The sequence below is a fragment of the Dermacentor variabilis genome, chromosome 9 (genome assembly GCF_050947875.1).
Source record: "Dermacentor variabilis isolate Ectoservices chromosome 9, ASM5094787v1, whole genome shotgun sequence".
Classification (NCBI taxonomy): domain Eukaryota; kingdom Metazoa; phylum Arthropoda; class Arachnida; order Ixodida; family Ixodidae; genus Dermacentor; species Dermacentor variabilis.
This window is the reverse complement of record NC_134576.1, coordinates 7,630,044-7,744,155: the sequence shown is the minus strand read 5'-3', so window position 1 is coordinate 7,744,155 and position 114,112 is coordinate 7,630,044. Positions and strand designations below refer to the sequence as shown.

At 47.3% G+C, this 114,112-nt stretch overlaps 24 non-coding genes across 24 annotated transcripts; all 24 read left to right on the top strand.

Annotated features, from left to right (window-relative positions):
* Positions 1 to 344: 344 nt before the first annotated feature.
* TRNAS-CGA (transfer RNA serine (anticodon CGA)) lies at positions 345 to 417 on the top strand. The gene has a single exon. It is a non-coding gene; the product is annotated as a tRNA-Ser (tRNA).
* A 4,568-nt stretch (positions 418 to 4,985) lies between these two features.
* On the top strand, positions 4,986 to 5,058 carry TRNAS-CGA (transfer RNA serine (anticodon CGA)). Its single transcript has one exon. It is a non-coding gene; the product is annotated as a tRNA-Ser (tRNA).
* Positions 5,059 to 7,281: 2,223 nt separating this feature from the next.
* TRNAS-CGA (transfer RNA serine (anticodon CGA)) lies at positions 7,282 to 7,354 on the top strand. The gene has a single exon. It is a non-coding gene; the product is annotated as a tRNA-Ser (tRNA).
* A 10,431-nt stretch (positions 7,355 to 17,785) lies between these two features.
* TRNAW-CCA (transfer RNA tryptophan (anticodon CCA)) lies at positions 17,786 to 17,858 on the top strand. Its single transcript has one exon. It is a non-coding gene; the product is annotated as a tRNA-Trp (tRNA).
* A 6,901-nt stretch (positions 17,859 to 24,759) lies between these two features.
* Positions 24,760 to 24,832, top strand: TRNAS-CGA (transfer RNA serine (anticodon CGA)). Its single transcript has one exon. It is a non-coding gene; the product is annotated as a tRNA-Ser (tRNA).
* Positions 24,833 to 27,549: 2,717 nt separating this feature from the next.
* On the top strand, positions 27,550 to 27,622 carry TRNAS-CGA (transfer RNA serine (anticodon CGA)). The gene has a single exon. It is a non-coding gene; the product is annotated as a tRNA-Ser (tRNA).
* Positions 27,623 to 36,377: 8,755 nt separating this feature from the next.
* TRNAW-CCA (transfer RNA tryptophan (anticodon CCA)) lies at positions 36,378 to 36,450 on the top strand. The gene has a single exon. It is a non-coding gene; the product is annotated as a tRNA-Trp (tRNA).
* Positions 36,451 to 39,160: 2,710 nt separating this feature from the next.
* TRNAS-CGA (transfer RNA serine (anticodon CGA)) lies at positions 39,161 to 39,233 on the top strand. Its single transcript has one exon. It is a non-coding gene; the product is annotated as a tRNA-Ser (tRNA).
* Positions 39,234 to 40,551: 1,318 nt separating this feature from the next.
* Positions 40,552 to 40,624, top strand: TRNAW-CCA (transfer RNA tryptophan (anticodon CCA)). The gene has a single exon. It is a non-coding gene; the product is annotated as a tRNA-Trp (tRNA).
* Positions 40,625 to 41,943: 1,319 nt separating this feature from the next.
* Positions 41,944 to 42,016, top strand: TRNAS-CGA (transfer RNA serine (anticodon CGA)). The gene has a single exon. It is a non-coding gene; the product is annotated as a tRNA-Ser (tRNA).
* A 2,242-nt stretch (positions 42,017 to 44,258) lies between these two features.
* On the top strand, positions 44,259 to 44,331 carry TRNAW-CCA (transfer RNA tryptophan (anticodon CCA)). Its single transcript has one exon. It is a non-coding gene; the product is annotated as a tRNA-Trp (tRNA).
* Positions 44,332 to 54,481: 10,150 nt separating this feature from the next.
* On the top strand, positions 54,482 to 54,554 carry TRNAS-CGA (transfer RNA serine (anticodon CGA)). Its single transcript has one exon. It is a non-coding gene; the product is annotated as a tRNA-Ser (tRNA).
* Positions 54,555 to 56,805: 2,251 nt separating this feature from the next.
* TRNAS-CGA (transfer RNA serine (anticodon CGA)) lies at positions 56,806 to 56,878 on the top strand. Its single transcript has one exon. It is a non-coding gene; the product is annotated as a tRNA-Ser (tRNA).
* A 2,719-nt stretch (positions 56,879 to 59,597) lies between these two features.
* TRNAW-CCA (transfer RNA tryptophan (anticodon CCA)) lies at positions 59,598 to 59,670 on the top strand. The gene has a single exon. It is a non-coding gene; the product is annotated as a tRNA-Trp (tRNA).
* A 21,504-nt stretch (positions 59,671 to 81,174) lies between these two features.
* Positions 81,175 to 81,247, top strand: TRNAW-CCA (transfer RNA tryptophan (anticodon CCA)). Its single transcript has one exon. It is a non-coding gene; the product is annotated as a tRNA-Trp (tRNA).
* Positions 81,248 to 82,565: 1,318 nt separating this feature from the next.
* Positions 82,566 to 82,638, top strand: TRNAW-CCA (transfer RNA tryptophan (anticodon CCA)). Its single transcript has one exon. It is a non-coding gene; the product is annotated as a tRNA-Trp (tRNA).
* A 4,093-nt stretch (positions 82,639 to 86,731) lies between these two features.
* TRNAS-CGA (transfer RNA serine (anticodon CGA)) lies at positions 86,732 to 86,804 on the top strand. The gene has a single exon. It is a non-coding gene; the product is annotated as a tRNA-Ser (tRNA).
* A 1,318-nt stretch (positions 86,805 to 88,122) lies between these two features.
* On the top strand, positions 88,123 to 88,195 carry TRNAW-CCA (transfer RNA tryptophan (anticodon CCA)). Its single transcript has one exon. It is a non-coding gene; the product is annotated as a tRNA-Trp (tRNA).
* Positions 88,196 to 90,403: 2,208 nt separating this feature from the next.
* On the top strand, positions 90,404 to 90,476 carry TRNAS-CGA (transfer RNA serine (anticodon CGA)). Its single transcript has one exon. It is a non-coding gene; the product is annotated as a tRNA-Ser (tRNA).
* A 1,775-nt stretch (positions 90,477 to 92,251) lies between these two features.
* On the top strand, positions 92,252 to 92,324 carry TRNAS-CGA (transfer RNA serine (anticodon CGA)). The gene has a single exon. It is a non-coding gene; the product is annotated as a tRNA-Ser (tRNA).
* A 2,259-nt stretch (positions 92,325 to 94,583) lies between these two features.
* On the top strand, positions 94,584 to 94,656 carry TRNAS-CGA (transfer RNA serine (anticodon CGA)). Its single transcript has one exon. It is a non-coding gene; the product is annotated as a tRNA-Ser (tRNA).
* A 10,637-nt stretch (positions 94,657 to 105,293) lies between these two features.
* On the top strand, positions 105,294 to 105,366 carry TRNAS-CGA (transfer RNA serine (anticodon CGA)). Its single transcript has one exon. It is a non-coding gene; the product is annotated as a tRNA-Ser (tRNA).
* A 1,059-nt stretch (positions 105,367 to 106,425) lies between these two features.
* TRNAA-CGC (transfer RNA alanine (anticodon CGC)) lies at positions 106,426 to 106,498 on the top strand. The gene has a single exon. It is a non-coding gene; the product is annotated as a tRNA-Ala (tRNA).
* A 3,847-nt stretch (positions 106,499 to 110,345) lies between these two features.
* On the top strand, positions 110,346 to 110,418 carry TRNAA-CGC (transfer RNA alanine (anticodon CGC)). Its single transcript has one exon. It is a non-coding gene; the product is annotated as a tRNA-Ala (tRNA).
* The last annotated feature ends 3,694 nt before the right edge of the window (positions 110,419 to 114,112 follow it).

Sequence of the window (114,112 nt, the reverse complement as noted above, 5' to 3'; positions counted from 1 at the left end):
ACCATTTTTTAGGCACAACTAATTTCCCCAATGTTGTCCTTGCTGTCAGTGCTTGTTGGCTTCCCATGATATGACTAATCGATATAGGGCCCCTCGGTTAACCCTCTTTCTTCTCGTTTATTACTTAACGAGGGTCGCGAATCGGGCAAGATTGATGCCTTCAGGTAGCATACGTGGGTTTATTGACCAGTTGCCTTCACCCGAAAAGATTACTTTTTTGTGACGCCTGCGTAAAGGAGGACGCTCCTCGTGCTCCGCCAAGGTCAGTGATTGGTAGCGCTGGCTAACACTCCCAGGGTTTACTAGTACACATAAATACCCAAGAAAGTTGATGGGGAAACAGCGCCGCGGTAGCTCAATTGGTAGAGCATCGCACGCGAAATGCGAAGGTTGTGGGTTCGGTTCCCACCTGCGGCAAGTTGTTTTTGACCCGCTTTAATTTCTAATTATTTATCGTTTCTTCATACAATTTAGTAGGCACAATTAATTTCCCCAATGTTGTCCTTGCTGTCCGTGCTTGTTGGCTTCTCATGATATGACTAATGAATATCGGGCCCCTCGGTTAACCGCCTTTCTTCTCGTTTATTACATAGCGAGGGTCTCAAATCCGACAAGATTGATGCCTTCAGGTAGCATATCTGGGTTTATTGACCAGTTGCCTTCTCCCGAAAAGATTACTTTTTTGTGACGCCTGCGTAAAGGAGGACGCTCCTCGTGCTCCGCCAAGGTCAGTGAGTGGTGGCACTGGCTAACACTCCCAGGGTTTACTAGTACACATAAATACCCAAGAAAGTTGATGGGGAAACAGCGCCGCGGTAGCTCAATTGGTAGAGCATCGCAGGCGAAATGCGAAGGTTGTGGGTTCGGTTCCCACCTGCGGCAAGTTGTTTTTTCATATAATTTAATTTCTAATAATTTATCGTTTCTTCATTGCATTCATTAGGCACTACTAATTTCCCCAATGTTGTCCTTGCTGTCAGTACTTGTTGGCTTCCCATGATATGACTGATAAATATCGGGCCCCTCGGTTAACCCCCTTTCTTCTCGTTTATTACATAACGAGGGTCGCGAATCCGGCAACATTGATGCCTTCAGGGAGCATATGTGGGTTTATACACCAGTTTCTTCACCCAAAAAGATCACTTTCTCGTGACGCCTGCGGCAACGAGGACGTTCCACATCCGCCGCCAAGGTCTGTGAATGGTGGCGCTGGCTAACACTCCCAACGTTTTACTAGTACACATTAACACCCAAGAAAGTTGATGGGGAAACAGCGCCGCGGTAGCTCAATTGGAAGAGCATCGCACGCGAAATGCGAAGGTTGTGGGTTCGGTTCCCAAGTTGTTTTTTCATCCGCTTTAATTTCTAATAATTTATCGTTTCTTCATACCATTTATTAGGCACAGCTAATTTGCCCAATGTTGTCCTTGCTGTCAGTGCTTGTTGGCTTCTCATGATATGACTAATCGATATAGGGCCCCTCGGTTAACCCCCTTTCTTCTCGTTTATTACTTAACGAGGGTCTCGAATCGGGCAAGATTGATGCCTTCAGGTAGCATATGTGGGTTTATTGACCTGTTGCATTCACCCGAAAAGATCACTTTCCTGTGACGCCTGCGTAAAGGAGGACGCTCCACGTGCTCCGCAAAGGTCAGCGATTGGTGGCGCTGGCTAACACTCCCAGGGTTTACAAGTACACATAATTACCCAAGTAGTTTATGGGGAAACAGCGCCGCGGTAGCTCAATTGGTAGAGCAACGCACGCGAAATGCGAAGGTTGTGGGTTCGGTTCCCACCTTCGGCAAGTTGTTTTTTCATCCGCTTTAATTTCTAATAATTTATCGTTTCTTCATAGCATTTATTGGGCACAACTAATTTCCGCAATGCTGTCCTTGCTGTCAGTCCTTGTTGGCTTCGCATGATATGACTAATAAATATCGGGCCCCTCGGTTAACCGCCTTTCTTCTCGTTTATTACACAGCGAGGGTCTCGAATCCAGCAAGATTGATGCCTTCAGGTAGCATATGGGGGTTTATTGACCAGTTGCGTTCACCCGAAAAGATCACTTTCTTGTGACGCCTGCGTCGAGGAGGACGTTCCACGTCCGCCGCCAAGGTCAGTGAGTGGTGGCGCTGGCTAACACTCCCAGGATTTTACTAGTACACATAAACACCCAAGAAAGTTGGTGGGGAAACAGCGCCGCGGTAGCTCAATTGGTTGAGCAACGCACGCGAAATGCGAAGGTTGTGGGTTCGGTTCCCACCTGCGGCAAGTTGTTTTTTCATACAATTTAATTTCTAATAATTTATCGTTTCTTCAAAGCATTTATTGGGCACAACTAATTTCCGCAATGCTGTCCTTGCTGTCAGTCCTTGTTGGCTTCGCATGATATGACTAATAAATATCGGGCCCCTCGGTTAACCGCCTTTCTTCTCGTTTATTACATAGCGAGGGTCTCGAATCCAGCAAGATTGATGCCTTCAGGTAGCATATGTGGGTTTATTGAGCAGTTGCCTTCACCCAAAAAGATCACTTTCTGGTGACGCCTGCGTCAACGAGGCCGTTCCAATCCGCCGCCATAGTCTGTGAGTGATGGCGCTGGCTAATACTCCCAGGGTTTACTAGTACACATAAATACCCAAGAAAGTTGATGGGAAAACAGCGCCGCGGTAGCTCAATTGGTAGAGCATCGCACGCGAAATGCGAAGGTTGTGGGTTCGGTTCCCACCTTCGGCAAGTTGTTTTTTCAACCGCTTTAATTTCTAATAATTTATCGTTTCTTCATACCATTTATTAGGCACAACTAATTTCCCCAATGTTGTATTTGCTGTCAGTCCATGTTGGCTTCTCATGATATGACTAATAAATATCGGGCCCCTCGGTTAACCGCCTTTCTTCTCGTTTATTACATAGCGAGGGTCTCGAATCCGGCAAGATTGATGCCTTCAGGTAGCATATATGGGTTTATTGACCAGTTGCCTTCACCCGAAAAGATCACTTTCTTGTGACGCCTGCGTCAAGGAGGACGTTCCACGTCTGCCGCCAAGGTCAGTGAGTGGTGGCGCTGGCTAGCACTCCCAGGATTTTACTAGTACACATAAATACCCAAGAAAGTTGATGGGGAAACAGCGCCGCGGTAGCTCAAATGGTAGAGCATCGCAGGCGAAATGCGAAGGTTGTGGGTTCGGTTCCCACCTGCGGCAAGTTGTTTTTCATCCGCTTTAATTTCTAATAATTTATCGTTTCTTCATAGCATTTATTAGGCACAACTAATTTCCCCAATGTTGTCCTTGCTGTCAGTCCTTGTTGGCTTCTCATGATATGACTAATAAATATCGGGCCCCTCGGTTAACCACCTTTCTTCTCGTTTCTTACATAACGAGGGTCGCGAATCCGGCAACATTGATGCCTTCAGGTAGCATATGTGGGTTTATACACCAGTTTCTTCACCCAAAAAGATCACATTCTCCTGACGCCTGCGGCATCGAGGACGTTCCACGTCCGCCGCCAAGGTCAGTGAGTGGTGGCGCTGGCTAACACTCCCAGGATTTTACTAGTACACATAAACACCCAAGAAAGTTGGTGGGGAAACAGCGCCGCGGTAGCTCAATTGGTTGAGCAACGCACGCGAAATGCGAAGGTTGTGGGTTCGGTTCCCACCTGCGGCAAGTTGTTTTTTCATACAATTTAATTTCTAATAATTTATCGTTTCTTCATGCCATTTATTAGGCACAAGTAATTTCCCCTATGTTGTCCTTGCTGTCAGTGCTTGTTGCCTTCTCATGACATTACTAATAAATATCGGGCCCCTCGGTTAACCCCCTTTTTTCTCGTTTATTACATAACGAGGGTCGCGAATCCGGCAACATTCATGCCTTCAGGTAGCATATGTGGGTTTATTCACCTGTTTCCTTCACCCAAAAAGATCACATTCTCGTGACGCCTGCGTCGAGGAGGACGTTCCACGTCCGCCGCCAAGGTCTGTGAGTGGTGGCGCTGGCTAACACTCCCAGGGTTTTACTAGTACACATTAATACCCAAGAAAGTTGATGGGGAAACAGCGCCGCGGTAGCTCAATTGGTAGACCATCGTACGCGAAATGCGAAGGTTGTCGGTTCGGTTCCCAAGTTGTTTCTTCATCCGCTTTAATTTCTAATAATTTATCGTTTCTTCATACCATTTATTAGGCACAACTAATTTCCGCAATGTTGTCCTTGCTGTCAGTCCTTGTTGGCTTCGCATGATATGACTAATAAATATCGGGCCCCTCGGTTAACCGCCTTTCTTCTAGTTTATTACATAGCGAGGGTCTCGAATCCAGCAAGATTGATGCCTTCAGGTAGCATATATGGGTTTATTGACCAGTTGCCTTCACCCAAAAAGATCACTTTCTGGTGACGCCTGCGTCAACGAGGACGTTCCAATCCGCCGCCATAGTCTGTGAGTGATGGCGCTGGCTAATACTCCCAGGGTTTACTAGTACACATAAATACCCAAGAAAGTTGATGGGAAAACAGCGCCGCGGTAGCTCAATTGGTTGAGCAACGCACGCGAAATGCGAAGGTTGTGGGTTCGGTTCCCACCTGCGGCAAGTTGTTTTTTCGTACAATTTATATTCTAATAATTTATCGTTTCTTCATGCCATTTATTAGGCACAAGTAATTTCCCCTATGTTGTCCTTGCTGTCAGTGCTTGTTGGCTTCCCACGGTATGACTAATAAATATCGGGCCCCTCGGTTAAACCCCTTTCTTCTCGTTTATTACATAACGAGGGTCGCGAATCCGGCAACATTGATGCCTTCAGGTAGCATATGTGGGTTTATTGACCAGTTGCCTTCACCCGAAAAGATCACTTTCTTGTGATTCCTGCGTCAAGGAGGACATTCCACGTCCGCCGCCAAGGTCTGTGAGGGGTGGCGCTGGCTAACACTCCCAGGGTTTTACTAGTACACATTAATACCCAAGAAAGTTGATGGGGAAACAGCGCCGCGGTAGCTCAATTGGTAGAGCATCGCACGCGAAATGCGAAGGTTGTGGGTTCGGTTCCCACCTGCGGCATGTTGTTTTTTCATCCGCTTTAATTTCTAATAATTTATCGTTTCTTCATACCATTTATTAGGCACAACCAATTTCCGGAATGTTGCCCTTGCTGTCAGTCCTTGTTGGCTTCGCATGATATGACTAATAAATATCGGGCCCCTCGGTTAACCGCCTTTCTTCTCGTTTATTACATAGCGAGGGTCTCGAATCCAGGAAGATTGATGCCTTCAGGTAGCATATGTGGGTTTATTGACCAGTTGTGTTCGCCCGAAAAGATCAATTTTTCATGACGCCTGCGTCGAGGAGGACGTTCCACGTCCGCCGCCAATGTCAGTGAGTGGCGGCGCTGGCTAACACTCCCAGGATTTTACTAGTACACATAAATACCCAAGAAAGTTGATGGGGAAACAGCGCCGCGGTAGCTCAATTGGTAGAGCATCGCAGGCGAAATGCGAAGGTTGTGGGTTCGGTTCCCACCTGCGGCAAGTTGTTTTTTCATCCGCTTTAATTTCTAATAATTTATCGTTTCTTCATAGCATTTATTAGGCGCAACTAATTTCCCCAATGTTGTCCTTACTGTCAGTGCTTGTTAGCTTCTCATGATATGAATAATAAATAACGGGCCCCTCGGTTAACCCCCTTTCTTCTCGTTTATTACGTAACGAGGGTCGCGAATCCGGCAACATTGATGCCTTCAGGTAGCATATGTGGGTTTAGTTGCCTTCACCCGAAAAGATCAATTTCTTGTGACGCCTGCGTCAAGGAGGACGTTCCACGTCCGCCGCCAAGGTCAGTGAGTGGTGGCAATGGCTAACACTCCCAGGATTTTACTAGTACACATAAATACCCAAGAAAGTTGGTGGGGAAACAGCGCCGCGGTAGCTGAATTGGTAGAGCATCGCACGCGACATGCGAAGGTTGTGGGTTCGGTTCCGAAGTTGCTTTTTCATCCGCTTTTTTTTCTAATAATTTATCGTTTCTTCATACCATTTATTAGGCACAACTAATTTCCCCAATGTTGTCCTTGCTGTCAGTCCTTGTTGGCTTCTCATGATATGAATAATAAATATCGGGCCCCTCGGTTAACCGCCTTTCTTCTCGTTTATTACATAGCGAGGGTCTCGAATCCGGCAAGATTGATGCCGTCAGGTAGCATATGTGGGTTTATTGACCAGTTGCCTTCACCCGAAAAGATCACTTTCTTGTGACGCCTGCGTCAAGGAGGACGTTCCACGTCCGCCGCCAAGGTCAGTGAGTGGTGGCACTGGCTAACACTCCCAGGATTTTACTAGTACTCATAAATACCCAAGAAAGTTGGTGGGGAAACAGCGCCGCGGTAGCTGAATTGGTAGAGCATCGCACGCGACATGCAAAGGTTGTGGGTTCGGTTCCCAAGTTGTTTTTTCAACGGCTTTAATTTCTAATAATTTATCGTTTCTTCATACAATTTACAAGGTACAACTAATTTCCCCAATGTTGTCCTTGCTGTCAGTCCTTGTTGGCTTCTCATGATATGACTAATAAATATCGGGCCCATCGGTTAACCCCCTTTCTTCTCGTTTATAACGAGGGTCGCGAATCCAGCAACATTGATGCCTTCAGATAGCATATGTGGGTTTATTCACCAGTTTCCTTCACCCAAAAAGATCACAATCTCGTGACGCCTGCGGCAACGAGGACGTTCCACGTCCGCCGCCAAGGTCTATGAGTGGTGGCACTGGCTAACGCTCCCAGAGTTTTACTAGTACACATTAATACCCAAGAAAGTTGATGGGGAAACAGCGCCACGGTAGCTGAATTGGTAGAGCATCGCACGCGACATGCGAAGGTTGTGGGTTCGGTTCCCAAGTTGTTTTTTCATCCGCTTTAGTTTCTAATAATTTATCGTTTCTTCATACCATTTATTAGGCACAACTAATTTCCCCAATGTTGTCCTTGCTGTCAGTCCTTGTTGGCTTCTCATGATATGAATAATAAATATCGGGCCCCTCGGTTAACCGCCTTTCTTCTCGTTTATTACATAGCGAGGGTCTCGAATCCGGCAAGATTGATGCCGTCAGGTAGCATACGTGGGTTTATTGACCAGTTGCCTTCACCCGAAAAGATCACTTTCTTGTGACGCCTGCGTCAAGGAGGACGTTCCACGTCCGCCGCCAAGGTCAGTGAGTGGTGGCGCTGGCTAACACTCCCAGAATTTTACTAGTACACATAAATACCCAAGAAAGTTGATGGGGAAACAGCGCCGCGGTAGCTCAATTGGTAGAGCATCGCACGCGAAATGCGAAGGTTGTGGGTTCGGTTCCCACCTGCGGCAAGTTATTTTTTCATCCGCTTTAATTTCTAATAATTTATCGTTTCTTCATACCATTTATTAGGCACAACCAATTTCCGCAATGTTGCCCTTGCTGTCAGTCCTTGTTGGCTTCGCATGATATGACTAATTAATATCGGGCCCCTCGGTTAACCGCCTTTCTTCACGTTTATTACATAGCGAGGGTCTCGAATCCGGCAAGATTGATGCCTTCAGGTAGCATATGTGGGTTTATTGACCAGTTGCGTTCACCCGAAAAGATCAATTTTTCATGACGCCTGTGTCGAGGAGGACGTTCCACGTCCGCCGCCAATGTCAGTGTGTGGTGGCTCTGGCTAACACTCCCAGGATTTTACTAGTACACATAAATACCCAAGAAAGTTGATGGGGAAACAGCGCCTTAGTAGCTCAATTGGTAGAGCATCGCACGCGAAATGCGAAGGTTGTGGGTTCGGTTCCCTCCTGCAGCAAGTTGTTTTTTCATCCGCTTTAATTTCTAATAATTTATCGTTTCTTCACAGCATTTATTAGGCACAACTAATTTCCCCAATGTTGTCCTTACTGTCAGTGCTTGTTAGCTTCTCATGATATGACTAATAAATATCGGGCCCCTCGGTTAACCCCCTTTCTTCTTGTTTATTACATAGCGAGGGTCGCGAATCCGGCAACATTGATGCCTTCAGGTAGCATATGTGGGTTTATACACCAGTTTCTTCACCCAAAAAGATCACATTCTCGTGACGCCTGCGGCATCGAGGACGTTCCACGTCCGCCGCCAAGGTCTGTGAGTGGTGGCGCTGGCTAACACTGCCAGGGTTTTACTAGTACACATTAATACCCAAGAAAGTTGATGGGGAAACAGCGCCGCGGTACCTCAATTGGTAGAGCATCGCACGCGAAATGCGAAGGGGTTTGGTTCCCAGCTTCGGCAAGTTGTTTTTTCATCCGCTTTAATTTCTAAGAATTTATCGTTTCTTCATACCACTTATTAGGCACAACTAATTTCCCCAATGTTGTCCTTGCTGTGAGTCCTTGTTGGCTTCTCATGATATGACTAATAAATATCGGGCCCCTCGGTTAGCCGCCTTTCTTCTCGTTTATTACATAGCGAGGGTCTCGAATCCGGAAAGATTGATGCCTTCAGGTAGCATATGTGGGTTTGTTGACCAGTTGCCTTCACCCGAAAAGATCACTTTCTTGTGACGCCTGCGTCAAGGAGGGCGTTCCACGTCCGCCGCCAAGGTCAGTGACTGGTGGCGCTGGCTAACACTCCCAGGGTTTTACTAGTACACATTATTACCCAAGAAAGGTGATGGGGAAACAGCGCCGCGGTAGCTCAATTGGTAGAGCATCGCACGCGAAATGCGAAGGTTGTGGGTTCGGTTCCCACCTGCGGCTAGTGTTTTTTTCATCCGCTTTAATTTCTAATAATTTATCGTTTCTTCATAGCATTTATTAGGCACAACTAATTTCCCCAATGTTGTCCTTGCTGTCAGTGCTTGGTAGCTTCTCATGATATGACTAATAAATATCGGGCCCCTCGGTTAACCCCCTTTCTTCTCATTTATTACATAACGAGGGTCGCGAATCCGGCAAGATTGATGCCTTCAGGTAGCATATGTGGGTTTATTCACCAGTTTCCTACACCCAAAAAGATCACATTCTCGTGACGCCTGCGTCAAGGAGGGCGTTCCACGTCCGCCGCCGAGGTCTGTGAGTGGTGGCGCTGGCTTACACTCCCAGGGATTTACTAGTACACATTATTACCCAAGAAAGTTGATGGGGAAACAGCGCCGCGGTAGCTCAATTGGTAGAGCATCGCACACGAAATGCGAAGGTTGTGGGTTCGGTTCCCACCTGCGGCTAGTTGTTTTTTCATCCGCTTTCATTTCTAATAATTTATCGTTTCTTCATACCATTTATTAGGCACAACTAATTTCCCCAATGTTGTCCTTGCTGTCAGTGCTTCTTGGCTTCCCATGATATGACTAATCGATATAGGGCCCCTCGGTTAACCCCCTTTGTTCTCGTTTATTACTTAACGAGGGTCGCGAATCGGGCAAGATTGATGCCTTCAGGTAGCATATGTGGGTTTATTGACCAGTTGCCTTCACCCGAAAAGATTACTTTTTTGTGACGCCTGCGTAAAGGAGGACGCTCCACGTGCTCCGCCAAGGTCAGTGATTGGTGGCGCTGGCTAACACTCCCAGGGTTTACTAGTACACATAAATACCCAAGAAAGTTGATGGGGAAACAGCGCCGCGGTAGCTCAATTGGTAGAGTTCGCACGCGAAATGCGAAGGTTGTGGGTTCGGTTCCTACCTGCGGCAAGTTGTTTTCTCATCCGCTTTAATTTCTAATAATTTATCGTTTCTTCATACCATTTGTTAGGCACAACTAATTTCCGCAATGTTGTCCTTGCTGTCAGTCCTTGTTGGCTTCGCATGATATGACTAATAAATATCGGGCCCCTCGGTTAACCGCCTTTCTTCTCGTTTATTACATAGCGAGGGTCTCGAATCCAGCAAGATTGATGCCTTTAGGTAGCATATGTGGGTTTATTGACAAGTTGCGTTCACCCGAAAAGATCAATTTTTCATGACGCCTGCGTCGAGGAGGACGTTCCACGTCCGCCGCCAAGGTCAGTGAGTGGTGGCGCTGGCTAACACTCCCAGGATTTTACTAGTACACATAAATACCCAAGAAAGTTGATGGGGAAACAGCGCCGCGGTAGCTCAATTGGTAGAGCATCGCACGCGAAATGCGAAGGTTGTGGGTTCGGTTCCCAAGTTGTTTTTTCATCCGCTTTAATTTCTAATAATCTATCGTTTCTTCATACCATTTATTAGGCACAACTAATTTCCCCAATGTTGTCCTTACTGTCAGTGCTTGTTAGCTTCTCATGATATGACTAATAAATATCGGGCCCCTCGGTTAACCCCCTTTCTTCTTGTTTATTACATAACGAGGGTCGCGAATCCGGCAACATTGATGCCTTCAGGTAGCGTATGTGGGTTTATTGACCAGTTGCCTTCACCCGAAAAGATCAATTTCTTGTGACGCCTGCGTCAAGGAGGACGTTCCACGTCCGCCGCCAAGGTCATTGAGTGGTGGCACTGGCTAACACTCCCAGGATTTTACTAGTACACATAAATACCCAAGAAAGTTGGTGGGGAAACAGCGCCGCGGTAGCTGAATTGATAGAGCATCGCACGCGACATGCGAAGGTTGTGGGTTTGGTTCCCACCTGCGGCAACTTGTTTTTTATCCGCTTTAATTTCTAATAATTTATCGTTTCTTCATACCATTTATTAGGCACAACTAATTTCCCCAATGTTGTCCTTGCTGTCAGTGCTTGTTGGCTTCTCATGATATGACTAATAAATATCGGGTCCCTCGGTTAACCCACTTTCTTCTCGTTTATTACATAACGAGGGTCGCGAATCCGGCAACATTGATGCCTTCAGGTAGCATATGTGGGTTTATACACCAGTTTCTTCACCCAAAAAGATCACATTCTCGTGACGCCTGCGGCATCGAGGACGTTCCACGTCCGCCGCCAAGGTCTGTGAGTGGTGGCGCTGGCTAACACTGCCAGGGTTTTACTAGTACACATTAATACCCAAGAAAGTTGATGGGGAAACAGCGCCGCGGTAGCTCAATTGGTAGAGCATCGCACGCGAAATGCGAAGGTTGTGGGTTCGGTTCCCAGCTTCGGCAAGTTGTTTTTTCATCCGCTTTAATTTCTAATAATTGATCGTTTCTCCATACCATTTATTAGGCACAACTAATTTCCCCAATGTTGTCCTTGCTGTGAGTCCTTGTTGGCTTCTCATGATATGACTAATAAATATCGGGCCCCTCGGTTAACCGCCTTTCTTCTCGTTTATTACATAGCGAGGGTCTCGAATCCGGAAAGATTGATGCCTTCAGGTAGCATATGTGGGTTTATTCACCAGTTTCCTACTCCCAAAAAGATCACATTCTCGTGACGCCTGCGGCGACGAGGACCTTCTACGTCCGCCGCCGAGGTCTGTGAGTGGTGGCGCTGGCTAACACTCCCAGGGATTTACTAGTACACATTATTACCCAAGAAAGTTGATGGGGAAACAGCGCCGCGGTAGCTCAATTGGTAGAGCATCGCACGCGAAATGCGAAGGTTGTGGGTTCGGTTCCCACCTGCGGCTAGTTGTTTTTTCATCCGCTTTCATTTCTAATAATTTATCGTTTCTTCATACCATTTATTAGGCACAACTAATTTCCCCAATGTTGTGCTTGCTGTCAGTGCTTCTTGGCTTCCCATGATATGACTAATAAATATCGGGCCCCTCGGTTAACCGCCTTTCTTCTCGTTTATTACATAGCGAGGGTCTCGAATCCAGCAAGATTGATGCCTTTAGGTAGCATATTGTCGCAGCCTAGTAGAAGACGGGAAAGCCGGCGTAGAGGACGTATGGAAGCACTTTAGCAGAGCAGTCAACGCGACGTCGTTGTCGTCTCTGTTTTTCCACTCGCGCGCTACTTCAGCGTCGTCCTCATCGCCTGGCACATACCCGCAGTGACCATAGAGGATGTGGCATTTGCCCCCCCTTTGAAAAAAAAAAAGGGCATCGTCCCGATGCACCAACGTCCGAAGGCTGTGCACAGACGGTGCAAAGTTGAGGTCATGAGGAAATGTATGGCTTCATACGAAGCACATGCACAACCTCGGGCAGATGCCGCCGGCGTTTGGAGCAGTTATGGCTGTCGGGGACAACTTCATAATTAACATCGCTGATGCGGCGCAGAACTGTGTACGGGCCGAAGTATCTTCGCAGGAGCTTTTCAGACAGCCCCCGCCGACGAATCGGAGTCCAGACCCACACCTGGTCACCGACGTTGTACGTGACGGGTCTGTGTCGAAGATCGTAGTGTCGGGCATCGTAGTCCTGTTGTGCTTTGATTTGCAAACGCGCAAGCTGCCTGGCTTCCTCTGCGCGTTGCGTAAACTCCTCGGCACCAGTCTCGTCGTCACCGCACTCGTGCGGCAGCATTGCGTCCAACATGGTTGTCACTTCGCGTCCGTAAACAAGGCTGAAAGGCGTCACGCGTGTTGTCTCTTGGCGAGCCGTGTTATATGCAAAGGTAACATATGGTAAAATCTCGTCCCAGTTCTTGTGGTCGACGTCGATGTACATACTCATCATGTCTGCCAGAGTCTTATTCAGACGTTCTGTCAGCCCATTGGTTTGGGGATGGTAAGCCGTGGTCTTGCGGTGAGTGGTACCACTTAGTCGCAACACGGTATCCAGAAGCGCAGCCGTGAACGCAGATCCTCTGTCTGTGATGACCACTGCGGGAGCGCCATGCCTTAGGACGACGGCTTCGACAAAAAATCGCGCTGCTTCGGCTGCTGTTCCACGTTGGATAGCACCTGTTTCGGCGTATCGCGTAAGATAATCCGTGACGACGATTATCCATCTATTTCCGGCAATAGACAGTGGAAACGGACCTAAAAGGTCCATGCCAATTTGTTCGAACGGCGCTTGCGGTATCTGAACAGGATGCAGCAGTCCAGCTGGCTTGCCGGGTAGGGCTTTGCGGCGCTGGCAATCCAGGCATGTCTGTGTGTAACGTTTCACGATCGACGCAAGTCTCGGCCAATAGTACTTGAGCCTAATTCTTGCTAATGTCCGAGTGTAGCCCAAGTGACCAGCGGTCGGCTCGTTGTGACAGGCGTGTAGGACTTCGTCGCGAAGAGATGCGGGAATGACGAGTAGGTAGCTGCTGCCACTAGGTGAAAAGTTCTTTTTATACAGAACGTCGTGGCGCAAGCAGAATGAAGGCAGCCCTCTGGCGAATAACCTCGGCACGCTCCCTGTTCTTCCCTCTAAGTAATCAAAAAGAGGAACCAGTTCTGCGTCCTCGCGTTGGTGGCGTGAAACGGCGACAGTATCTAGCACGCCTAGAAAAGCCGTGTCATCATCGTCGTGCACTGCAGTCTGAACAGGAGACCGAGAAAGGCAGTCGGCATCGGTATGTCGTTTCCCTGATTTGTAGACAACCGTGAAGTCGAACTCTTGGAGACGAAGACTCCAGCGCGCTAGCCGACCAGCTGGATCTTTTAAATTAGTCAGCCAGCAAAGTGCATGATGATCACTGACAACGGTGAAACACCGACCATACAAATATGGCCGAAATTTCAGGACGGCCCACACCAGTGCGAGACATTCTTTTTCTGTCGTGGAGTAGTTTGCCTCCGTTCTTGATAGCGTCCTGCTGGCGTAAGCAATCACTCTTTCGGCGCCGTCCTGCCGCTGTACAAGCACTGCGCCGAGGCCGACATTACTAGCGTCGGTATGAAGAATCGTAGGAGCGTCGTCATCAAAGTGTGCGAGCACGGGAGGCGTCTGCAGGCGTTGCCGTAGGTCGTGAAATGCCCGTTGCTGGTCTTCACCCCAGACGAAGGGGACATCTTCTCTGGTTAGATGCGTTAATGGCCATGCGATGCGCGAAAAGCCCGCAATAAAGCGTCGGTAGTAGGCGCAAAGGCCCAGAAAGCGTCGCACAGCCTTTTTATCTGATGGCGTTGGGAAATTAGCAACGGCAGAGGTTTTATCAGGGTCAGGTCGGACACCTTCACGACTGACAACGTGACCGAGAAATTGAAGTTCTTCAAAGCCAAAATGGCACTTTTCAGGTTTCAAAGTTAGACCAGCTGAGCGTATGGCTTCAAAGACCGTCTTTAGTCTCCGTAAGTGTTCCTCGAACGTGGCGGAGAAGACAATCACGTCGTCGAGGTACACCAAACAGGTTTGCCATTTGAGGCCTGAGAGTACCGTGTCCATTAGTCGCTGAAACGTTGCTGGCGCAGAACACAAACCGAAGGGGAGCACCTGAAATTCATAAAGTCCGTCGGGCGTCACAAATGCGGTCTTCTCACGGTCTCGCTCATCAACTTCTATTTGCCAGTAGCCGCTTTTCAAGTCCATCGACGAAAAGTAACATGCGTTTCGTAGCCTGTCCAGTGAATCGTCGATACGCGGCAGCGGATAAACGTCTTTCTTTGTGATCTGGTTCAGTTTTCGGTAGTCGACGCAGAAGCGCAGGCTACCGTCCTTCTTTTTCACCAACACGACAGGCGATGCCCAAGGACTCTTAGATGGCCGAATAACCCCGTCCTCAAGCATCGTCTTCACTTGCGTTTGTATCGCCTCGCGCTCTTTCGGTGCCACACGATAAGGGTGCTGCCGAATTGGTCTGGCGTCGGCTTCGGTGACAAGACGGTGCTTAGTGAGCGGCGTCTGGCTGACTCGTGACGTAGATGAAAAGCATTTCTTAAACTCATCGATGAGCTCAAGAAGGCTGTTACGTTCGACGGGTGACAAGGTGGGACTGATATCAACCACAGGGGCAGGCATGGCCACGGTGGCCGTCGCGTGCTCCACTGAGAGGCAGTCTTGTATTGAGGTCAATTCGTCGAAGTACGCAACAGCCGTGCCTCTAACAATGTGTCGACGTTCCCTGGCAAAATTCGTCAGTAGGAGGTCAGCACGTCCGTCGTGTACGTTAATTACGGCCCTGGCGATGGAAACACCTTGACTCAGTACCAGTGCGTCGATGTGTTCAGCGACACCAGTCCCGGTGTTCAAGTTGTCGCAGATAACAGGTACGAGGGCACAGCTTCGCGGCGGAAGCGTGACGTCGTCGTCGGCAATACGTAAGCGGGGTCGCTGGTGCTCCGCGGAGTCGACGTCGTCTGAGCTCGTAGAAAATGTGACGACGAGGTCACGGACATTAATCACTGCACCGTACTCTCTCAAGAAATCCATGCCCAATATAAGTTCCTTGCAGCACTCAAAGAGAATGACGAGGGTGGCGACGAAGGTTTCCCCGGCGATTACTATCCTGGCTGTGCATTTTCCGATCGGCGTCATCAACTGGCCGCCGGCAGTTCTGATGTTGGGCCCGGTCCACGGTGTCTTCACTTTTCTCAACCTGTCGGCCAGCTTTTGACTAATTATCGAAAAATGCGAACCAGTATCGACGAGAGCGGCCACTTGGTGTCCGTCAATGAAAACGACAAGATCGGCGCTGACGGCATCGGTTACAGGGGGTGCGGTTGGAGACGTCGGAGTTTTAGAGTCGTCGGTCGTCGGTGATGGGGGCTCTTGGAAAGCTAGACGGTTTGCAACCTCACCCCCGGAGGTCGCTGCTTCTAGTTTCCCCGGCGTGGGCTAGGGGACCTGCCCCTAGAGGCGTCAGAAAAATCGCGACGGGTCGGTGGGGTATAACGAGCCGGAGAAGGGGAACGTGATCGAGGCGTCGCTGAACCTTCTGGCCGAAAGTTTGTAGAATTGTCGTCGCAGGTACGTGCAGCATCAAACACAGGGTAATTGCAGTTGGGAAACCTTGGATACCCGGCTGCGCGGTAGCGGCACGCGCGATAAACATGTCCAGCTTCGCCGCAATGAAAGCACAGCGGCCGGCGGTCAGCGGTGCGCCACAAATCAGTCTTTCGAAGCGGGTAGCCCACAGGGGATTCGCCGTAAGACCGAGGCGCAGCAATCGGCTGGCGGCAATACGGCATAGCTGGCGGCGGCTGTGACTGGCGAAAATATGGCGTCGGGGGTGGCGGTGCTGGCTGCGTCGTAGTGGTCGACGGTGTCAGCAGCATCGAAGTCACGGGAGGTGGACGACAGACAGCTTCCGCGTAGGTTAGCCGTCGCGGCACCGCCTGCCGGTCGGAGGACGAAAAGGCCTGTCGAACTTCCTCCCGAACGATATCAGCGACAGAAGCCACCGCTGGTGCCATAGGAGAAATCCCGAGCTGCCGGATCTCCTCTCGCACAATCTCCCGGATGACTTCACGCAGAGACGTGCCGTAGCTCTCAGGTAGAACTGAAGCATTCACCGGTGAGTTCGCGCGATCATATTGGCGGTACCGTTGCTTTAGTGCCCGTTCTATAGCGGTAGCCTCCTTGGTGAATTCGACCACTGTCGTCGGTGGATTCCTCACGAGTCCGGCAAACAGTTCCTCCTTTACTCCGCGCAAGAGATAGCGTAACTTCTTTTCTTCGGCCATCTCAGGGTCTGCTCTGCGGAAAAGGCGAGTCATATCTTCTGCATACATGGCTACGCTCTCGTTTGGTTTTTGAATACGGGATTCTAGTAGGCGCTGCGCAGTGTCTCTTCTGTCGGTACTAGTGAACGTGTCTAGCAGCTGGGTGCGGAAGGCATCCCATGTGGTCAAACTTCGCTCCCGGTTCACAAACCACGTCCGCGCGCTGTCTTGAAGCGCGAAGTAGACATTAGACAGCTTTTGCTGGGAGCCCCAGTCATTATAACTGGCGACACGCTCAAATTGGTCAAGCCAATCTTGGACATCTTCAAAAGCGTCGCCATGGAAGCTTTCTGGTATCTTAGGATTCTGCAGCGTCACCTGCGATGGAGTTGCAGTAGCCATGGCGGAAGTAGGTAGACGCGTTCCAGCGGGGTCCTGCAAAGGGTTGAACTCGGGCGTCAGGCCTAGCAGGCGGCGACTGTACCGGTGAACAGGAGTTTCGACGAACGAAGGTGATTCCGTTTTCGAGGTATGGCTCCGCGAAGGGGTGCCGAGCATGAGACAATCCTACCCCGCACCTCCACCAGTGTCGCAGCCTAGTAGAAGACGGGAAAGCCGGCGTAGAGGACGTATGGAAGCACTTTAGCAGAGCAGTCAACGCGACGTCGTTGTCGTCTCTGTTTTTCCACTCGCGCGCTACTTCAGCGTCGTCCTCATCGCCTGGCACATACCCGCAGTGACCATAGAGGATGTAGCAATATGTGGGTTTATTGACAAGTTGCGTTCACCCGAAAAGATCAATTTTTCATGACGCCTGCGTCGAGGAGGACGTTCCACGTCCGCCGCCAAGGTCAGTGAGTGGTGGCGCTGGCTAACACTTCCAGGATTTTACTAGTACACATAAATACCCAAGAAAGTTGATGGGGAAACAGCGCCGCGGTAGCTCAATTGGTAGAGCATCGCACGCGAAATGCGAAGGTTGTGGGTTCGGTTCCCAAGTTGTTTTTTCATCCGCTTTAATTTCTAATAATTTATCGTTTCTTCATACCATTTATTAGGCACAACTAATTTCCCCAATGTTGTCCTTGCTGTCAGTCCTTGTTGGCTTCTCATGATATGACTAATAAATATCGGGCCCCTCGGTTAACCGCCTTTCTTCTCGTTTATTACATAGCGAGGGTCTCGAATCCGGCAAGATTGATGCCTTCAGGTAGCATATGTGGGTTTATTGACCAGTTGCCTTCACCCGAAAAGATCACTTTCTGGTGACGCCTGCGTCAAGGAGGACGTTGCACGTCCGCCGCCAAGGTCAGTGAGTGGTGGCGCTGGCTAACACTCCCAGGATTTTACTAGTACACATAAATACCCAAGAAAGTTGATGGGGAAACAGCGCCGCGGTAGCTCAATTGGTAGAGCACCGCACGCCAAATGCGAAGGTTGTGGGTTCGGGTCCCACCTGCAGCAAGTTGTTTTTTCATCCGCTTTAATTTCTAATAATTTATCGCTTCTTCATACCATTTGTTAGGCACAACTAATTTCCGCAATGTTTTCCTTGCTGTCAGTCCTTGTTGGCTTCGCATGATATGACTAATAAATATCGGGCCCCTCGGTTAACCGCCTTTCTTCTCGTTTATTACATAGCGAGGGTCTCGAATCCGGAAAGATTGATGCCTTCAGGTAGCATATGTGGGTTTGTTGACCAGTTGCCTTCACCCGAAAAGGTCTCTTTCTTGTGACGCCTGCGTCAAGGAGGGCGTTCCACGTCCGCCGCCAAGGTCAGTGACTGGTGGCGCTGGCTAACACTCCCCGGGTTTTACTAGTACACATTATTACCCAAGAAAGGTGATGGGGAAACAGCGCCGCGGTAGGTCAATTGGTAGAGCATCGCACGCGAAATGAGAAGGTTGTGGGTTCGGTTCCCACCTGCGGCTAGTGGTTTTTTCATCCGCTTTAATTTCTAATAATTTATCGTTTCTTCATAGCATTTTTTAGGCACAACTAATTCCCCCAATGTTGTCCTTGCTGTCAGTGCTTGTTAGCTTCTCATGATATGACTAATAAATATCGGGCCCCTCGGTTAACCCCCTTTCTTCTCGTTTATTACATAACGAGGGTCGCGAATCCGGCAAGATTGATGCCTTCAGGTAGCATATGTGGGTTTATTCGCCAGTTTCCTACACCCAAAAAGATCACATTCTCGTGACGCCTGCGGCATCGAGGACGTTCCACGTCCGCCGCCGAGATCTGTGAGTGGTGGCGCTGGCTTACACTCCCAGGGATTTACTAGTACACATTATTACCCAAGAAAGTTGATGGGGAAACAGCGCCGCGGTAGCTCAATTGGTAGAGCATCGCACGCGAAATGCGAAGGTTGTGGGTTCGGTTCCCACCTGCGGCTAGTTGTTTTTTCATCCGCTTTCATTTCTAATAATTTATCGTTTCTTCATACCATTTATTAGGCACAACTAATTTCCCCAATGTTGTCCTTGCTGTCAGTGCTTGTTGGCTTCCCATGATATGACTAATCGATATAGGGCCCCTCGGTTAACCCCCTTTGTTCTCGTTTATTACTTAACGAGGGTCGCGAATCGGGCAAGATTGATGCCTTCAGGTAGCGTATGTGGGTTTATTGACCAGTTGCCTTCACCCGAAAAGATCAATTTCTTGTGACGCCTGCGTCAAGGAGGACGTTCCACGTCCGCCGCCAAGGTCAGTGAGTGGTGGCACTGGCTAACACTCCCAGGATTTTACTAGTACACATAAATACCCAAGAAAGTTGGTGGGGAAACAGCGCCGCGGTAGCTGAATTGATAGAGCATCGCACGAGACATGCGAAGGTTGTGGGTTCGGTTCCCACCTGCGGCAACTTGTTTTTTATCCGCTTTAATTTCTAATAATTTATCGTTTCTTCATACCATTTATTAGGCACAACTAATTTCCCCAATGTTGTCCTTGCTGTCAGTGCTTGTTGGCTTCTCATGATATGACTAATAAATATCGGGTCCCTCGGTTAACCCACTTTCTTCTCGTTTATTACATAACGAGGGTCGCGAATCCGGCAACATTGATGCCTTCAGGTAGCATATGTGGGTTTATTCACCAGTTTCCTACACCCAAAAAGATCACATTCTCGTGACGCCTGCGGCGACGAGGACCTTCTACGTCCGCCGCCGAGGTCTGTGAGTGGTGGCGCTGGCTAACACTCCCAGGGATTTACTAGTACACATTATTACCCAAGAAAGTTGATGGGGAAACAGCGCCGCGGTAGCTCAATTGGTAGAGCATCGCACGCGAAATGCGAAGGTTGTGGGTTCGGTTCCCACCTGCGGCTAGTTGTTTTTTCATCCGGTTTCATTTCTAATAATTTATCGTTTCTTCATACCATTTATTAGGCACAACTAATTTCCCCAATGTTGTGCTTGCTGTCAGTGCTTCTTGGCTTCCCATGATATGACTAATCGATATAGGGCCCCTCGGTTAACCCCCTTTCTTCTCGTTTATTACTTAACGAGGGTCGCGAATCGGGCAAGATTGATGCCTTCAGGTAGCATATGTGGGTTTATTGACCAGTTGCCTTCACCCGAAAAGATTACTTTTTTGTGACGCCTGCGTAAAGGAGGACGCTCCACGTGCTCCGCCAAGGTCAGTGATTGGTGGCGCTGGCTAACACTCCCAGGGTTTACTAGTACACATAAATACCCAAGAAAGTTGATGGGGAAACAGCGCCGCGGTAGCTCAATTGGTAGAGCATCGCACGCGAAATGCGAAGGTTGTGGGTTCGGTTCCTACCTGCGGCAAGTTGTTTTCTCATCCGCTTTAATTTCTAATAATTTATCGTTTCTTCATACCATTTGTTAGGCACAACTAATTTCCGCAATGTTGTCCTTGCTGTCAGTCCTTGTTGGCTTCTCATGATATGACTAATAAATATCGGGCCCCTCGGTTAACCGCCGTTCTTCTCGTTTATTACATAGCGAGGGTCTCGAATCCGGCAAGATTGATGCCTTCAGGTAGCATATGTGGGTTTATTGACCAGTTGCCTTCACCCGAAAAGATCACTTTCTTGTGACGCCTGCGTCAAGGAGGACGTTGCACGTCCGCCGCCAAGGTCAGTGAGTGGTGGCGCTGGCTAACACTCCCAGGATTTTACTAGTACACATAAATACCCAAGAAAGTTGATGGGGAAACAGCGCCGCGGTAGCACAATTGGTAGAGCATCGCACGCCAAATGCGAAGGTTGTGCGTTCGGGTCCCACCTGCAGCAAGTTGTTTTTTCATCCGCTATAATTTCTAATAATTTATCGCTTCTTCATACCATTTGTTAGGCACAACTAATTTCCGCAATGTTGTCCTTGCTGTCAGTGCTTGTTGGCTTCTCATGATATGACTAATAAATATCGGGTCCCTCGGTTAGCCCACTTTCTTCTCGTTTATTACATAACGAGGGTCGCGAATCCGGCAACATTGATGCCTTCAGGTAGCATATGTGGGTTTATACACCAGTTTCTTCACCCAAAAAGATCACATTCTCGTGACGCCCGCGGCATCGAGGACGTTCCACGTCCGCCGCCAAGGTCTGTGAGTGGTGGCGCTGGCTAACACTGCCAGGGTTTTACTAGTACACATTAATACCCAAGAAAGTTGATGGGGAAACAGCGCCGCGGTAGCTCAATTGGTAGAGCATCGCACGCGAAATGCGAAGGTTGTGGGTTCGGTTCCCAGCTTCGGCAAGTTGTTTTTTCATCCGCTTTAATTTCTAATAATTTATCGTTTCTTCATACCATTTATTAGGCACAACTAATTTCCCCAATGTTGTCCTTGCTGTGAGCCCTTGTTGGCTTCTCATGATATGACTAATAAATATCGGGCCCCTCGGTTAACCGCCTTTCTTCTCGTTTATTACATAGCGAGGGTCTCGAATCCGGAAAGATTGATGCCTTCAGGTAGCATATGTGGGTTTATTCACCAGTTTCCTACACCCAAAAAGATCACATTCTCGTGACGCCTGCGGCGACGAGGACCTTCTACGTCCGCCGCCGAGGTCTGTGAGTGGTGGCGCTGGCTAACACTCCCAGGGATTTACTAGTACACATTATTACCCAAGAAAGTTGATGGGGAAACAGCGCCGCGGTAGCTCAATTGGTAGAGCATCGCACGCGAAAGGCGAAGGTTGTGGGTTCGGTTCCCACCTGCGGCTAGTTGTTTTTTCATCCGCTTTCATTTCTAATAATTTATCGTTTCTTCATACCATTTATTAGGCACAACTAATTTCCCCAATGTTGTGCTTGCTGTCAGTGCTTCTTGGCTTCCCATGATATGACTAATCGATATAGGGCCCCTCGGTTAACCCCCTTTGTTCTCGTTTATTACTTAACGAGGGTCGCGAATCGGGCAAGATTGATGCCTTCAGGTAGCATATGTGGGTTTATTGACCAGTTGCCTTCACCCGAAAAGATTACTTTTTCATGACGCCTGCGTCGAGGAGGACGTTCCACGTCCGCCGCCAAGGTCAGTGAGTGGTGGCGCTGGCTAACACTCCCAGGATTTTACTAGTACACATAAATACCCAAGAAAGTTGATGGGGAAACAGCGCCGCGGTAGCTCAATTGGTAGAGCATCGCACGCGAAATGCGAAGGTTGTGGGTTCGGTTCCCAAGTTGTTTTTTCATCCGCTTTAATTTCTAATAATTTATCGTTTCTTCATACCATTTATTAGGCACAACTATTTTCCCCAATGTTGTCCTTGCTGTCAGTCCTTGTTGGCTTCTCATGATATGACTAATAAATATCGGGCCCCTCGGTTAACCGCCTTTCTTCTCGTTTATTACATAGCGAGGGTCTCGAATCCGGAAAGATTGATTCCTTCAGGTAGCATATGTGGGTTTATTCACCAGTTTCCTACACCCAAAAAGATCACATTCTCGTGACGCCTGCGGCGACGAGGACATTCTACGTCCGCCGCCGAGGTCTGTGAGTGGTGGCGCTGGCTAACACTCCCAGGGATTTACTAGTACACATTATTACCCAAGAAAGTTGATGGGGAAACAGCGCCGCGGTAGCTCAAATGGTAGAGCATCGCACGCGAAATGCGAAGGTTGTGGGTTCGGTTCCCACCTGCGGCTAGTTGTTTTTTCATCCGCTTTCATTTCTAATAATTTATCGTTTCTTCATACCATTTATTAGGCACAACTAATTTCCCCAATGTTGTGCTTGCTGTCAGTGCTTCTTGGCTTCCCATGATATGACTAATCGATATAGGGCCCCTCGGTTAACCCCCTTTCTTCTCGTTTATTACTTAACGAGGGTCGCGAATCGGGCAAGATTGATGCCTTCAGGTAGCATATGTGGGTTTATTGACCAGTTGCCTTCACCCGAAAAGATTACTTTTTTGTGACGCCTGCGTAAAGGAGGACGCTCCACGTGCTCCGCCAAGGTCAGTGATTGGTGGCGCTTGCTAACACTCCCAGGGTTTACTAGTACACATAAATACCCAAGAAAGTTGATGGGGAAACAGCGCCGCGGTAGCTCAATTGGTAGAGCATCGCATGCGAAATGCGAAGGTTGTGGGTTCGGTTCCTACCTGCGGCAAGTTGTTTTCTCATCCGCTTTAATTTCTAATAATTTATCGTTTCTTCATACCATTTGTTAGGCACAACTAATTTCCGCAATGTTGTCCTTGCTGTCAGTCCTTGTTGGCTTCGCATGATATGACTAATAAATATCGGGCCCCTCGGTTAACCGCCTTTCTTCTCGTTTATTACATAGCGAGGGTCTCGAATCCAGCAAGATTGATGCCTTTAGGTAGCATATGTGGGTTTATTGACAAGTTGCGTTCACCCGAAAAGATCAATTTTTCATGACGCCTGCGTCGAGGAGGACGTTCCACGTCCGCCGCCAAGGTCAGTGAGTGGTGGCGCTGGCTAACACTCCCTGGATTTTACTAGTACACATAAATACCCAAGAAAGTTGATGGGGAAACAGCGCCGCGGTAGGTCAATTGGTAGAGCATCGCACGCGAAATGCGAAGGTTGTGGGTTCGGTTCCCAAGTTGTTTTTTCATCCGCTTTAATTTCTAATAATTTATCGTTTCTTCATACCATTTATTAGGCACAACTAATTTCCGCAATGTTTTCCTTGCTGTCAGTCCTTGTTGGCTTCGCATGATATGACTAATAAATATCGGGCCCCTCGGTTAACCGCCTTTCTTCTCGTTTATTACATAGCGAGGGTGTCGAATCCAGCAAGATTGATGCCTTCAGGTAGCATATGTGGGTTTATTGACCAGTTGCGTTCACCCGAAAAGATCAATTTTTCATGACGCCTGCGTCGAGGAGGACGTTCCACGTCCGCCGCCAAAGTCAGTGAGTGGTGGCGCTGGCTAACACTCCCAGGATTTTACTAGTACACATAAATACCCAAGAATGTTGACGGGGAAACAGCGCCGCGGTAGCTCAATTGGTAGAGCATCGCACGCGAAATGCGAATGTTGTGGGTTCGGTTCCCACCTGCGGCAAGTTGTTTTTTCATCCGCTTTAATTTCTAATAATTTATCGTTTCTTGATAGCATTTATTAGGCACAACTAATTTCCCCAATGTTGTCCTTACTGTCAGTGCTTGTTAGCTTCTCATGATATGACTAATAAATATCGGGCCCTATGGTTAACCGCCTTTCTTCTCGTTTATTACATAACGAGGGTCGCGAATCCCGCAACATTGATGCCTTCAGGTAGCATATGTGGGTTTATTCACCAGTTTTCTTCACCCAAAAAGATCACATTCTCGTGACGCCTGCGGCATCGAGGACGTTCCACGTCCACCGCCAAGGTCTGTGAGTGGTGGCGCTGGCTAACACTCGCAGGGATTTACTAGTACACATTATTACCCAAGAAAGTTGATGGGGAAACAGCGCCGCGGTAGCTCAATTGGTAGAGCATCGCACGCGAAATGCGAAGGTTGTGGGTTCGGTTCCCAAGTTGTTTTTTCATCCGCTTTAATTTCTAATAATTTATCGTTTCTTCATACCATTTATTAGGCACAACTAATTTCCCCAATGTTGTCCTTGCTGTCAGTCCTTGTTGGCTTCTCATGATATGACTAATAAATATCGGACCCCTCGGTTAACCGCCTTTCTTCTCGATTATTACATAGCGAGGGTCTCGAATCCATCAAGATTGATGCCTTCAGGTAGCATATGTGGGTTTATTGACCAGTTGTGTTCACCCGAAAAGATCAATTTTTCATGACGCCTGCGTCGAGGAGGACGTTCCACGTCCGCCGCCAATGTCAGTGAGTGGTGGCGCTGGCTAACCCTCCCAGGATTTTACCAGTACACATAAATACCCAAGAAAGTTGATGGGGAAACAGCGCCGCGGTGGCTCAATTGGTAGAGCATCGCACGCGAAATGCGAAGGTTGTGGGTTCGGTTCCCACCTGCGGCAAGTAGTTTTTTCGTCCGCTTTAATTTCTAATAATTTCTCGTTTCTTCATAGCATTTATTAGGCACAACTAATTTCCCCAATGTTGTCCTTACTGTCAGTGCTTGTTAGCTTCTCATGATATGACTAATAAATATCGGGCCCCGCGGTTAACCCCCTTTCTTCTCGTTTATTACATAGCGAGGGTCTCGAATCCAGCAAGATTGATGCCTTCAGGTAGCATATGTGTGTTTATTGAACAGTTCCGTTCACCCGAAAAGAACAATTTTTCATGACGCCTGCGTCGAGGAGGACGTTCCACGTCCGCCGCCAATGTCAGTGAGTGGTGGTGCTGGCTAACACTCCCAGGATTTTACTAGTACACATAAATACCCAAGAAAGTTGATGGGGAAACAGCGCCGCGGTAGCTCAATTGGTAGAGCATCGCACGCGAAATGCGAAGGTTGTGGATTCGGTTCCCTCCTGCAGCAAGTTGTTTTTTCATCCGCTTTAATTTCTAATAATTTATCGTTTCTTCATAGCATTTATTAGGCACAACTAATTTCCCCAATGTTGTCCTTACTGTCAGTGCTTGTTAGCTTCTCATGATATGACTAATAAATGTCGGGTCCCTCGGTTAACCGCCTTTCTTCTCGTTTATTACATAGCGAGGGTCTCGAATCCGGAAAGATTGATGCCTTCAGGTAGCATATGTGGGTTTATTGACCAGTTGCCTTCACCCGAAATGATCACTTTCTTGTGACGCCTGCGTCAAGGAGGACGCTCCACGTGCTCCGCCAAGGTCAGTGATTGGTGGCGCTGGCTAACACTCCCAGGGTTTTACTACTACACATTATTACCCAAGAAAGTTGATGGGGAAACAGCGCAGCGGTAGCTCAATTGGTAGAGCATCGCACGCGAAATGCGAAGGTTGTGGGTTCGGTTCCCACCTTCGGAAGTTGTTTTTTCATCCGCTTTAATTTCTACTAATTTATCGTTTCTTCATACCGTTTATTAGGCACAACTAATTTCCCCAATGTTGTCCTTGCTGTCAGTCCTTGTTGGCTTCTCATGATATGACTAATAAATATCGGGCCCCTCGGTTAACCGCCTTTCTTCTCGTTTATTACATAGCGAGGGTCTCGAATCGGGAAAGATTGATGCCTTCAAGTAGCATATGTGGGTTTATTGACCAGTTGCCTTCACCCGAAATGATCACTTTCTTGTGACGCCTGCGTCAAGGAGGACGTTCCACGTCGGCCGCCAAGGTCAGTGAGTGGTGGCACTGGCTAACACTTACAGGATTTTACTAGTACACATAAATACCCAAGAAAGTTGGTGGGGAAACAGCGCCGCGGTAGCTGAATTGGTAGAGCATCGCACGCGACATGCGAAGGTTGTGGGTTCGGTTCCCAAGTTGTTTTTTCATCCGCTTTAGTTTCTAATAATTTATCGTTTCTTCATACCATTTATTAGGCACAACTAATTTCCCCAATGTTGTCCTTGCTGTCAGTCCTTGTTGGCTTCTCATGATATGAATAATAAATATCGGGCCCCTCGGTTAACCGCCTTTCTTCTCGTTTATTACATAGCGAGGGTCTCGAATCCGGCAAGATTGATGCCGTCAGGTAGCATACGTGGGTTTATTGACCAGTTGCCTTCACCCGAAAAGATCACTTTCTTGTGACGCCTGCGTCAAGAGGACGTTGCACGTCCGCCGCCAAGGTCAGGGAGTGGTGGCGCTGGCTAACACTCCCAGGATTTTACTAGTACACATAAATACCCAAGAAAGTTGATGGGGAAACAGCGCCGCGGTAGCTCAATTGGTAGAGCATCGCACGCGAAATGCCAAGGTTGTGGGTTCGGGTCCCACCTGCGGCAAGTTGTTTTCTCATCCGCTTTAATTTCTAATAATTTATCGTTTCTTCATACCATTTGTTGGCACAACTAATTTCCGCAATTTTGTCCTTGCTGTCAGTCCTTGTTGGCTTCGCATGATATGACTAATAAATATCGGGCCCCTCGGTTAACCGCCTTTCTTCTCGTTTATTACATAGCGAGGGTGTCGAATCCAGCAAGATTGATGCCTTCAGGTAGCATATGTGGGTTTATTGACCAGTTGCGTTCACCCGAAAAGATCAATTTTTCATGACGCCTGCGTCGAGGAGGACGTTCCACGTCCGCCGCCAAGGTCAGTGAGTGGTGGCGCTGGCTAACACTCCCAGGATTTTACTAGTACACATAAATACCCAAGAAAGTTGATGGGGAAACAGCGCCGCGGTAGCTCAACTGGTAGAGCATCGCACGCGAAATGCGAAGGTTGTGGGTTCGGTTCCCACCTGCGGCAAGTTGTTTTTTCATCCGCTTTAATTTCTTATAATTTATCGTTTCTTGATAGCATTTATTAGGCACAACTAATTTCCCCAATGTTGTCCTTACTGTCAGTGCTTGTTAGCTTCTCATGATATGACTAATAAATATCGGGCCCTACGGTTAACCCCCTTTCTTCTCGTTTATTACATAACGAGGGTCTCGAATCCAGCAAGATTGATGCCTTCAGGTAGCATATGTGGGTTTATTGACCAGTTGCGTTCACCCGAAAAGATCAATTTTTCATGACGCCTGCGTCGAGGAGGACGTTCCACGTCCGCCGCCAAGGTCAGTGAGTGGTGGCGCTGGCTAACACTCCCAGAATTTTACTAGTACACATAAATACCCAAGAAAGTTGATGGGGAAACAGCGCCGCGGTAGCTCAATTGGTAGAGCATCGCACGCGAAATGCGAAGGTTGTGGGTTCGGTTCCCACCTGCGGCAAGTTATTTTTTCATCCGCTTTAATTTCTAATAATTTATCGTTTCTTCATACCATTTATTAGGCACAACCAATTTCCGCAATGTTGCCCTTGCTGTCAGTCCTTGTTGGCTTCGCATGATATGACTAATTAATATCGGGCCCCTCGGTTAACCGCCTTTCTTCACGTTTATTACATAGCGAGGGTCTCGAATCCGGCAAGATTGATGCCTTCAGGTAGCATATGTGGGTTTATTGACCAGTTGCGTTCACCCGAAAAGATCAATTTTTCATGACGCCTGTGTCGAGGAGGACGTTCCACGTCCGCCGCCAATGTCAGTGTGTGGTGGCTCTGGCTAACACTCCCAGGATTTTACTAGTACACATAAATACCCAAGAAAGTTGATGGGTAAACAGCGCCTTAGTAGCTCAATTGGTAGAGCATCGCACGCGAAATGCGAAGGTTGTGGGTTCGGTTCCCTCCTGCAGCAAGTTGTTTTTTCATCCGCTTTAATTTCTAATAATTTATCGTTTCTTCATAGCATTTATTAGGCACAACTAATTTCCCCAATGTTGTCCTTACTGTCAGTGCTTGTTAGCATCTCATGATATGACTAATAAATATTGGGCCCCTCGGTTAACCCCCTTTCTTCTTGTTTATTACATAGCGAGGGTCGCGAATCCGGCAACATTGATGCCTTCAGGTAGCATATGTGGGTTTATACACCAGTTTCTTCACCCAAAAAGATCACATTCTCGTGACGCCTGCGGCATCGAGGACGTTCCACGTCCGCCGCCAAGGTCTGTGAGTGGTGGCGCTGGCTAACACTGCCAGGGTTTTACTAGTACACATTAATACCCAAGAAAGTTGATGGGGAAACAGCGCCGCGGTAGCTCAATTGGTAGAGCATCGCACGCGAAATGCGAAGGGGTTTGGTTCCCAGCTTCGGCAAGTTGTTTTTTCATCCGCTTTAATTTCTAATAATTTATCGTTTCTTCATGCCACTTATTAGGCACAACTAATTTCCCCAATGTTGTCCTTGCTGTGAGTCCTTGTTGGCTTCTCATGATATGACTAATAAATATCGGGCCCCTCGGTTAACCGCCTTTCTTCTCGTTTATTACATAGCGAGGGTCTCGAATCCGGAAAAATTGATGCCTTCAGGTAGCATATGTGGGTTTGTTGACCAGTTGCCTTCACCCGAAAAGATCACTTTCTTGTGACGCCTGCGTCAAGGAGGGCGTTCCACGTCCGCCGCCAAGGTCAGTGACTGGTGGCGCTGGCTAACACTCCCAGGGTTTTACTAGTACACATTATTACCCAAGAAAGGTGATGGGGAAACAGCGCCGCGGTAGCTCAATTGGTAGAGCATCGCACGCGAAATGCGAAGGTTGTGGGTTCGGTTCCCACCTGCGGCTAGTGGTTTTTTCATCCGCTTTAATTTCTAATAATTTATCGTTTCTTCATAGCATTTATTAGGCACAACTAATTTCCCCAATGTTGTCCTTGCTGTCAGTGCTTGTTAGCTTCTCATGATATGACTAATAAATATCGGGCCCCTCGGTTAACCCCCTTTCTTCTCGTTTATTACATAACGAGGGTCGCGAATCCGGCAAGATTGATGCCTTCAGGTAGCATATGTGGGTTTATTCACCAGTTTCCTACACCCAAAAAGATCACATTCTCGTGACGCCTGCGGCGACGAGGACCTTCTACGTCCGCCGCCGAGGTCTGTGAGTGGTGGCGCTGGCTAACACTCCCAGGGATTTACTAGTACACATTATTACCCAAGAAAGTTGATGGGGAAACAGCGCCGCGGTAGCTCAATTGGTAGAGCATCGCACGCGAAATGCGAAGGTTGTGGGTTCGGTTCCCACCTGCGGCTAGTTGTTTTTTCATCCGCTTTCATTTCTAATAATTTATCGTTTAATTCATACCATTTATTAGGCACAACTAATTTCCCCAATGTTGTCCTTGCTGTCAGTGCTTGTTGGCTTCTCATGATATGACTAATAAATATCGGGTCCCTCGGTTAACCCCCTTTCTTCTCGTTTATTACATAACGAGGGTCGCGAATCCGGCAAGATTGATGCCTTCAGGTAGCATATGTGGGTTTATTCACCAGTTTCCTACACCCAAAAAGATCACATTCTCGTGACGCCTGCGGCGACGAGGACCTTCTACGTCCGCCGCCGAGGTCTGTGAGTGGTGGCGCTGGCTAACACTCCCAGGGATTTACTAGTACACATTATTACCCAAGAAAGTTGATGGGGAAACAGCGCCGCGGTAGCTCAATTGGTAGAGCATCGCACGCGAAATGCGAAGGTTGTGGGTTCGGTTCCCACCTGCGGCTAGTTGTTTTTTCATCCGGTTTCATTTCTAATAATTTATCGTTTCTTCATACCATTTATTAGGCACAACTAATTTCCCCAATGTTGTGCTTGCTGTCAGTGCTTCTTGGCTTCCCATGATATGACTAATCGATATAGGGCCCCTCGGTTAACCCCCTTTCTTCTCGTTTATTACTTAACGAGGGTCGCGAATCGGGCAAGATTGATGCCTTCAGGTAGCATATGTGGGTTTATTGACCAGTTGCCTTCACCCGAAAAGATTACTTTTTTGTGACGCCTGCGTAAAGGAGGACGCTCCACGTGCTCCGCCAAGGTCAGTGATTGGTGGCGCTGGCTAACACTCCCAGGGTTTACTAGTACACATAAATACCCAAGAAAGTTGATGGGGAAACAGCGCCGCGGTAGCTCAATTGGTAGAGCATCGCACGCGAAATGCGAAGGTTGTGGGTTCGGTTCCTACCTGCGGCAAGTTGTTTTCTCATCCGCTTTAATTTCTAATAATTTATCGTTTCTTCATACCATTTGTTAGGCACAACTAATTTCCGCAATGTTGTCCTTGCTGTCAGTCCTTGTTGGCTTCGCATGATATGACTAATAAATATCGGGCCCCTCGGTTAACCGCCTTTCTTCTCGTTTATTACATAGCGAGGGTCTCGAATCCAGCAAGATTGATGCCTTTAGGTAGCATATGTGGGTTTATTGACAAGTTGCGTTCACCCGAAAAGATCAATTTTTCATGACGCCTGCGTCGAGGAGGACGTTCCACGTCCGCCGCCAAGGTCAGTGAGTGGTGGCGCTGGCTAACACTCCCAGGATTTTACTAGTACACATAAATACCCAAGAAAGTTGATGGGGAAACAGCGCCGCGGTAGCTCAATTGGTAGAGCATCGCACGCGAAATGCGAAGGTTGTGGGTTCGGTTCCCAAGTTGTTTTTTCATCCGCTTTAATTTCTAATAATTTATCGTTTCTTCATACCATTTATTAGGCACAACTAATTTCCCCAATGTTGTCCTTGCTGTCAGTCCTTGTTGGCTTCTCATGATATGACTAATAAATATCGGGCCCCTCGGTTAACCGCCTTTCTTCTCGTTTATTACATAGCGAGGGTCTCGAATCCGGCAAGATTGATGCCTTCAGGTAGCATATGTGGGTTTATTGACCAGTTGCCTTCACCCGAAAAGATCACTTTCTTGTGACGCCTGCGTCAAGGAGGACGTTGCACGTCCGCCGCCAAGGTCAGTGAGTGGTGGCGCTGGCTAACACTCCCAGGATTTTACTAGTACACATAAATACCCAAGAAAGTTGATGGGGAAACAGCGCCGCGGTAGCTCAATTGGTAGAGCATCGCACGCCAAATGCGAAGGTTGTGCGTTCGGGTCCCACCTGCAGCAAGTTGTTTTTTCATCCGCTTTAATTTCTAATAATTTATCGCTTCTTCATACCATTTGTTAGGCACAACTAATTTCCGCAATGTTGTCCTTGCTGTGAGTCCTTGTTGGCTTCTCATGATATGACTAATAAATATCGGGTCCCTCGGTTGGCCCACTTTCTTCTCGTTTATTACATAACGAGGGTCGCGAATCCGGCAACATTGATGCCTTCAGGTAGCATATGTGGGTTTATACACCAGTTTCTTCACCCGAAAAGATCACATTCTCGTGACGCCTGCGGCATCGAGGACGTTCCACGTCCGCCGCCAAGGTCTGTGAGTGGTGGCGCTGGCTAACACTGCCAGGGTTTTACTAGTTCACATTAATACCCAAGAAAGTTGATGGGGAAACAGCGCCGCGGTAGCTCAATTGGTAGAGCATCGCACGCGAAATGCGAAGGTTGTGGGTTCGGTTCCCAGCTTCGGCAAGTTGTTTTTTCATCCGCTTTAATTTCTAATAATTTATCGTTTCTTCATACCATTTATTAGGCACAACTAATTTCCCCAATGTTGTCCTTGCTGTGAGTCCTTGTTGGCTTCTCATGATATGACTAATAAATATCGGGCCCCTCGGTTAACCGCCTTTCTTCTCGTTTATTACATAGCGAGGGTCTCGAATCCGGAAAGATTGATGCCTTCAGGTAGCATATGTGGGTTTATTCACCAGTTTCCTACACCCAAAAAGATCACATTCTCGTGACGCCTGCGGCGACGAGGACCTTCTACGTCCGCCGCCGAGGTCTGTGAGTGGTGGCGCTGGCTAACACTCCCAGGGATTTACTAGTACACATTATTACCCAAGAAAGTTGATGGGGAAACAGCGCCGCGGTAGCTCAATTGGTAGAGCATCGCACGCGAAATGCGAAGGTTGTGGGTTCGGTTCCCACCTGCGGCTAGTTGTTTTTTCATCCGCTTTCATTTCTAATAATTTATCGTTTCTTCATACCATTTATTAGGCACAACTAATTTCCCCAATGTTGTGCTTGCTGTCAGTGCTTCTTGGCTTCCCATGATATGACTAATCGATATAGGGCCCCTCGGTTAACCCCCTTTGTTCTCGTTTATTACTTAACGAGGGTCGCGAATCGGGCAAGATTGATGCCTTCAGGTAGCATATGTGGGTTTATTGACCAGTTGCCTTCACCCGAAAAGATTACTTTTTCATGACGCCTGCGTCGAGGAGGACGTTCCACGTCCGCCGCCAAGGTCAGTGAGTGGTGGCGCTGGCTAACACTCCCAGGATTTTACTAGTACACATAAATACCCAAGAAAGTTGATGGGGAAACAGCGCCGCGGTAGCTCAATTGGTAGAGCATCGCACGCGAAATGCGAAGGTTGTGGGTTCGGTTCCCAAGTTGTTTTTTCATCCGCTTTAATTTCTAATAATTTATCGTTTCTTCATACCATTTATTAGGCACAACTAATTTCCCCAATGTTGTCCTTGCTGTCAGTCCTTGTTGGCTTCTCATGATATGACTAATAAATATCGGGCCCCTCGGTTAACCGCCTTTCTTGTCGTTTATTACATAGCGAGGGTCTCGAATCCGGAAAGATTGATGCCTTCAGGTAGCATATGTGGGTTTGTTGACCAGTTGCCTTCACCCGAAAAGATCACTTTCTTGTGACGCCTGCGTCAAGGAGGGCGTCCCACGTCCGCCGCCGAGGTCTGTGAGTGGCGGCGCTGGCTTACACTCCCAGGGATTTACTAGTACACATTATTACCCAAGAAAGTTGATGGGGAAACAGCGCCGCGGTAGCTCAATTGGTAGAGCATCGCACGCCAAATGCGAAGGTTGTGCGTTCGGGTCCCACCTGCAGCAAGTTGTTTTTTCATCCGCTTTAATTTCTAATAATTTATCGCTTCTTCATACCATTTGTTAGGCACAACTAATTTCCGCAATGTTTTCCTTGCTGTCAGTCCTTGTTGGCTTCGCATGATATGACTAATAAATATCGGGCCCCTCGGTTAACCGCCTTTCTTCTCGTTTATTACATAGCGAGGGTCTCGAATCCGGAAAGATTGATGCCTTCAGGTAGCATATGTGGGTTTGTTGACCAGTTGCCTTCACCCGAAAAGATCACTTTCTTGTGACGCCTGCGTCAAGGAGGGCGTTCCACGTCCGCCGCCAAGGTCAGTGACTGGTGGCGCTGGCTAACAGTCCCAGGGTTTTACTAGTACACATTATTACCCAAGAAAGGTGATGGGGAAACAGCGCCGCGGTAGCTCAATTGGTAGAGCATCGCACGCGAAATGCGAAGGTTGTGGGTTCGGTTCCCACCTGCGGCTAGTGGTTTTTTCATCCGCTTTAATTTCTAATAATTTATCGTTTCTTCATAGCATTTATTAGGCACAACTAATTTCCCCAATGTTGTCCTTGCTGTCAGTGCTTGTTAGCTTCTCATGATATGACTAATAAATATCGGGCCCCTCGGTTAACCCCCTTTCTTCTCGTTTATTACATAACGAGGGTCGCGAATCCGGCAAGATTGATGCCTTCAGGTAGCATATGTGGGGTTGTTCACCAGTTTCGTACACTCAAAAAGATCACATTCTCGTGACGCCTGCGGCATCGAGGACGTTCCACGTCCGCCGCCGAGGTCTGTGAGTGGTGGCGCTGGCTTACACTCCCAGGGATTTACTAGTACACATTATTACCCAAGAAAGTTGATGGGGAAACAGCGCCGCGGTAGCTCAATTGGTAGAGCATCGCACGCGAAATGCGAAGGTTGTGGGTTCGGTTCCCACCTGCGGCTAGTTGTTTTTTCATCCGCTTTCATTTCTAATAATTTATCGTTTCTTCATACCATTTATTAGGCACAACTAATTTCCCCAATGTTGTCCTTGCTGTCAGTGCTTGTTGGCTTCCCATGATATGACTAATCGATATAGGGCCCCTCGGTTAACCCCCTTTGTTCTCGTTTATTACTTAACGAGGGTCGCGAATCGGGCAAGATTGATGCCTTCAGGTAGCATATGTGGTTTATTGACCAGTTGCCTTCACCCGAAAAGATTACTTTTTTGTGACGCCTGCGTAAAGGAGGACGCTCCACGTGCTCCGCCAAGGTCAGTGATTGGTGGCGCTGGCTAACACTCCCAGGGTTTACTAGTACACATAAATACACAAGAAAGTTGATGGGGAAACAGCGCCGCGGTAGCTCAATTGGTAGAGCATCGCACGCGAAATGCGAAGGTTGTGGGTTCGGTTCCTACCTGCGGCAAGTTGTTTTCTCATCCGCTTTAATTTCTAATAATTTATCGTTTCTTCATACCATTTGTTAGGCACAACTAATTTCCGCAATGTTGTCCTTGCTGTCAGTCCTTGTTGGCTTCGCATGATATGACTAATAAATATCGGGCCCCTCGGTTAACCGCCTTTCTTCTCGTTTATTACATAGCGAGGGTCTCGAATCCAGCAAGATTGATGCCTTTAGGTAGCATATGTGGGTTTATTGACAAGTTGCGTTCACCCGAAAAGATCAATTTTTCATGACGCCTGCGTCGAGGAGGACGTTCCACGTCCGCCGCCAAGGTCAGTGAGTGGTGGCGCTGGCTAACACTCCCAGGATTTTACTAGTACACATAAATACCCAAGAAAGTTGATGGGGAAACAGCGCCGCGGTAGCTCAATTGGTAGAGCATCGCACGCGAAATGCGAAGGTTGTGGGTTCGGTTCCCAAGTTGTTTTTTCATCCGCTTTAATTTCTAATAATCTATCGTTTCTTCATACCATTTATTAGGCACAACTAATTTCCCCAATGTTGTCCTTACTGTCAGTGCTTGTTAGCTTCTCATGATATGACTAATAAATATCGGGCCCCTCGGTTAACCCCCTTTCTTCTTGTTTATTACATAACGAGGGTCGCGAATCCGGCAACATTGATGCCTTCAGGTAGCGTATGTGGGTTTATTGACCAGTTGCCTTCACCCGAAAAGATCAATTTCTTGTGACGCCTGCGTCAAGGAGGACGTTCCACGTCCGCCGCCAAGGTCAGTGAGTGGTGGCACTGGCTAACACTCCCAGGATTTTACTAGTACACATAAATACCCAAGAAAGTTGGTGGGGAAACAGCGCCGCGGTAGCTGAATTGATAGAGCATCGCACGCGACATGCGAAGGTTGTGGGTTCGGTTCCTACCTGCGGCAAGTTGTTTTCTCATCCGCTTTAATTTCTAATAATTTATCGTTTCTTCATACCATTTGTTAGGCACAACTAATTTCCGCAATGTTGTCCTTGCTGTCAGTCCTTGTTGGCTTCGCATGATATGACTAATAAATATCGGGCCCCTCGGTTAACCGCCTTTCTTCTCGTTTATTACATAGCGAGGGTCTCGAATCCAGCAAGATTGATGCCTTTAGGTAGCATATGTGGGTTTATTGACAAGTTGCGTTCACCCGAAAAGATCAATTTTTCATGACGCCTGCGTCGAGGAGGACGTTCCACGTCCGCCGCCAAGGTCAGTGAGTGGTGGCGCTGGCTAACACTCCCAGGATTTTACTAGTACACATAAATACGCAAGAAAGTTGATGGGGAAACAGCGCCGCGGTAGCTCAATTGGTAGAGCATCGCACGCGAAATGCGAAGGTTGTGGGTTCGGTTCCCAAGTTGTTTTTTCATCCGCTTTAATTTCTAATAATTTATCGTTTCTTCATACCATTTATTAGGCACAACTAATTTCCATAATGTTGTCCTTGCTGTCAGTCCTTGTTGGCTTCTCATGATATGACTAATAAATATCGGGCCCCTCGGTTAACCGCCTTTCTTCTCGTTTATTACATAGCGAGGGTCTCGAATCCGGCAAGATTGATGCCTTCAGGTAGCATATGTGGGTTTATTGACCAGTTGCCTTCACCCGAAAAGATTACTTTTTTGTGACGCCTGCGTAAAGGAGGACGCTCCACGTGCTCCGCCAAGGTCAGTGATTGGTGGCGCTGGCTAACACTCCCAGGATTTTACTAGTACACATAAATACCCAAGAAAGTTGATGGGGAAACAGCGCCGCGGTAGCTCAATTGGTAGAGCATCGCACGCCAAATGCGAAGGTTGTGGGTTCGGGTCCCACCTGCAGCAAGTTGTTTTTTCATCCGCTTTAATTTCTAATAATTTATCGCTTCTTCATACCATTTGTTAGGCACAACTAATTTCCGCAATGTTTTCCTTGCTGTCAGTCCTTGTTGGCTTCGCATGATATGACTAATAAATATCGGGCCCCTCGGTTAACCGCCTTTCTTCTCGTTTATTACATAGCGAGGGTGTCGAATCCAGCAAGATTGATGCCTTCAGGTAGCATATGTGGGTTTATTGACCAGTTGCCTTCACCCGAAAAGATTACTTTTTTGTGACGCCTGCGTAAAGGAGGACGCTCCACGTGCTCCGCCAAGGTCAGTGATTGGTGGCGCTGGCTAACACTCCCAGGGTTTACTAGTACACATAAATACCCAAGAAAGTTGATGGGGAAACAGCGCCGCGGTAGCTCAATTGGTAGAGCATCGCACGCGAAATGCGAAGGTTGTGGGTTCGGTTCCTACCTGCGGCAAGTTGTTTTCTCATCCGCTTTAATTTCTAATAATTTATCGTTTCTTCATACCATTTGTTAGGCACAACTAATTTCCGCAATGTTGTCCTTGCTGTCAGTCCTTGTTGGCTTCGCATGATATGACTAATAAATATCGGGCCCCTCGGTTAACCGCCTTTCTTCTCGTTTATTACATAGCGAGGGTCTCGAATCCAGCAAGATTGATGCCTTTAGGTAGCATATGTGGGTTTATTGACAAGTTGCGTTCACCCGAAAAGATCAATTTTTCATGACGCCTGCGTCGAGGAGGACGTTCCACGTCCGCCGCCAAGGTCAGTGAGTGGTGGCGCTGGCTAACACTCCCAGGATTTTACTAGTACACATACATACCCAAGAAAGTTGATGGGGAAACAGCGCCGCGGTAGCTCAATTGGTAGAGCATCGCACGCGAAATGCGAAGGTTGTGGTTTCGGTTCCCAAGTTGTTTTTTCATCCGCTTTAATTTCAAATAATTTATCGTTTCTTCATACCATTTATTAGGCACAACTAATTTCCCCAATGTTGTCCTTGCTGTCAGCCCTTGTTGGCTTCTCATGATATGACTAATAAATATCGGGCGCCTCGGTTAACCGCCTTTCTTCTCGTTTATTACATAGCGAGGGTCTCGAATCCGGCAAGATTGATGCCTTCAGGTAGCATATGTGGGTTTATTGACCAGTTGCCTTCACCCGAAAAGATCACTTTCTTGTGACGCCTGCGTCAAGGAGGACGTTGCACGTCCGCCGCCAAGGTCAGTGAGTGGTGGCGCTGGCTAACACTCCCAGGATTTTACTAGTACACATAAATACCCAAGAAAGTTGATGGGGAAACAGCGCCGCGGTAGCTCAATTGGTAGAGCATCGCACGCCAAATGCGAAGGTTGCGGTTTCGGGTCCCACCTGCAGCAAGTTGTTTTTTCATCCGCTTTAATTTCTAATAATTTATCGCTTCTTCATACCATTTGTTAGGCACAACTAATTTCCGCAATGTTTTCCTTGCTGTCAGTCCTTGTTGGCTTCGCATGATATGACTAATAAATATCGGGCCCCTCGGTTAACCGCCTTTCTTCTCGTTTATTACATAGCGAGGGTGTCGAATCCAGCAAGATTGATGCCTTCAGGTAGCATATGTGGGTTTATTGACCAGTTGCGTTCACCCGAAAAAAACAATTTTTCATGACGCCTGCGTCGAGGAGGACGTTCCACGTCCGCCGCCAAAGTCAGTGAGTGGTGGCGCTGGCTAACACTCCCAGGATTTTACTAGTACACATAAATACCCAAGAATGTTGATGGGGAAACAGCGCCGCGGTAGCTCAATTGGTAGAGCATCGCACGCGAAATGCGAATGTTGTGGGTTCGGTTCCCACCTGCGGCAAGTTGTTTTTTCATCCGCTTTAATTTCTAATAATTTATCGTTTCTTGATAGCATTTATTAGGCACAACTAATTTCCCCAATGTTGTCCTTACTGTCAGTGCTTGTTAGCTTCTCATGATATGACTAATAAATATCGGGCCCTACGGTTAACCCCCTTTCTTCTCGTTTATTACATAACGAGGGTCGCGAATCCCGCAACATTGATGCCTTCAGGTAGCATATGTGGGTTTATTCACCAGTTTTCTTCACCCAAAAAGATCACATTCTCGTGACGCCTGCGGCATCGAGGACGTTCCACGTCCGCCGCCAAGGTCTGTGAGTGGTGGCGCTGGCTAACACTCCCAGGATTTTACTAGTACACATAAATACCCAAGAAAGTTGATGGGGAAACAGCGCCGCGGTAGCTCAATTGGTAGAGCATCGCACGCGAAATGCGAAGGTTGTGGGTTCGGTTCCCAAGTTGTTTTTTCATCCGCTTTAATTTCTAATAATTTATCGTTTCTTCATACCATTTATTAGGCACAACTAATTTCCCCAATGTTGTCCTTGCTGTCAGTCCTTGTTGGCTTCTCATGATATGACTAATAAATATCGGACCCCTCGGTTAACCGCCTTTCTTCTCGATTATTACATAGCGGGGGTCTCGAATCCATCAAGATTGATGCCTTCAGGTAGCATATGTGGGTTTATTGACCAGTTGTGTTCACCCGAAAAGATCAATTTTTCATGACGCCTGCGTCGAGGAGGACGTTCCACGTCCGCCGCCAATGTCGGTGAGTGGTGGCGCTGGCTAACCCTCCCAGGATTTTACCAGTACACATAAATACCCAAGAAAGTTGATGGGGAAACAGCGCCGCGGTGGCTCAATTGGTAGAGCATCGCACGCGAAATGCGAAGGTTGTGGGTTCGGTTCCCACCTGCGGCAAGTTGTTTTTTCGTCCGCTTTAATTTCTAATAATTTCTCGTTTCTTCATAGCATTTATTAGGCACAACTAATTTCCCCAATGTTGTCCTTACTGTCAGTGCTTGTTAGCTTCTCATGATATGACTAATAAATATCGGGCCCCGCGGTTAACCCCCTTTCTTCTCGTTTATTACATAACGAGGGTCGCGAATCCGGCAACATTGATGCCTTCAGGTAGCATATGTGGGTTTATTGACCAGTTGCCTTCACCCGAAAAGATCACTTTCTTGTGACGCCTGCGTCAAGGAGGACGTTCCACGTCCGCCGCCAAGGTCAGTGAGTGGTGGCGCTGGCTAACACTCCCAGGATTTTACTAGTACACATAAATACCCAAGAAAGTTGGTGGGGAAACAGCGCCGCGGTAGCTGAATTGGTAGAGCATCGCACGCGACATGCGAAGGTGTTGGGTTCGGTTCCCACCTGCGGCAACTTGTTTTTTATCCGCTTTAATTTCTAATAATTTATCGTTTCTTCGTACCATTTATTAGGCACAACTAATTTCGCCAATGTTGTCCTTGCTGTCAGTGCTTGTTGGCTTCTCATGATATGACTAATAAATATCGGGTCCCTCGGTTAACCCACTTTCTTCTCGTTTATTACATAATGAGGGTCGCGAATCCGGCAACATTGATGCCTTCAGGTAGCATATGTGGGTTTATTGGCCAGTTGCGTTCACCCGAAAAGATCAATTTTTCATGACGCCTGCGTCGAGGAGGACGTTCCACGTCCACCGCCAAGGTCAGCGAGTGGTGGCGCTGGCTAACACTCCCAGGATTTTACTAGTACACATAAATACCCAAGAAAGTTGATGGGGAAACAGCGCCGCGGTAGCTCAATTGGTAGAGCATCGCACGCGAAATGCGAAGGTTGTGGGTTCGGTTCCCAAGTTGTTTTTTCATCCGCTTTAATTTCTAATAATTTATCGTTTCTTCATACCATTTATTAGGCACAACTAATTTCCCCAATGTTGTCCTTGCTGTCAGCCCTTGTTGGCTTCTCATGATATGACTAATAAATATCGGGCCCCTCGGTTAACCGCCTTTCTTCTAGTTTATTACATAGCGAGGGTCTCGAATCCGGCAAGATTGATGCCTTCAGGTAGCATATGTGGGTTTATTGACCAGTTGCCTTCACCCGAAAAGATCACTTTCTTGTGACGCCTGCGTCAAGGAGGACGTTGCACGTCCGCCGCCAAGGTCAGTGAGTGGTGGCGCTGGCTAACACTCCCAGGATTTTACTAGTACACATAAATACCCAAGAAAGTTGATGGGGAAACAGCGCCGCGGTAGCTCAATTGGTAGAGCATCGCACGCCAAATGCGAAGGTTGTGGGTTCGGGTCCCACCTGCAGCAAGTTGTTTTTTCATCCGCTTTAATTTCTAATAATTTATCGCTTCTTCATACCATTTGTTAGGCACAACTAATTTCCGCAATGTTTTCCTTGCTGTCAGTCCTTGTTGGCTTCGCATGATATGACTAATAAATATCGGGCCCCTCGGTTAACCGCCTTTCTTCTCGTTTATTACATAGCGAGGGTGTCGAATCCAGCAAGATTGATGCCTTCAGGTAGCATATGTGGGTTTATTGACCAGTTGCGTTCACCCGAAAAAAACAATTTTTCATGACGCCTGCGTCGAGGAGGACGTTCCACGTCCGCCGCCAAAGTCAGTGAGTGGTGGCGCTGGCTAACACTCCCAGGATTTTACTAGTACACATAAATACCCAAGAATGTTGATGGGGAAACAGCGCCGCGGTAGCTCAATTGGTAGAGCATCGCACGCGAAATGCGAATGTTGTGGGTTCGGTTCCCACCTGCGGCAAGTTGGTTTTTCATCCGCTTTAATTTCTAATAATTTATCGTTTCTTGATAGCATTTATTAGGCACAACTCATTTCCCCAATGTTGTCCTTACTGTCAGTGCTTGTTAGCTTCTCATGATATGACTAATAAATATCGGGCCCTACGGTTAACCCCCTTTCTTCTCGTTTATTACATAACGAGGGTCGCGAATCCCGCAACATTGATGCCTTCAGGTAGCATATGTGGGTTTATTCACCAGTTTTCTTCACCCAAAAAGATCACATTCTCGTGACGCCTGCGGCATCGAGGACGTTCCACGTCCGCCGCCAAGGTCTGTGAGTGGTGGCGCTGGCTAACACTCGCAGGGATTTACTAGTACACATTATTACCCAAGAAAGTTGATGGGGAAACAGCGCCGCGGTAGCTCAATTGGTAGAGCATCGCACGCGAAATGCGAAGGTTGTGGGTTCGGTTCCCAAGTTGTTTTTTCATCCGCTTTAATTTCTAATAATTTATCGTTTCTTCATACCATTTATTAGGCACAACTAATTTCCCCAATGTTGTCCTTGCTGTCAGTCCTTGTTGGCTTCTCATGATATGACTAATAAATATCGGACCCCTCGGTTAACCGCCTTTCTTCTCGATTATTACATAGCGAGGGTCTAGAATCCATCAAGATTGATGCCTTCAGGTAGCATATGTGGGTTTATTGACCAGTTGTGTTCACCCGAAAAGATCAATTTTTCATGACGCCTGCGTCGAGGAGGACGTTCCACGTCCGCCGCCAATGTCAGTGAGTGGTGGCGCTGGCTAACCCTCCCAGGATTTTACCAGTACACATAAATACCCAAGAAAGTTGATGGGGAAACAGCGCCGCGGTGGCTCAATTGGTAGAGCATCGCACGCGAAATGCGAAGGTTGTGGGTTCGGTTCCCACCTGCGGCAAGTTGTTTTTTCGTCCGCTTTAATTTCTAATAATTTCTCGTTTCTTCATAGCATTTATTAGGCACAACTAATTTCCCCAATGTTGTCCTTACTGTCAGTGCTTGTTAGCTTCTCATGATATGACTAATAAATATCGGGCCGCGCGGTTAACCCCCTTTCTTCTCGTTTATTACATAACGAGGGTCGCGAATCCGGCAACATTGATGCCTTCAGGTAGCATATGTGGGTTTATTGACCAGTTGCCTTCACCCGAAAAGATCACTTTCTTGTGACGCCTGCGTCAAGGAGGACGTTCCACGTCCGCCGCCAAGGTCAGTGAGTGGTGGCGCTGGCTAACACTCCCAGGATTTTACTAGTACACATAAATACCCAAGAAAGTTGGTGGGGAAACAGCGCCGCGGTAGCTGAATTGGTAGAGCATCGCACGCGACATGCGAAGGTGTTGGGTTCGGTTCCCACCTGCGGCAACTTGTTTTTTATCCGCTTTAATTTCTAATAATTTATCGTTTCTTCATACCATTTATTAGGCACATCTAATTTCGCCAATGTTGTCCTTGCTGTCAGTGCTTGTTGGCTTCTCATGATATGACTAATAAATATCGGGTCCCTCGGTTAACCCACTTTCTTCTCGTTTATTACATAACGAGGGTCGCGAATCCGGCAACATTGATGCCTTCAGGTAGCATATGTGGGTTTATTGGCCAGTTGCGTTCACCCGAAAAGATCAATTTTTCATGACGCCTGCGTCGAGGAGGACGTTCCACGTCCACCGCCAAGGTCAGCGAGTGGTGGCGCTGGCTAACACTCCCAGGATTTTACTAGTACACATAAATACCCAAGAAAGTTGATGGGGAAACAGCACTGCGGTAGTTAATTGGTAGAGCATCGCACGCGAAATGCGAAGGTTGTGGGTTCGGTTCCCAAGTTGTTTTTTCATCCGCTTTAATTTCTAATAATTTATCGTTTCTTCATACCATTTATTAGGCACAACTAATTTCCCCAATGTTGTCCTTGCTGTGAGTCCTTGTTGGCTTCTCATGATATGACTAATAAATATCGGGCCCCTCGGTTAACCGCCTTTCTTCTCGTTTATTACATAGCGAGGGTCTCGAATCCGGAAAGATTGATGCCTTCAGGTAGCATATGTGGGTTTATTCACCAGTTTCCTACACCCAAAAAGATCACATTCTCGTGACGCCTGCGGCGACGAGGACCTTCTACGTCCGCCGCCGAGGTCTGTGAGTGGTGGCGCTGGCTAACACTCCCAGGGATTTACTAGTACACATTATTACCCAAGAAAGTTGATGGGGAAACAGCGCCGCGGTAGCTCAATTGGTAGAGCATCGCACGCGAAATGCGAAGGTTGTGGGTTCGGTTCCCACCTGCGGCTAGTTGTTTTTTCATCCGCTTTCATTTCTAATAATTTATCGTTTCTTCATACCATTTATTAGGCACAACTAATTTCCCCAATGTTGTGCTTGCTGTCAGTGCTTCTTGGCTTCCCATGATATGACTAATAAATATCGGGCCCCTCGGTTAACCGCCTTTCTTCTCGTTTATTACATAGCGAGGGTCTCGAATCCAGCAAGATTGATGCCTTTAGGTAGCATATGTGGGTTTATTGACAAGTTGCGTTCACCCGAAAAGATCAATTTTTCATGACGCCTGCGTCGAGGAGGACGTTCCACGTCCGCCGCCAAGGTCAGTGAGTGGTGGCGCTGGCTAACACTTCCAGGATTTTACTAGTACACATAAATACCCAAGAAAGTTGATGGGGAAACAGCGCCGCGGTAGCTCAATTGGTAGAGCATCGCACGCGAAATGCGAAGGTTGTGGGTTCGGTTCCCAAGTTGTTTTTTCATCCGCTTTAATTTCTAATAATTTATCGTTTCTTCATACCATTTATTAGGCACAACTAATTTCCCCAATGTTGTCCTTGCTGTCAGTCCTTGTTGGCTTCTCATGATATGACTAATAAATATCGGGTCCCTCGGTTAACCGCCTTTCTTCTCGTTTATTACATAGCGAGGGTCTCGAATCCGGCAAGATTGATGCCTTCAGGTAGCATATGTGGGTTTATTGACCAGTTGCCTTCACCCGAAAAGATCACTTTCTGGTGACGCCTGCGTCAAGGAGGACGTTGCACGTCCGCCGCCAAGGTCAGTGAGTGGTGGCGCTGGCTAACACTCCCAGGATTTTACTAGTACACATAAATACCCAAGAAAGTTGATGGGGAAACAGCGCCGCGGTAGCTCAATTGGTAGAGCACCGCACGCCAAATGCGAAGGTTGTGGGTTCGGGTCCCACCTGCAGCAAGTTGTTTTTTCATCCGCTTTAATTTCTAATAATTTATCGCTTCTTCATACCATTTGTTAGGCACAACTAATTTCCGCAATGTTTTCCTTGCTGTCAGTCCTTGTTGGCTTCGCATGATATGACTAATAAATATCGGGCCCCTCGGTTAACCGCCTTTCTTCTCGTTTATTACATAGCGAGGGTCTCGAATCCGGAAAGATTGATGCCTTCAGGTAGCATATGTGGGTTTGTTGACCAGTTGCCTTCACCCGAAAAGGTCACTTTCTTGTGACGCCTGCGTCAAGGAGGGCGTTCCACGTCCGCCGCCAAGGTCAGTGACTGGTGGCGCTGGCTAACACTCCCCGGGTTTTACTAGTACACATTATTACCCAAGAAAGGTGATGGGGAAACAGCGCCGCGGTAGGTCAATTGGTAGAGCATCGCACGCGAAATGCGAAGGTTGTGGGTTCGGTTCCCACCTGCGGCTAGTGGTTTTTTCATCCGCTTTAATTTCTAATAATTTATCGTTTCTTCATAGCATTTTTTAGGCACAACTAATTTCCCCAATGTTGTCCTTGCTGTCAGTGCTTGTTAGCTTCTCATGATATGACTAATAAATATCGGGCCCCTCGGTTAACCCCCTTTCTTCTCGTTTATTACATAACGAGGGTCGCGAATCCGGCAAGATTGATGCCTTCAGGTAGCATATGTGGGTTTATTCACCAGTTTCCTACACCCAAAAAGATCACATTCTCGTGACGCCTGCGGCATCGAGGACGTTCCACGTCCGCCGCCGAGACCTGTGAGTGGTGGCGCTGGCTTACACTCCCAGGGATTTACTAGTACACATTATTACCCAAGAAAGTTGATGGGGAAACAGCGCCGCGGTAGCTCAATTGGTAGAGCATCGCACGCGAAATGCGAAGGTTGTGGGTTCGGTTCCCACCTGCGGCTAGTTGTTTTTTCATCCGCTTTCATTTCTAATAATTTATCGTTTCTTCATACCATTTATTAGGCACAACTAATTTCCCCAATGTTGTCCTTGCTGTCAGTGCTTGTTGGCTTCCCATGATATGACTAATCGATATAGGGCCCCTCGGTTAACCCCCTTTGTTCTCGTTTATTACTTAACGAGGGTCGCGAATCGGGCAAGATTGATGCCTTCAGGTAGCGTATGTGGGTTTATTGACCAGTTGCCTTCACCCGAAAAGATCAATTTCTTGTGACGCCTGCGTCAAGGAGGACGTTCCACGTCCGCCGCCAAGGTCAGTGAGTGGTGGCACTGGCTAACACTCCCAGGATTTTACTAGTACACATAAATACCCAAGAAAGTTGGTGGGGAAACAGCGCCGCGGTAGCTGAATTGATAGAGCATCGCACGAGACATGCGAAGGTTGTGGGTTCGGTTCCCACCTGCGGCAACTTGTTTTTTATCCGCTTTAATTTCTAATAATTTATCGTTTCTTCATACCATTTATTAGGCACAACTAATTTCCCCAATGTTGTCCTTGCTGTCAGTGCTTGTTGGCTTCTCATGATATGACTAATAAATATCGGGTCCCTCGGTTAACCCACTTTCTTCTCGTTTATTACATAACGAGGGTCGCGAATCCGGCAACATTGATGCCTTCAGGTAGCATATGTGGGTTTATTCACCAGTTTCCTACACCCAAAAAGATCACATTCTCGTGACGCCTGCGGCGACGAGGACCTTCTACGTCCGCCGCCGAGGTCTGTGAGTGGTGGCGCTGGCTAACACTCCCAGGGATTTACTAGTACACATTATTACCCAAGAAAGTTGATGGGGAAACAGCGCCGCGGTAGCTCAATTGGTAGAGCATCGCACGCGAAATGCGAAGGTTGTGGGTTCGGTTCCCACCTGCGGCTAGTTGTTTTTTCATCCGGTTTCATTTCTAATAATTTATCGTTTCTTCATACCATTTATTAGGCACAACTAATTTCCCCAATGTTGTGCTTGCTGTCAGTGCTTCTTGGCTTCCCATGATATGACTAATCGATATAGGGCCCCTCGGTTAACCCCCTTTCTTCTCGTTTATTACTTAACGAGGGTCGTGAATCGGGCAAGATTGATGCCTTCAGGTAGCATATGTGGGTTTATTGACCAGTTGCCTTCACCCGAAAAGATTACTTTTTTGTGACGCCTGCGTAAAGGAGGACGCTCCACGTGCTCCGCCAAGGTCAGTGATTGGTGGCGCTGGCTAACACTCCCAGGGTTTACTAGTACACATAAATACCCAAGAAAGTTGATGGGGAAACAGCGCCGCGGTAGCTCAATTGGTAGAGCATCGCACGCGAAATGCGAAGGTTGTGGGTTCGGTTCCTACCTGCGGCAAGTTGTTTTCTCATCCGCTTTCATTTCTAATAATTTATCGTTTCTTCATACCATTTGTTAGGCACAACTAATTTCCGCAATGTTGTCCTTGCTGTCAGTCCTTGTTGGCTTCGCATGATATGACTAATAAATATCGGGCCCCTCGGTTAACCGCCTTTCTTCTCGTTTATTACATAGCGAGGGTCTCGAATCCAGCAAGATTGATGCCTTTAGGTAGCATATGTGGGTTTATTGACAAGTTGCGTTCACCCGAAAAGATCAATTTTTCATGACGCCTGCGTCGAGGAGGACGTTCCACGTCCGCCGCCAAGGTCAGTGAGTGGTGGCGCTGGCTAACACTCCCAGGATTTTACTAGTACACATAAATACCCAAGAAAGTTTATGGGGAAAAAGCGCCGCGGTAGCTCAATTGGTAGAGCATCGCACGCGAAATGCGAAGGTTGTGGGTTCGGTTCCCAAGTTGTTTTTTCATCCGCTTTAATTTCTAATAATTTATCGTTTCTTCATACCATTTATTAGGCACAACTAATTTCCCCAATGTTGTCCTTGCTGTCAGTCCTTGTTGGCTTCTCATGATATGACTAATAAATATCGGGCCCCTCGGTTAACCGCCGTTCTTCTCGTTTATTACATAGCGAGGGTCTCGAATCCGGCAAGATTGATGCCTTCAGGTAGCATATGTGGGTTTATTGACCAGTTGCCTTCACCCGAAAAGATCACTTTCTTGTGACGCCTGCGTCAAGGAGGACGTTGCACGTCCGCCGCCAAGGTCAGTGAGTGGTGGCGCTGGCTAACACTCCCAGGATTTTACTAGTACACATAAATACCCAAGAAAGTTGATGGGGAAACAGCGCCGCGGTAGCACAATTGGTAGAGCATCGCACGCCAAATGCGAAGGTTGTGCGTTCGGGTCCCACCTGCAGCAAGTTGTTTTTTCATCCGCTATAATTTCTAATAATTTATCGCTTCTTCATACCATTTGTTAGGCACAACTAATTTCCGCAATGTTGTCCTTGCTGTCAGTGCTTGTTGGCTTCTCATGATATGACTAATAAATATCGGGTCCCTCGGTTAGCCCACTTTCTTCTCGTTTATTACATAACGAGGGTCGCGAATCCGGCAACATTGATGCCTTCAGGTAGCATATGTGGGTTTATACACCAGTTTCTTCACCCAAAAAGATCACATTCTCGTGACGCCTGCGGCATCGAGGACGTTCCACGTCCGCCGCCAAGGTCTGTGAGTGGTGGCGCTGGCTAACACTGCCAGGGTTTTACTAGTACACATTAATACCCAAGAAAGTTGATGGGGAAACAGCGCCGCGGTAGCTCAATTGGTAGAGCATCGCACGCGAAATGCGAAGGTTGTGGGTTCGGTTCCCAGCTTCGGCAAGTTGTTTTTTCATCCGCTTTAATTTCTAATAATTTATCGTTTCTTCATACCATTTATTAGGCACAACTAATTTCCCCAATGTTGTCCTTGCTGTGAGTCCCTGTTGGCTTCTCATGATATGACTAATAAATATCGGGCCCCTCGGTTAACCGCCTTTCTTCTCGTTTATTACATAGCGAGGGTCTCGAATCCGGAAAGATTGATGCCTTCAGGTAGCATATGTGGGTTTATTCACCAGTTTCCTACACCCAAAAAGATCACATTCTCGTGACGCCTGCGGCGACGAGGACCTTCTACGTCCGCCGCCGAGGTCTGTGAGTGGTGGCGCTGGCTAACACTCCCAGGGATTTACTAGTACACATTATTACCCAAGAAAGTTGATGGGGAAACAGCGCCGCGGTAGCTCAATTGGTAGAGCATCGCACGCGAAAGGCGAAGGTTGTGGGTTCGGTTCCCACCTGCGGCTAGTTGTTTTTTCATCCGCTTTCATTTCTAATAATTTATCGTTTCTTCATACCATTTATTAGGCACAACTAATTTCCCCAATGTTGTGCTTGCTGTCAGTGCTTCTTGGCTTCCCATGATATGACTAATCGATATAGGGCCCCTCGGTTAACCCCCTTTGTTCTCGTTTATTACTTAACGAGGGTCGCGAATCGGGCAAGATTGATGCCTTGAGGTAGCATATGTGGGTTTATTGACCAGTTGCCTTCACCCGAAAAGATTACTTTTTCATGACGCCTGCGTCGAGGAGGACGTTCCACGTCCGCCGCCAAGGTCAGTGAGTGGTGGCGCTGGCTAACACTCCCAGGATTTTACTAGTACACATAAATACCCAAGAAAGTTGATGGGGAAACAGCGCCGCGGTAGCTCAATTGGTAGAGCATCGCACGCGAAATGCGAAGGTTGTGGGTTCGGTTCCCAAGTTGTTTTTTCATCCGCTTTAATTTCTAATAATTTATCGTTTCTTCATACCATTTATTAGGCACAACTAATTTCCCCAATGTTGTCCTTGCTGTCAGTCCTTGTTGGCTTCTCATGATATGACTAATAAATATCGGGCCCCTCGGTTAACCGCCTTTCTTCTCGTTTATTACATAGCGAGGGTCTCGAATCCGGAAAGATTGATTCCTTCAGGTAGCATATGTGGGTTTATTCACCAGTTTCCTACACCCAAAAAGATCACATTCTCGTGACGCCTGCGGCGACGAGGACATTCTACGTCCGCCGCCGAGGTCTGTGAGTGGTGGCGCTGGCTAACACTCCCAGGGATTTACTAGTACACATTATTACCCAAGAAAGTTGATGGGGAAACAGCGCCGCGGTAGCTCAAATGGTAGAGCATCGCACGCGAAATGCGAAGGTTGTGGGTTCGGTTCCCACCTGCGGCTAGTTGTTTTTTCATCCGCTTTCATTTCTAATAATTTATCGTTTCTTCATACCATTTATTAGGCACAACTAATTTCCCCAATGTTGTGCTTGCTGTCAGTGCTTCTTGGCTTCCCATGATATGACTAATCGATATAGGGCCCCTCGGTTAACCCCCTTTCTTCTCGTTTATTACTTAACGAGGGTCGCGAATCGGGCAAGATTGATGCCTTCAGGTAGCATATGTGGGTTTATTGACCAGTTGCCTTCACCCGAAAAGATTACTTTTTTGTGACGCCTGCGTAAAGGAGGACGCTCCACGTGCTCCGCCAAGGTCAGTGATTGGTGGCGCTTGCTAACACTCCCAGGGTTTACTAGTACACATAAATACCCAAGAAAGTTGATGGGGAAACAGCGCCGCGGTAGCTCAATTGGTAGAGCATCGCACGCGAAATGCGAAGGTTGTGGGTTCGGTTCCTACCTGCGGCAAGTTGTTTTCTCATCCGCTTTAATTTCTAATAATTTATCGTTTCTTCATACCATTTGTTAGGCACAACTAATTTCCGCAATGTTGTCCTTGCTGTCAGTCCTTGTTGGCTTCGCATGATATGACTAATAAATATCGGGCCCCTCGGTTAACCGCCTTTCTTCTCGTTTATTACATAGCGAGGGTCTCGAATCCAGCAAGATTGATGCCTTTAGGTAGCATATGTGGGTTTATTGACAAGTTGCGTTCACCCGAAAAGATCAATTTTTCATGACGCCTGCGTCGAGGAGGACGTTCCACGTCCGCCGCCAAGGTCAGTGAGTGGTGGCGCTGGCTAACACTCCCAGGATTTTACTAGTACACATAAATACCCAAGAAAGTTGATGGGGAAACAGCGCCGCGGTAGGTCAATTGGTAGAGCATCGCACGCGAAATGCGAAGGTTGTGGGTTCGGTTCCCAAGTTGTTTTTTCATCCGCTTTAATTTCTAATAATTTATCGTTTCTTCATACCATTTATTAGGCACAACTAATTTCCGCAATGTTTTCCTTGCTGTCAGTCCTTGTTGGCTTCGCATGATATGACTAATAAATATCGGGCCCCTCGGTTAACCGTCTTTCTTCTCGTTTATTACATAGCGAGGGTGTCGAATCCAGCAAGATTGATGCCTTCAGGTAGCATATGTGGGTTTATTGACCAGTTGCGTTCACCCGAAAAGATCAATTTTTCATGACGCCTGCGTCGAGGAGGACGTTCCACGTCCGCCGCCAAAGTCAGTGAGTGGTGGCGCTGGCTAACACTCCCAGGATTTTACTAGTACACATAAATACCCAAGAATGTTGACGGGGAAACAGCGCCGCGGTAGCTCAATTGGTAGAGCATCGCACGCGAAATGCGAATGTTGTGGGTTCGGTTCCCACCTGCGGCAAGTTGTTTTTTCATCCGCTTTAATTTCTAATAATTTATCGTTTCTTGATAGCATTTATTAGGCACAACTAATTTCCCCAATGTTGTCCTTACTGTCAGTGCTTGTTAGCTTCTCATGATATGACTAATAAATATCGGGCCCTACGGTTAACCGCCTTTCTTCTCGTTTATTACATAACGAGGGTCGCGAATCCCGCAACATTGATGCCTTCAGGTAGCATATGTGGGTTTATTCACCAGTTTTCTTCACCCAAAAAGATCACATTCTCGTGACGCCTGCGGCATCGAGGACGTTCCACGTCCACCGCCAAGGTCTGTGAGTGGTGGCGCTGGCTAACACTCGCAGGGATTTACTAGTACACATTATTACCCAAGAAAGTTGATGGGGAAACAGCGCCGCGGTAGCTCAATTGGTAGAGCATCGCACGCGAAATGCGAAGGTTGTGGGTTCGGTTCCCAAGTTGTTTTTTCATCCGCTTTAATTTCTAATTATTTATCGTTTCTTCATACCATTTATTAGGCACAACTAATTTCCCCAATGTTGTCCTTGCTGTCAGTCCTTGTTGGCTTCTCATGATATGACTAATAAATATCGGACCCCTCGGTTAACCGCCTTTCTTCTCGATTATTACATAGCGAGGGTCTCGAATCCATCAAGATTGATGCCTTCAGGTAGCATATGTGGGTTTATTGACCAGTTGTGTTCACCCGAAAAGATCAATTTTTCATGACGCCTGCGTCGAGGAGGACGTTCCACGTCCACCGCCAATGTCAGTGAGTGGTGGCGCTGGCTAACCCTCCCAGGATTTTACCAGTACACATAAATACCCAAGAAAGTTGATGGGGAAACAGCGGCGCGGTGGCTCAATTGGTAGAGCATCGCACGCGAAATGCGAAGGTTGTGGGTTCGGTTCCCACCTGCGGCAAGTAGTTTTTTCGTCCGCTTTAATTTCTAATAATTTCTCGTTTCTTCATAGCATTTATTAGGCACAACTAATTTCCCCAATGTTGTCCTTACTGTCAGTGCTTGTTAGCTTCTCATGATATGACTAATAAATATCGGGCCCCGCGGTTAACCCCCTTTCTTCTCGTTTATTACATAGCGAGGGTCTCGAATCCAGCAAGATTGATGCCTTCAGGTAGCATATGTGTGTTTATTGAACAGTTCCGTTCACCCGAAAAGAACAATTTTTCATGACGCCTGCGTCGAGGAGGACGTTCCACGTCCGCCGCCAATGTCAGTGAGTGGTGGTGCTGGCTAACACTCCCAGGATTTTACTAGTACACGTAAATACCCAAGAAAGTTGATGGGGAAACAGCGCCGCGGTAGCTCAATTGGTAGAGCATCGCACGCGAAATGCGAAGGTTGTGGATTCGGTTCCCTCCTGGAGCAAGTTGTTTTTTCATCCGCTTTAATTTCTAATAATTTATCGTTTCTTCATAGCATTTATTAGGCACAACTAATTTCCCCAATGTTGTCCTTACTGTCAGTGCTTGTTAGCTTCTCATGATATGACTAATAAATGTCGGGTCCCTCGGTTAACCGCCTTTCTTCTCGTTTATTACATAGCGAGGGTCTCGAATCCGGAAAGATTGATGCCTTCAGGTAGCATATGTGGGTTTATTGACCAGTTGCCTTCACCCGAAATGATCACTTTCTTGTGACGCCTGCGTCAAGGAGGACGCTCCACGTGCTCCGCCAAGGTCAGTGATTGGTGGCGCTGGCTAACACTCCCAGGGTTTTACTACTACACATTATTACCCAAGAAAGTTGATGGGGAAACAGCGCAGCGGTAGCTCAATTGGTAGAGCATCGCACGCGAAATGCGAAGGTTGTGGGTTCGGTTCCCACCTTCGGCAAGTTGTTTTTTCATCCGCTTTAATTTCTACTAATTTATCGTTTCTTCATACCGTTTATTAGGCACAACTAATTTCCCCAATGTTGTCCTTGCTGTCAGTCCTTGTTGGCTTCTCATGATATGAGTAATAAATATCGGGCCCCTCGGTTAACCGCCTTTCTTCTCGTTTATTACATAGCGAGGTTCTCGAATCGGGAAAGATTGATGCCTTCAAGTAGCATATGTGGGTTTATTGACCAGTTGCCTTCACCCGAAATGATCACTTTCTTGTGACGCCTGCGTCAAGGAGGACGTTCCACGTCGGCCGCCAAGGTCAGTGAGTGGTGGCACTGGCTAACACTTACAGGATTTTACTAGTACACATAAATACCCAAGAAAGTTGGTGGGGAAACAGCGCCGCGGTAGCTGAATTGGTAGAGCATCGCACGCGACATGCGAAGGTTGTGGGTTCGGTTCCCAAGTTGTTTTTTCATCCGCTTTAGTTTCTAATAATTTATCGTTTCTTCATACCATTTATTAGGCACAACTAATTTCCCCAATGTTGTCCTTGCTGTCAGTCCTTGTTGGCTTCTCATGATATGAATAATAAATATCGGGCCCCTCGGTTAACCGCCTTTCTTCTCGTTTATTACATAGCGAGGGTCTCGAATCCGGCAAGATTGATGCCGTCAGGTAGCATACGTGGGTTTATTGACCAGTTGCCTTCACCCGAAAAGATCACTTTCTCGTGACGCCTGCGTCAAGAGGACGTTGCACGTCCGCCGCCAAGGTCAGGGAGTGGTGGCGCTGGCTAACACTCCCAGGATTTTACTAGTACACATAAATACCCAAGAAAGTTGATGGGGAAACAGCGCCGCGGTAGCTCAATTGGTAGAGCATCGCACGCGAAATGCCAAGGTTGTGGGTTCGGGTCCCACCTGCGGCAAGTTGTTTTCTCATCCGCTTTAATTTCTAATAATTTATCGTTTCTTCATACCATTTGTTGGCACAACTAATTTCCGCAATTTTGTCCTTGCTGTCAGTCCTTGTTGGCTTCGCATGATATGACTAATAAATATCGGGCCCCTCGGTTAACCGCCTTTCTTCTCGTTTATTACATAGCGAGGGTGTCGAATCCAGCAAGATTGATGCCTTCAGGTAGCATATGTGGGTTTATTGACCAGTTGCGTTCACCCGAAAAGATCAATTTTTCATGACGCCTGCGTCGAGGAGGACGTTCCACGTCCGCCGCCAAGGTCAGTGAGTGGTGGCGCTGGCTAACACTCCCAGGATTTTACTAGTACACATAAATACCCAAGAAAGTTGATGGGGAAACAGCGCCGCGGTAGCTCAACTGGTAGAGCATCGCACGCGAAATGCGAAGGTTGTGGGTTCGGTTCCCACCTGCGGCAAGTTGTTTTTTCATCCGCTTTAATTTCTTATAATTTATCGTTTCTTGATAGCATTTATTAGGCACAACTAATTTCCCCAATGTTGTCCTTACTGTCAGTGCTTGTTAGCTTCTCATGATATGACTAATAAATATCGGGCCCTACGGTTAACCCCCTTTCTTCTCGTTTATTACATAACGAGGGTCTCGAATCCAGCAAGATTGATGCCTTCAGGTAGCATATGTGGGTTTATTGACCAGTTGCGTTCACCCGAAAAGATCAATTTTTCATGACGCCTGCGTCGAGGAGGACGTTCCACGTCCGCCGCCAAGGTCAGTGAGTGGTGGCGCTGGCTAACACTCCCAGAATTTTACTAGTACACATAAATACCCAAGAAAGTTGATGGGGAAACAGCGCCGCGGTAGCTCAATTGGTAGAGCATCGCACGCGAAATGCGAAGGTTGTGGGTTCGGTTCCCACCTGCGGCAAGTTATTTTTTCATCCGCTTTAATTTCTAATAATTTATCGTTTCTTCATACCGTTTATTAGGCACAACTAATTTCCCCAATGTTGTCCTTGCTGTCAGTCCTTGTTGGCTTCTCATGATATGACTAATAAATATCGGGCCCCTCGGTTAACCGCCTTTCTTCTCGTTTATTACATAGCGAGGGTCTCGAATCGGGAAAGATTGATGCCTTCAAGTAGCATATGTGGGTTTATTGACCAGTTGCCTTCACCCGAAATGATCACTTTCTTGTGACGCCTGCGTCAAGGAGGACGTTCCACGTCGGCCGCCAAGGTCAGTGAGTGGTGGCACTGGCTAACACTTACAGGATTTTACTAGTACACATAAATACCCAAGAAAGTTGGTGGGGAAACAGCGCCGCGGTAGCTGAATTGGTAGAGCATCGCACGCGACATGCGAAGGTTGTGGGTTCGGTTCCCAAGTTGTTTTTTCATCCGCTTTAGTTTCTAATAATTTATCGTTTCTTCATACCATTTATTAGGCACAACTAATTTCCCCAATGTTGTCCTTGCTGTCAGTCCTTGTTGGCTTCTCATGATATGAATAATAAATATCGGGCCCCTCGGTTAACCGCCTTTCTTCTCGTTTATTACATAGCGAGGGTCTCGAATCCGGCAAGATTGATGCCGTCAGGTAGCATACGTGGGTTTATTGACCAGTTGCCTTCACCCGAAAAGATCACTTTCTCGTGACGCCTGCGTCAAGAGGACGTTGCACGTCCGCCGCCAAGGTCAGGGAGTGGTGGCGCTGGCTAACACTCCCAGGATTTTACTAGTACACATAAATACCCAAGAAAGTTGATGGGGAAACAGCGCCGCGGTAGCTCAATTGGTAGAGCATCGCACGCGAAATGCCAAGGTTGTGGGTTCGGGTCCCACCTGCGGCAAGTTGTTTTCTCATCCGCTTTAATTTCTAATAATTTATCGTTTCTTCATACCATTTGTTGGCACAACTAATTTCCGCAATTTTGTCCTTGCTGTCAGTCCTTGTTGGCTTCGCATGATATGACTAATAAATATCGGGCCCCTCGGTTAACCGCCTTTCTTCTCGTTTATTACATAGCGAGGGTGTCGAATCCAGCAAGATTGATGCCTTCAGGTAGCATATGTGGGTTTATTGACCAGTTGCGTTCACCCGAAAAGATCAATTTTTCATGACGCCTGCGTCGAGGAGGACGTTCCACGTCCGCCGCCAAGGTCAGTGAGTGGTGGCGCTGGCTAACACTCCCAGGATTTTACTAGTACACATAAATACCCAAGAAAGTTGATGGGGAAACAGCGCCGCGGTAGCTCAACTGGTAGAGCATCGCACGCGAAATGCGAAGGTTGTGGGTTCGGTTCCCACCTGCGGCAAGTTGTTTTTTCATCCGCTTTAATTTCTTATAATTTATCGTTTCTTGATAGCATTTATTAGGCACAACTAATTTCCCCAATGTTGTCCTTACTGTCAGTGCTTGTTAGCTTCTCATGATATGACTAATAAATATCGGGCCCTAAGGTTAACCCCCTTTCTTCTCGTTTATTACATAACGAGGGTCTCGAATCCAGCAAGATTGATGCCTTCAGGTAGCATATGTGGGTTTATTGACCAGTTGCGTTCACCCGAAAAGATCAATTTTTCATGACGCCTGCGTCGAGGAGGACGTTCCACGTCCGCCGCCAAGGTCAGTGAGTGGTGGCGCTGGCTAACACTCCCAGGATTTTACTAGTACACATAAACACCCAAGAAAGTTGATGGGGAAACAGCGTCGCGGTAGCTCAACTGGTAGAGCATCGCGCGCGAAATGCGAAGGTTGTGGGTTCGGTTCCCACCTGCGGCAAGTTGTTTTTTCATCCGCTTTAATTTCTAATAATTTATCGTTTCTTGATAGCATTTATTAGGCACAACTAATTTCCCCAATGTTGTCCTTACTGTCAGTGCTTGTTAGCTTCTCATGATATGACTAATAAATATCGGGCCCTACGGTTAACCCCCTTTCTTCTCGTTTATTACATAACGAGGGTCTCGAATCCAGCAAGATTGATGCCTTCAGGTAGCATATGTGGGTTTATTGACCAGTTGCGTTCACCCGAAAAAATCAATTTTTCATGACGCCTGCGTCGAGGAGGACGTTCCACGTCCGCCGCCAAGGTCAGTGAGTGGTGGCGCTGGCTAACACTCCCAGAATTTTACTAGTACACATAAATACCCAAGAAAGTTGATGGGGAAACAGCGCCGCGGTAGCTCAATTGGTAGAGCATCGCACGCGAAATGCGAAGGTTGTGGGTTCGGTTCCCACCTGCGGCAAGTTATTTTTTCATCCGCTTTAATTTCTAATAATTTATCGTTTCTTCATACCATTTATTAGGCACAACCAATTTCCGCAATGTTGCCCTTGCTGTCAGTCCTTGTTGGCTTCGCATGATATGACTAATTAATATCGGGCCCCTCGGTTAACCGCCTTTCTTCACGTTTATTACATAGCGAGGGTCTCGAATCCGGCAAGATTGATGCCTTCAGGTAGCATATGTGGGTTTATTGACCAGTTGCGTTCACCCGAAAAGATCAATTTTTCATGACGCCTGTGTCGAGGAGGACGTTCCACGTCCGCCGCCAATGTCAGTGTGTGGTGGCTCTGGCTAACACTCCCAGGATTTTACTAGTACACATAAATACCCAAGAAAGTTGATGGGGAAACAGCGCCTTAGTAGCTCAATTGGTAGAGCATCGCACGCGAAATGCGAAGGTTGTGGGTTCGGTTCCCTCCTGCAGCAAGTTGTTTTTTCATCCGCTTTAATTTCTAATAATTTATCGTTTCTTCATAGCATTTATTAGGCAAAACTAATTTCCCCAATGTTGTCCTTACTGTCAGTGCTTGTTAGCTTCTCATGATATGACTAATAAATATTGGGCCCCTCGGTTAACCCCCTTTCTTCTTGTTTATTACATAGCGAGGGTCGCGAATCCGGCAACATTGATGCCTTCAGGTAGCATATGTGGGTTTATACACCAGTTTCTTCACCCAAAAAGATCACATTCTCGTGACGCCTGCGGCATCGAGGACGTTCCACGTCCGCCGCCAAGGTCTGTGAGTGGTGGCGCTGGCTAACACTGCCAGGGTTTTACTAGTACACATTAATACCCAAGAAAGTTGATGGGGAAACAGCACCGCGGTAGCTCAATTGGTAGAGCATCGCACGCGAAATGCGAAGGTTGTGGGTTCGGTTCCCACCTGCGGCTAGTTGTTTTTTCATCCGCTTTCATTTCTAATAATTTATCGTTTCTTCATAGCATTTATTAGGCACAACTAATTTCCCCAATGTTGTCCTTGCTGTCAGTGCTTGTTAGCTTCTCATGATATGACTAATAAATATCGGGCCCCTCGGTTAACCCCCTTTCTTCTCGTTTATTACATAACGAGGGTCGCGAATCCGGCAAGATTGATGCCTTCAGGTAGCATATGTGGGTTTATTCACCAGTTTCCTACACCCAAAAAGATCACATTCTCGTGACGCCTGCGGCATCGAGGACGTTCCACGTCCGCCGCCGAGGTCTGTGAGTGGTGGCGCTGGCTTACACTCCCAGGGATTTACTAGTACACATTATTACCCAAGAAAGTTGATGGGGAAACAGCGCCGCGGTAGCTCAATTGGTAGAGCATCGCACGCGAAATGCGAAGGTTGTGGGTTCGGTTCCCACCTGCGGCTAGTTGTTTTTTCATCCGCTTTCATTTCTAATAATTTATCGTTTCTTCATACCATTTATTAGGCACAACTAATTTCCCCAATGTTGTCCTTGCTGTCAGTGCTTGTTGGCTTCCCATGATATGACTAATCGATATAGGGCCCCTCGGCTAACCCCCTTTGTTCTCGTTTATTACTTAACGAGGGTCGCGAATCGGGCAAGATTGATGCCTTCAGGTAGCATATGTGGGTTTATTGACCAGTTGCCTTCACCCGAAAAGATTACTTTTTTGTGACGCCTGCGGCAACGAGGACGTTCCACGTCCGCCGCCAAGGTCTATGAGTGGTGGCACTGGCTAACGCTCCCAGAGTTTTACTAGTACACATTAATACCCAAGAAAGTTGATGGGGAAACAGCGCCGCGGTAGCTCAATTGGTAGAGCATCGCACGCGAAATGCGAAGGTTGTGGGTTCGGTTCCTACCTGCGGCAAGTTGTTTTCTCATCCGCTTTAATTTCTAATAATTTATCGTTTCTTCATACCATTTGTTAGGCACAACTAATTTCCGCAATGTTGTCCTTGCTGTCAGTCCTTGTTGGCTTCGCATGATATGACTAATAAATATCGGGCCCCTCGGTTAACCGCCTTTCTTCTCGTTTATTACATAGCGAGGGTCTCGAATCCAGCAAGATTGATGCCTTTAGGTAGCATATGTGGGTTTATTGACAAGTTGCGTTCACCCGAAAAGATCAATTTTTCATGACGCCTGCGTCGAGGAGGACGTTCCACGTCCGCCACCAAGGTCAGTGAGTGGTGGCGCTGGCTAACACTTCCAGGATTTTACTAGTACACATAAATACCCAAGAAAGTTGATGGGGAAACAGCGCCGCGGTAGCTCAATTGGTAGAGCATCGCACGCGAAATGCGAAGGTTGTGGGTTCGGTTCCCAAGTTGTTTTTTCATCCGCTTTAATTTCTAATAATTTATCGTTTCTTCATACCATTTATTAGGCACAACTAATTTCCCCAATGTTGTCCTTGCTGTCAGTCCTTGTTGGCTTCTCATGATATGACTAATAAATATCGGGCCCCTCGGTTAACCGCCTTTCTTCTCGTTTATTACATAGCGAGGGTCTCGAATCCGGCAAGATTGATGCCTTCAGGTAGCATATGTGGGTTTATTGACCAGTTGCCTTCACCCGAAAAGATCACTTTCTTGTGACGCCTGCGTCAAGGAGGACGTTGCACGTCCGCCGCCAAGGTCAGTGAGTGGTGGCGCTGGCTAACACTCCCAGGATTTTACTAGTACACATAAATACCCAAGAAAGTTGATGGGGAAACAGCGCCGCGGTAGCTCAATTGGTAGAGCACCGCACGCCAAATGCGAAGGTTGTGGGTTCGGGTCCCACCTGCAGCAAGTTGTTTTTTCATCCGCTTTAATTTCTAATAATTTATCGCTTCTTCATACCATTTGTTAGGCACAACTAATTTCCGCAATGTTTTCCTTCCTGTCAGTCCTTGTTGGCTTCGCATGATATGACTAATAAATATCGGGCCCCTCGGTTAACCGCCTTTCTTCTCGTTTATTACATAGCGAGGGTCTCGAATCCGGAAAGATTGATGCCTTCAGGTAGCATATGTGGGTTTGTTGACCAGTTGCCTTCACCCGAAAAGATCACTTTCTTGTGACGCCTGCGTCAAGGAGGGCGTTCCACGTCCGCCGCCAAGGTCAGTGACTGGTGGCGCTGGCTAACACTCCCCGGGTTTTACTAGTACACATTATTACCCAAGAAAGGTGATGGGGAAACAGCGCCGCGGTAGCTCAATTGGTAGAGCATCGCACGCGAAATGCGAAGGTTGTGGGTTCGGTTCCCACCTGCGGCTAGTGGTTTTTTCATCCGGTTTAATTTCTAATAATTTATCGTTTCTTCATAGCATTTATTAGGCACAACTAATTTCCCCAATGTTGTCCTTGCTGTCAGTGCTTGTTAGCTTCTCATGATATGACTAATAAATATCGGGCCCCTCGGTTAACCCCCTTTCTTCTCGTTTATTACATAACGAGGGTCGCGAATCCGGCAAGATTAATGCCTTCAGGTAGCATATGTGGGTTTATTCACCAGTTTCCTACACCCAAAAAGATCACATTCTCGTGACGCCTGCGGCATCGAGGACGTTCCACGTCCGCCGCCGAGATCTGTGAGTGGTGGCGCTGGCTTACACTCCCAGGGATTTACTAGTACACATTATTACCCAAGAAAGTTGATGGGGAAACAGCGCCGCGGTAGCTCAATTGGTAGAGCATCGCACGCGAAATGCGAAGGTTGTGGGTTCGGTTCCCACCTGCGGCTAGTTGTTTTTTCATCCGCTTTCATTTCTAATAATTTATCGTTTCTTCATACCATTTATTAGGCACAACTAATTTCCCCAATGTTGTCCTTGCTGTCAGTGCTTGTTGGCTTCCCATGATATGACTAATCGATATAGGGCCCCTCGGTTAACCCCCTTTGTTCTCGTTTATTACTTAACGAGGGTCGCGAATCGGGCAAGATTGATGCCTTCAGGTAGCGTATGTGGGTTTATTGACCAGTTGCCTTCACCCGAAAAGATCAATTTCTTGTGACGCCTGCGTCAAGGAGGACGTTCCACGTCCGCCGCCAAGGTCAGTGAGTGGTGGCACTGGCTAACACTCCCAGGATTTTACTAGTACACATAAATACCCAAGAAAGTTGGTGGGGAAACAGCGCCGCGGTAGCTGAATTGATAGAGCATCGCACGCGACATGCGAAGGTTGTGGGTTCGGTTCCCACCTGCGGCAACTTGTTTTTTATCCGCTTTAATTTCTAATAATTTATCGTTTCTTCATACCATTTATTAGGCACAACTAATTTCCCCAATGTTGTCCTTGCTGTCAGTGCTTGTTGGCTTCTCATGATATGACTAATAAATATCGGGTCCCTCGGTTAACCCTCTTTCTTCTCGTTTATTACATAACGAGGGTCGCGAATCCGGCAAGATTGATGCCTTCAGGTAGCATATGTGGGTTTATTCACCAGTTTCCTACACCCAAAAAGATCACATTCTCGTGACGCCTGCGGCGACGAGGACCTTCTACGTCCGCCGCCGAGGTCTGTGAGTGGTGGCGCTGGCTAACACTCCCAGGGATTTACTAGTACACATTATTACCCAAGAAAGTTGATGGGGAAACAGCGCCGCGGTAGCTCAATTGGTAGAGCATCGCACGCGAAATGCGAAGGTTGTGGGTTCGGTTCCCACCTGCGGCTAGTTGTTTTTTCATCCGGTTTCATTTCTAATAATTTATCGTTTCTTCATACCATTTATTAGGCACAACTAATTTCCCGAATGTTGTGCTTGCTGTCAGTGCATCTTGGCTTCCCTTGATATGACTAATCGATATAGGGCCCCTCGGTTAACCCCCTTTCTTCTCGTTTATTACTTAACGAGGGTCGCGAATCGGGCAAGATTGATGCCTTCAGGTAGCATATGTGGGTTTATTGACCAGTTGCCTTCACCCGAAAAGATTACTTTTTTGTGACGCCTGCGTAAAGGAGGACGCTCCACGTGCTCCGCCAAGGTCAGTGATTGGTGGCGCTGGCTAACACTCCCAAGGTTTACTAGTACACATAAATACCCAAGAAAGTTGATGGGGAAACAGCGCCGCGGTAGCTCAATTGGTAGAGCATCGCACGCGAAATGCGAAGGTTGTGGGTTCGGTTCCTACCTGCGGCAAGTTGTTTTCTCATCCGCTTTAATTTCTAATAATTTATCGTTTCTTCATACCATTTGTTAGGCACAACTAATTTCCGCAATGTTGTCCTTGCTGTCAGTCCTTGTTGGCTTCGCATGATATGACTAATAAATATCGGGCCCCTCGGTTAACCGCCTTTCTTCTCGTTTATTACATAGCGAGGGTCTCGAATCCAGCAAGATTGATGCCTTTAGGTAGCATATGTGGGTTTATTGACAAGTTGCGTTCACCCGAAAAGATCAATTTTTCATGACGCCTGCGTCGAGGAGGACGTTCCACGTCCGCCGCCAAGGTCAGTGAGTGGTGGCGCTGGCTAACACTCCCAGGATTTTACTAGTACACATAAATACCCAAGAAAGTTGATGGGGAAACAGCGCCGCGGTAGCTCAATTGGTAGAGCATCGCACGCGAAATACGAAGGTTGTGGGTTCGGTTCCCAAGTTGTTTTTTCATCCGCTTTAATTTCTAATAATTTATCGTTTCTTCATACCATTTATTAGGCACAACTAATTTCCCCAATGTTGTCCTTGCTGTCAGTCCTTGTTGGCTTCTCATGATATGACTAATAAATATCGGGCCCCTCGGTTAACCGCCTTTCTTCTCGTTTATTACATAGCGAGGGTCTCGAATCCGGCAAAATTGATGCCTTCAGGTAGCATATGTGGGTTTATTGACCAGTTGCCTTCACCCGAAAAGATCACTTTCTTGTCACGCCTGCGTCAAGGAGGACGTTGCACGTCCGCCGCCAAGGTCAGTGAGTGGTGGCGCTGGCTAACACTCCCAGGATTTTACTAGTACACATAAATACCCAAGAAAGTTGATGGGGAAACAGCGCCGCGGTAGCTCAAATGGTAGAGCATCGCACGCCAAATGCGAAGGTTGTGCGTTCGGGTCCCACCTGCAGCAAGTTGTTTTTTCATCCGCTTTAATTTCTAATAATTTATCGCTTCTTCATACCATTTGTTAGGCACAACTAATTTCCGCAATGTTGTCCTTGCTGTGAGTCCTTGTTGGCTTCTCATGATATGACTAATAAATATCGGGTCGCTCGGTTGGCCCACTTTCTTCTCGTTTATTACATAACGAGGGTCGCGAATCCGGCAACATTGATGCCTTCAGGTAGCATATGTGGGTTTATACACCAGTTTCTTCACCCGAAAAGATCACATTCTCGTGACGCCTGCGGCATCGAGGACGTTCCACGTCCGCCGCCAAGGTCTGTGAGTGGTGGCGCTGGCTAACACTGCCAGGGTTTTACTAGTTCACATTAATACCCAAGAAAGTTGATGGGGAAACAGCGCCGCGGTAGCTCAATTGGTAGAGCATCGCACGCGAAATGCGAAGGTTGTGGGTTCGGTTCCCAGCTTCGGCAAGTTGTTTTTTCATCCGCTTTAATTTCTAATAATTTATCGTTTCTTCATACCATTTATTAGGCACAACTAATTTCCCCAATGTTGTCCTTGCTGTGAGTCCTTGTTGGCTTCTCATGATATGACTAATAAATATCGGGCCCCTCGGTTAACCGCCTTTCTTCTCGTTTATTACATAGCGAGGGTCTCGAATCCGGAAAGATTGATGCCTTCAGGTAGCATATGTGGGTTTATTCACCAGTTTCCTACACCCAAAAAGATCACATTCTCGTGACGCCTGCGGCGACGAGGACCTTCTACGTCCGCCGCCGAGGTCTGTGAGTGGTGGCGCTGGCTAACACTCCCAGGGATTTACTAGTACACATTATTACCCAAGAAAGTTGATGGGGAAACAGCGCCGCGGTAGCTCAATTGGTAGAGCATCGCACGCGAAATGCGAAGGTTGTGGGTTCGGTTCTCACCTGCGGCTAGTTGTTTTTTCATCCGCTTTCGTTTCTAATAATTTATCGTTTCTTCATACCATTTATTAGGCACAACTAATTTCCCCAATGTTGTGCTTGCTGTCAGTGCTTCTTGGCTTCCCATGATATGACTAATCGATATAGGGCCCCTCGGTTAACCCCCTTTGTTCTCGTTTATTACTTAACGAGGGTCGCGAATCGGGAAGATTGATGCCTTCAGGTAGCATATGTGGGTTTATTGACCAGTTGCCTTCACCCGAAAAGATTACTTTTTCATGACGCCTGCGTCGAGGAGGACGTTCCACGTCCGCCGCCAAGGTCAGTGAGTGGTGGCGCTGGCTAACACTCCCAGGATTTTACTAGTACACATAAATACCCAAGAAAGTTGATGGGGAAACAGCGCCGCGGTAGCTCAATTGGTAGAGCATCGCACGCGAAATGCGAAGGTTGTGGGTTCGGTTCCCAAGTTGTTTTTTCATCCGCTTTAATTTCTAATAATTTATCGTTTCTTCATACCATTTATTAGGCACAACTAATTTCCCCAATGTTGTCCTTGCTGTCAGTCCTTGTTGGCTTCTCATGATATGACTAATAAATATCGGGCCCCTCGGTTAACCGCCTTTCTTCTCGTTTATTACATAGCGAGGGTCTCGAATCCGGAAAGATTGATGCCTTCAGGTAGCATATGTGGGTTTGTTGACCAGTTGCCTTCACCCGAAAAGATCACTTTCTTGTGACGCCTGCGTCAAGGAGGGCGTTCCACGTCCGCCGCCGAGGTCTGTGAGTGGTGGCGCTGGCTTACACTCCCAGGGATTTACTAGTACACATTATTACCCAAGAAAGTTGATGGGGAAACAGCGCCGCGGTAGCTCAATTGGTAGAGCATCGCACGCCAAATGCGAAGGTTGTGCGTTCGGGTCCCACCTGCAGCAAGTTGTTTTTTCATCCGCTTTAATTTCTAATAATTTATCGCTTCTTCATACCATTTGTTAGGCACAACTAATTTCCGCAATGTTTTCCTTGCTGTCAGTCCTTGTTGGCTTCGCATGATATGACTAATAAATATCGGGCCCCTCGGTTAACCGCCTTTCTTCTCGTTTATTACATAGCGAGGGTCTCGAATCCGGAAAGATTGATGCCTTCAGGTAGCATATGTGGGTTTGTTGACCAGTTGCCTTCACCCGAAAAGATCACTTTCTTGTGACGCCTGCGTCAAGGAGGGCGTTCCACGTCCGCCGCCAAGGTCAGTGACTGGTGGCGCTGGCTAACAGTCCCAGGGTTTTACTAGTACACATTATTACCCAAGAAAGGTGATGGGGAAACAGCGCCGCGGTAGCTCAATTGGTAGAGCATCGCACGCGAAATGCGAAGGTTGTGGGTTCGGTTCCCACCTGCGGCTAGTGGTTTTTTCATCCGCTTTAATTTCTAATAATTTATCGTTTCTTCATAGCATTTATTAGGCACAACTAATTTCCCCAATGTTGTCCTTGCTGTCAGTGCTTGTTAGCTTCTCATGATATGACTAATAAATATCGGGCCCCTCGGTTAACCCCCTTTCTTCTCGTTTATTACATAACGAGGGTCGCGAATCCGGCAAGATTGATGCCTTCAGGTAGCATATGTGGGTTTATTCACCAGTTTCCTACACCCAAAAAGATCACATTCTCGTGACGCCTGCGGCATCGAGGACGTTCCACGTCCGCCGCCGAGGTCTGTGAGTGGTGGCGCTGGCTTACACTCCCAGGGATTTACTAGTACACATTATTACCCAAGAAAGTTGATGGGGAAACAGCGCCGCGGTAGCTCAATTGGTAGAGCATCGCACGCGAAATGCGAAGGTTGTGGGTTCGGTTCCCACCTGCGGCTAGTTGTTTTTTCATCCGCTTTCATTTCTAATAATTTATCGTTTCTTCATACCATTTATTAGGCACAACTAATTTCCCCAATGTTGTCCTTGCTGTCAGTGCTTGTTGGCTTCCCATGATATGACTAATCGATATAGGGCCCCTCGGTTAACCCCCTTTGTTCTCGTTTATTACTTAACGAGGGTCGCGAATCGGGCAAGATTGATGCCTTCAGGTAGCATATGTGGGTTTATTGACAAGTTGCGTTCACCCGAAAAGATCAATTTTTCATGACGCCTGCGTCGAGGAGGACGTTCCACGTCCGCCGCCAAGGTCAGTGAGTGGTGGCGCTGGCTAACACTCCCAGGATTTTACTAGTACACATAAATACCCAAGAAAGTTGATGGGGAAACAGCGCCGCGGTAGCTCAATTGGTAGAGCATCGCACGCGAAATGCGAAGGTTGTGGGTTCGGTTCCCAAGTTGTTTTTTCATCCGCTTTAATTTCTAATAATTTATCGTTTCTTCATACCATTTATTAGGCACAACTAATTTCCCCAATGTTGTCCTTGCTGTCAGTCCTTGTTGGCTTCTCATGATATGACTAATAAATATCGGGCCCCTCGGTTAACCGCCTTTCTTCTCGTTTATTACATAGCGAGGGTCTCGAATCCGGCAAAATTGATGCCTTCAGGTAGCATATGTGGGTTTATTGACCAGTTGCCTTCACCCGAAAAGATCACTTTCTTGTCACGCCTGCGTCAAGGAGGACGTTGCACGTCCGCCGCCAAGGTCAGTGAGTGGTGGCGCTGGCTAACACTCCCAGGATTTTACTAGTACACATAAATACCCAAGAAAGTTGATGGGGAAACAGCGCCGCGGTAGCTCAAATGGTAGAGCATCGCACGCCAAATGCGAAGGTTGTGCGTTCGGGTCCCACCTGCAGCAAGTTGTTTTTTCATCCGCTTTAATTTCTAATAATTTATCGCTTCTTCATACCATTTGTTAGGCACAACTAATTTCCGCAATGTTGTCCTTGCTGTGAGTCCTTGTTGGCTTCTCATGATATGACTAATAAATATCGGGTCGCTCGGTTGGCCCACTTTCTTCTCGTTTATTACATAACGAGGGTCGCGAATCCGGCAACATTGATGCCTTCAGGTAGCATATGTGGGTTTATACACCAGTTTCTTCACCCGAAAAGATCACATTCTCGTGACGCCTGCGGCATCGAGGACGTTCCACGTCCGCCGCCAAGGTCTGTGAGTGGTGGCGCTGGCTAACACTGCCAGGGTTTTACTAGTTCACATTAATACCCAAGAAAGTTGATGGGGAAACAGCGCCGCGGTAGCTCAATTGGTAGAGCATCGCACGCGAAATGCGAAGGTTGTGGGTTCGGTTCCCAGCTTCGGCAAGTTGTTTTTTCATCCGCTTTAATTTCTAATAATTTATCGTTTCTTCATACCATTTATTAGGCACAACTAATTTCCCCAATGTTGTCCTTGCTGTGAGTCCTTGTTGGCTTCTCATGATATGACTAATAAATATCGGGCCCCTCGGTTAACCGCCTTTCTTCTCGTTTATTACATAGCGAGGGTCTCGAATCCGGAAAGATTGATGCCTTCAGGTAGCATATGTGGGTTTATTCACCAGTTTCCTACACCCAAAAAGATCACATTCTCGTGACGCCTGCGGCGACGAGGACCTTCTACGTCCGCCGCCGAGGTCTGTGAGTGGTGGCGCTGGCTAACACTCCCAGGGATTTACTAGTACACATTATTACCCAAGAAAGTTGATGGGGAAACAGCGCCGCGGTAGCTCAATTGGTAGAGCATCGCACGCGAAATGCGAAGGTTGTGGGTTCGGTTCCCACCTACGGCTAGTTGTTTTTTCATCCGCTTTCGTTTCTAATAATTTATCGTTTCTTCATACCATTTATTAGGCACAACTAATTTCCCCAATGTTGTGCTTGCTGTCAGTGCTTCTTGGCTTCCCATGATATGACTAATCGATATAGGGCCCCTCGGTTAACCCCCTTTGTTCTCGTTTATTACTTAACGAGGGTCGCGAATCGGGCAAGATTGATGCCTTCAGGTAGCATATGTGGGTTTATTGACCAGTTGCCTTCACCCGAAAAGATTACTTTTTCATGACGCCTGCGTCGAGGAGGACGTTCCACGTCCGCCGCCAAGGTCAGTGAGTGGTGGCGCTGGCTAACACTCCCAGGATTTTACTAGTACACATAAATACCCAAGAAAGTTGATGGGGAAACAGCGCCGCGGTAGCTCAATTGGTAGAGCATCGCACGCGAAATGCGAAGGTTGTGGGTTCGGTTCCCAAGTTGTTTTTTCATCCGCTTTAATTTCTAATAATTTATCGTTTCTTCATACCATTTATTAGGCACAACTAATTTCCCCAATGTTGTCCTTGCTGTCAGTCCTTGTTGGCTTCTCATGATATGACTAATAAATATCGGGCCCCTCGGTTAACCGCCTTTCTTCTCGTTTATTACATAGCGAGGGTCTCGAATCCGGAAAGATTGATGCCTTCAGGTAGCATATGTGGGTTTGTTGACCAGTTGCCTTCACCCGAAAAGATCACTTTCTTGTGACGCCTGCGTCAAGGAGGGCGTTCCACGTCCGCCGCCGAGGTCTGTGAGTGGTGGCGCTGGCTTACACTCCCAGGGATTTACTAGTACACATTATTACCCAAGAAAGTTGATGGGGAAACAGCGCCGCGGTAGCTCAATTGGTAGAGCATCGCACGCCAAATGCGAAGGTTGTGCGTTCGGGTCCCACCTGCAGCAAGTTGTTTTTTCATCCGCTTTAATTTCTAATAATTTATCGCTTCTTCATACCATTTGTTAGGCACAACTAATTTCCGCAATGTTTTCCTTGCTGTCAGTCCTTGTTGGCTTCGCATGATATGACTAATAAATATCGGGCCCCTCGGTTAACCGCCTTTCTTCTCGTTTATTACATAGCGAGGGTCTCGAATCCGGAAAGATTGATGCCTTCAGGTAGCATATGTGGGTTTGTTGACCAGTTGCCTTCACCCGAAAAGATCACTTTCTTGTGACGCCTGCGTCAAGGAGGGCGTTCCACGTCCGCCGCCAAGGTCAGTGACTGGTGGCGCTGGCTAACAGTCCCAGGGTTTTACTAGTACACATTATTACCCAAGAAAGGTGATGGGGAAACAGCGCCGCGGTAGCTCAATTGGTAGAGCATCGCACGCGAAATGCGAAGGTTGTGGGTTCGGTTCCCACCTGCGGCTAGTGGTTTTTTCATCCGCTTTAATTTCTAATAATTTATCGTTTCTTCATAGCATTTATTAGGCACAACTAATTTCCCCAATGTTGTCCTTGCTGTCAGTGCTTGTTAGCTTCTCATGATATGACTAATAAATATCGGGCCCCTCGGTTAACCCCCTTTCTTCTCGTTTATTACATAACGAGGGTCGCGAATCCGGCAAGATTGATGCCTTCAGGTAGCATATGTGGGTTTATTCACCAGTTTCCTACACCCAAAAAGATCACATTCTCGTGACGCCTGCGGCATCGAGGACGTTCCACGTCCGCCGCCGAGGTCTGTGAGTGGTGGCGCTGGCTTACACTCCCAGGGATTTACTAGTACACATTATTACCCAAGAAAGTTGATGGGGAAACAGCGCCGCGGTAGCTCAATTGGTAGAGCATCGCACGCGAAATGCGAAGGTTGTGGGTTCGGTTCCCACCTGCGGCTAGTTGTTTTTTCATCCGCTTTCATTTCTAATAATTTATCGTTTCTTCATACCATTTATTAGGCACAACTAATTTCCCCAATGTTGTCCTTGCTGTCAGTGCTTGTTGGCTTCCCATGATATGACTAATCGATATAGGGCCCCTCGGTTAACCCCCTTTGTTCTCGTTTATTACTTAACGAGGGTCGCGAATCGGGCAAGATTGATGCCTTCAGGTAGCATATGTGGGTTTATTGACAAGTTGCGTTCACCCGAAAAGATCAATTTTTCATGACGCCTGCGTCGAGGAGGACGTTCCACGTCCGCCGCCAAGGTCAGTGAGTGGTGGCGCTGGCTAACACTCCCAGGATTTTACTAGTACACATAAATACCCAAGAAAGTTGATGGGGAAACAGCGCCGCGGTAGCTCAATTGGTAGAGCATCGCACGCGAAATGCGAAGGTTGTGGGTTCGGTTCCCAAGTTGTTTTTTCATCCGCTTTAATTTCTAATAATTTATCGTTTCTTCATACCATTTATTAGGCACAACTAATTTCCCCAATGTTGTCCTTGCTGTCAGTCCTTGTTGGCTTCTCATGATATGACTAATAAATATCGGGCCCCTCGGTTAACCGCCTTTCTTCTCGTTTATTACATAGCGAGGGTCTCGAATCCGGCAAAATTGATGCCTTCAGGTAGCATATGTGGGTTTATTGACCAGTTGCCTTCACCCGAAAAGATCACTTTCTTGTCACGCCTGCGTCAAGGAGGACGTTGCACGTCCGCCGCCAAGGTCAGTGAGTGGTGGCGCTGGCTAACACTCCCAGGATTTTACTAGTACACATAAATACCCAAGAAAGTTGATGGGGAAACAGCGCCGCGGTAGCTCAAATGGTAGAGCATCGCACGCCAAATGCGAAGGTTGTGCGTTCGGGTCCCACCTGCAGCAAGTTGTTTTTTCATCCGCTTTAATTTCTAATAATTTATCGCTTCTTCATACCATTTGTTAGGCACAACTAATTTCCGCAATGTTGTCCTTGCTGTGAGTCCTTGTTGGCTTCTCATGATATGACTAATAAATATCGGGTCGCTCGGTTGGCCCACTTTCTTCTCGTTTATTACATAACGAGGGTCGCGAATCCGGCAACATTGATGCCTTCAGGTAGCATATGTGGGTTTATACACCAGTTTCTTCACCCGAAAAGATCACATTCTCGTGACGCCTGCGGCATCGAGGACGTTCCACGTCCGCCGCCAAGGTCTGTGAGTGGTGGCGCTGGCTAACACTGCCAGGGTTTTACTAGTTCACATTAATACCCAAGAAAGTTGATGGGGAAACAGCGCCGCGGTAGCTCAATTGGTAGAGCATCGCACGCGAAATGCGAAGGTTGTGGGTTCGGTTCCCAGCTTCGGCAAGTTGTTTTTTCATCCGCTTTAATTTCTAATAATTTATCGTTTCTTCATACCATTTATTAGGCACAACTAATTTCCCCAATGTTGTCCTTGCTGTGAGTCCTTGTTGGCTTCTCATGATATGACTAATAAATATCGGGCCCCTCGGTTAACCGCCTTTCTTCTCGTTTATTACATAGCGAGGGTCTCGAATCCGGAAAGATTGATGCCTTCAGGTAGCATATGTGGGTTTATTCACCAGTTTCCTACACCCAAAAAGATCACATTCTCGTGACGCCTGCGGCGACGAGGACCTTCTACGTCCGCCGCCGAGGTCTGTGAGTGGTGGCGCTGGCTAACACTCCCAGGGATTTACTAGTACACATTATTACCCAAGAAAGTTGATGGGGAAACAGCGCCGCGGTAGCTCAATTGGTAGAGCATCGCACGCGAAATGCGAAGGTTGTGGGTTCGGTTCCCACCTGCGGCTAGTTGTTTTTTCATCCGCTTTCGTTTCTAATAATTTATCGTTTCTTCATACCATTTATTAGGCACAACTAATTTCCCCAATGTTGTGCTTGCTGTCAGTGCTTCTTGGCTTCCCATGATATGACTAATCGATATAGGGCCCCTCGGTTAACCCCCTTTGTTCTCGTTTATTACTTAACGAGGGTCGCGAATCGGGCAAGATTGATGCCTTCAGGTAGCATATGTGGGTTTATTGACCAGTTGCCTTCACCCGAAAAGATTACTTTTTCATGACGCCTGCGTCGAGGAGGACGTTCCACGTCCGCCGCCAAGGTCAGTGAGTGGTGGCGCTGGCTAACACTCCCAGGATTTTACTAGTACACATAAATACCCAAGAAAGTTGATGGGGAAACAGCGCCGCGGTAGCTCAATTGGTAGAGCATCGCACGCGAAATGCGAAGGTTGTGGGTTCGGTTCCCAAGTTGTTTTTTCATCCGCTTTAATTTCTAATAATTTATCGCTTCTTCATACCATTTGTTAGGCACAACTAATTTCCGCAATGTTTTCCTTGCTGTCAGTCCTTGTTGGCTTCGCATGATATGACTAATAAATATCGGGCCCCTCGGTTAACCGCCTTTCTTCTCGTTTATTACATAGCGAGGGTCTCGAATCCGGAAAGATTGATGCCTTCAGGTAGCATATGTGGGTTTGTTGACCAGTTGCCTTCACCCGAAAAGATCACTTTCTTGTGACGCCTGCGTCAAGGAGGGCGTTCCACGTCCGCCGCCAAGGTCAGTGACTGGTGGCGCTGGCTAACAGTCCCAGGGTTTTACTAGTACACATTATTACCCAAGAAAGGTGATGGGGAAACAGCGCCGCGGTAGCTCAATTGGTAGAGCATCGCACGCGAAATGCGAAGGTTGTGGGTTCGGTTCCCACCTGCGGCTAGTGGTTTTTTCATCCGCTTTAATTTCTAATAATTTATCGTTTCTTCATAGCATTTATTAGGCACAACTAATTTCCCCAATGTTGTCCTTGCTGTCAGTGCTTGTTAGCTTCTCATGATATGACTAATAAATATCGGGCCCCTCGGTTAACCCCCTTTCTTCTCGTTTATTACATAACGAGGGTCGCGAATCCGGCAAGATTGATGCCTTCAGGTAGCATATGTGGGTTTATTCACCAGTTTCCTACACCCAAAAAGATCACATTCTCGTGACGCCTGCGGCATCGAGGACGTTCCACGTCCGCCGCCGAGGTCTGTGAGTGGTGGCGCTGGCTTACACTCCCAGGGATTTACTAGTACACATTATTACCCAAGAAAGTTGATGGGGAAACAGCGCCGCGGTAGCTCAATTGGTAGAGCATCGCACGCGAAATGCGAAGGTTGTGGGTTCGGTTCCCACCTGCGGCTAGTTGTTTTTTCATCCGCTTTCATTTCTAATAATTTATCGTTTCTTCATACCATTTATTAGGCACAACTAATTTCCCCAATGTTGTCCTTGCTGTCAGTGCTTGTTGGCTTCCCATGATATGACTAATCGATATAGGGCCCCTCGGTTAACCCCCTTTGTTCTCGTTTATTACTTAACGAGGGTCGCGAATCGGGCAAGATTGATGCCTTCAGGTAGCATATGTGGGTTTATTGACCAGTTGCCTTCACCCGAAAAGATTACTTTTTTGTGACGCCTGCGTAAAGGAGGACGCTCCACGTGCTCAGCCAAGGTCAGTGATTGGTGGCGCTGGCTAACACTCCCAGGGTTTACTAGTACACATAAATACCCAAGAAAGTTGATGGGGAAACAGCGCCGCGGTAGCTCAATTGGTAGAGCATCGCACGCGAAATGCGAAGGTTGTGGGTTCGGTTCCTACCTGCGGAAAGTTGTTTTCTCATCCGCTTTAATTTCTAATAATTTATCGTTTCTTCATACCATTTGTTAGGCACAACTAATTTCCGCAATGTTGTCCTTGCTGTCAGTCCTTGTTGGCTTCGCATGATATGACTAATAAATATCGGGCCCCTCGGTTAACCGCCTTTCTTCTCGTTTATTACATAGCGAGGGTCTCGAATCCAGCAAGATTGATGCCTTTAGGTAGCATATGTGGGTTTATTGACAAGTTGCGTTCACCCGAAAAGATCAATTTTTCATGACGCCTGCGTCGAGGAGGACGTTCCACGTCCGCCGCCAAGGTCAGTGAGTGGTGGCGCTGGCTAACACTCCCAGGATTTTACTAGTACACATAAATACCCAAGAAAGTTGATGGGGAAACAGCGCCGCGGTAGCTCAATTGGTAGAGCATCGCACGCGAAATGCGAAGGTTGTGGGTTCGGTTCCCAAGTTGTTTTTTCATCCGCTTTAATTTCTAATAATCTATCGTTTCTTCATACCATTTATTAGGCACAACTAATTTCCCCAATGTTGTCCTTACTGTCAGTGCTTGTTAGCTTCTCATGATATTGTTACGAAGAGTTGCGAAGAAATGGTTTTATTTACAGGCGATGGATGATGATCGTCGCGTGATAGTAGCGCAGCTCGGCCTCTCCAACGCTTCGTCCTCTTCGTCTTCCCTTCTTTTCTCTTGTCCGTGCCTTTTGTATCTGTTACATTTCCCCGCAAGCAGACGAAGCCCGTGGGGCGAGTCAGGATGCGCAAGCAGGGTAGAAAGGCTTCAGGCGAGCAATGTGAGTCAGCTGAGTTCTGCTTGATCGCCGACCATTGCACAGTAGGCGAGCTATGACGTAAGTGAGTTCGCTCAGGCGGTCCACAACTACAAATGGGCCTGAATATTTTGACAATAACTTTTGGCACAATCCACGCTTGCGTTGCGGTGTCCAAAGAAGGACCAAGTCACCTTTTTCCAACGATACTTGTACGTGACGGTTGTCGTATCGCTCTTTCGAACGACTTTGCGAGGCCAGAGTACGAAGACGAGCTATTCGACGCGCTTCTTCGGCGAGACACAAAGTATTCGATACAGAATCGTCACTGTGCAGAACGAACGGTAAGAAAGTGTCCAGAGGGCTTCGCGGTAACCTGGCATAGAGGAGATAAAATGGGCTATAGTTCGTGGTTTCGTGTTTCGCCGTGTTGTATGCGTAAGTGATGAAGGGCAGCACGTCGTCCCAGTTCTTATGATTGGAGGAGACGTACATGGCAAGCATGTTGGTCAGCGTTCTGTTCGTCCTTTCAACGAGGCCATTGGTCTGTGGATGGTACGGCGTGGAATGACGGAACTGGGAAGTGCACAAACGAAGTAGCTCTTCAATGGCATCAGCAGTGAACTGGCGACCACGGTCGCTGATGATGACACGTGGTGGGCCATGACGAAGGACCACGGAACGCAACAGGAAGACCGCCACGCAAGCGGCGGTGGAAGACGGTATGGCTGCAGTTTCTGCATACCGTGTAAGATGGTCTACGCAGACAATTATCCAACGGTTCTTGTTGCTAGATAACGGGAATGGACCCAAAAGGTCAATGCCTACTTGCTCGAATGGCGTGTTGGGTGGTGTCAATGGCCGAAGGGGACCCGGGGCTGCGGTGGTCGGTCGCTTGTGACGTTGGCACGTTTCACAACTAGCGACATAGCGCTTGGTTGTTTCGTACATCTTGGGCCAGTAAAAGCGCTCCTGCGTGCGGTGTAGTGTTCGTACGAAACCGAAATGGCCGGATGTCACATCATCATGCATGGCGCGTAGAACGTCGGAGCGAAGGCTCTCCGGGACAACAAGCAGAAAACGCGCTCCATGCCCGGAATAATTAGTTTTGTAGAGTAATTTATCACGGACGGTAAAGCGACCACTGCCTTGAGAAGTACGGGCGGCAACAAAAAGCGGATCGAGGGTAACATCACTCCGTTGTTCTCGCTGAAAGTCTGCCGCGTCAGGGAACGTAGAAGTAACAGCAGCGAGACAGTCGTCAAAATTCTCAGCATCGCAGTCGGTAGCCGCAAGAGGAATCCGAGAGAGGCAGTCTGCGTCAGCGTGACGACGGCCACTCTTGTACGACACCACAAAGTCGTATTCCTGGAGGCGCAGTGCCCAACGTGCGAGGCGACCAGAGGGATCACGCAAACCGACCAGCCAGCATAAAGAATGATGGTCGGTGATAATCTTGAATGGTCTACCGTAAAGATAACACCGAAACTTCTGTATGGCGAAAACAGCTGCCAGGCATTCCTGTTCCGTAACCGTATAATTCCGTTCAGATTTGCTCAGGCAACGGCTGGCATATGCGACTACATGTTCTGCGCCACTGTGACGTTGTACAAGCACCGCTCCTATCCCAATTCCACTAGCATCAGTGTGAACTTCAGTTGGGCAAGACGGATCGAAGTGACGCAAGAGCGGTGCTGACGTTAGTATAAATTTCAGTTGAGAAAATGATGCGTCACACTCTGGTGTCCAATTGAAGGATGCATTTTGTCGCAAAATACTTGTCAACGGGTAAACGATGTCGGCAAACCTGGGAACAAAACGACGAAAATATGAACATAGGCCAATGAATGAGCGAAGTTCTCGTGCTGATTGTGGTGGCTTGAAGGAGCTCACCGCTTCAATCTTACGAGGATCGGGTCTGACGCCATCCTTGTCAACTAAGTGTCCCAGGACCAGTGTTTGACGTTCGCCAAAGCGGCATTTCTTTGAGTTTAGAACCAGCCCAGCTTTCTCGATGCAGTCGAGAACAAGGCTGAGGCGTTGATTATGTTCTTCAAACGTGCGGCCAAAGATTACAACATCATCGAGGTAACACATGCATATCTCCCACTTCAGACCACGTAGTACTGTGTCCATGAATCTTTCGAAGGTGGCAGGAGCATTGCAAAGGCCAAAAGGCATAACATTAAATTCGAATAGGCCATCTGGAGTCACGAAAGCGGTCTTTTCCTTGTCGGCAGGGTCCATAGGTATTTGCCAATACCCCGATCGCAAATCAAGTGTTGAGAAGTAAGAAGCAGCGTGTAAGCAATCAATGACGTCATCTATTCGCGGTAGTGGATAGACATCTTTCTTCGTCACTGCGTTTAGATGTCTGTAATCCACGCAGAATATCCAGGAGCCATCTTTTTTTCTGACCAGGATTACTGGGGCTGCCCAAGGACTAGACGACTCTTGAACGACACCTTTGTCCATCATCTCCTTGACTTGTTGTGCAATAACCTTTCGCTCGGAGGATGACACTCGGTAGGGCTTCTGGCGGATGGGGTGTGCGAAGCCGGTATCTATTCTGTGACGAGCGCGGGACGACGGCAAATGAAGGGGTGCATCTCCATGCGTGAAGTCGAATGCAGCCTCATGCCTGGCAAGGACATGTACCAGTGCTTGCCGTTCCGACGTACCGAGAGCCTTGCTGATCATGCCAAGCATTAGCTCTTCAAAATGGCTATTATCGCAAGGAGAGCAAGCTGTAGAGACGTCCGTAGTTAGGGCCGCCATTGAGTTACATGCGGCTTCATCGAAGAGAGCGATTTTCATACCGCGAGGAAGGACAACCGGCGTGGCGGAACAGTTCAGCGCCCACAATGTGGCGACTCCTTTCGTCATGCACACGACAGAGCAGGGCACAAGTATATCTTTTTTAGCACAGTTTATGCAGAGAGGCCTAACTACAATATCAACACAATCAGCGTCAACAGTAGTTGCAGAAACACGAACGGGCGTCAGGCACCACGATGGTGCAATCACTTCATCAAGAACACTGAGTGTGTCTGTGTCCCTGTGTTCGCCACGCGAGCTTTGTTCGGAATCTGTTGATATAATTAACTTGTTCAATGATATTTCGCCACAACCACAGTCCACGGAAGCGCCGCACTGTTCAAGAAAATCAATACCAAGAATAACATCGTGCGAACAACGAGCAAGAACAACGAATTCCGACACAAAAACTTTCCCAGCCAACAAAACACTCACAGCACAAACACCAAGGGGATGAAGCCACTCGCCGCCCACTCCACGAAAAGTAATACCGTCGTTCCAAGAAAACATAACTTTGTGGCCTAGACGGTTCTTGAAAGCGAGGCTCATCACAGACACAGTCGCCCCAGTATCAACTAACGCCATGGTCGGTATTCCGTCAATCGAGACATTCACTTTGTTTTTGAGCAGCACAACAGGCAGAGGAATTTCTGGCAAAGACCGTCCGGCGACCTCACCTCCATTGGCCGCGGATGCTAGTTTCCCGGCGGCGGTGACGAAGAACGGCGCCGAGGGGACGGAGAGCGACGGGGACGATTATTTGGTGGCGTCAAACTCCGCTCAGAAGTTGGCGAATCGCTGCGTCTGGTCTCGTGTGGGAAGTGGTCCATTGGAAGGGAATCGGTCGTCCGCAAGTCATATGAAGTACGGGTTCTGGGTGGCGATAGCATTGTTGGTGTCCTTCGTGATTGACGGCCTTGGCGACAATACCGTGCTATATGGCCTGTGGCACCGCAGTTGTAGCACACGGGAGGGTCGTGGTGCACAGCATCTTCCTCGAAACGGATGCTAGGCTGCTGCGGGCGGCGAGAAAGTTCGTTGTCATGTGGATAACGTGTCTCTGCGCCTCGCTGAAATCCGTCATATCGTTCATAAGTCACGTCGTGGTAGTAGGGTCGGTGCCCTTCTTGTCGCGGCCTGACAGAAGTCACAGGACCTCGGGGGTAAAACCGCGGCTGCTCTCGTTGTGGCCGAGCGTCATAAGTAGCGCCTCTGTCGTAGAGACGTGGCTGCTGTCGGGGCGCGAGTTCATAATCCTCGGTGCCCCTCGCCGCACGATACGGGGCGATGGATGCCACGTTTGACTGGAAATCTGGTGATAAGCGGAAGCTGTGAGTGCCTGAATGTGTTGCTTGTGCGTGCAGGCTGAGCTCTTCTCGAACTATTTGTCTGATCGTTGATGCAAGATCGAGGGGCTGGTTGCTGTCCACGCTTGCAACTGTTGTCACATTGGCTAGCCTGCCAAACTTCGGCGTGATGCGCCTCGTTTTCAGCTGCTCGAAAGTACGACAATGCCGAATGATGTCAGTGACGGAAGCCAGGTTGTCCTTTGCGATGAGGAAATTATAGACGTCTTCGGCAATTCCTTTCAGGATGTGCCCGACTTTATCTTCCTCAGACATTCCAGAGTCCACCATCCTACACAGTTTTATTACCGCCTCAATATAGGTCGTGCAGGTTTCGCCTGGCACTTGCGCACGTTGCAGTAGCGTCTGTTCGGCCCTTTTCTTTTTCGTCGCGGAGTCGCCGAATCTCTCTTTGATTTCGGAAACAAATCTTCCCCATGTTGTGAACGTTTCCTCGTTATTGTCGAACCACAGCAACGCAGTATCCGTTAGGAAGAACACGACGTTCGAAAGCTGAGAAGCGCTGTTCCACTTGTTGGCGGCACTCACCCGGTGATAATGGACGAGCCATTCCTCGACGTCTTCGTCCGATCTTCCGGCGAAGGGACGCGCATCTCTCAGTTGCAGAACGGAACTTGTCGGCGCAGCTGTTGGAATGGGCCGTTGTTCGTCTGCGTCGTGGGACATATTCAGCTCCGGTAGATACGGTGGGAGTCCAGCAATGCGACGGCTCCGTCGAAGAATTTCTGGTTCAGCCTCCGTCTTCGGGTGTCGATTACCCCGCACCTTCCACCACAACTGTTACGAAGAGTTGCGAAGAAATGGTTTTATTTACAGGCGATGGATGATGATCGTCGCGTGATAGTAGCGCAGCTCGGCCTCTCCAACGCTTCGTCCTCTTCGTCTTCCCTTCTTTTCTCTTGTCCGTGCCTTTTGTATCTGTTACAATATGACTAATAAATATCGGGCCCCTCGGTTAACCCCCTTTCTTCTTGTTTATTACATAACGAGGGTCGCGAATCCGGCAACATTGATGCCTTCAGGTAGCGTATGTGGGTTTATTGACCAGTTGCCTTCACCCGAAAAGATCAATTTCTTGTGACGCCTGCGTCAAGGAGGACGTTCCACGTCCGCCGCCAAGGTCAGTGAGTGGTGGCACTGGCTAACACTCCCAGGATTTTACTAGTACACATAAATACCCAAGAAAGTTGGTGGGGAAACAGCGCCGCGGTAGCTGAATTGATAGAGCATCGCACGCGACATGCGAAGGTTGTGGGTTCGGTTCCCACCTGCGGCAAGTTGTTTTTTATCCGCTTTAATTTCTAATAATTTATCGTTTCTTCATACCATTTATTAGGCACAACTAATTTCCCCAATGTTGTCCTTGCTGTGAGTCCTTGTTGGCTTCTCATGATATGACTAATAAATATCGGGCCCCTCGGTTAACCGCCTTTCTTCTCGTTTATTACATAGCGAGGGTCTCGAATCCGGAAAGATTGATGCCTTCAGGTAGCATATGTGGGTTTATTCACCAGTTTCCTACACCCAAAAAGATCACATTCTCGTGACGCCTGCGGCGACGAGGACCTTCTACGTCCGCCGCCGAGGTCTGTGAGTGGTGGCGCTGGCTAACACTCCCAGGGATTTACTAGTACACATTATTACCCAAGAAAGTTGATGGGGAAACAGCGCCGCGGTAGCTCAAATGGTAGAGCATCGCACGCGAAATGCGAAGGTTGTGGGTTCGGTTCCCACCTGCGGCTAGTTGTTTTTTCATCCGCTTTCATTTCTAATAATTTATCGTTTCTTCATACCATTTATTAGGCAAAACTAATTTCCCCAATGTTGTGCTTGCTGTCAGTGCTTGTTGGCTTCCCATGATATGACTAATCGATATAGGGCCCCTCGGTTAACCCCCTTTCTTCTCGTTTATTACTTAACGAGGGTCGCGAATCGGGCAAGATTGATGCCTTCAGGTAGCATATGTGGGTTTATTGACCAGTTGCCTTCACCCGAAAAGATTACTTTTTGTGACGCCTGCGTAAAGGAGGACGCTCCACGTGCTCCGCCAAGGTCAGTGATTGGTGGCGCTGGCTAACACTCCCAGGGTTTACTAGTACACATAAATACCCAAGAAAGTTGATGGGGAAACAGCGCCGCGGTAGCTCAATTGGTAGAGCATCGCACGCGAAATGCGAAGGTTGTGGGTTCGGTTCCTACCTGCGGCAAGTTGTTTTCTCATCCGCTTTAATTTCTAATAATTTATCGTTTCTTCATACCATTTGTTAGGCACAACTAATTTCCGCAATGTTGTCCTTGCTGTCAGTCCTTGTTGGCTTCGCATGATATGACTAATAAATATCGGGCCCCTCGGTTAACCGCCTTTCTTCTCGTTTATTACATAGCGAGGGTCTCGAATCCAGCAAGATTGATGCCTTTAGGTAGCATATGTGGGTTTATTGACAAGTTGCGTTCACCCGAAAAGATCAATTTTTCATGACGCCTGCGTCGAGGAGGACGTTCCACGTCCGCCGCCAAGGTCAGTGAGTGGTGGCGCTGGCTAACACTCCCAGGATTTTACTAGTACACATAAATACGCAAGAAAGTTGATGGGGAAACAGCGCCGCGGTAGCTCAATTGGTAGAGCATCGCACGCGAAATGCGAAGGTTGTGGGTTCGGTTCCCAAGTTGTTTTTTCATCCGCTTTAATTTCTAATAATTTATCGTTTCTTCATACCATTTATTAGGCACAACTAATTTCCATAATGTTGTCCTTGCTGTCAGTCCTTGTTGGCTTCTCATGATATGACTAATAAATATCGGGCCCCTCGGTTAACCGCCTTTCTTCTCGTTTATTACATAGCGAGGGTCTCGAATCCGGCAAGATTGATGCCTTCAGGTAGCATATGTAGGTTTATTGACCAGTTGCCTTCACCCGAAAAGATCACTTTCTTGTGACGCCTGCGTCAAGGAGGACGTTGCACGTCCGCCGCCAAGGTCAGTGAGTGGTGGCGCTGGCTAACACTCCCAGGATTTTACTAGTACACATAAATACCCAAGAAAGTTGATGGGGAAACAGCGCCGCGGTAGCTCAATTGGTAGAGCATCGCACGCCAAATGCGAAGGTTGTGGGTTCGGGTCCCACCTGCAGCAAGTTGTTTTTTCATCCGCTTTAATTTCTAATAATTTATCGCTTCTTCATACCATTTGTTAGGCACAACTAATTTCCGCAATGTTTTCCTTGCTGTCAGTCCTTGTTGGCTTCGCATGATATGACTAATAAATATCGGGCCCCTCGGTTAACCGCCTTTCTTCTCGTTTATTACATAGCGAGGGTGTCGAATCCAGCAAGATTGATGCCTTCAGGTAGCATATGTGGGTTTATTGACCAGTTGACTTCACCCGAAAAGATTACTTTTTTGTGACGCCTGCGTAAAGGAGGACGCTCCACGTGCTCCGCCAAGGTCAGTGATTGGTGGCGCTGGCTAACACTCCCAGGGTTTACTAGTACACATAAATACCCAAGAAAGTTGATGGGGAAACAGCGCCGCGGTAGCTCAATTGGTAGAGCATCGCACGCGAAATGCGAAGGTTGTGGGTTCGGTTCCTACCTGCGGCAAGTTGTTTTCTCATCCGCTTTAATTTCTAATAATTTATCGTTTCTTCATACCATTTGTTAGGCACAACTAATTTCCGCAATGTTGTCCTTGCTGTCAGTCCTTGTTGGCTTCGCATGATATGACTAATAAATATCGGGCCCCTCGGTTAACCGCCTTTCTTCTCGTTTATTACATAGCGAGGGTCTCGAATCCAGCAAGATTGATGCCTTTAGGTAGCATATGTGGGTTTATTGACAAGTTGCGTTCACCCGAAAAGATCAATTTTTCATGACGCCTGCGTCGAAGAGGACGTTCCACGTCCGCCGCCAAGGTCAGTGAGTGGTGGCGCTGGCTAACACTCCCAGGATTTTACTAGTACACATAAATACCCAAGAAAGTTGATGGGGAAACAGCGCCGCGGTAGCTCAATTGGTAGAGCATCGCACGCGAAATGCGAAGGTTGTGGGTTCGGTTCCCAAGTTGTTTTTTCATCCGCTTTAATTTCAAATAATTTATCGTTTCTTCATACCATTTATTAGGCACAACTAATTTCCCCAATGTTGTCCTTGCTGTCAGCCCTTGTTGGCTTCTCATGATATGACTAATAAATATCGGGCGCCTCGGTTAACCGCCTTTCTTCTCGTTTATTACATAGCGAGGGTCTCGAATCCGGCAAGATTGATGCCTTCAGGTAGCATATGTGGGTTTATTGACCAGTTGCCTTCACCCGAAAAGATCACTTCCTTGTGACGCCTGCGTCAAGGAGGACGTTGCACGTCCGCCGCCAAGGTCAGTGAGTGGTGGCGCTGGCTAACACTCCCAGGATTTTACTAGTACACATAAATACCCAAGAAAGTTGATGGGGAAACAGCGCCGCGGTAGCTCAATTGGTAGAGCATCGCACGCCAAATGCGAAGGTTGTGGTTTCGGGTCCCACCTGCAGCAAGTTGTTTTTTCATCCGCTTTAATTTCTAATAATTTATCGCTTCTTCATACCATTTGTTAGGCACAACTAATTTCCGCAATGTTTTCCTTGCTGTCAGTCCTTGTTGGCTTCGCATGATATGACTAATAAATATCGGGCCCCTCGGTTAACCGCCTTTCTTCTCGTTTATTACATAGCGAGGGTGTCGAATCCAGCAAGATTGATGCCTTCAGGTAGCATATGTGGGTTTATTGACCAGTTGCGTTCACCCGAAAAAAACAATTTTTCATGACGCCTGCGTCGAGGAGGACGTTCCACGTCCGCCGCCAAAGTCAGTGAGTGGTGGCGCTGGCTAACACTCCCAGGATTTTACTAGTACACATAAATACCCAAGAATGTTGATGGGGAAACAGCGCCGCGGTAGCTCAATTGGTAGAGCATCGCACGCGAAATGCGAATATTGTGGGTTCGGTTCCCACCTGCGGCAAGTTGTTTTTTCATCCGCTTTAATTTCTAATAATTTATCGTTTCTTGATAGCATTTATTAGGCACAACTAATTTCCCCAATGTTGTCCTTACTGTCAGTGCTTGTTAGCTTCTCATGATATGACTAATAAATATCGGGCCCTACGGTTAACCCCCTTTCTTCTCGTTTATTACATAACGAGGGTCGCGAATCCCGCAACATTGATGCCTTCAGGTAGCATATGTGGGTTTATTCACCAGTTTTCTTCACCCAAAAAGATCACATTCTCGTGACGCCTGCGGCATCGAGGACGTTCCACGTCCGCCGCCAAGGTCTGTGAGTGGTGGCGCTGGCTAGCACTCGCAGGGATTTACTAGTACACATTATTACCCAAGAAAGTTGATGGGGAAACAGCGCCGCGGTAGCTCAATTGGTAGAGCATCGCACGCGAAATGCGAAGGTTGTGGGTTCGGTTCCCAAGTTGTTTTTTCATCCGCTTTAATTTCTAATAATTTATCGTTTCTTCATACCATTTATTAGGCACAACTAATTTCCCCAATGTTGTCCTTGCTGTCAGTCCTTGTTGGCTTCTCATGATATGACTAATAAATATCGGACCCCTCGGTTAACCGCCTTTCTTCTCGATTATTACATAGCGGGGGTCTCGAATCCATCAAGATTGATGCCTTCAGGTAGCATATGTGGGTTTATTGACCAGTTGTGTTCACCCGAAAAGATCAATTTTTCATGACGCCTGCGTCGAAGAGGACGTTCCACGTCCGCCGCCAAGGTCAGTGAGTGGTGGCGCTGGCTAACACTCCCAGGATTTTACTAGTACACATAAATACCCAAGAAAGTTGATGGGGAAACAGCGCCGCGGTAGCTCAATTGGTAGAGCATCGCACGCGAAATGCGAAGGTTGTGGGTTCGGTTCCCAAGTTGTTTTTTCATCCGCTTTAATTTCAAATAATTTATCGTTTCTTCATACCATTTATTAGGCACAACTAATTTCCCCAATGTTGTCCTTGCTGTCAGCCCTTGTTGGCTTCTCATGATATGACTAATAAATATCGGGCGCCTCGGTTAACCGCCTTTCTTCTCGTTTATTACATAGCGAGGGTCTCGAATCCGGCAAGATTGATGCCTTCAGGTAGCATATGTGGATTTATTGACCAGTTGCCTTCACCCGAAAAGATCACTTTCTTGTGACGCCTGCGTCAAGGAGGACGTAGCACGTCCGCCGCCAAGGTCAGTGAGTGGTGGCGCTGGCTAACACTCCCAGGATTTTACTAGTACACATAAATACCCAAGAAAGTTGGTGGGGAAACAGCGCCGCGGTAGCTGAATTGGTAGAGCATCGCACGCGACATGCGAAGCTGTTGGGTTCGGTTCCCACCTGCGGCAACTTGTTTTTTATCCGCTTTAATTTCTAATAATTTATCGTTTCTTCATACCATTTATTAGGCACAACTAATTTCGCCAATGTTGTCCTTGCTGTCAGTGCTTGTTGGCTTCTCATGATATGACTAATAAATATCGGGTCCCTCGGTTAACCCACTTTCTTCTCGTTTATTACATAACGAGGGTCGCGAATCCGGCAACATTGATGCCTTCAGGTAGCATATGTGGGTTTATTGGCCAGTTGCGTTCACCCGAAAAGATCAATTTTTCATGACGCCTGCGTCGAGGAGGACGTTCCACGTCCACCGCCAAGGTCAGCGAGTGGTGGCGCTGGCTAACACTCCCAGGATTTTACAAGTACACATAAATACCCAAGAAAGTTGATGGGGAAACAGCGCCGCGGTAGCTCAATTGGTAGAGCATCGCACGCGAAATGCGAAGGTTGTGGGTTCGGTTCCCAAGTTGTTTTTTCATCCGCTTTAATTTCTAATAATTTATCGTTTCTTCATACCATTTATTAGGCACAACTAATTTCCCCAATGTTGTCCTTGCTGTCAGCCCTTGTTGGCTTCTCATGATATGACTAATAAATATCGGGCCCCTCGGTTAACCGCCTTTCTTCTAGTTTATTACATAGCGAGGGTCTCGAATCCGGCAAGATTGATGCCTTCAGGTAGCATATGTGGGTTTATTGACCAGTTGCCTTCACCCGAAAAGATCACTTTCTTGTGACGCCTGCGTCAAGGAGGACGTTGCACGTCCGCCGCCAAGGTCAGTGAGTGGTGGCGCTGGCTAACACTCCCAGGATTTTACTAGTACACATAAATACCCAAGAAAGTTGATGGGGAAACAGCGCCGCGGTAGCTCAATTGGTAGAGCATCGCACGCCAAATGCGAAGGTTGTGGGTTCGGGTCCAACCTGCAGCAAGTTGTTTTTTCATCCGCTTTAATTTCTAATAATTTATCGCTTCTTCATACCATTTGTTAGGCACAACTAATTTCCGCAATGTTTTCCTTGCTGTCAGTCCTTGTTGGCTTCGCATGATATGACTAATAAATATCGGGCCCCTCGGTTAACCGCCTTTCTTCTCGTTTATTAGATAGCGAGGGTGTCGAATCCAGCAAGATTGATGCCTTCAGGTAGCATATGTGGGTTTATTGACCAGTTGCGTTCACCCGAAAAAAACAATTTTTCATGACGCCTGCGTCGAGGAGGACGTTCCACGTCCGCCGCCAAAGTCAGTGAGTGGTGGCGCTGGCTAACACTCCCAGGATTTTACTAGTACACATAAATACCCAAGAATGTTGATGGGGAAACAGCGCCGCGGTAGCTCAATTGGTAGAGCATCGCACGCGAAATGCGAATGTTGTGGGTTCGGTTCCCACCTGCGGCAAGTTGGTTTTTCATCCGCTTTAATTTCTAATAATTTATCGTTTCTTGATAGCATTTATTAGGCACAACTCATTTCCCCAATGTTGTCCTTACTGTCAGTGCTTGTTAGCTTCTCATGATATGACTAATAAATATCGGGCCCTACGGTTAACCCCCTTTCTTCTCGTTTATTACATAACGAGGGTCGCGAATCCCGCAACATTGATGCCTTCAGGTAGCATATGTGGGTTTATTCACCAGTTTTCTTCACCCAAAAAGATCACATTCTCGTGACGCCTGCGGCATCGAGGACGTTCCACGTCCGCCGCCAAGGTCTGTGAGTGGTGGCGCTGGCTAACACTCGCAGGGATTTACTAGTACACATTATTACCCAAGAAAGTTGATGGGGAAACAGCGCCGCGGTAGCTCAATTGGTAGAGCATCGCACGCGAAATGCGAAGGTTGTGGGTTCGGTTCCCAAGTTGTTTTTTCATCCGCTTTAATTTCTAATAATTTATCGTTTCTTCATACCATTTATTAGGCACAACTAATTTCCCCAATGTTGTCCTTGCTGTCAGTCCTTGTTGGCTTCTCATGATATGACTAATAAATATCGGACCCCTCGGTTAACCGCCTTTCTTCTCGATTATTACATAGCGGGGGTCTCGAATCCATCAAGATTGATGCCTTCAGGTAGCATATGTGGGTTTATTGACCAGTTGTGTTCACCCGAAAAGATCAATTTTTCATGACGCCTGCGTCGAGGAGGACGTTCCACGTCCGCCGCCAATGTCAGTGAGTGGTGGCGCTGGCTAACCCTCCCAGGATTTTACCAGTACACATAAATACCCAAGAAAGTTGATGGGGAAACAGCGCCGCGGTGGCTCAATTGGTAGAGCATCGCACGCGAAATGCGAAGGTTGTGGGTTCGGTTCCCACCTGCGGCAAGTTGTTTTTTCGTCCGCTTTAATTTCTAATAATTTCTCGTTTCTTCATAGCATTTATTAGGCACAACTAATTTCTCCAATGTTGTCCTTACTGTCAGTGCTTGTTAGCTTCTCATGATATGACTAATAAATATCGGGCCCCGCGGTTAACCCCCTTTCTTCTCGTTTATTACATAACGAGGGTCGCGAATCCGGCAACATTGATGCCTTCAGGTAGCATATGTGGGTTTATTGACCAGTTGCCTTCACCCGAAAAGATCACTTTCTTGTGACGCCTGCGTCAAGGAGGACGTTCCACGTCCGCCGCCAAGGTCAGTGAGTGGTGGCGCTGGCTAACACTCCCAGGATTTTACTAGTACACATAAATACCCAAGAAAGTTGGTGGGGAAACAGCGCCGCGGTAGCTGAATTGGTAGAGCATCGCACGCGACATGCGAAGCTGTTGGGTTCGGTTCCCACCTGCGGCAACTTGTTTTTTATCCGCTTTAATTTCTAATAATTTATCGTTTCTTCATACCATTTATTAGGCACAACTAATTTCGCCAATGTTGTCCTTGCTGTCAGTGCTTGTTGGCTTCTCATGATATGACTAATAAATATCGGGTCCCTCGGTTAACCCACTTTCTTCTCGTTTATTACATAACGAGGGTCGCGAATCCGGCAACATTGATGCCTTCAGGTAGCATATGTGGGTTTATTGGCCAGTTGCGTTCACCCGAAAAGATCAATTTTTCATGACGCCTGCGTCGAGGAGGACGTTCCACGTCCACCGCCAAGGTCAGCGAGTGGTGGCGCTGGCTAACACTCCCAGGATTTTACTAGTACACATAAATACCCAAGAAAGTTGATGGGGAAACAGCGCCGCGGTAGCTCAATTGGTAGAGCATCGCACGCGAAATGCGAAGGTTGTGGGTTCGGTTCCCAAGTTGTTTTTTCATCCGCTTTAATTTCTAATAATTTATCGTTTCTTCATACCATTTATTAGGCACAACTAATTTCCCCAATGTTGTCCTTGCTGTCAGCCCTTGTTGGCTTCTCATGATATGACTAATAAATATCGGGCCCCTCGGTTAACCGCCTTTCTTCTAGTTTATTACATAGCGAGGGTCTCGAATCCGGCAAGATTGATGCCTTCAGGTAGCATATGTGGGTTTATTGACCAGTTGCCTTCACCCGAAAAGATCACTTTCTTGTGACGCCTGCGTCAAGGAGGACGTTGCACGTCCGCCGCCAAGGTCAGTGAGTGGTGGCGCTGGCTAACACTCCCAGGATTTTACTAGTACACATAAATACCCAAGAAAGTTGATGGGGAAACAGCGCCGCGGTAGCTCAATTGGTAGAGCATCGCACGCCAAATGCGAAGGTTGTGGGTTCGGGTCCCACCTGCAGCAAGTTGTTTTTTCATCCGCTTTAATTTCTAATAATTTATCGCTTCTTCATACCATTTGTTAGGCACAACTAATTTCCGCAATGTTTTCCTTGCTGTCAGTCCTTGTTGGCTTCGCATGATATGACTAATAAATATCGGGCCCCTCGGTTAACCGCCTTTCTTCTCGTTTATTACATAGCGAGGGTGTCGAATCCAGCAAGATTGATGCCTTCAGGTAGCATATGTGGGTTTATTGACCAGTTGCGTTCACCCGAAAAAAAACAATTTTTCATTACGCCTGCGTCGAGGAGGACGTTCCACGTCCGCCGCCAAAGTCAGTGAGTGGTGGCGCTGGCTAACACTCCCAGGATTTTACTAGTACACATAAATACCCAAGAATGTTGATGGGGAAACAGCGCCGCGGTAGCTCAATTGGTAGAGCATCGCACGCGAAATGCGAATGTTGTGGGTTCGGTTCCCAGCTGCGGCAAGTTGGTTTTTCATCCGCTTTAATTTCTAATAATTTATCGTTTCTTGATGTTCATCAGGGGGCCAAGACCTCGTCAGGCTTTCTCGCTCTGTAGGATGTCTCAGTAAAATTGCTTCCCTTCTACCTTCGTGGTTAACTAAATCACTCTACTATACGTTATTTTACTCGAAACTACTATACGGTATGTTGGTGTGGGGAACAACAACTAAAACAAATTATGATAGGTTAATAATCCTGCAGAAGCCCGTGCTTCGTATTCTGGAAAAATATAAAGGTCATGCCAAGGACATGGCCACTGAACCACTTTTTCTCAAACATGAAATCCTATCTGCAAAAAAAGTATATAATCTAAAATTGATGCAACACATACATAAACACAAATTACAGGATGCCTTCCCAAGAACTGTATCCACGAAATATGGGTTCAGAAGCTCTAGCCGAAAAACTAAAAAAGTACGCACGAACTATGGCAAACAGACCATTGAATATAAAGCAGTGCAATTATTAAACCTCCATGAATCGAATATTGACCTTACATTACAAGCCAAGAAGCTCAAGCGCAATTATAGATCATTCCTCCTGACTACTAACCTCATAGTCGATCCATAAGTGTAGTCAAATTATGTTTTGTATATTCTGAGATGAATTTAATTGAACAAAATTGTTAGATTCCATTTCAATGTATCTTTTGTAAATGTATAATGTATTGTAGAGCGTGTTGCATATACATGTATAAACAAATACGTATGTGATCCGATGTAGAGATGCAGACGCATTGTACTTAATGAATCGTATATTGAGTCGTGTCAACTGTTGTAGACTGTCTTGTTCATCAGGGGGCCAAGACCTCGTCAGGCTTTCTCGCCTTTAGTCTTTGCCTCCCGCAGGGAAATTTTGTATTCTTCCTGCAAAATAAACATGTTTGATTTGATTTGATTTGATTTATTAGGCACAACTCATTTCCCCAATGTTGTCCTTACTGTCAGTGCTTGTTAGCTTCTCATGATATGACTAATAAATATCGGGCCCTACGGTTAACCCCCTTTCTTCTCGTTTATTACATAACGAGGGTCGCGAATCCCGCAACATTGATGCCTTCAGGTAGCATATGTGGGTTTATTCACCAGTTTTCTTCACCCAAAAAGATCACATTCTCCTGACGCCTGCGGCATCGAGGACGTTCCACGTCCGCCGCCAAGGTCTGTGAGTGGTGGCGCTGGCTAACACTCGCAGGGATTTACTAGTACACATTATTACCCAAGAAAGTTGATGGGGAAACAGCGCCGCGGTAGCTCAATTGGTAGAGCATCGCACGCGAAATGCGAAGGTTGTGGGTTCGGTTCCCAAGTTGTTTTTTCATCCGCTTTAATTTCTAATAATTTATCGTTTCTTCATACCATTTATTAGGCACAACTAATTTCCCCAATTTTGTCCTTGCTGTCAGTCCTTGTTGGCTTCTCATGATATGACTAATAAATATCGGACCCCTCGGTTAACCGCCTTTCTTCTCGATTATTACATAGCGAGGGTCTCGAATCCATCAAGATTGATGCCTTCAGGTAGCATATGTGGGTTTATTGACCAGTTGTGTTCACCCGAAAAGATCAATTTTTCATGACGCCTGCGTCGAGGAGGACGTTCCACGTCCGCCGCCAATGTCAGTGAGTGGTGGCGCTGGCTAACCCTCCCAGGATTTTACCAGTACACATAAATACCCAAGAAAGTTGATGGGGAAACAGCGCCGCGGTGGCTCAATTGGTAGAGCATCGCACGCGAAATGCGAAGGTTGTGGGTTCGGTTCCCACCTGCGGCAAGTTGTTTTTTCGTCCGCTTTAATTTCTAATAATTTCTCGTTTCTTCATAGCATTTATTAGGCACAACTAATTTCCCCAATGTTGTCCTTACTGTCAGTGCTTGTTAGCTTCTCATGATATGACTAATAAATATCGGGCCCCGCGGTTAACCCCCTTTCTTCTCGTTTATTACATAACGAGGGTCGCGAATCCGGCAACATTGATGCCTTCAGGTAGCATATGTGGGTTTATTGACCAGTTGCCTTCACCCGAAAAGATCACTTTCTTGTGACGCCTGCGTCAAGGAGGACGTTCCACGTCCGCCGCGAAGGTCAGTGAGTGGTGGCGCTGGCTAACACTCCCAGGATTTTACTAGTACACATAAATACCCAAGAAAGTTGGTGGGGAAACAGCGCCGCGGTAGCTGAATTGGTAGAGCATCGCACGCGACATGCGAAGGTGTTGGGTTCGGTTCCCACCTGCGGCAACTTGTTTTTTATCCGCTTTAATTTCTAATAATTTATCGTTTCTTCATACCATTTATTAGGCACAACTAATTTCGCGAATGTTGTCCTTGCTGTCAGTGCTTGTTGGCTTCTCATGATATGACTAATAAATATCGGGTCCCTCGGTTAACCCACTTTCTTCTCGTTTGTTACATAACGAGGGTCGCGAATCCGGCAACATTGATGCCTTCAGGTAGCATATGTGGGTTTATTGGCCAGTTGCGTTCACCCGAAAAGATCAATTTTTCATGACGCCTGCGTCGAGGAGGACGTTCCACGTCCACCGCCAAGGTCAGCGAGTGGTGGCGCTGGCTAACACTCCCAGGATTTTACTAGTACACATAAATACCCAAGAAAGTTGATGGGGAAACAGCGCCGCGGTAGCTCAATTGGTAGAGCATCGCACGCGAAATGCGAAGGTTGTGGGTTCGGTTCCCAAGTTGTTTTTTCATCCGCTTTAATTTCTAATAATTTATCGTTTCTTCATACCATTTATTAGGCACAACTAATTTCCCCAATGTTGTCCTTACTGTCAGTGCTTGTTAGCTTCTCATGATATGACTAATAAATATCGGGCCCCTCGGTTAACCGCCTTTCTTCTCGTTTATTACATAGCGAGGGTCTCGAATCCGGCAAGATTGATGCCTTCAGGTAGCATATGTGGGTTTATTGACCAGTTGCCTTCACCCGAAAAGATCACTTTCTCGTGACGCCTGCGTCAAGGAGGACGTTGCACGTCCGCCGCCAAGGTCAGTGAGTGGTGGCGCTGGCTAACACTCGCAGGGATTTACTAGTACACATTATTACCCAAGAAAGTTGATGGGGAAACAGCGCCGCGGTAGCTCAATTGGTAGAGCATCGCACGCGAAATGCGAAGGTTGTGGGTTCGGTTCCCAAGTTCTTTTTCATCCGCTTTAATTTCTAATAATTTATCGTTTCTTCATACCATTTATTAGGCACAACTAATTTCCGCAATGTTGTCCTTGCTGTCAGTCCTTGTTGGCTTCTCATGATATGACTAATAAATATCGGACCCCTCGGTTAACCGCCTTTCTTCTCGATTATTACATAGCGAGGGTCTCGAATCCAGCAAGATTGATGCCTTCAGGTAGCATATGTGGGTTTATTGACCAGTTGCGTTCACCCGAAAAAAACAATTTTTCATGACGCCTGCGTCGAGGAGGACGTTCCACGTCCGCCGCCAAAGTCAGTGAGTGGTGGCGCTGGCTAACCCTCCCAGGATTTTACCAGTACACATAAATACCCAAGAAAGTTGATGGGGAAACAGCGCCGCGGTGGCTCAATTGGTAGAGCATCGCACGCGAAATGCGAAGGTTGTGGGTTCGGTTCCCACCTGCGGCAAGTTGTTTTTTCGTCCGCTTTAATTTCTAATAATTTCTCGTTTCTTCATAGCATTTATTAGGCACAACTAATTTCCCCAATGTTGTCCTTACTGTCAGTGCTTGTTAGCTTCTCATGATATGACTAATAAATATCGGGCCCCGCGGTTAACCCCCTTTCTTCTCGTTTATTACATAACGAGGGTCGCGAATCCGGCAACATTGATGCCTTCAGGTAGCATATGTGGGTTTATTGACCAGTTGCCTTCACCCGAAAAGATCACTTTCTTGTGACGCCTGCGTCAAGGAGGACGTTCCACGTCCGCCGCCAAGGTCAGTGAGTGGTGGCGCTGGCTAACACTCCCAGGATTTTACTAGTACACATAAATACCCAAGAAAGATGGTGGGGAAACAGCGCCGCGGTAGCTGAATTGGTAGAGCATCGCACGCGACATGCGAAGGTTTTGGGTTCGGTTCCCACCTGCGGCAACTTGTTTTTTATCCGCTTTAATTTCTAATAATTTATCGTTTCTTCATACCATTTATTAGGCACAACTAATTTCGCCAATGTTGTCCTTGCTGTCAGTGCTTGTTGGCTTCTCATGATATGACTAATAAATATCGGGTCCCTCGGTTAACCCACTTTCTTCTCGTTTATTACATAACGAGGGTCGCGAATCCGGCAACATTGATGCCTTCAGGTAGCATATGTGGGTTTATTGGCCAGTTGCGTTCACCCGAAAAGATCAATTTTTCATGACGCCTGCGTCGAGGAGGACGTTCCACGTCCACCGCCAAGGTCAGTGAGTGGTGGCGCTGGCTAACACTCCCAGGATTTTACTAGTACACATAAATACCCAAGAAAGTTGAAGGGGAAACAGCGCCGTGGTAGCTCAATTGGTAGAGCATCGCACGCGAAACGCAAAGGTTGTGGGTTCGGTTCCCACCTTCGGCAAGTTGTTTTTGATCCGCTTTAATTTCTAATAATTTATCGTTTCTTCTTACCATTTATTAGGCACAACCAATTTCCGCAATGTTGCCCTTGCTGTCAGTCCTTGTTGGCTTCGCATGATATGACTAATAAATATCGGGCCCCTCGGTTAACCGCCTTTCTTCTCGTTTATTACATAGCGAGGGTCTCGAATCCAGCAAGATTGATGCCTTCAGGTAGCATATGTGTGTTTATTGAACAGTTGCGTTCACCCAAAAAGATCAATTTTTCATGACGCCTGCGTCGAGGAGGACGTTCCACGTCCGCCGCCAATGTCAGTGAGTGGTGGCGCTGGCTAACACTCCCAGGATTTTACTAGTACACATAAATACCCAAGAAAGTTGATGGGGAAACAGCGCCGCGGTAGCTCAATTGGTAGAGCATCGCACGCGAAATGCGAAGGTTGTGGATTCGGTTCCCTCCTGCAGCAAGTTGTTTTTTCATCCGCTTTAATTTCTAATAATTTATCGTTTCTTCATAGCATTTATTAGGCACAACTAATTTCCCCAATGTTGTCCTTACTGTCAGTGCTTGTTAGCTTCTCATGATATGACTAATAAATGTCGGGCCCCTCGGTTAACCCCCTTTCTTCTTGTTTATTACATAACGAGGGTCGCGAATCCGGCAACATTGATGCCTTCAGGTAACATATGTGGGTTTATTGACCAGTTGCCTTCACCCGAAAAGATCAATTTCTTTTGACGCCTGCGTCACGGAGGACGTTCCACGTCCGCCGCCAAGGTCAGTGAGTGGTGGCACTGGCTAACACTCCCAGGATTTTACTAGTACACATAAATACCCAAGAAAGTTGGTAGGGAAACAGCGCCGCGGTAGATGAATTGGTAGAGCATCGCACGCGACATGCGAAGGTTGTGGGTTCGGTTCCCACCTGCGGCAACTTGTTTTTTATCCGCTTTAATTTCTAATAATTTATCGTTTCTTCATACCATTTATTAGGCACAACTAATTTCCCCAATGTTGTCCTTGCTGTCAGTCCTTGTTGGCTTCTCATGATATGACTAATAAATATCGGACCCCTCGGTTAACCGCCTTTCTTCTCGATTATTACATAGCGAGGGTCTCGAATCCATCAAGATTGATGCCTTCAGGTAGCATATGTGGGTTTATTGACCAGTTGTGTTCACCCGAAAAGATCAATTTTTCATGACGCCTGCGTCGAGGAGGACGTTCCACGTCCGCCGCCAATGTCAGTGAGTGGTGGCGCTGGCTAACCCTCCCAGGATTTTACCAGTACACATAAATACCCAAGAAAGTTGATGGGGAAACAGCGCCGCGGTGGCTCAATTGGTAGAGCATCGCACGCGAAATGCGAAGGTTGTGGGTTCGGTTCCCACCTGCGGCAAGTTGTTTTTTCGTCCGCTTTAATTTCTAATAATTTCTCGTTTCTTCATAGCATTTATTAGGCACAACTAATTTCCCCAATGTTGTCCTTACTGTCAGTGCTTGTTAGCTTCTCATGATATGACTAATAAATATCGGGCCCCGCGGTTAACCCCCTTTCTTCTCGTTTATTACATAACGAGGGTCGCGAATCCGGCAACATTGATGCCTTCAGGTAGCATATGTGGGTTTATTGACCAGTTGCCTTCACCCGAAAAGATCACTTTCTTGTGACGCCTGCGTCAAGGAGGACGTTCCACGTCCGCCGCCAAGGTCAGTGAGTGGTGGCGCTGGCTAACACTCCCAGGATTTTACTAGTACACATAAATACCCAAGAAAGATGGTGGGGAAACAGCGCCGCGGTAGCTGAATTGGTAGAGCATCGCACGCGACATGCGAAGGTTTTGGGTTCGGTTCCCACCTGCGGCAACTTGTTTTTTATCCGCTTTAATTTCTAATAATTTATCGTTTCTTCATACCATTTATTAGGCACAACTAATTTCGCCAATGTTGTCCTTGCTGTCAGTGCTTGTTGGCTTCTCATGATATGACTTATAAATATCGGGTCCCTCGGTTAACCCACTTTCTTCTCGTTTATTACATAACGAGGGTCGCGAATCCGGCAACATTGATGCCTTCAGGTAGTATATGTGGGTTTATTGGCCAGTTGCGTTCACCCGAAAAGATCAATTTTTATGACGCCTGCGTCGAGGAGGACGTTCCACGTCCACCGCCAAGGTCAGTGAGTGGTGGCGCTGGCTAACACTCCCAGGATTTTACTAGTACACATAAATACCCAAGAAAGTTGAAGGGGAAACAGCGCCGCGGTAGCTCAATTGGTAGAGCATCGCACGCGAAACGCGAAGGTTGTGGGTTCGGTTCCCACCTTCGGCAAGTTGTTTTTTCATCCGCTTTAATTTCTAATAATTTATCGTTTCTTCTTACCATTTATTAGGCACAACCAATTTCCGCAATGTTGCCCTTGCTGTCAGTCCTTGTTGGCTTCGCATGATATGACTAATAAATATCGGGCCCCTCGGTTAACCGCCTTTCTTCTCGTTTATTACATAGCGAGGGTCTCGAATCCAGCAAGATTGATGCCTTCAGGTAGCATATGTGTGTTTATTGAACAGTTGCGTTCACCCGAAAAGATCAATTTCTTTTGACGCCTGCGTCAAGGAGGACGTTCCACGTCCGCCGCCAAGGTCAGTGAGTGGTGGCACTGGCTAACACTCCCAGGATTTTACTAGTACACATAAATACCCAAGAAAGTTGGTAGGGAAACAGCGCCGCGGTAGATGAATTGGTAGAGCATCGCACGGGACATGCGAAGGTTGTGGGTTCGGTTCCCACCTGCGGCAACTTGTTTTTTATCCGCTTTAATTTCTAATAATTTATCGTTTCTTCATACCATTTATTAGGCACAACTAATTTCCCCAATGTTGTCCTTGCTGTCAGTGCTTGTTGGCTTCTCATGATATGACTAATAAATATCGGGTCCCTCGGTTAACCCACTTTCCTCTCGTTTATTACAAAACGAGGGTCGCGAATCCGGCAACATTGATGCCTTCAGGTAGCATATGTGGGTTTAAAAACCAGTTTCTTCACCCGAAAAGATCACATTCTCGTGACGCCTGCTGCATCGAGGACGTTCCATGTCCGCCGCCAAGGTCTGTGAGTGGTGGCGCTGGCTAACACTCCCAGGGTTTTACTAGTACACATTAATACCCAAGAAAGTTGATGGGGAAACAGCGCCGCGGTAGCTCAATTGGTAGAGCATCGCACGCGAAATGCGAAGGTTGTGGGTTCGGTTCCCACCTTCGGCAAGTTGTTTTTTCATCCGCTTTAATTTCTAATAATTTATCGTTGCTTCATACCATTTATTAGGCACAACTAATTTCCCCAATGTTGTCCTTGCTGTCAGTCCTTGTTGGCTTCTGATGATATCAGTAATAAATATCGGGCCCCTCGGTTAACCGCCTTTCTTCTCGTTTATTACATAGCGAGGGTCTCGAATCCGGAAAGATTGATGCCTTCAGGTAGCATATGTGGGTTTATTGACCAGTTGCCTTCACCCGAAATGATCACTTTCTTGTGACGCCTGCGTCAAGGAGGACGCTCCACGTGCTCCGCCAAGGTCAGTGATTGGTGGCGCTGGCTAACACTCCCAGGGTTTTACTACTACACATTATTACCCAAGAAAGTTGATGGGGAAACAGCGCAGCGGTAGCTCAATTGGTAGAGCATCGCACGCGAAATGCGAAGGTTGTGGGTTCGGTTCCCACCTTCGGCAAGTTGTTTTTTCATCCGCTTTTATTTCTACTAATTTATCGTTTCTTCATACCGTTTATTAGGCACAACTAATTTCCCCAATATTGTCCTTGCTGTCAGTCCTTGTTGGCTTCTCATGATATGACTAATAAATATCGGGCCCCTCGGTTAACCGCCTTTCTTCTCGTTTATTACATAGCGAGGGTCTCGAATCGGGAAAGATTGATGCCTTCAGGTAGCATATGTGGGTTTATTGACCAGTTGCCTTCACCCGAAATGATCACTTTCTTGTGACGCCTGCGTCAAGGAGGACTTTCCATGTGCGCCGCCAAGGTCTGTGAGTGGTGGTGCTGGCTAACACTCCCAGGGTTTACTATAGTACACATAAATACCCAAGAAAGTTGATGGGGAAACAGCGCCGCGGTAGCTCAATTGGTAGAGCATCGCACGCGAAATGCGAAGGTTGTGGATTCGGTTCCCTCCTGCAGCAAGTTGTTTTTTCATCCGCTTTAATTTCTAATAATTTATCGTTTCTTCATAGCATTTATTAGGCACAACTAATTTCCCCAATGTTGTCCTTACTGTCAGTGCTTGTTAGCTTCTCATGATATGACTAATAAATGTCGGGCCCCTCGGTTAACCCCCTTTCTTCTTGTTTATTACATAACGAGGGTCGCGAATCCGGCAACATTGATGCCTTCAGGTAACATATGTGGGTTTATTGACCAGTTGCCTTCACCCGAAAAGATCAATTTCTTTTGACGCCTACGTCAAGGAGGACGTTCCACGTCCGCCGCCAAGGTCAGTGAGTGGTGGCACTGGCTAACACTCCCAGGATTTTACTAGTACACATAAATACCCAAGAAAGTTGGTAGGGAAACAGCGCCGCGGTAGATGAATTGGTAGAGCATCGCACGCGACATGCGAAGGTTGTGGGTTCGGTTCCCACCTGCGGCAACTTGTTTTTTATCCGCTTTAATTTCTAATAATTTATCGTTTCTTCATACCATTTATTAGGCACAACTAATTTCCCCAATGTTGTCCTTGCTGTCAGTGCTTGTTGGCTTCTCATGATATGACTAATAAATATCGGGTGCCTCGGTTAACCCACTTTCCTCTCGTTTATTACATAACGAGGGTCGCGAATCCGGCAACATTGATGCCTTCAGGTAGCATATGTGGGTTTAAAAACCAGTTTCTTCACCCGAAAAGATCACATTCTCGTGACGCCTGCGGCATCGAGGACGTTCCATGTCCGCCGCCAAGGTCTGTGAGTGGTGGCGCTGGCTAACACTCCCAGGGTTTTACTAGTACACATTAATACCCAAGAAAGTTGATGGGGAAACAGCGCCGCGGTAGCTCAATTGGTAGAGCATCGCACGCGAAATGCGAAGGTTGTGGGTTCGGTTCCCACCTTCGGCAAGTTGTTTTTTCATCCGCTTTAATTTCTAATAATTTATCGTTGCTTCATACCATTTATTAGGCACAACTAATTTCCCCAATGTTGTCCTTGCTGTCAGTCCTTGTTGGCTTCTGATGATATCACTAATAAATATCGGGCCCCTCGGTTAACCGCCTTTCTTCTCGTTTATTACATAGCGAGGGTCTCGAATCCGGAAAGATTGATGCCTTCAGGTAGCATATGTGGGTTTATTGACCAGTTGCCTTCACCCGAAATGATCACTTTCTTGTGACGCCTGCGTCAAGGAGGACGCTCCACGTGCTCCGCCAAGGTCAGTGATTGGTGGCGCTGGCTAACACTCCCAGGGTTTTACTACTACACATTATTACCCAAGAAAGTTGATGGGGAAACAGCGCAGCGGTAGCTCAATTGGTAGAGCATGGCACGCGAAATGCGAAGGTTGTGGGTTCGGTTCCCACCTTCGGCAAGTTGTTTTTTCATCCGCTTTTATTTCTACTAATTTATCGTTTCTTCATACCGTTTATTAGGCACAACTAATTTCCCCAATGTTGTCCTTGCTGTCAGTCCTTGTTGGCTTCTCATGATATGACTAATAAATATCGGGCCCCTCGGTTAACCGCCTTTCTTCTCGTTTATTACATAGCGAGGGTCTCGAATCCGGCAAGATTGATGCCATCAGGTAGCATATGTGGGTTTATTGACCAGTTGCCTGCACCCGAAAAGATCACTTTCTTGTGACGCCTGCGTCAACGAGGACGTTCCACGTCCGCCGCCATGGTCAGTGAGTGGTGGCACTGGCTAACACTCCCAGGGTTTACTATAGTACACATAAATACCCAAGAAAGTTTATGGGGAAACAGCGCCGCGGTAGCTCAAATGGTAGAGCATCGCACGCGAAATGCGAAGTATGTAGGTTCGGTTCCCACCTGCGGCAAGTTGTTTTTTCATCCGCTTTAATTTCTAATAATTTATCGTTTCTTCATACCATTTATTAGGCACAACTAATTTCCCCAATGTTGTATTTGCTGTCAGTCCTTGTTGGCTTCTCATGATATGACTAATAAATATCGGGCCCCTCGGTTAACCGCCTTTCTTCTCGTTTATTACATGGCGAGGGTCTCGAATCCGGCAAGATTAATGCCTTCAGGTAGCATATATGGGTTTATTGACCAGTTGCCTTCACCCGAAAAGATCACTTTCTTGTGACGCCTGCGTCAAGGAGGACGTTCCACGTCCGCCGCCAAGGTCAGTGAGTGGTGGCGCTGGCTAACACTCCCAGGGTTTTACTAGTACACATTAATACCCAAGAAAGTTGATGGGGAAACAGCGCCGCGGTAGCTCAATTGGTAGAGCATCGCATGCGAAATGCGAAGGTTGTGGGTTCGGTTCCCACCTTCGGCAAGTTGTTTTTTCAACCGCTTTAATTTCTAATAATTTATTGTTTCTTCATGCCATTTATTAGGCACAACTAATTTCCCCAATGTTGTCCTTGCTGTCAGTCCCTGTTGGCTTCTTATGATATGACTAATAAATATCGGGCCCCTCGGTTAACCGCCTTTCTTCTCGTTTATTACATAGCGAGGGTCTCGAATCCGGCAAGATTGATGCCTTCAGATAGCATATGTGGATTTATTGACCAGTTGCCTTCACCCGAAAAGATCACTTTCTTGTGACGCCTGCGTCAAGGAGGACGTTCCACGTCCGCCGCCAAGGTCAGTGAGTGGTGGCGCTGGCTAGCACTCCCAGGATTTTACTTGTACACATAAATACCCAAGAAAGTTGATGGGGAAACAGCGCCGCGGTAGCTCAAATGGTAGAGCATCGCACGCGAAATGCGAAGTATGTAGGTTCGGTTCCCACCTGCGGCAAGTTGTTTTTTCATCCGCTTTAATTTCTAATAATTTATCGTTTCTTCATACCATTTATTAGGCACAACTAATTTCCCCAATGTTGTATTTGCTGTCAGTCCTTGTTGGCTTCTCATGATATGACTAATAAATATCGGGCCCCTCGGTTAACCGCCTTTCTTCTCGTTTATTACATGGCGAGGGTCTCGAATCCGGCAAGATTGATGCCTTCAGGTAGCATATATGGGTTTATTGACCAGTTGCCTTCACCCGAAAAGATCAATTTCTTGTGACGCCTGCGTCAAGGAGGACGTTCCACGTCCGCCGCCAAGGTCAGTGAGTGGTGGCGCTGGCTAGCACTCCCAGGATTTTACTAGTACACATAAATACACAAGAAAGTTGATGGGGAAACAGCGCCGCGGTAGCTCAAATGGTAGAGCATCGCACGCGAAATGCGAAGGTTGTGGGTTCGGTTCCCACCTGCGGCAAGTTGTTTTTCATCCGCTTTAATTTCTAATAATTTATCGTTTCTTCATAGCATTTATTAGGCACAACTAATTTCCCCAATGTTGTCCTTGCTGTCAGTCCTTGTTGGCTTCTCATGATATGACTAATAAATATCGGGCCCCTCGGTTAACTCCCTTTCTTCTCGTTTCTTACATAACGAGGGTCGCGAATCCGGCAACATTGATGCCTTCAGGTAGCATATGTGGGTTTATACACCAGTTTCTTCACCCAAAAAGATCACATTCTCCTGACGCCTGCGGCATCGAGGACGTTCCACGTCCGCCGCCAAGGTCTGTGAGTGGTGGCGCTGGCTAACACTCCCAGGGTTTTACTAGTACACATTAATACCCAAGAAAGTTGATGGGGAAACAGCGCCGCGGTAGCTCAATTGGTAGAGCATCGCACGCGAAATGCGAAGGTTGTGGGTTCGGTTCCCACCTTCGGCAAGTTGTTTTTTCATCCGCTTTAATTTCTAATGATTTATCGTTTCTTCATACCATTTATTAGGCACAACTAATTTCCCCAATGTTGTCCTTGCTGTCAGTCCTTGTTGGCTTCTCATGATATGACTAATAAATATCGGGCCCCTCGGTTAACCGCCTTTCTTCTCGTTTATTACATAGCGAGGGTCTCGAATCCAGCAAGATTGATGCCTTCAGGTAGCATATGTGTGTTTATTGACCAGTTGCGTTCACCCGAAAAGATCACTTTCTTGTGACGCCTGCGTCGAGGAGGACGTTCCACGTCCGCCGCCAAGGTCTGTGAGTGGTGGCGCTGGCTAACATTCCCAGGATTTTACTAGTACACATAAACACCCAAGAAAGTTGGTGGGGAAACAGCGCCGCGGTAGCTGAATTGGTAGAGCATCGCACGCGAAATGCGAAGGTTGTGGGTTCGGTTCCCACCTGCGGCAAGTTGTTTTTTCATCCGCTTTATATTTCTAATAATTTATCGTTTGTTCATACCATTTATTAGGCACAAGTAATTTTCTCTATGTTGTCCTTGCTGTCAGTGCTTGTTGGCTTCTCACGATATGACTAATAAATATCGGGCCCCTCAGTTAACCAACTTTCTTCTCGTTTAATACACAGCGAGGGTCTCGAATCCGGCAAGATTGATGCCTTCAGGTAGCATATGTGGGTTTATTGACCAGTTGCCTTCACCCAAAAAGATCACTTTCTCGTGACGCCTGCGTCAACGAGGACGTTCCAATCCGCCGCCATAGTCTGTGAGTGATGGCGCTGGCTAACACTCCCAGGGTTTACTAGTACACATTAATACCCAAGAAAGTTGATGGGGAAACAGCGCCGTGGTAGCTCAATTGGTAGAGCATCGCACGCGAAATGCGAAGGTTGTGGGTTCGGTTCCCAAGTTGTTTTTTCATCCGCTTTAATTTCTAATAATTTAGTGTTTCTTCATACCATTTATTAGGCACAACTAATTTCCCCAATGTTGTCCTTGCTGTCAGTGCTTGATGGCTTCTCATGATATGACTAATCGATATAGGGCCCCTCGGTTAACCCCCTTTCTTCTCGTTTATTACTTAACGAGGGTCTCGAATCGGGCAAGATTGATGCCTTCAGGTAGCATATGTGGGTTTATTGACCAGATGCCTTCACCCGAAAAGATCACTTTCTTGTGACGCCTGCGTAAAGGAGGACGCTCCACGTGCTCCGCCAAGGTCATCGATTGGTGGCGCTGGCTAACACTCCCAGGGTTTACAAGTACACATATTTACCCAAGTAGTTTATGGGGAAACAGCGCCGCGGTAGCTCAATTGGTAGAGCAACGCACGCGAAATGCGAAGGTTGTGGGTTCGGTTCCCAGCTGCGGCAAGTTGCTTTTTCATCTTCTTTAATTTCTAATAATTTATCGTTTCTTCATACCATTTATTAGGCACAAGTAATTTCCCGTATGTTGTCCTTGCTGTCAGTGCTTGTTGCCTTCTCATGACATGACTAATAAATATCGGGCCCCTCGGTTAACCCCCTTTCTTCTCGTTTATTACATAACGAGGGTCGCGAATCCGGCAACATTCATGCCTTCAGGTAGCATATGTGGGTTTATTCACCAGTTTCCTTCACCCAAAAAGATCACATTCTCGTGACGCCTGCGTCGAGGAGGACATTCCACGTCCGCCGCCAAGGTCTGTGAGTGGTGGCGCTGGCTAACACTCCCAGGGTTTTACTAGTACACATTAATACCCAAGAAAGTTGATGGGGAAACAGCGCCGCGGTAGCTCAATTGGTAGAGCATCGCACGCGAAATGCGAAGGTTGGGGGTTCGGTTCCCACCTGCGGCAAGTTGTTTTTTCATACAATTTAATTTCTAATAATTTATCGTTTCTTCATGCCATTTATTAGGCACAAGTAATTTCCCCTATGTTGTCCTTGCTGTCAGTGTTTGTTGGCTTCTCACGATATGACTGATAAATATCGGGCCCCTCGGTTAACCCCCTTTCCTCTCGTTTATTACATAACGAGGGTCGCGAATCCGGCAACATTGATGCCTTCAGGTAGCATATGTGGGTTTATTCACCAGTTTCCTTCACTCAAAAAGATCACGTTCTCGTGACGCCTGCGGCAACGAGGACGTTCCACGTCCGCCGCCAAGGTCAGTGAGTGGTGGCGCTGGACATCACTCCCAGGATTTTACTAGTACACATAAATGCCCACGAAAGTTGATGGGGAAAAAGCGCCGCGGTAGCTGCATTGGTAGAGCATCGCACGCGAAATGCGAAGGTTGTGGGTTCGGTTCCCACCTGCGGCAAGTTGTTTTGTCACCCACTTTAATTTCTAATAATTTATTGTTTCTTCATGCCATTAATTAGGCACAAGTAATTTCCCCTATGTTGCCCTTGCTGTCAGTGCTTGTTGGCTTCTCATGATATGAATAATAAATATCGGGCCCCTCGGTTAACCCCCTTTCTTCTCTTTTAGTACATAACGAGGGTCGCGAATCCGGCAACATTGATGCCTTCAGGTAGCATACGTGGGTTTATTGACGAGTTGTCTTCACCCAAAAAGATCACTTTCTCGTGACGCCTGCGTCAACGAGGACGTTCCACGTCCGACGCCAAGGTCTGTGAGTGGTGGCGCTCGCTAACACTCCCAGGGTTTAATAGTACACATAAATACCCTAGAAAGTTGATGGGCAAACAACGCCGCGGTAGCTCAATTGGTAGAGCATCGCACGCGAAATGCGGAGGTTGTGGGTTCGGTTCCCACCTGCGGCAAGTTGTTTTTTCATCCGCTTTAATTTCTAATAATTTATCGTTTCTGCACAGGATTTATTAGGCACAACTAATTTCCCCAATGTTGTCCTTGCTGTCAGTGCTTGTTGGCTTCTCATGATATGACTAATCGATATAGGGCCCCTCGGTTAACCCCGTTTCTTCTCGTTTATTACTTAACGAGGGTATCGAATCGTGCAAGATTGATGCCTTCAGGTAGCATATGTGGGTTTTTTGACCCGTTGCCTCCACCCGAAAAGATCACTTCTTTGTGACGCCTGCGTAAAGGAGGACGCTCCACGTGCACCGCCAAGGTCTGTGATTGGTGGCGCTGGCTAACACTCCCTCGGTTTTCTAGTACACATAATTACCCAAGTAGTTAATGGGGAAACAGCGCCGCGGTAGCTCAACTGGTAGAGCAACGCACGCGAAATGCGAAGGTTGTGGGTTCGGTTCCCACCTACGGCAAGTTGTTTTTTCATCCACTTTAATTTCTAATAATTTATCGTTTCTTCATGCCATTTATTAGGCACAAATAATTTCCCCTATGTTGTCCTTGCTGTCAGTGCTTGTTGGCTTCTCATGATATGACTAATAAATATCGGGCCCCTCGGTTAACCCCCTTTCTTCTCGTTTAATACATAACGAGGGTCGCGAATCCGGCCACATTGATACCTTCAGGTAGCATAGGTGGGTTTATTCACCAGTTTCCTTCACCCAAAAAGATCACATTCTTATGACGGCTGCGACAACGAGGACGTTCCACGTCCGCCTCCAAGGTCTGTGAGTGGTGGCGCTGGCTAAAACCCCCAGGGTTTTACTAATACACATTAATACCCAAGAAAGTTGATGGGGAAACAGCGCCGCGGTAGCTCAATCGGTAGAGCATCGCACGCGAAATGCGAAGGTTGTGGGTTCGGTTCCCAAGTTGTTTTTTCATCCGCTTTAATTTCTAATAATTTATCGTTTCTTCATGCCATTTATTAGGCACTACCATTTTCCCCTGTGTTGTCCTTGCTGTCAGTGCTTGTTGGCTTCTCATGATAGGACTAATAAATATCGGGCCCCTCGCTTAACCCCCTATCTTCTCGTTTATTACATAACGAGGGTCGCGAATCCGGTAACATTGATGCCTTCGGGTAGCATATGTGGGTTTATTCACCAGTTGCCTTCACCCAAAAAGATCACTTTCTCGTGACGCCTGCGTCAACGAGGACGTTCACCGTCCGCCGCCAAGATCTGTGAGTGGTGGCGCTGGCTAACACTCCCAGGGTTTACGAGTACACATAAATACCCAAGAAAGTTGATGGGGAAACAGCGCCGCGGTAGCTCAATTGGTAGAGCATCGCACGCGAAATGCGAAGGTTGTGGGTTCGGTTCCCACCTGCGGCAAGTTGTTTTTTCATCCGCTTTTATTTCTAATAATTTATTGTTTCTTCATACCATTTATTAGGCACAACTAATTTCCCCAATGTTGTCCTTGCTGTCAGTGCTTGTTGGCTTCTCATGATATGACTAATAAATATCGGACCCCTCAGTTAACCCCCTTTCTTCTCGTTTATTACATAGCGAGGGTCTCGAATCCGGCAAGATTGATGCCTTCAGGTAGCATATGTGGGTTTATTGACCAGTTACCTTCACCCGAAAAGATCACTTTCTTGTGACGCCTGCGTCAAGGAGGACGTTGCAAGTCCGCCGCGAAGGTCAGTGAGTGGTGGCGCTGGCTAACACTCCCAGGGTTTACGAGTACACATAAATACCCAAGAAAGTTAATGGGGAACTGCGCCGCGGTAGCTCAATTGGTAGAGCATCGCACGCGAAGTGCGAAGGTTGTGGGTTCGGCTCCCATCTGCGGCAAGTTGTTTTTCATCCGCTTTAATTTCTAATAATTTATCGTTTCTTCATACCATTTATTAGGCACAACTAATTTCCCCAATGTTGTCCTTGCTGTTAGTGCTTGATGGCTTCTCATGAAATGACTAATAGATATCGGGCCCCTCGGTGAACCCCCTTTCTTCTCGTTTATTACATAACGAGGGTCTCGAATCCGGCAAGATTGATGTTGTTTTTTCATCCACTTTAATTTCTATTATTTATCGTTTCTTCATTCCATTTAATAAGCACAACTAATTTCCCCTATGTTGTGCTTGGTGTCAGTGCTTGTTGGCTTCTCATAATATGACTAATAAATATCGGGCCCCTCGGTTAACCCCCTTTCTTCTCATTTATTACATAACGAGGGTCTCGAATCGGGCAAATTGATGCTTCAGGTAGCATATGTGGGTGTATTGACCAGTTTCCTTCACCCACAAAGATCACGTTGTCGTGACGCCTGGGGCAACGAGGACGTTCCACGTCCGCCGCCAAGGTCAGTGAGTGGTGGCGCTGGCTAACACTCGCAGGATTTTACTATTACACATAAATACCAAAGAAACTTGATGGGGAAACAGCGCCGCGGTAGCTCGATTGGTAGAGCATCGCACGCGCAATGCTAAGGTTGTGGGTTCGGTTCCCACCTGCGGCAAGTTGTTTTTTCATCCGCTTTGATTGCTAATAATTTATCGTTTCTTCATATTATTTATTAGGCACAACTAATGTCCCGAATTTTGTCCTTGCTGTCAGTGCTTGTTGGCTTCTCAGGATATGACTACTAAATATTGGCCCCTCGGTTAACCCCCTTTCTTCTCGTTTATTACATAACGAGGGTCTCGAATCCAGCAAGATTGATGCCTTCATGTAGCATATGTGGGTTTATTGACCAGTTTTCTTCACCCAAAAAGATCACGTTCTCGTGACGATTGCGGCAACGAGGACGTTCCACATCCGCCGCCAAGGTCAGTGAGTGGTGGCGCTGGCTAACACTCCCAGGATTTTACTAGTACACATAAATACCCAAGAAAGTTGATAGGGAAACAGGACCGTCGTAGCTCAATTGGTAGAGCATCGCACGCGAAATGCGAAGGTTTTGGGTTCCGTTCCCACCGGCGGCAAGTTGTTTTTTCGTCCACTTTAATTTCTAATAATTTATCGTTCCTTCATACCATTTATTAGGCACAACTAATTTCCCCTATGTTGTCCTTGCTGTCAGTCCTTGTTGGCTTCTCATGATATGACTAATAAATATCGCGCCCCTCGGTTAACCCCCTTTCTTCTCGTTTATTACATAACGAGGGTCTCGAATCCGGCAACATTGATGCCTTCACGTAGCATATGTGGGTTTATTGACCAGTTGCCTTCACCCAAAAAGATCACGTTCTCGTGACGCCTGCGGCAACGAGGACGTTCCACGTCCGCCGCCAAGGTCAGTGAGTGGTGGCGCTGGACATCACTCCCAGGATTTTACTAGTACACATAAATGCCCACGAAAGTTGATGGGGAAAAAGCGCCGCGGTAGCTGCATTGGTAGAGCATCGCACGCGAAATGCGAAGGTTGTGGGTTCGGTTCCCACCTGCGGCAAGTTGTTTTGTCACCCACTTTAATTTCTAATAATTTATTGTTTCTTCATGCCATTAATTAGGCACAAGTAATTTCCCCTATGTTGCCCTTGCTGTCAGTGCTTGTTGGCTTCTCATGATATGAATAATAAATATCGGGCCCCTCGGTTAACCCCCTTTCTTCTCTTTTAGTACATAACGAGGGTCGCGAATCCGGCAACATTGATGCCTTCAGGTAGCATACGTGGGTTTATTGACGAGTTGTCTTCACCCAAAAAGATCACTTTCTCGTGACGCCTGCGTCAACGAGGACGTTCCACGTCCGACGCCAAGGTCTGTGAGTGGTGGCGCTCGCTAACACTCCCAGGGTTTAATAGTACACATAAATACCCTAGAAAGTTGATGGGCAAACAACGCCGCGGTAGCTCAATTGGTAGAGCATCGCACGCGAAATGCGGAGGTTGTGGGTTCGGTTCCCACCTGCGGCAAGTTGTTTTTTCATCCGCTTTAATTTCTAATAATTTATCGTTTCTGCACAGGATTTATTAGGCACAACTAATTTCCCCAATGTTGTCCTTGCTGTCAGTGCTTGTTGGCTTCTCATGATATGACTAATCGATATAGGGCCCCTCGGTTAACCCCGTTTCTTCTCGTTTATTACTTAACGAGGGTCTCGAATCGTGCAAGATTGATGCCTTCAGGTAGCATATGTGGGTTTTTTGACCCGTTGCCTCCACCCGAAAAGATCACTTCTTTGTGACGCCTGCGTAAAGGAGGACGCTCCACGTGCACCGCCAAGGTCTGTGATTGGTGGCGCTGGCTAACACTCCCTCGGTTTTCTAGTACACATAATTACCCAAGTAGTTAATGGGGAAACAGCGCCGCGGTAGCTCAACTGGTAGAGCAACGCACGCGAAATGCGAAGGTTGTGGGTTCGGTTCCCACCTACGGCAAGTTGTTTTTTCATCCACTTTAATTTCTAATAATTTATCGTTTCTTCATGCCATTTATTAGGCACAAATAATTTCCCCTATGTTGTCCTTGCTGTCAGTGCTTGTTGGCTTCTCATGATATGACTAATAAATATCGGGCCCCTCGGTTAACCCCCTTTCTTCTCGTTTAATACATAACGAGGGTCGCGAATCCGGCCACATTGATACCTTCAGGTAGCATAGGTGGGTTTATTCACCAGTTTCCTTCACCCAAAAAGATCACATTCTTATGACGGCTGCGACAACGAGGACGTTCCACGTCCGCCTCCAAGGTCTGTGAGTGGTGGCGCTGGCTAAAACCCCCAGGGTTTTACTAATACACATTAATACCCAAGAAAGTTGATGGGGAAACAGCGCCGCGGTAGCTCAATCGGTAGAGCATCGCACGCGAAATGCGAAGGTTGTGGGTTCGGTTCCCAAGTTGTTTTTTCATCCGCTTTAATTTCTAATAATTTATCGTTTCTTCATGCCATTTATTAGGCACTACCATTTTCCCCTGTGTTGTCCTTGCTGTCAGTGCTTGTTGGCTTCTCATGATATGACTAATAAATATCGGGCCCCTCGCTTAACCCCCTATCTTCTCGTTTATTACATAACGAGGGTCGCGAATCCGGCAACATTGATGCCTTCGGGTAGCAAATGTGGGTTTATTCACCAGTTGCCTTCACCCAAAAAGATCACTTTCTCGTGACGCCTGCGTCAACGAGGACGTTCACCGTCCGCCGCCAAGATCTGTGAGTGGTGGCGCTGGCTAACACTCCCAGGGTTTACGAGTACACATAAATACCCAAGAAAGTTGATGGGGAAACAGCGCCGCTGTAGCTCAATTGGTAGAGCATCGCACGCGAAATGCGAAGGTTGTGGGTTCGGTTCCCACCTGCGGCAAGTTGTTTTTTCATCCGCTTTTATTTCTAATAATTTATTGTTTCTTCATACCATTTATTAGGCACAACTAATTTCCCCAATGTTGTCCTTGCTGTCAGTGCTTGTTGGCTTCTCATGATATGACTAATAAATATCGGACCCCTCAGTTAACCCCCTTTCTTCTCGTTTATTACATAGCGAGGGTCTCGAATCCGGCAAGATTGATGCCTTCAGGTAGCATATGTGGGTTTATTGACCAGTTACCTTCACCCGAAAAGATCACTTTCTTGTGACGCCTGCGTCAAGGAGGACGTTGCATGTCCGCCGCGAAGGTCAGTGAGTGGTGGCGCTGGCTAACACTCCCAGGGTTTACGAGTACACATAAATACCCAAGAAAGTTAATGGGGAACTGCGCCGCGGTAGCTCAATTGGTAGAGCATCGCACGCGAAGTGCGAAGGTTGTGGGTTCGGCTCCCATCTGCGGCAAGTTGTTTTTCATCCGCTTTAATTTCTAATAATTTATCGTTTCTTCATACCATTTATTAGGCACAACTAATTTCCCCAATGTTGTCCTTGCTGTCAGTGCTTGATGGCTTCTCATGAAATGACTAATAGATATCGGGCCCCTCGGTGAACCCCCTTTCTTCTCGTTTATTACATAACGAGGGTCTCGAATCCGGCAAGATTGATGTTGTTTTTTCATCCACTTTAATTTCTATTATTTATCGTTTCTTCATTCCATTTAATAAGCACAACTAATTTCCCCTATGTTGTGCTTGGTGTCAGTGCTTGTTGGCTTCTCATAATATGACTAATAAATATCGGGCCCCTCGGTTAACCCCCTTTCTTCTCATTTATTACATAACGAGGGTCTCGAATCGGGCAAATTGATGCTTCAGGTAGCATATGTGGGTGTATTGACCAGTTTCCTTCACCCACAAAGATCACGTTGTCGTGACGCCTGGGGCAACGAGGACGTTCCACGTCCGCCGCCAAGGTCAGTGAGTGGTGGCGCTGGCTAACACTCGCAGGATTTTACTATTACACATAAATACCAAAGAAACTTGATGGGGAAACAGCGCCGCGGTAGCTCGATTGGTAGAGCATCGCACGCGCAATGCTAAGGTTGTGGGTTCGGTTCCCACCTGCGGCAAGTTGTTTTTTCATCCGCTTTGATTGCTAATAATTTATCGTTTCTTCATATTATTTATTAGGCACAACTAATGTCCCGAATTTTGTCCTTGCTGTCAGTGCTTGTTGGCTTCTCAGGATATGACTACTAAATATTGGCCCCTCGGTTAACCCCCTTTCTTCTCGTTTATTACATAACGAGGGTCTCGAATCCAGCAAGATTGATGCCTTCATGTAGCATATGTGGGTTTATTGACCAGTTTTCTTCACCCAAAAAGATCACGTTCTCGTGACGATTGCGGCAACGAGGACGTTCCACATCCGCCGCCAAGGTCAGTGAGTGGTGGCGCTGGCTAACACTCCCAGGATTTTACTAGTACACATAAATACCCAAGAAAGTTGATAGGGAAACAGGACCGTCGTAGCTCAATTGGTAGAGCATCGCACGCGAAATGCGAAGGTTTTGGGTTCCGTTCCCACCGGCGGCAAGTTGTTTTTTCGTCCACTTTAATTTCTAATAATTTATCGTTCCTTCATACCATTTATTAGGCACAACTAATTTCCCCTATGTTGTCCTTGCTGTCAGTCCTTGTTGGCTTCTCATGATATGACTAATAAATATCGCGCCCCTCGGTTAACCCCCTTTCTTCTCGTTTATTACATAACGAGGGTCTCGAATCCGGCAACATTGATGCCTTCACGTAGCATATGTGGGTTTATTGACCAGTTGCCTTCACCGAAAAAGATCACTTTCTCGTGACGCCTGCGTCAACGAGGATGTAACACGTCCGCCGCCAAAGTCTGTGAGGGGTGGCGCTGGCTAACACTCCCAGGGCTTACTAGTACACATAAATACCCAAGAAAGTTGATGGGGAAACAGCGCCGCGGTAGCTCAATTGCTGGTGGATCGCACGCGAAATGCGAAGGTTGTGGATTCGGTTCCCACCTGCGGCAAGTTGTTTTTTCATCCACTTTCTTTTCTATTAATTTATCGTTTCTTTATTCCATTTATTAAGCACAACTAATTTCCCCTATGTTGTCCTTGCTGTCAGTGCTTGTTGGCTTCTCATGATATGACTACTAAATATCGTGCTCCTCGGTTAACCCCCTTTCTTCTCGTTTTTTACATAACGAGGGTCTCGAATCCGGCAACCTTGATGCCTTCAGGTAGCATATGTGGGTTTATTGACCAGTTGGCTTCACCCAAAAAGATCACGTTCTCGTGACGCCTGCGGCAAGGAGGATGGTCCACGGCTGCCGCCAAGGTCAGAGAGTGGTGGCGCTGGCTAACACTTCCAGGAGTTTACTAGTACACATAAATACCCAAGAAAGTTGATGGGGAAACAGCACCGCGGTAGCTCAATTGGTAGAGCATCGCACGCGAAATGCGAAGGTTGTGGGTTCCGTTCCCACCGGCGGCAAGTTGTTTTTTCATCCACTTTAATTTCAAATAATTTATTGTTTCTTCATTCCATTTATTAAGCACAACTAATTTCCCCTATGTTGTCCTTGCTGTCAGTGCTTGTTGGCTTCTCATGATATGACTAATAAATATCGGGCCCCTCGCTTAACCCCGTTTCTTCTCGTTTATTACAACGAGGGTCGCGAATCCGGCAATATTGATGCCTTCAGGTAGCATATGTGGGTTTATTGACCAGTTGCCTTCACCCAAAAAGATCAATTTCTCGTGACGCCTGCGTCAACGAGGACGTACCGCGTCCGCCGCCAAGGTCTGTGAGTGGTGGCGCTGGCTAACACTCTGAGGGTTTAATAGTACGTATAAATACCCAAGAAAGTTGATGGGGAAACAGCGTCGCGGTAGCTTAATTGGTAGAGCATCGCACGCGAAAAACGAAGGTTGTGGGTTCACTTCCCACCTGCGGCAAGTTGTTTTTTGATCCGCTTTAATTTCTAATAATTTATCGTTTCTTCATACCATTTATTAGGCACAACTAATTTCCCCTATGTTGTCCTTGCTGTCAGTCATTGTTGGCTTCTCATGATATGACTAATAAATATCGAGCCCCTCGGTTAACCCCCTTTCTTCTCTTTTATTACATATCGAGGGTCTCGAATCCGGCAAGATTGATGCCTTCAGGTAGCATATGTGGGTTTATTGACCAGTTTTCTTCACCCAAAAAGATCACGTTCTCGTGACACCTGCGGCAATGAGGACGTTCCACGTCCGCCGCCAAGGTCAGTGAGTGGTGGCGCTGGCTAACACTTCAGGAGTTTACTAGTACACATAAATACCCAAGAAAGTTGATGGGGAAACAGCACCGCGGTAGCTCAATTGGTAGAGCATCGCACGCGAAATGCGAAGGTTTTGGGTTCCGTTCCCACCGGCGGCAAGTTGTTTTTTCGTCCACTTTAATTTCAAATTATTTATCATTTCTTCATTCCATTTATTAAGCACAACTAATTTCCCCTATGTTGTCCTTGCTGTCAGTGCTTGTTGGCTTCTCATGATATGACTAATAAATATCGGGCCCCTCGCTTAACCCCGTTTCTTCTCGTTTATTACATAACGAGGGTCGCGAATGCGGCAATATTGATGCCTTCAGGTAGCATATGTGGGTTTATTGACCAGTTTCCTTCACCCAAAAATATCACTTTCTCGGGACGCGTACGTCAACGAGGACGTTCCACGTCCGCCGCCAAGGTCTGTGAGTGGTGGCGCTGGCTAACACTCCCAGGATTTTACTAGTACACATAAATACCCAAGAAAGTTGATGGGCAAAAAGCGGCGCGGTAGCTCAATTGGTAGAGCATTGCACGCGAAATGCGAAGGTTGTGGGTTCGGTTCCCACCTGCGGCAAGTTGTTTTTTCATCCGCTTTAATTTCTAATAATTTATCGTTTCTTCATACAATTTATTAGGCACAACTAATTTCCCCTATGTTGTCCTTGCTGTCAGTCCTTGTTGGCTTCTAATGATATGACTAATAAATATCGAGCCCCTCGGTTCACCCCCATTCTTCTCTGTTATTACATAACCAGGGTCTCGAATCCGGCAAGATTGATGCCTTCAGGTAGCATATGTGGGTTTATTGACCAGTTTCCTTCACCCAAAAATATCACTTTCTCGGGACGCGTACGTCAACGAGGACGTTCCACGTCCGCCGCCAAGGTCTGTGAGTGGTGGCGCAGGCTAACACTCCCAGGGTTTACCAGTGCACATAAATACCCAAGAAAGTTGATGGGGAAACAGCGCCGCGGTAGCTCAATTGGTGGAGGATCGCACGCGAAATGCGAAGGTTGTGGATTCGGTTCCCACCTGCAGCAAGTTGTTTTTTCATCCACTTTCATTTCTATAAATTTATCGTTTCTTCATTCCATTTATTAAGCACAACTAATTTCCCCTATGTTGTCCTTGCTGTCAGTGCTTGTTGGCTTCTCATGATATGACTAATAAATATCGGGCCCCTCGCTTAACCCCGTTTCTTCTCGTTTATTACATAACGAGGGTCGCGAATCCGGCAATATTGATGCCTTCAGGTAGCATATGTGGGTTTATTGACCAGTTGCCTTCACCCAAAAAGATCAATTTCTCGTGACGCCTGCGTCAACGAGGACGTACCGCGTCCGCCGCCAAGGTCAGTGAGTGGTGGCGCAGGCTAACACACCCAGGATTTTACTAGTACACATAAATACCCAAGAAAGTTGATGGGGAAACAGCGCCGTGGTAGCTCGATTGGTAGAGCATCGCACGTGAAA